This window comes from Gossypium arboreum, chromosome 12 (genome assembly GCF_025698485.1).
Source record: "Gossypium arboreum isolate Shixiya-1 chromosome 12, ASM2569848v2, whole genome shotgun sequence".
NCBI classification, from domain to species: Eukaryota; Viridiplantae; Streptophyta; class Magnoliopsida; order Malvales; family Malvaceae; genus Gossypium; species Gossypium arboreum.
Window position 1 is genome coordinate 118799942 of NC_069081.1, and position 131091 is coordinate 118931032.

At 29.3% G+C, this 131091-nt stretch overlaps 12 protein-coding genes, 2 long non-coding RNA genes and 1 pseudogene across 17 annotated transcripts; 10 read left to right on the plus strand and 5 right to left on the minus strand.

Annotated features, from left to right (window-relative positions):
• Positions 1-331: 331 nt before the first annotated feature.
• LOC108478490 (cytochrome P450 76T24-like) lies at positions 332-3728 on the plus strand. The gene is made up of 2 exons (XM_017780951.2): positions 332-1406; positions 2937-3728. The coding sequence occupies exons 1-2, from the start codon at positions 441-443 to the stop codon at positions 3561-3563; spliced, it is 1593 nt and encodes a 530-aa protein (XP_017636440.1). The 5' UTR covers positions 332-440; the 3' UTR covers positions 3564-3728.
• A 3341-nt stretch (positions 3729-7069) lies between these two features.
• LOC108478829 (labd-13Z-ene-9,15,16-triol synthase, chloroplastic-like) lies at positions 7070-9820 on the plus strand. The gene is made up of 2 exons (XM_017781286.2): positions 7070-8038; positions 9194-9820. Exons 1-2 carry the CDS (start codon positions 7070-7072, stop codon positions 9818-9820), a joined length of 1596 nt encoding a protein of 531 aa, XP_017636775.1.
• A 3151-nt stretch (positions 9821-12971) lies between these two features.
• On the plus strand, positions 12972-15724 carry LOC108478137 (labd-13Z-ene-9,15,16-triol synthase, chloroplastic-like). Its single transcript, XM_017780558.2, has 2 exons — positions 12972-14060; positions 15018-15724. Exons 1-2 carry the CDS (start codon positions 13095-13097, stop codon positions 15642-15644), a joined length of 1593 nt encoding a protein of 530 aa, XP_017636047.1. The 5' UTR covers positions 12972-13094; the 3' UTR covers positions 15645-15724.
• A 4121-nt stretch (positions 15725-19845) lies between these two features.
• Positions 19846-24728, plus strand: LOC108477299 (carnosic acid synthase-like). The gene is made up of 3 exons (XM_017779800.2): positions 19846-20166; positions 21548-22527; positions 24086-24728. Exons 2-3 carry the CDS (start codon positions 21559-21561, stop codon positions 24710-24712), a joined length of 1596 nt encoding a protein of 531 aa, XP_017635289.1. The 5' UTR covers positions 19846-20166; positions 21548-21558; the 3' UTR covers positions 24713-24728.
• Positions 24729-28781: 4053 nt separating this feature from the next.
• On the plus strand, positions 28782-29718 carry LOC108478135 (40S ribosomal protein S20-2-like). Its single transcript, XM_017780557.1, has 3 exons — positions 28782-28891; positions 28962-29076; positions 29575-29718. Exons 1-3 carry the CDS (start codon positions 28782-28784, stop codon positions 29716-29718), a joined length of 369 nt encoding a protein of 122 aa, XP_017636046.1.
• A 17669-nt stretch (positions 29719-47387) lies between these two features.
• On the plus strand, positions 47388-48731 carry LOC128279250 (protein EXORDIUM-like 3). Of its 2 annotated transcripts, XM_053023138.1 has the most exons (2): positions 47388-48465; positions 48588-48731. In XM_053023138.1, the coding sequence occupies exons 1-2, from the start codon at positions 47485-47487 to the stop codon at positions 48633-48635; spliced, it is 1029 nt and encodes a 342-aa protein (XP_052879098.1). In that variant the 5' UTR covers positions 47388-47484; the 3' UTR covers positions 48636-48731. The 2 variants fall into 2 exon arrangements, with proteins under 2 accessions (XP_052879098.1, XP_017637744.1); XM_017782255.2 differs by having other exon boundaries at positions 47388-48731.
• Positions 48732-49986: 1255 nt separating this feature from the next.
• LOC108479570 (protein EXORDIUM-like 3) lies at positions 49987-51331 on the plus strand (annotated as a pseudogene). The gene is made up of 2 exons (XR_008276065.1): positions 49987-51065; positions 51188-51331. The product of XR_008276065.1 is annotated as a protein EXORDIUM-like 3 (transcript).
• Positions 51332-53161: 1830 nt separating this feature from the next.
• LOC108478575 (uncharacterized) lies at positions 53162-55248 on the minus strand. The gene is made up of 2 exons (XR_001870316.2): positions 54784-55248; positions 53162-53309 (listed from the first exon to the last, which is right to left on the minus strand). It is a non-coding gene; the product is annotated as an uncharacterized LOC108478575 (long non-coding RNA).
• Positions 55249-55782: 534 nt separating this feature from the next.
• Positions 55783-60372, plus strand: LOC108476894 (uncharacterized). Its single transcript, XM_017779260.2, has 14 exons — positions 55783-56390; positions 56497-56630; positions 56747-56896; positions 57006-57117; positions 57281-57584; positions 57855-58068; positions 58213-58302; positions 58439-58694; positions 58837-58949; positions 59109-59207; positions 59302-59349; positions 59442-59552; positions 59651-59741; positions 59836-60372. The coding sequence occupies exons 1-14, from the start codon at positions 56141-56143 to the stop codon at positions 59934-59936; spliced, it is 2073 nt and encodes a 690-aa protein (XP_017634749.1). The 5' UTR covers positions 55783-56140; the 3' UTR covers positions 59937-60372.
• Positions 60373-64959: 4587 nt separating this feature from the next.
• LOC108478556 (uncharacterized) lies at positions 64960-67815 on the plus strand. Its single transcript, XM_017781020.2, has 4 exons — positions 64960-65403; positions 65504-65625; positions 67263-67436; positions 67561-67815. The coding sequence occupies exons 1-4, from the start codon at positions 65179-65181 to the stop codon at positions 67676-67678; spliced, it is 639 nt and encodes a 212-aa protein (XP_017636509.1). The 5' UTR covers positions 64960-65178; the 3' UTR covers positions 67679-67815.
• Positions 67816-70472: 2657 nt separating this feature from the next.
• On the plus strand, positions 70473-71211 carry LOC108478495 (oleosin G). Its single transcript, XM_017780954.2, has one exon. The coding sequence runs from the start codon at positions 70536-70538 to the stop codon at positions 71019-71021; it is 486 nt and encodes a 161-aa protein (XP_017636443.1). The 5' UTR covers positions 70473-70535; the 3' UTR covers positions 71022-71211.
• A 4312-nt stretch (positions 71212-75523) lies between these two features.
• LOC108478677 (uncharacterized) lies at positions 75524-76391 on the minus strand. Its single transcript, XM_017781151.2, has one exon. It carries the CDS (start codon positions 76313-76315, stop codon positions 75836-75838), a length of 480 nt encoding a protein of 159 aa, XP_017636640.1. The 5' UTR covers positions 76316-76391; the 3' UTR covers positions 75524-75835.
• A 23409-nt stretch (positions 76392-99800) lies between these two features.
• LOC108478134 (transcription factor TCP18-like) lies at positions 99801-101373 on the minus strand. The gene has a single exon (XM_017780556.2). It carries the CDS (start codon positions 100902-100904, stop codon positions 99801-99803), a length of 1104 nt encoding a protein of 367 aa, XP_017636045.1. The 5' UTR covers positions 100905-101373.
• Positions 101374-107604: 6231 nt separating this feature from the next.
• Positions 107605-110080, minus strand: LOC128285616 (uncharacterized). The gene is made up of 3 exons (XR_008276128.1): positions 110006-110080; positions 108721-108794; positions 107605-107859 (listed from the first exon to the last, which is right to left on the minus strand). It is a non-coding gene; the product is annotated as an uncharacterized LOC128285616 (long non-coding RNA).
• Positions 110081-121638: 11558 nt separating this feature from the next.
• On the minus strand, positions 121639-124518 carry LOC108476741 (leucoanthocyanidin reductase-like). 2 transcript variants are annotated; one of them, NM_001330042.1, is given in 5 exon segments: positions 121675-122170; positions 122269-122472; positions 123167-123404; positions 123815-123955; positions 124153-124419. In NM_001330042.1, coding segments are annotated over 5 exon segments (1080 nt in total). In that variant the 5' UTR covers positions 124369-124419; the 3' UTR covers positions 121675-121889.
• Between the last annotated feature and the right edge of the window lie 6573 nt (positions 124519-131091).

The window sequence follows — 131091 nt, forward strand, 5'->3', positions numbered from 1 at the left end:
TTTTTTATTTGAATTAAACTACATGATAAAATTACTTTTTATTAGGGTAAAGTTTAAACAATAAATATAATTAGCACGCTTGAATCTAAGTTACATTTGAGACGATGAATACTCTTAACTTTCAAGAAATTTAATTTTATTTATTTTAAATTCAAGAATAATTCATAAATTATTCTGTATAATTAAAATTAAAATTTCCATCTTTGGGAAGTTGACATTAATTGTTTAATCACATTTAGAATATTTTATTGCCACGAATGAGGTATTGCAATAACCTTCCATAGCCGCCCCCTCATATTGCTGTAACGTCCTCTTGCCTATATATATACATGATTATAATTAAGTCCTTCGGGGAGTGGTGAAGTCCATAATTTTTTAATAATTCAAATAAGTCCTCCATTTCATCTGCCTTTTTCCTATTCCAACTAGACTACCCACCAATGTCGAACTTCTACGACAAGGTTACTGGCAAAGGTTGGTTGCGCCGCCACGACGGAGTGGCTGCGTTCACCGTCACTGAAGTGGCAGCCACTCTCACAGTGGCGACACTAGTAATTATCTTTTTTTCATGGTTGGTTAAGAAACTCATCATCAAAACCAAGCCGTCGCTGCCACTGCCACCAGGCCCGATAGGCTGGCCGATAATCGGCCACCTCCTTTTCATCAAACCCGATTTCCTCCAATACGTAACCAAGCAATCCCAAATCCACGGCCCTATCATCAAGCTTCAGCTGGGAAGAAAAGTTTACATCATCATAAGCTCACCATCAATTGCAAAACAAATCCTCAAAGACCACGACGCCATCTTCGCCAACCGCGACATTCCGGTTGCGGCCATAAAAGGAACCTTCGGCGGGCTCGACATTGTGTGGAGATCCAACGGCCCAGAATTACACAAGCTACGGAAGCTCGTCGTAAGTGAAATCACGAGCAACAAAAGCCTCGATGCTTGCTACGAGTTCCGCCGACGAGAGATCCAATATATGGTGAAGAATATCCATGGGAAAATCGGGTCACCCATTAACCTCAGTGAACAAATATTCTTAACAGCGTTCAACGTTACAATTAACATGCTATGGGGTGGTTCGCTGAACGGAGAAGAATCGAACCTTGGGCTTGAATTTAGGGATCAATTCAAGGTATTTGTGAAATTGATGGTAGAACCCAACATTTCTGATATGTTCCCGATGCTTAGGCCATTCGATTTACAAGGAATTGAATCCAAGGCCAAAAAGCATATTTCATGGTTTTATGGGTTTTTCGAATTGGTGATAGAGCAACGAAAGCTCGGAGAGGGACCAAAAATGGCTGATAGTAAGGATTTTTTGCAGCAATTGTTGGAGCTGAACCAAACAGGAGATGTCAAAACTTCATTATCCATGAAGGAAATAAACGCTATGCTGCTGGTAAGCATACACACTAAATTTGAAATCCGGGATTCTAAAAATAAAACTACATTACTGAACTTCAAAATTTACAAAAACTATAAAGGATTATTACGTATTTTAACGTTATATATATATATATATATAGATAAAATTTTATCTTTGATATGTAGAGATATTGGATTGATAAATAATTTTATATGCATGAGAAGTGCAAATATATTGATAAATTCACCTGTTGAACTTTTAAAATATTTATCATAAGAAGTTACTGAAGGGTTCAACACCACTTAAGTTTTACATTTGATATATATACACATATGGGGAGGATCCACCTACACGGTATACACTTAAGTTTTTATATGATTAATATTTTAATTGTCTAACTGTTTTTTCATGTTCCATTTATATAAATCATTCATGTTAAATTTGAAATAAATTAAAATTTTCTAACTATTTATTATGTATAAAAAACTTTAAACCATTCAATAAGTATTAATATAGACACCTTTTAGATCGATATAATAGAGATATCGAATTAATTTGAAATTTACATGAATGATAAGTACAATTATATCGATAAATTCAACAGTTGATTTGTTCAAATATTAAACGTATAAAAATATACGGAAATGTGTAAATTACTCCAGTTCCACATCGATGTAAGTTGATCCCTTCCCATACATATAAATATATATGTATATTTTGTTAATATATATATATATATATGTATATATATAGGTATGGTTTAAAAAAAGCACATAGCAATCCATGAAATTGGTTGGTATAGTTATAAACGATATGATTTAGGAGATTTATGGTATCTTCTGTCAGGTGTGTAATGAAACTTCAAAAATTAGTCGATTTTTCAAAAATAAATATTAGTAACCGAGCTAATTTAAAGATAAAGTTTTAATAATCGAACCGGTTCTGATTTATATGAAAAATAAAGAACATTGACAGATTTCATTATTTTTTAAAATATATTTAGGTTTAGGCTTTGAATAAACTATAGACACATTGTTATTATTTTTATTTCAATAAAATTTAGGATTTTATCTCTAAACAAGTTAATTTTTTTATTTAAAGTCTTAATTTAACTATTAATATCAAAATATTTTTGGTCAAAATTTATCAACTTGAAATGTTAATTTAAATGTCATTATATGATGTGATAATTTTGATAAAATAAACGTGATAAGTTAATAAAATTTAACTGAAATAAAGTGTTAAATGACCAAACTGCAAATTTTAAATTGAAAATATATTGAATAAATCTCAAAGTAGAAGTATTTTGACCTTTGAATAAAGTTACATTTAATTGGATTGGAACTTATTTTAAAGTATATAAAATTTATAATATAAAATCAATTAATTCGGCTATTGATATAAAATAAACATTCAACCTACGTAATGAATTTTAATTTAACAGACTAATCAAAAGCAAATTAATAGAATTAAATTAATTAAATTATTTTGATTTTATCGATTAATATGATTTTAATTAAGTTTGTTTAACTTTAATCCTTTTGTCTTTAATTGTGAGTATAGAATATTGTAATCGGCGCTACGGACACAACATTTACAACAATAGAATGGGCGATGACAGAATTACTACGACACCCAAATAAATTGCAAAGAGTAGTTGAGGAATTGGATGCAATAATCGGTGACCAAAACATTGTTGAAGAGTTTCATCTTCCTCGCTTATTCTATTTAGAAGCTGTGGTGAAAGAGACGTTACGAATTCACCCACCGGCTCCTTTGCTAATGCCACACATGTCGAGTGAGACCACTATCATAGCCGGTTACACTATCCCTAAAAATTCTAATATTTACTTCAACGTGTGGGCAATACAAAGGGACGCCGAGTTCTGGGAAGACCCACTTCAATTCGAGCCGGAAAGGTTTTTGAATGTCATTGAGAAAAGGAATTATAAGGGAAATAGTTTCGATTTTTTCCCGTTTGGATCGGGGAGGAGGATTTGTGTTGGGATTTCAATGGCAGAGAAAATTATTATGCTGATGTTGGCGACGTTGTTGCATTGTTTTGAATGGGAATTGCCAAACGGGCGAAAACCTGATGTGAAAGAGAAACTACATTTGTTATTGTCAAAGGTAGAGCCGCTTGTTGTCGTGCCTATTTCACGTTCCTCTAAGTGGCGACATTGTGGTTAAAACATGCTTTATGTCACTATACTCTTAATAACTTTGGAATTTAATACTTGTTATTTTATTTCCATAAATTTATTTCTCTACTTTTTTTTATTAGTATTGTAATAACCATTTTCTATTCGAGTTATGCTCATATCTAGGTTAATTTGAATATCTTTTCAGGTTAAATTTTATTCAAATTTTATGTTTTGTTTAAAATTTATAACTTAATCTAATTTTGGACTTTGATCATGAATTTTCTTAAAATTCCAATGTTATGTGTGTTTTTTTAATAAAATAAAACTCGAAATGTGAAAATACATCAAACTTAGAATTTTGATTTTGAGACTAGTTTATCAATTTTATATTAAGGAGCTCATTATAAATAAGATATTTTGTGTTTATTTTATAAATTCAATATTAATATGCATATGTGGTATAATACAATATATTATATTATTATAATTAAAAAGATATTTTGTGTCTTACTATGGAATTAGTTATATTGTAACAAAATTTTAATTTGATATGTTTAATTTTTAAATTTAACTCGAACAATTTCACTCGATTCGATTTGATTCGCTCGAATTTTATTTAATTTGACTCGATTCAAAAAAATTAAAATCAAATTAAAATGATAAAATAGGACTCAACTCAAAAAACTTTTACTCAACCCGATCGAATGCTCACCCCTACATGATCACCGTCAAAAGCAAAAAATTCATGTGTAAAGCGTTCCAAGCTTATTTGAATGCTTTTAGAAATTTTTGGTACAAATATCGTGGAAGCCCTTGTATAAAGTGTTAGATTGTATTTTGCCCTATTTACTCAAAAAATAGGCAGATTATTCTTTGTACATTATATTAAAGAGAAAACTGGTCTTTTTTTGTTAAAAATTTTATCTATTTCTATTACTAAAATTGACATGGCTAACAAAATAATCAAACAATAACACATGGCTTGCCACATATGTCTCATGTTGACGTACAAAGACAAGTTTTTTACAATATAATTGTTGAAGGTTAAAGTTAACAGCTAGTGATAAACTACCACGTCAATTTTTCATTAGTCATTTAACGGCTGGTGATAGAAAAAGATAAAAATCAAATAATTAAATAATTATTTTATAACTTTTTATAGTTGAGTAATCAATAATTAAACTTGATTAGGAGTATAATTTATGTTTTTTTTTTAAATAGAAGTATGCGATGGAGAGAGATATATATGAACGATTTTTTATCCCACTAACTCTCCCATCTGCCCTGGAGTACTTTAGCCAACCAGCAGAAATCTCTTTGCAATAAGCTTTCACCAATTCAACAAGTTACAAGATAAAATATTTAGCATAATTTTGGTATTTCTTCATAATAATTGATATATTTTATAATGTTTGATATTTCTTCATAATTTTCGGTACACTTTAATAATTTTGGTATTCTCTTATAATTTTGGTATAGTTTTTGAAATGAAAATTTAAAATGAGATATAATTTTAGAGTAAAAAGGTTTTCAACGCGACATTTAGACCCAAAAATTAATAACTTTTAAATTATTATTTTTCATGCTATTATTTATATATAGTGATAATTTTTAAAATTAAAAATTTAATAAGATCAACCAATTTTTATAGTCACTTATAATTTTGGTACTCTTTAATGTTTTTTTATTATATTTCTTTGTATTTTTGATATTCTCTCATAAGTTTTGGTGATTCCTTGGATACTTATATAGTTGCATTTTTGTCTTGTTGTTTATTTAAAGAGCGTTTTTCATTTTTGGGTTGATTAAAGGTCTAAACTTTGCATTTTGATTTTTGTTTCAATTTTGTTGGTGAGAAAGCAGTCGGAAAATGAAAGAAAATACTTTAACATCACTTTATTTATTTATTTAATTTTTTAAAAAAGATGTTATTTTCACACTAAAATAAGGTTGTCTAGATCCAGTCTGTCTCATGAATTTTGAATTGATCTACTCCGAATGAAGCGGATTTTTTTGTTTGAAAAATAGACGTGGGACGGGTCGGGTGAATTTTTTTCTTTTGAATAGTGGATATGGAGTGACTATGGTAATTTCTTGCCATTTCTGACATGCTCCACTATATACACTTATTGTTTTATCCTTATATATATAAACTATTAAAAGGTAAAAATATAATAATGGAATATAGAAAAAATCATATATTTTATGTTTAAATATATTTTTAAAGAATTATGCTTAAATATTTACTTGACTTCAAAAAGATTAAAAATAAAAATAAGTAGCAACAATTAAATTAAACAAAGCGAAGTGGGGTGAAGATGAATGCATCCAACATCCATGAAAGTAATAGTAAATTTTAAAATTATACATTCATAGTAAAATGATATCAATGGTAAAACAGAGTGAACTAATTATGAAACAATAATGAATTTAAAAATATCAGTCTTGCGGCACCCAATTGCCATTCTTTCATCCATCTTTGTATTCAAATTTAGTGATTGCGAGAGTTATCACATAAGTACATTTTCTCTAATTTTTAATTACAGAATGCGACATTTTTTTAATTAAGAAGCATCACCTTCAATAGTTAATAACTTATTTATTAAAAACAAAAAGGAGTAAAATATTTAAAATAAAAAATAAGAAGAGTTGAAAGTTTGTGTTATGCTTTGGTTGAATATATATATATATATACAAAAGGTTATAAAATATATAAATTTAGTTTTATAAAGACTTCATTTAGATTTATTCAGATTTTATTTACTAAAGAATAGTTTCACGTGTAATTACATTCAAAATTTATAATTGTAAACGATTCAATGACGTGTAAAATATGTATAAAAATTTATAAAGTTCCAATTATTTAGGAAGTGGTGACGTACATGATCATTTAATAATTCAAATAAGTCCTCTGCCTTTTTTATTCCAACGAAAGTAAACGATAAAATTATATTTTTATTATTATAAAATATATTTTTAATTTTAATTTTTTCAAAAGAGATTTTATTTCGTATTTATCCCTAAATCGTATTTCTAGATTTGTAACAGCATATGAATATTATTGAGTTTATCATGTACCAAAGACTTGTATTTAATATAATAATTTTTTTTATTTTTTATTTTTCTGTAAATTACAATATCAAGGTCAAGTTCAAACAATAAATATAATTAAAGCGACTCGAACTAAAAATACACTTAAAACAAGCGATAAATATCCTTAACTATCAAACTATAACATAGAGTTCAATTTTATTTATTTTCAATTGAAAAATAATTCATAAATTATTGTGTATAATTATAATCAAAATTTCCATTTCTGAAAAGTTGACATTAATTGTTTAATCACATTTATAATATTTTATTGCCACGAATGAGGTATTGCCATAACCTTCAATAGCCGCACCCTCATATTGCTGTAACCTCCTCTTGCTATATATATATATGATTATAATTAAGTCCTTCGGCGAGTGGTGAAGTCCATAATTTTTTTATAATTCAAATAAGTCCTCCAATTCATCTGCCTTTTTTCTATTCCAACCCGAGTACCCACCAATGTCGAACTTCTACAACAAGGTTACTGGCGAAGGTTGGTCGCGCCGCCAAGACGGAGTGGCTGCGTTCACCATCACTGAAGTGGCAGCCACTCTCACGGTGGCGACGCTAGTAATTATCTTTTTTTCATGGTTGGTTAAGAAACTCATCATCAAAACCAAGCCGTCGCCGCCGCCGCCACCAGGCCCGATAGGCTTGCCGATACTCGGCCACCTCCTTTTCATCAAACCCGATTTCCTCTATTATGTAACCAAGCAATCCCAAATCCACGGCCCTATCATCAAGCTTCAGCTGGGAAGAAAAGTTTACATCATCATAAGCTCACCATCAATCGCAAAACAAATCCTCAAAGACCACGACGCCATCTTCGCCAACCGCGACATTCCGATGGCGGCCATAAAAGGAACCTTTGGCGGACTCGACATTGTGTGGAGATCCAATGGCCCAGAATTACACAAGCTACGAAAGCTCGTCGTAAGTGAAATCATGAGCAACAAAGGCCTCAATGCTTGCTACGAGTTTCGCCGACGAGAGATCCGACATATGGTGAAGAATATTCATGGAAAAATCGGGTCACCCATTAACCTCAGTGAACAAATTTTCTTAACAACGTTCAACGTTACGGTTAACATGCTATGGGGTGGTTCGTTGAATGGAAAAGAATCCAACCTTGGGCTTGAATTTAAGGATCGATTCGAGGAATTTTTGAGATTGATGGTAGAACCCAATGTTTCTGATATGTTCCCGGTGCTTAGGCCATTTGATTTACAAGGAATTGAATCCAAAGCCGAGAAAAACATTTCGTGGTTTTATGAGTTTTTCGAATCGGTGATAGAGCAGCGAAGGAAGCTCGGAGAGGGACCAAAAATGGCTGATAGTAAGGATTTTTTGCAGCAATTGTTGGAGCTGAACCAAACAGGAGATGTCAAAACTTCATTATCCATGAAGGAAATAAACGCTATGCTGCTGGTAAGCATACACACTAATTCTAAAAATATAACTACATTACTAAATTTCAAAATTTACAAAAACTAACCTATTTTAACTTAGGTAGAGATTCGGGTATATTGGTGTAAAACAAATTTAATTGGTTTTATATTCTTTCTTAATTTTTCAAATGAATAATATTTTAATAAATTAACTGTTATATTTCATAAATTATCTAAGTAGATTATGCACGTCAAGTTTGTTATAAATTAAAAAGTTTAATTATTTATTTTGGTAAAAAAATTAAATGTTTATTCGTTATAATATTAATCGTACAAAAATATACAGAAATATATAAATTACTCAAATTTCACATCGAAGTAAATTCATCCTTTCCTTTATATATAGGCTTGGTTTAAAAAAAAAAATACGTAACAATCCATGGAATTGGTCGGTTTAGTTGTAAACAATATGATTTTGGAGATTTCTGATATGTTTTATAGGGTCTGTAATTGGTTGATTTAATTAGTTCAGCTTAAAAAAATTAATTGATTTTTCTAAAATAAAAATTAGTAACCGAGCTAATTTAACGATGAAAACACAATAATCAAACCGATTGTGATTTAATTAAAAATAAGGAATATTGATGGATTTCATCATTTTTGTTAAAATATATTTAGGTTTAGGTTTTGAATAACCTTAAAACACATTGTTAGTGTTTTATTTCGATAAAATTTAAGATTTTGTCTCTAAAGAAGTTAAATTTTTATTCAAAATCTTAATTCAACGGTTAATGTGAGAAATATTTTTGTCAAAATTTACCAACTTAAAATGTTAATTCGAGTGTTTTCATATAATTTGATAATAATTGATAAAAATTAAGTTAATAAAATTTAACTGAATTATTAAAGGTGTTAATGACAAAACTACAATTTTAAATTGAAAATATAATGAATAAATCTCAAAAGAAGTATTTTGACCTTTGAATAATGGGTACATTTAATTGATTGTAACTTATTTTAAAGTATATAAAATTAATTAATTCAGCTATTGATATACATTCAACTTATATAATGTATTTTAATTTAACACTCTAATCATAATTAAATTAATTAAATTATCTCGATTAGATCGATTAATTTGATTTTAATTAAAATTTGCTCAACTTTAATCCTTTGTCTCTAATTGTGGGTATAGAATATTATAAGCGGCGCTACGGACACAACATTTACAACAATGGAGTGGGCAATGACGGAATTACTACGACACCCAGATAAATTGCAAAGAGTCGTCGACGAATTGGATGCAATAATCAGTGGCCCAAACATCGTTGAAGAGTTCCATCTTCCTCGCCTACTCTATTTAGAAGCTGTGGTGAAAGAGACATTACGAATTCACCCACCAGCTCCTTTGCTAATGCCACACATGTCGAGTGAGACCACCGTCGTAGCCGGTTACACTATCCCAAAAAATTCCAATATTTTCTTTAACGTGTGGGCAATACAAAGGGACGCCGATTTTTGGGAAGACCCTCTTCAATTCGAGCCAGAAAGGTTCTTGAATGTCATTGAGAAAAGGAATTATAAGGGCAATAGTTTCGATTTTTTCCCGTTTGGATCGGGGAGAAGGATTTGTGTTGGGATTTCAATGGCAGAGAAAATTATGATGCTGGTGTTGGCGACGTTGTTGCATTGTTTTGAATGGGAATTGCCGAATGGGGGAAAACCTAATGTGAAAGAGCAACTACGATTGGTGTTGTCGAAGGTGGAGCCGCTTGTTGTTGTGCCCATTGCGCGTTCATCTAATTCAATGCAATATCTATAATACCCCTAACCGTATCCGTCACCGGAACAGAGTTTCGGAGCGTTACCTAAGTTTATAGATTAATTTCGAAAAAATCATGCAAAAGTACTATTCACATTCAGAAATAATCATATTGTCCCTTAATTGGACTATCGAAGCCCAATATGAACAGTAAAATCAAATCAGGACTAATTCGGAAGCTTTAAGAACTTTTCGTAAAATTATAAAATTTTTCTTATGAACAGTGCCCACACGCCCGTATGGTTTAGGGGCACGCCCGTGTGGCTTTACACGCCCGTGTCACTCACCCGTATAACTCTCTGACTTATAAGACATGAAGAAATCTACGTCACACGGCCAAGTTACACGCCGGTATGCTAGGCCGTGTGGTTAATTTAATTTTCATAATTTAGGTGCAGTTTTCACACGGCCATGTAACCCGCCCGTGTCAACGTCGTGTCACCCACATGGCTGAGACACACGCCCGTGTCTCTGCCCTTATGCTCAATTTTGAGCATTCTATTTCTCATTTTTAAGGTGCAGGGGACACACGGCCAAAACACATTCCCATATGCCAGGCCGTGTGTCTACCTTTGTGGACGAAGATAGGCTATTTTAAGGCCATTTTTCTCACCCTTTACACATTCAACCTGCATACAATACTTTCATATACCAATATACTCCAATTCAACAACCAATTCAAATCAATAACTCATATGGTAAGCCAAATTTATAATTACACTACTTATTTATGTAAACTTACTGTTTTATTTCATTCATCAACCACCTTGATATACTAATAAATACAAACACATAAACTAACATATATATATATGAAAGTCATTCATAACCATATTTCAAGTTTACTTTCTTTCCAATCCATCCTATACATGCCATATAAACCTCAAGTTATAATACAAAATCTACCGGTGAAATCTGGATAGCGTGACTCGTTGTGATGATCCAATTCTCCAAACTCTTGTTAATCTACAAAGAACATTTAATACACAAAAGTAAGCTTATGAAAGCTTAGTAAGTTCATAGGTTTTAGATAAAACCTTACTGAACATAATATTATAAAATCATAAAATATGCAATTCACTACCATTTTCTGCCATTCACAATTTCAAATGATGAATTCACTTGATTGAGCTCAATATCAATGACTAGCTAAATTCCAACACTTAAATTCAAGAAACACTTACCGTTACCTGTCAAATTTGGGAACGTCTTACAGAATTGAGTACATCATTAGCTTGATGCCACATTCCACTTTGGTTTTACACACATTTTTATCATGGCTTTGCCATTATCACATACTTTATCACATTGCCATAGCTTAACTATGGTCTTGCACTTGCACATATTTTATCATGGCCTTGCCATGATCACATGATTTATCACATTGCCATAGCTTAGCTATGGTCTTACACTGGCAAAAAAATGTAACTGCTATGTTTCAATCATGGTTTTACGTTCACTTTCACATTGTCATAGCTCCGCTATGGCCACACATGTCACACTTTTCCATGATTTAACCATGATCTTATCCGTCAATTCATCACTGGTCACTAATTAAACATACTCAATCCTGCATTTCCCTTAATTTGAACTGTAGCTTCGAATTTTGTTTTATCACAATAATCATAATTTCATAACAAAAATATAAAATAATACATTATATAATCTCTAATTTAACAATCAATTATAAAATTTAACCATATAAACTTACCTGAGCTAATTTATGAAAGTTGTAGAAATTCAAGGATTAATCGAAAATTTTCTCTTTTCCTCGCTTATCTTCGGATTCTCGATATGGTGCAAAAATATGAAAAACCAGCTTGTTTCAGACCTCCTCTGGCGTTTTGGCTGATGAATTATGAAGAGATCTCTAGATTTTTCAATTTAGTCACTTGTTTTATATTTAATTTTAACCAAATTACCATTTTGTCCTTAGTTCACATTGTTTTCTTGTCCATTTCTATACCCATACTGTCCAGCCCAAATGATTGGGTCTAATTGCCTTTTAAATCCTTCCTCATTAGACACTTAAGCTATTCAATCACTTTTGCAAGTTTTGCATCTTTTACAATTTAGTCTTTTTTGATTATTCAACTATCAAAACGTTAAAATTTTCTGACGAAACTTTAATATTAACTCAATAACACTCCATAAATATTTCTAAAATATTTATGGCTCGGTTTATGAATTCGAGGTCTCAATACCTCGTTTTTGACCCAATTTATCTAATAAGTTCTTCTAATTCTCCAACTTCACTAATTCAAAACTTCTTCTAATGTCATACTTGTCTCACATATATTATTTTATTAAATCTTTGAACTCACTTGTCGGATTTAGTGATATCGAATCACTGTTTTTGACACCACTGAAAATTAGATTGTTACAATATCAATAAATTTGTGGTTAAAATATGCTTTAAGTCATTATACTTTTCATAAATTTTAAATTTAATCATTGTACTTTTATTTATAGAAATTTAATCCATCTACCTTTTTTTTTTTTAGTATTCAAGCTCAGATTTGGGTTAATTCGAATATTTTTTTGGATTCAATTTAACTCAAATTTCGAGTTTTATTTAAAATTTAAAATTTGGAATTTAATCAAAATTTAAACTTTGTCAAGAATCTCAATTTGTATTTATTTTTGAAATGAAACCCGAAATGTGGAATTACATAAAACTTGAAATTGAAGCTCGAGACTAGTGAATCAATGTTATATTAAGGTATAAATAAGATATTTTGTGTTTATATTATAATTTCATTATTAATATGCATATGTGGTAATAATATAATATTAAAAGGAAAAGAGATAAAGCATGGTGAGTGGGGCGACATTCACCATACCATGCATCAAATAGATGCTGATTTGAATATATATATATATATATATAAAGAGAAGAGATAATCACTCGGTTAATATGAATATTAATCATCTTATTATCCACTAAATACTTATATTTAATACAATAATTAAGTTTAGTTTTATTTATCTGTGTAGTTACAGTCCAAATTTCCATCACTAGAAAGTCCAACATTTCTGGAAGGTTGATGATAATTGTTTATCACATTTAGAACATTTATGGCGACAGATGAGGAAATGCTATTACCCCCAATACCCGCTAACCTCATATTGCTGTAATCTCAGTATTATTATATATGACTATAAATAAGTCTTCCAATTCTCAGGGAAGTGGTGAATTACATAATTTTTTAATAATTCAAATAAGTACTCCATTCCCTCCGCCTTTTTTCTATTCCAACCAGACTACCCACCCATGTCGAACTTCTACGATAAGGTTGCTGGCAAAGGTTGGTTGCGCCGCCACGACGGACTGGCTGCGTTCACCATCACCGAAGTGGTAGCCACTCTCACGGTGGCGACGCTAGTAATTATCTATTTCTCACGGTTGGTTAAGAAACTCATCATCAAAACCAAGCCTTCGCCGCTGCCACCAGGCCCGATAGGCCTGCCGATACTCGGCCACCGCCTTTTCATCAAACCCGATTTCCTCCAATACGTAACCGAGCAATCCAAAATCCACGGCCCTATCATCAAGCTTCAGCTGGGAAGAAAAGTTTACATCATCATAAGCTCACCATCAATCGCAAAACAAATCCTCAAAGACCACGACGCCATCTTCGCCAACCGCGACATTCCGGTGGCGGCCATAAAAGGAACCTTTGGCGGACTCGATATTGTGTGGAGATCCAATGGCCCAGAATTACACAAGCTACGAAAGCTCGTCGTAAGTGAAATCATGAGCAACAAAGGCCTCAATGCTTGCTACGAGTTTCGCCGACGAGAGATCCGACATGTGGTGAAGAATATTAATGGAAAAATCGGGTCACTCATTAACCTCAGTGAACAAATATTCTTAACAACGTTCAACATTACGGTTAACATGCTATGGGGTGGTTCGTTGAATGGAGAAGAATCCAACCTTTTGCTTGAATTTAAGGATCGATTCGAGGAATTTTCGAGATTGATGGCAGAACTCAATGTTTCTGATATGTTCCCGGTGCTTAGGCCATTTGATTTACAAGGAATTGAATCCAAAGCCAAGAAAAACGTTTCGTGGTTTTATGAGTTTTTCGAATCGGTGATAGAGCAGCGAAGGAAGCTCGGAGAGGGACCAAAAATGGCTGATAGTAAGGATTTTTTGCAGCAATTGTTGGAGCTGAACCAAATAGGAGATGTCAAAACTTCAATATCCATGAAGGAAATAAAGGCTATTCTACTGGTAAGCATATACACTAAATTTTGAAATCCCGAATTCTAAAAATAAAACTGCATTACTAAACTTCAAAAATTTACAAAATTTATATTACATATTTTAATCTGGGTACACCGGAATAAAATTTAAATAATTTTATACTCTTTCGTAACATTTTACACAATTAATGTTTTAATAATTCAACCATCATAATTCATACTCTATTTACCTAAATAATGCAAATCAAGTTTGACATAAATTAAAAATTTTAACTATTCATTTTATGTAAAAGAAAATTCAATTATTCATTCATTAAATATTAATTTCACAAAAATATACGAAAATGTATAAATTACTCCAATTTCACATCAACTTAAGTTGATTCATTCCCATACATATATGTATATATATATATATAGACATAGTTTAAAAAAAGTACATAGCAATCCCTGAAATTGGTCGGTTTAGTTATAAACAATATGATTTTAGAGATAAAATTTAGGATTTTGTAAGTTAATTTTTATTCAAAATATTAATTCAACTGTTAATATCAAAAATATTTTCCGTCAAAATTTATCAACATATGAAATGTTAATTTGAGTGTTGTCATATGTGGTGATAATAATTGATAAAAAAAATATACTAACTTAATAAAATTTAACTGAAATATTAATAAAGATGTTAATGACTGAATTATAATTTTAAATTAAAAATATAATGTATAAATCTCTAGAGGTATCTTAACCTTTGAATAAAGGGTACATTTAATTGGATTGGAACTTATTTTAAAGTATATAAAATCACTTAATTTGGCTATTGATATAAAAATAAACATCTAACCTACCTATGTATTTTAATTTTATACTCTAATCAAAATTGAATTAATAGAATTAAATTAATTAAATTATTTCAATTCGATAAATTAATTCAATTTTAATTAAATTTTGCTTAACTTTAATCTTTTGTCTCTAATTGTGAGTATAGAGTATTGTAACTGGCGCTACGGACACGACATTTACAACAATAGAGTGGGCGATGACAGAATTACTACGACACCCAGATAAATTGCGAAGAGTCGTTGAGGAATTAGATGCAATAATCGGTGACCAAAACATTGTTGAAGAGTTCCATCTTCCTCGCCTACTCTATTTAGAAGCTGTGGTGAAAGAGACGTTACGAATTCACCCACCGGCTCCTTTGCTAATGCCACACATGCCGAGCGAGACCATCGTCGTAGCCGGTTACACTATCCCCAAAAATTCCAATATTTTCTTCAACGTGTGGACAATACAAAGGGACACCCAGTTCTGGGAAAACCCTCTTCAATTCGAGCCGGAAAGGTTCTTGAATGTCATTGAGAAAAGGAATTATAAGGGAAATAGTTTCGATTTTTTCCCGTTTGGATCGGGGAGGAGGATTTGTGTTGGGATTTCAATGGCAGAGAAAATTGTGATGCTGATGTTGGCGACATTGTTGCATTGTTTCGAATGGGAACTGCCGAATGGGCGAAAACCTGATGTGAAAGAGAAACTACTATTGGTGTTGTCGAAAGCTGAGCCACTTATTGTTGTGCCCGTTGCGCGCTCATCTAATTCAATGCAATATCAATAAATTTGTGGTTAAAATATGCTTTAAGTCACCTTACTTTTCATAAATTTAAAATTTAATCCTTATATTTTTAATCACAAAAATTTAATTCCTCTACTTTTTATTAGTATTATAATAACCATATGTCTATACATGATTATTTATATATATATATATATATATATATATATATATATCTTGAAACTATATTGTGCACTCTTATGTTGGGATGAAAATATGTATTTTTAATCTATATATTTGCATGTTAATATATTTTGCGGGTCATAGAATATGCATATATTTAAATTTATGTGTCATGTACATGTGTTTTGATATGATGTTATATGTATGGCCATTTGCCAATGGATATATTTGTTTGTGTTAGGGTGCTTAGAAATTATTTGTTATGCTTTGGTAGAATTGTAATTTTCTTTTATTTCATTATTCATTGCATTAAAATTTAAGTGATTTTACATATTTTTATAATTTTTTTATATTATTAATATTTTAATAATTTAACCATCATATTTCATGTTCTATTCATGTAGATCATATATATCAAATTTGGTATAAATTAATAATTTCCAGCTATTTATTTTATGTAAAAAAACTTTTAACTCATATCAAACAAAAACGGATAAATTATTCCTTACATGTTAAATTAAATATCGAACAAGAATGGATGTGAAAGAGGTGAGCGTTCAATTTCAAGTTAGTCGAGTTAATGAGTCCTATTTTATCATCCTAATTTGATTTGAATTTTTTTTTCAAATCGAGTTGAGTGAAATGAAATTCTGAGTGAAATTGAATTGAGTGAAATTGTTCAAATTAAATTTTAAAAAACTAAACTTGTCGAATTGGTAATTTACTTGTTTAAGCCTTCAAAATTATTATTTTGTATTCTTTTAAATATTTTTTATATTTTCTTTAGATTTTTTATATTTTCTATTTTTGTAATGGCCTAAATTCAAGGTTATCGGAACAATGGTTTCATAACCATAGATCCGATTTAAAGAGAAATTTATTTCAATATTTTTGCTTGAAAATTGATATGATAGGAAAATCGTATGAAAATATTGATAGAAAAAATTTACCGATTTAGTGGTTAGTTAGAAAAAGAAATTATTGAAGAAATTGGGTAAAAACAAGATATCGGGACCTCTATCTTATAAAACCAGTCGAAAATAATTTTATAAATATTTATGAAATGTTATTAGTGTGGTATTAAAATATCGTTAGGAAATTTTAATGTTTGGGTAGTCAATTAAATGAAAAGGACTAAATTGTAATAGGTGTAAAAGTTGCTAGAATGATTAAATAGCTTAAGAGTCTAATGAGAAAGGATTTAAAAGGCAATTAGACCCAAAATTTATTTGGACTGGACGGCAAAGGTATGAAATCAGCAGAAAAATTGATAAATTAATGGTAAAATTGGAATATTGCAAAATTAACTAAATAAAGCTAGGGCTAAATAGGAAATATCTAGATTTCTCTTCATTTCTCTTCAATTCCAGCAGCTAAAAACGCCATAGGAGGGTTCTCTAAGCTGGTATTTCATAATTTTTGCACCAAATCCAGAAGATTCAAATACGAAGCTAGATCGAGGAAAGGAAAAAGTTCAGGATTAGTAGATTTTTTTTTGTTTACAAACAAGTATCAAGGTAAGTTCGTGTAACTTGAATTATATTCTTAAATGCTTGAGATTGTATGTTATTAATGTGAATATGATTTGAATGTTCATTGTATGAAAATTTATGAAACATTCATATATTTGATAAAATGGGAAGAAATCTCGGTTGAATAAAAGGAAAATTCGATGGATCTCTGAAAAGGAATTGACGGTAAAAAAGATCTAGCCCGGACGGGTGATCCTATCCTGATATAGCCCTCCCGAAGAATATGTGTAAAATGGATTTAGCCGGACGGGTAATCCAAATTAGGGTTTGAATTTAGCTTTGGTGGTAATTCGGATCCAAGCTCATTAGAGTAATTGTCGTTGCAGGATTTAGCTCGGTGGTAATCCCGACAATACTCTATGAGTTTGTATTGCAAGGGATTTAGCCTGGACTGGTAATCCCGCTGCAAGGTTGAGGTTCGCGGGAGTGTGCTCTCTGAAATGGAAATGTGCACACGTGAATATGAATTGACGGACCCGGAATTGTACACTAAAAGTGTACCTCTGAAAATCCATCGAAATTCCAAGAAATTCAACGAGATAAATATGGAAAAATAACAAGGAAATGGAAATCATGGTATTGACGAGCTCATCAATCATGGTATATATTATTGATACATGGAAATTATTGTAATAACTTGAATGTTGAGTTTGTGCATGTTAGGGTAATAATGCATTGAATGGATATATGAATGTTTATTATATTGTATTGAAAATATTAGGTAAGTATAATTCTTGTTACATGAGCTTACTAAGCACAAAGTGCTTACCCCATTTCCTTTTTGCCTATTTTGTAGTGTTAAGAGCTCGGAGGTCGGATTTGGTCGGAAACACATCACACTATCAACCTCAGGACTTCGGTATATAAAGAAACTTTATTTTGGAAATCAATGGCATGTATAAGCTAATAAAGTAAATGTTAACGTGAAATGAATGTAAAGTTAGCCATTAGTATGGTTACCAAACCTGGTTTTAGATATGTGATGACGTTATCTTATAAATACGCATGAATTTATCTTGAAAATATGTTGAATTGATTTGGTTGATGTGGATTGGTCTCGATTTAATATTACAGGGAAGGTTAGATATTTATTAAAGGGGCTATATTGAATATAAAAAAAAAATTAATTCATAAACTCCGGTAATGCCTCGTACCCTATTCTGGCAATGAATACGGGTAGGGGTATTACAATTTTCATAAATTTTTTAAATAAAAAATTATGAATGTTTTGAATTTTTTTTTAAAATTATTTTGATTTTTTTTGTTGGATGAGAGTAATTTGCTCATTTTCGAAATTGATAGGGGCGAAATGTATTTACATCAATATGTTATTCAAGTCATTTAAATTGTGAAATTCAACTCGACTTAAACTTGAAAAACCAAATCACTTATTTGAGTTAGACTCAAAAAACCGAATAACTCAAATAACTCAATTCGATTAACTCGAAATTCAAATTTTTTTTCAATTCTTTCAAATAAAATCGAGTTTTACTCACAGTTAGCTATCAAGTTTGACATTAGGATCTCTCACCATTTTTATATTTTCTAATTTATAGATGGATGATTGTGTAAACTAATTACAAACATCATTCCTTTTAATTCATTCCTTTTATAATTCATATAAATCCTTAAAAATTCATATTCTATTAAACAAAAATAAGTACATATGTAATTACTTATCGCTTAATGAAAAATTATTTTTATTTTTATTTTTAAAAATCAATTTTTATTTTTATTTTTATCTAAAATATCTGAAATAATAATAAGATTAAAATTATTTTCATCAAAAAGCTAAAACCATGAAATAATTTTTAAAAATCATAATTTATTATATTATCAAAGAACGATCGTATTTGATATGTAAGATTAATAAATATATCGATAAAAGTATTATAGAGGCTTCTATATTAGAAATCAAATTATATTTTATTTTCTCTACTAATAAAATAGTCAAGTTAGTCTATATATGTTAGATTAAAGAGCAAATTGATCATTTATATTAAAATTTTTATTCATTTATACTATTAAAACTAACGTGACCGATGAAAACAACGAGGGTGACATATGGATTAAAAGTTTTGAATTATCTTTGAATATTTAATTTGAAAAAGAAATACTAAATAAGATATTTTGATTGGATTAATAGTAGTCCTTAGATTAAAGTTTCAATAATCATGTAACATCCATGACATCCCTGAGAAGTGAAAGTGTTAATTAGGGTTGGCACGTGCTTGAAATTTTCAGAGTAGATAAAAAGTATAATTATTAATATTAGTAGGGAAGGTGATTGGAAATTATAAGAAATTAGAAGGACTTCTGAATTTAGGAAAATTAATTTAAGAAATGGATTAAATTGTAGAAGTGTGAGAAGTGTTGGGTCATGGTGTAAAAATAAAGAAAAAGAGCAAGGACTTGGAGTAGGATTTAACCATGAAATAACAGAAAGGTGTGGATGATATTGAAGACGAATGACATCACGCATGTGGCATGGTGATGAGATTTTTCTTGAATAAAATATATATAAAAAATGTGAAAGATATTTTGATAGAAGGTTGTAGAAAAAAAGGACAAAGGACCAAAAACATAATCCCATCTTTTCCACGCACCATTGACGTCTCAGTCTCCCCAATTTCTCAAGTTTCATTTTTCTTCCATTTTAGTCCATTTCACCATTTTAAGCCCTTTTCAAGTTTTAAACTCCAAAGTTCTTCATAGGTTGTTAGTAAGATCAAGAGAACAACTCAAAGCAAGCATATTATCTTTCAAGGCTAGCTAAAATTTATTTTGGAGTGAAACGAAATGTGAAGAAAAGTTTGGGATTTTAGAAAAGCTAAGCTTGAAGATGGATGTTGGAAGTGGAAGAAATTAAGGTAAGTTGTTTAAACTTATTATTTATGTTTTTTGATTGTATAATTTAATATGAAATTGTAAGAATTAAGTGTATATAAATATTTTCTATGTTTAAAGTGATGAAAGTATTATGTTTATGTATGAAGTGAATGGTAAGTGTGAGTGGTTTAATTATGAAAACTTTTAGTTTAAAATTTTATTAGTTTGAATGATTAATTGTGTATTTATGATGTTGAAAGTGATAAATATTGATTTTGAATTTTTTGGAGGAGTAAATTGAAAAAAAATTGTTAAGTGATTAATTTGATAAAAATTGAAGTAAGGATTAAATTGTAAATTTGGGAAAAAATTATGGGGTCAAGGATTTAAACAGAGATTAAATTTGGGATTCTTATAATAAGACTATAAGAATATGATATTTAAAATATTGAAAATTTGTACTTAAATTAGCATATTTTTAATTAAAAGGACTAAATTGAGAAATTTTAAAAGTTCAAAATTTTAAGTGTTGAAATGTGAAAATCTGGAATTTTAATATCTTTATTGTTAAGTATGGTTTTCGAAATAACAAAAACCATTATGTGATAAGAATTGATGATATAGGGACTAAATTGTAAATATTTTAAATTTTATAAATTTAAAAAAAAGAACTGACTTTAAAATCTGGGAATTCTTTGTTGTTTTGGAAGAAACAGATTCTGTTTTCAGGGACTAAAATCATAAAACAGTAAATTTGAACTTCATAGACTAAATTGTAAAAATTGAAAATTTGAAAATTTCTGAACTGTTCTGTAAAATCTGCAATATTGAAAAATGGGGGCTGTTTAGTAAATGCTGGAAAAGTATAAGAGTGAAAATGAGCAAATTAATTATACAAGTATTTAAATGGAATTTTGAGAATTTATTGAATTAACTGTAATAAACAAAATAATAATAATTAAGTAAAAATAAAATAAAGGAAATTTAAATTTGTAAAATTAGTTGTATTAAAGTGAAGAGAATCATATTATGAAGTATATGTTAAAAGAGAAATATGGTTTAGAGTAGATTAAATTAACAAAAGAAAAAAATTAAAGTATAATTAATATCGGTACATTTTAAGAAAGGATTAAATTGAAAAGAAATTAAATTATGACGCAAAAGGCAAGGGTGTTTTTCGTAACTGTCAATAGATCAGGTAAGGGTGTTGGGGTGTTACATACTCAATATTTATGTAATTTATAGGAGAATATTTTTTTCCATTAGTATAAAATGATAAAAAAAAAAGTCCTCCAATTTTTATGGGAGTGCTGAAGTTCCATAATTCTTTTAATAAATTCTGATCTGTGATTTGGGAGAGTTGTTGCCACATGACTACATTTCCACTGCTCTTTTTTTTTTTTTTTTTTCTATTCAAACCAGAGTACCCATCGATGTCGAACTTCTACGATAAGGTTGCAGTCCTTGCCGGCGACAGCTGGTTGCGTCTCCACGATGGACTCGCTGCATTCACTATCACCGAAGTTGCAGCCACTCTCACTTTGGCGACGCTACTAATTATCTATTTCTCACGGTTGGTTAAGAAACACATCATCAAAACTAAGCTGTCGCCGCCAGGCCCGGTAGGCTTGCCCGTACTCGGCCACCTCCTTTTCATCAAACCCGATTTCCTCCAATACGTAACCAAGCAATCCCAAATCCATGGTCGTATCATCAAGCTTCATCTGGGAAGAAAAGTTTACATCATCATAAGCTCACCATCAATCGCAAAACAAATCCTCAAAGACCACGACGCCATTTACGCCAACCGCGACATTCCGATGGCGGCCATAAAAGGAACCTTTGGCGGTCTTGACATTGTGTGGAGATCCAACGGCCCAGAATTGCAGAAGCTACGTAAGCTCGTCGTACGTGAAATCATGAGCAACAATGGCCTCGATGCCTGCTACGAATTTCGCCGACGAGAGATCCGACAAATGGTGAAGAATATCCATGGGAAAATCGGGTCACCCATTAACCTCAGCGAACAAATATTCTTAACAATGCTGAGCGTTACGATGAGCATGCTATGGGGTGGTTCGTTGAATGGAGAAGTAGCAAAGCTTGGGCTTGAAATTAAGGATCGACTAGAGGAATTTATGAAATTGATGGGAGAACCCAATCTTTCTGACATTTTCCCGATGCTTAGGCCATTCAATTTACAAGGAATTGAATCCAAAGCCAAGAAGCATGTGTCGTGGTTTTATGGGTTTCTCGAATCAGTGATAAAGCAGCGAATGAAGCTCGGAGAGGGACCAAAAACGGCGGACAGTAAGGATTTTCTGCAGCAATTGTTGGAGCTGAACCAAAGTGGAGATGCCAAAACTTCATTATCCATGATGGAAATAAAGGCTGTGCTGCTGGTAAGTACACTAAATTTTGAAATCCGGAAGAAATAAAAATATAGGTACAAAATTTTAAATTTATGAAATGTATATGGATATATGGGTAAACTATATTATTAGTCATCCATCCATGAAAATTTACAAAAGGTCATTTAACTAATAAATTTTCCTTATTTGTTACCAACTGTTAAATACTTTTGAAAAGTTCACTTAAAATTTTTAAAAGTAGTATAATAATAACTTTAAATTTCAATATTTATATATTGTGTCAATTTAGTCTTGATTTTAAAAATAATCAACTCTCAACGTTTATATATTGAGTAATTTGGTCTTTTTTACAGTTTTGTTTTTTCGTAATATTGAGGTTGAATCTAAAACAAGAAGAAAATATAAAAATTATTATATTAATTTTTTGGTGTTTCAATTTTGGTATTCTTTTATCTAGTTTAGCTGATAAATTTGTTTTTTAACTTTTAGGTGAAAAGATCACAAAGAAAAATAGAATTGCAAAAAAAGATTAAATTTCATTATGTGTAAATGTTGAGGGTTAATTTTTTAGAATCAAGACTAAACTAACATAAAGTATAAATTTGGAGGTTAAAGTTGTTATTATGTCAATTTTAAAAGTTATTACGTTATCTTTTGTTAGCCATTTAATTATTAATAATTAAAAAAATTGAATACTTAGATGACCATTTGTAACTTTTTATGATTGGATGACAAAAGACTTATCAATAATTAAGTGACTACTAATGTAATTTACCCTTTATATATATATATATATATATATATATATAAGCCAGTTTAATTATAAATTATATGAATTTGGATATTTATGGTATCTTTTGTAGGGTGTATAATCAGTTGATTTAATTAATTTAGCTTTTAAAAAATTTGGTCAATTTTTCAAAAATAAAAATTAGTGACCGAATTGATTTAATGATAAGACTACAATAATTGAATCGATTATGACTTAATTGGTTTAGGATTGGGTTTTGAATAAAGTTAAAACATATTATTAGTTATTTTATTTTGATTTATTTGAAAGGGAGATTTTATTTTGTTAGTTCACAAGTTAATTTTATTGTTTAAAAATCTCAATTCAATCATTTATATCAATAATATTTTCCATCAAAATTTACTTATTTGTAATGTTAATTAGAGTGTTGTCTCGTGATGTAATAATAATTGACGGAAAATATATGTGCCTAGTTAATAAAATTTAATAAGAAATATTAAAGGTTTTAATGACTAAATTAAGATTTCTAAATTGAAAAGTAAAATAATTAAATTTTAATTTTAAAATATAATAATTAAATTTCAAATTTTATAAAAGTAAAGGATGAGCAACATATTTTAACCTTTGAACACTGGGTACACTAGCTTAAATTGGAACTTATAAATTTATAATATAAAATAAATAATTAGCCCAAATGTAATATGGATATTTTAATTGAATCCTTTAATCGAAATCGAACTAATTGACTTGAGTTAATTAAACAATTTTGACTCGATGGATTAACTCAGTTTTAATTAAATTTTCCTCAGCTCTAATCTTTTGTCATTGTGGATATAGGATATGGTAATCGGCGGTACAGACACGACATTTGCGACGATAGAGTGGGCAATGACGGAATTATTACGGCACCCGAATAAATTGGGAAAAGTCATCGAGGAATTGGATGCAATAATTGGGGACCAAAACGTTGTCGAGGAGTCCAATATTTCTCGCTTGCCTTATTTAACTGCAGTGGTGAAAGAAACACTCCGAATTCATCCACCAGCTCCCTTGCTAGTGCCGCACATGCCGAATGAGACAACTGTCATAGCCGGTTACACCATCCCTAAGAATTCTTGGATTTTCTTCAACGTGTGGGCAATACAAAGGGATGCCGAGTTTTGGGAAGACCCACTTCGATTTGAACCGGAAAGGTTCTTGAAAGACACTGAGAAAAGGAATTATACGGGAAATAGTTTCCATTTTTTCCCGTTTGGATCAGGGAGGAGGATTTGTGTTGGGATTCCATTGGTGGAGAAAATTACAATGCAGATTTTAGCGACATTGCTGCATTGTTTTGATTGGGAATTGCCAGATGGGCGACAACCTAATGTAAAAGAGAAGTTACAATTCGTGTTAACGAAAGCAGAGCCGCTTGTTGTGGTGCCTGTTGCACGTTTATCTAATTCAATACAATACCAATAGATGTGCGGTTAAAATATGTTTTAAGTCATTGTACTCTTCATAAATTTGGAATTTAATTATTTTCAAGAGTTTAGTCCTTCTACTTTTCAGATTGACATAATGTTAAATTTAGCTCTCAATATTTACATTTTTTGTCAATTTGGCTTTTTTTTCTTTTTTTTTTTACCTAAATTTAAGCACTAACCTTTCAAAAAGAGTCAAATTGCTTCTTTTTAATGGAAATGTTGACTAAAACATTAATTTTTTTAACAATGTTGGTTTTTATTTTTCATCATCTTTCAAAGTTGTAGAAGTCATTTTTTTGCATTTTTCTTCTTGTTCTTGTTGCTTCCATAGTTAGCTGAGTTAATTACTACTGTAGCTTAGGTTTATTTGCGCTTTTAGCCCATCTCTTTTACTTGTAATGACATTTTACTCTTTGTTTAATGCTATTTTTGTTTCTTTTACCTTTAGTTGTTAAAAACCTTACCCTTAATGTTTATTGTGCTTTACTATGCTGCTAGTTTATCATCCTCATCTTTTCTTCAAATATAGCTTGAAAATCCAAACTTTATTTTCATGGCTGTTATGGTTTCTTATTTCAAGTTCATTAGCTTTACTTTTAATATGGGTAACTAAACTTTTAAATGGTTGGTTGATGGAGATGTGGTGAGCTGATTTTTGGATGATGGATTAAATTATAATAAATTGAACTAATTTGAATGAACCTAAAAACTTAGGATTGACGATCCTGTTGAGCACCAATTCAGCGGGTTAGAGGTGAACTCGAGAGATAAATCGAATTACTTTGTCCAACTTGGTAAAATTAAAACCGAATGGTAAAATGTTTAAGCAATTTGGATCCCTAATTCGAGGATGAGTAAACCACATCAAGATCAATCAACCACCATTTTTTTTATTTGTTAATTTGGTAATTTCGCATTTGTTACAATTTAGTCCTTGGTAGCTAGATCGTAGATTAGTGTAATTCTCCTTTACCTCATGATTTTTTGTAATATATTTTTTAGTAATTAGTTGGTTAGACTCTTTATTTTGCACGCTCATTAGTAGAAATTGTTCAATCTCTGACTCTTTTGGGTTCGATCCTCAGAGTACTCTTGTACCTCGTTGTACAGATATATTACAACTTACATATAACACTTGTAGACACCGCACTTAGTATTTTGTTCGACCCTTGTCTTCAATTGTTGAGTTTGTCCTCTCGTCATTTGTGAATGGGCAACAAGAGGAGGAGCAGTCAATCATATTGGAAGAGCAAATATTATCCCAGAGTGATTAAGAATATTCCATGAAGGTAACACACTTATGACAATGTCATTAGACATGCATTGAGTAGATGTTCTTGTAATAATATGTTGTTAGGGAGAGCTCAATCATGATACGATAGTAGAATGACTTCGTGACTAAATAAGTTTATAATTAAAAAATAAAAAACCATAACTTAATTATAAATCATTTGAGCCCTAATTGCATATGTTTAATCGATCACTTCACTAGCTCATTAAGACTAGAAATGAATTGCATGTTTGAATCAAAATGAACTGAATGAATAAAAATAAAGAAATGGGAAACATTCAGGAATGATTATGGTTTTCTCCGAATTGGGGAAATGAAATCATTTGGAAATGAATGTAGGTTTCTCAATATAGAAATGAAAATGAGAAATGATACATTTGCAAATGTACATGGATTACTCAAATGATCGAAAGAATAAGTTTATGTTTTTAAGCTATTTTAAAGCCGAAAAATGAAAATTAATTATTCGATCATAGTGAATATGTTGAGTGGTGAAATATTAAACATATTTTCTCAAAAAATTTATTAGGGGTAAAATTGTCATAATTTTACTGGGGTTAAAATTGAGATAAGAAATTTATTTAATATAAAATATTGAAGTTTATTTTGGGAAATAGAAAAACGGAATCTGGTTGGATCAAATTACAAAGTACTGGGTCGAAAAGTCTGGGAAGTACTCGTAATTGGACCTAATGTGAGAGAGGCCAAAAATCCCCTCATAGATATGAAGGGGCGACAAAACCAATAACATGTAGAATTGGGTGTATAACATGACATTTCTTCACTTCCATCTACCATTACATACCTTCAAACTCCACATATCATTCATTTTTACGACTGACATATAACAAGCATTCAACTAAACATACTATTAATAACACAACACAGATCATATGAAACATATCACCATCGGACCATTTCAATGATAACCTCTTCAGTAATTACTTTACCAGTAACAGTTCATTAAAACAACAAACTTATACATACAACTAAACATGCATTTGTAGATCATCACATTGCAAGCTTCAACCGTACAACAAACATCCCACAATAATTCAACTCCTCATCATCAGCAGGACATGAAGTCAAACATACCACAACAATGCAGTACTGATATACATAAAACAAACACTGAGGATTTGAGTTCAGAAACTCACCGCAAAATACCTAAAAGCTTATACCGACTACATCTACTTGATTTTTCCCCTATCGCTTGAGCCTCCTCTTTCTCAAGAAGAAGTTTACTAAATTTCCAATTGCATAAGCTAATACGTTAGTTTCTTCCCCCAAGCAGACCGCTCCTTAATTTTTCTCTCTTACAAAACAAACCAAAGAATAAGATAAAAAAAAATGAATACATAAATGAGAGAGTGCTCACAGGAGAATGATATCTATCTCCTATATAACCTTCCTGCGCTCGATCACCAAAACCAATTCATCAGCATCAAAATTAATATTCCTCATCATAATGTTTCCCATTAAAGAAAATACCCAGTTCTAATGTAACGAGACTAATAGTCAAAATCTAACCAGTTACCAAATCAGTTAGCAAGATTCATGTAATTACACTAAGACCCTCGTAAACAGAAAATTTTATAATTAGATACCTAGAATTGTTGTTGTACTTATCCTTTAACATTTCCGGGTGTGACACTATTAAATTTTTCGGTGTGACATTTTAAAGTAAAAGAAATACTCACTTGATAACAATGACGTAACTGGAAAAAAATGTTTGTAATTGACCTAAATTTAAAAATATAATTTTAATTGTGTTAATAGTTTGACTTTAAATTTGAAATCTGAAAAAATAGAGGGATTAAATTCATAGAAATAAATATATAGAGATTAAGTTTCAAATTCATGGCATATTTTAACCTACAAGTTTTCTTCAAACCAGGATTGATTTTGTTGTTCATCTTATTGCCTCGTGTTTGTGCATGTTAATTGTAAAATCTTGCTTCAGTCCTTTTAAAAAAGAAAAGCTAATATAATTACAGGTGTTCTCATCTGTTTCTGCCTTTTTTTTTTTCATTTGGTTAAAATGTGCCTAAAAGTCCCTATACTTTTCAAAAATTCAGAATTTAGTCATTGTACTTTTATTTCATGGAATTTAGTCCCTCTACTTTCAGATTTCAAAAACCAAGTCCAATTGTCAACTTTATTTGTTAAATTCAAGTTAATTACAAAGTCATTTTCTTAATTACATGGCTACTAAGTGAGTATTTTTTATTTTAAAAATATCACAGTAACGAATTTAACAAATAAAGTTAACAATGTTAACAGTTGAACTTAAATTTTGAATTCAAAAAAGCAAAGGAATTAAATCTCATGAAATATAAGTATAAGGACTAAATCCCTAATTTTCAAAAAGTACAAAGACTTGTCACATATTTTAACATTTTCATTTTTAGTAAATTGTTTTTCTACTGATAATAAAATTCTTAACAAAAAATTGATGAACCTAAGGGATTGAATGTCTCTTATCTCTTTATTTACTCCTCTTTACAGCCACTTTGTTAGCATATGATTAGCTGTTAGTTTTTCGGGAAAGTATATTGGGCTTTTACCCAAAAGCCCAATATGAAAATTAGGGTAAACCTAAGTTGATAAGAGAAACTTTAACCTAATTTTAATTTCTTGAAAGCAAAGCAAACTTCTTTCCCACCAAAAAGGGATAGAAATTTATTCTTCTTTCAAAATAAAAAATTATTCTTTTTTGAATACATATTTCGATTTTTTTTTCATTTTATGAACATAGATTTCAATTTAAACAATGACATATGCACCCATGAAGCCTACTAAGCCTGGTTATGAAGAACCACGTGAGCAAATACGTAAGATAAAGATTACCCTTTGTTCAAAAAATGTGAAGAACTTGGAGAAAGATATTTAAAACAATACATAATAATATATTGCTTTTTATAATTATTACTAAAATTTTGGTGAAATTTTCAGTTTGCAGTGATTTGATCCAAGCTGCTAAAGCTAAAGCTATTAGGGTTAAGGGACCGGTGAGAATACCTACAAAAGTCCTACGTATCACAACGAGGAAGGCTCCTTGTGGTGAAGGTATTCTAAACAAAAAAACCATATCAATTTATCCAATTTAGGGTTTTAGCTTTATCCTTGTTTCGAAATTATGATCGTTCCACTTACTTTTTGTTCTTTTTTTTTTTTAATGTTGTTTGAATCGGATCAATTTGATCGGTTTTCATTTAGACTGTGTTATTGAATAAGGTTTTGAATGAATTGCTCAAAATCATTATTTGGTCAATTGAATTGGGTTTTTTTTCTCTTTACCTTTTGACCCAATTTATTAGCTTGGGCTATAAATTTTGACCCAAACTATTAAAATAAAATTTTGGCCCAAATAAAAATGAAATAAAAGTCAAATCTATATTAAATTTATTATTTATTTGTCCCTATAAAATTTTGAAGATTTTGTTTTTAAATTTTTGGGTGATTGAATTGAAATAAATGATTCCATTAATTTGATTAAATTCTAAAATCATTCCTTTTTGGGTCAAATCTTATACAAATTTGTATGAAAATTTTTTGTATGTGCTGGAACCAACACATGGGACATATATGAGCTAAGGATCCACAAGAGATTGATAGATTTGTATAGCACACCAGATGTGGTGAAGCAAGTCACTTCAATTACCATGGAACCTGGTGTTCAAGTTGAAGTTACTATTGTTGATGTTTGAGACACCCCTTTGCTTTTACTATTTTATCCTTTTTAGGGTTTAAGATTTTTGTTTTATTGTATAGTAATTAATATTCAATTTTAAGGTTTAAGATTTTTAATTTATTTAGGGTTTAGGGTTTTCAATCTCCAAATAATTTATTTGGTATTTTCAGGTGTTAGAATTTTTATTATTGAACTTTCCATATATTATTTATAGAGTTTTTAGTATTGTGTGGAAGTAAAGGCATTGCTTGAACTTCATATTGGTTATAAGTATGATTTAGTGTTTGTTTGATAATTATGGTAAAATAAAATCAATAGATTAATTTTTTTTAATGGAATCGATTACTCATTAAATACACTGTAGCAGTTATTCCTCAATACAAAATATTAAATGATTTTGTTTTTTATTGTTAAACAATTTAAATATATATTTAAAATTAATGTATTTTTCATGTTTATTTTATTTTTACTAAGACTAATCTATTTTTGAGGCTTATAGTAATATTATATTTACAATTAGGGAATAATATTTAGTTCTTTCGATCAGTTTTTTATTGAATTGACTTAATTTACCATAATTTACAAAAACTAATTTGATCAAATCAAAGTTCAAGAACCAACATAATTGAATTGTTTTTAGGTTGACCGGTTCAATCGATTAAGTGACTTCAGTTATTGAACTTGAATAATATATTTTTTGTAATATCCTGATTTTGGGCCTAGTCGAAATAGCGGTTTCGTGACCACAAAATCCGAGATAGAAATAATTATCTTATGATTAATTTTGAGGTCTATAATATGATTGCATGATTGTGTGAAAATTTTGTGAAGAAATTTTATGCATAAAGTGCTTAAATTGAAATTAGGGACTAAATCGAATAATTTGTAAAACTTGCATTCTAGAAGTTTCTAGTATGAAATTGTTTTGAAATATTAATTAGGAGGTCTTAAATAGCAATTTTATCAATTTCTAAGTCTATGGACAAAAATTAGACATGGATGGAATTTTTGGAAAGTTTAGTAGTAATGGCATTTTGGTCATTTAGGGGTAAAATGAATTAAAATACAAAATTAAAAGCCAATTTTGCTCATCTTCAACCCCATGGCCGAATATAGCAAGGAGAAACCATGGCTAGGGTTTTTCAAGCTTCCAAGCTCGATTAGCAAGGAAAACTGAAATTCGGGCTAAAATGGAAAAATACCAAGTTGTGGACGAAATGGTAAAAGTAGCCATTTTCGCATACGAGGTAAGTTCATGTGTAAATAATGTAGCATAATTGTTATTTTTAAGTTATTGATGTTAATTATATGATATGCTGATTTTTTTATCGTGAAATATTATGCTTTGTGGTTAATGTTGAGTAATATGCAAATTATGTTTACTACTTGATAAATATGAATTGCTACCGAGTATCGGTTTCGATATTCCATGGAAGACGACAATGTGAGATCGAGGAAAAAAGCCCGTTTGAACCTTATGAATAGATTAGGATACAAGTGACATGTCACTAGGATGGTTGAGCATCTGAACTCGTTGAGTTGAGTCCGAGTTCACTTATGGATGCGAATGTCCGAACTCGTTGAGTTGAGTCCGAGTTCGTGAGATGTAACTAGGCATCCGAACTCGTTGAGTTGAGTCCGAGTTCACCTATGGATGCGAACGCCCGAACTCGTTGAGTTAAGTCCGAGTTCACTTAGGGGCGGGTTACATGATTTCTTGATTACATATGAGGCACTTATGTGCAAATTATCCGTGTATCCGAGTTGTATTCTAATGTGTTCAACGGGTGAAATTTCTAGTGAAATGAAAGAACACTTAAGATGCAAGCGACGTTTTGGTAAGTGTTGTGAAATGGACACTTTGGACAGGTATGTTCTTAACCCTCGGGTTGATAATAGATACAACAACGATAAGGTAGTAAGATGATGAATGATGTTTAGAAATATGATATATGTTTTGGTGATACCATGCTAAAGTTGTTTGGTATATTTGTATTGTTATGTTACTTGTTATTTACATATGAACTTTCTAAGCATTTATGCTTACTCCTCCTCTTTATTTATTGTAGTTTTGAACAAGCCATTTCGGGGAATTGGGACAGTCGAAGGTTCGATCACACTATCCAAAGGACTTTCATCCGGGTAAATGGCTTGTAAAACTTAAGTATGGCATGTATAGCAATATATTTATTTTATGTAAATAATTTTATGATATGGCCATGATTGGTTGAGAAAATGTTTGATATTGATAAGTCATGGTGATGGTTAAATTTAGATCATGTTTGATATCATGGAAGTTTAATAGGTTATCTAGTTCATAACCAAAAAAAAATAATAATAATAATAATTAGAAGTCATTCTTTATATTTACAGATTCCTTATCGAGTCTAGTTTTAAGAGAAACAAACCTCGTAGTCATTGAAATTCGTATAGAGAGATATCGATTCAGTAATGCACAAATGTCGAGCAATCGAACCCGAAACAGGGAGACTTTAACTAATAAACTGTACTAATTGGCCCAACCAAAATTCTAGAAAAAATTAGTAAATAGATATATGAGTCTAGATTTAGGGAAAATTTACGGATCTTGATTTGAGTTTCAGTAACTTCGAGATATGATTTTTCTTGTGACGCGAGTAGCTAGAAAGCTGTGAATGTAGAAACAAAAGATTTGAAGTTCTTAATTTGATAAATTATGTTCGGTAACTCCTCAAGCTCGACTCTGGCGACGGTTTCGGGGGTGGGGGCTTTACATTTTTATTTATATATTTTAAATATTAAATATATTTTAAATAATTAAAAATATATTAAATTAAGTCAGTTTTTCAGCGGAGTTGGTTGGAAAATTTAAAAACCCATATTCAGAACTAACAAAACTTAATCCACAACCCAAAGAATCACATAAACTTACTTAATCAATTAGGTCAGTTCTCTCATCCTACTTACAATTACTTTTGTTTATAAATTTTATAATACAAAATTATGTTGTATAAAATTTTTATACAAAACTTATATCTACTTATAATTCTTCGAATAAATACATTTTAATACATTTAAACCTACACCTTTTTACATTAATAATAATATTATTTGCATTTGTGTGGTTGATCATTGCTTCAGGCATTGGGTAGCGAGACTTTTGTGAACTAAATCACTAAATTTTATGATCAAATATTAGAAACTTAATTATATTTGCAAATGTTTTGTTGATATTATATTTATAAGTGTTATTCCAAATCAAGAATGAAAATTTAAGAAAATTAAAAGGAATAATTAATTGCAAGTCAAATCGGCTCTATAGTTGATAGGAAAATGTAGAAAAAAATTAGGATATAAAGTGCTTTAGGGTAAAACTATAAACAAACTAAGGTCATTAATCCGTAGGATTTTTATAATTTTATTTAAATTTATTATAAAATACATTTATATTGTTACAAATCTAAATACTTTTCTAAATCATAAATAACAATAATAATAATAATTACAATTTGTTGATGAGTAAGATACTACCACTTCTTAATACCATGTCACATCCACATTATTTTTGCACAATATAATAGGATGCAATTGAAAAGAAAATGAATGTTATCATTTATGATTAGGTGTGTTGATAGATTTTAAAATATTTTATGTTTATTTTTATTCAACTTAAAATACTAGTTTAAAATTTTTCTTAAGCATTTTCGTATTTATAAATAGTTAATTTAATCTTCTTGTAGTTCACCTGTATTATTTTAAAAATTAAAATTATATTTGCATTTTAATCTTGAATCGAATATTTGTATTTTGCACAGCCACCAGATGCAATTCTTCAGATTTTACATAAAGGTTTAGATGGTTTTGTAATGCCTAGAATGATGGCAGTTTGATTTTTGTTATTTTATCTGCATTTACCAAAAAAAAGAAAATTCTTCATAGTCACGCTAACATTTTTTAACGTTTACAATATAATAATATATAATTTATTTATTTTTATTATATAATATAAAACATTACAAACTTAAAAAAATGGGTTAGATTGAACTCGAGCATTGGATAGTCAAGTCTAAATAAAACCCATATTTTAAATTGACCTATTTTTTAATTTAAGCTCATTTTTTGAACTAAATATTTTTATCTAAATCCTTCTAAATTCTTAACAGCCTTTAGACTTGAGTAAGTAATCTGACCCATAAACAGGTCTAATCATGACTAGAGATATTTGTTGATCAAACTTGAGTTTAATTTTTCAATCTTCAATTAATTTGAGTCGAGTCGAAGAGTTTAAATACATATTATCTAAATACCATATAAAAGTTTTAAACAATCTAAATATAAATATCTAAAAATTACAAAAAACGAGGAGATAATGTTTCTGTGAATTAAATAACTTGGGGTGTAAGCTATGTTTAATTATCTCACCTAAAAATCCTAAATGAAAAAGAAAAAACAGTCCAAACATATTAGTGATTTGAGAGGTTTAGTCAAATTAACCCATTAATTAAAAATAAATAGATTATTTCCAATCACTTTAACATCATCATTTTCACGGAAAAAGAAAAAAAAAAAAAAGAGTTTTGATTTTTGTTTGTAATCATTTTGTCAAGTTAATTATATGACCTTTTTGTATTGTCTCTATGAGAAAAAATAAAAAAATAGTATAAAATCATATCTTAATGTGTGGATTCTTTCGGTTCTTTATTTCCATTCATCATCATTTCACCTCAAACAAAGCATTATTTTAGGGCAAGCTTTTGTTGAATCATAGTACAACAATTTTAAGCTTTTCTTTTCTCTTTTTTCTTGAAATATTTGAATCATTATGAATTTGGCTTCGAATTCAAGGAAAAAGAATCAATCAATGTGATATTACTCAAAACCACTTAACTATACATTGGGTTAGAGAAAAAAATTAAAATTTATTTAGTCAATTTTCAATTTATAATTTAAAAACTCAGATAAAATAGTATTCTATTTTTATTTAATTTAAATATCGATAAATTAAATTAATCCGAAATTATAAAATTCGGTTTGGGCTGTTTATAATATTAAATTAAATTTCTGTTTATTCGTAATTTTTCATATATATATATAAATAAATAAAAGGGAGTAAAGTGAAATGAGAAAGGGTAAATTGATTGCCTTTAACAGCCATGCCCTATACATGAGATTCAATTCAATACCTATGATATATTGTTTCCACCTTACTGCCTGCCTTCTTTAATTATTTTATCGGCCCTGCCTAGTGAAAGCTGTACATAATGAATGTCCAAATGCAGCTTCACTTAATAATTAGAGAATTAAAAACTTCCAACTGCCAATTTAATGTTCATATATATTTCAAGTCATAATAAATTTCCATATCATTATCTCCAATGCTTAAATTAATTAAATTAAAATAAATATGAAAAAAAACTCACCTCAAAGTTGAAACTTTTAAGTTTCTTCAAATCTCGACACGCCAAAGCCGATTTTTCATCTTCGGCATAATTTTATTTGGGACTGTTGTGAGTTATTTTTATTGAGTTAATTATATATATATATATATATATATATATATAAACTTAGGGTTTCCATTGAATCTTTCTGGTTGAGAGACTTCTTCATTGAGCAATTTAAAAAAAAAAAAAAACAGAAAAAAAAACCCTTGTTTTATATACAAAAATATATGATTGTAGATGACAGCTTAAAAGAGAAAGCTCCATAGATTTTTCCTACCTACTACATAGACATTTTTCCTCCTACAGTCAACACTACTTCGCTTTGTTAATTTAAATATCCTCTCTACATGAAACTAAGGGAGAAAGTTGGAATTGGCTACAATACATTTTATCTTTTATTTTCGTAGCATATTGCTGACAATTTGGAATTTAACTAATATCGGTGTATTATGATATTTGAAATCAATAAAATTTATGCATATCCCACCTTTAATTTTACAATTCTAAATTTTAATAAATATATTTGTTATATAAATTTTTCACCAAATAAATCTAACATATATAAAATCAATCTCTCTACCTCTTCATTATCTTCATAGGTGAGTTTAAATCACCTTAAGGGAGTTAATATAATATTTATATTTTTTTATAAAGCGAGTTAGTGTCATCTGTCAATTGAGTTTCAATTCAGTTGGAAAATTACTTTAGTATCCTTTTGTATTTAAAATAAATTTATAATATTTGAGAATACTTTAGTTTTTTATTTGAAAAAAATATGCATATGATAAGATTTAAACCATACTAGTTGGGTTAACAAAACCTTAAATTTACCACTTAATCAAAGTTATACTTTAATATTTTATATATTTTAAGTTTATTATACACACTTTATTAACTTCATCAATTATATATATAATAATTAATTTCAAACCATACTTTTTTATTATATTTACTTCTTTTCATGTGGGTGCAGCATCACAAATTTATTGTCTTTGTTTTTAATATAATGTTTAGAATTACTTATAGTTTCTCCTCAACCATTAATATGATAACGCACTTCAATGCATTTGAACTCGCGTCTTCATGCACTAAAAATAATACCAACACTAACTAAGCTAACACTCAAGCTGCAGCATTTAAGCTTTTATACGAATGCATGGTAAAATAAAATTATTTTTACTATGCTACGAACTTAATGATATAGGGTTTTGGTTGAATTTTTATAGATAAATCATAAAAGGTCAAAAACCCGTCCTGGATTTTTTTTATTTTTTAACATAATCCATGAAATTTTAGAAACTTCATCTACAATCTAAATACTATATTAATAAAGTATAAAGTACATGAATTATATGGATAAAAATAAATGGTAGCTGGCAGATAGAAATGGCTAAATAAGCACTCGAGAAAAAGGGCTTATATAAAATCATTATCTCAATTAAAATGCTATCATAATATGAACTGTCCATGAAAATGAAGCTAAAGCAAAAACAATAACATGTATTATAACATGAAATGGAACTCCCAAAATAACATGGTGAAAATATTTGTAAAGTCCCTTTATTATAGGGATTAAATTAAATTAATCCTTCTATTTTTAAAAGTATCAATTAAACACTTGTACTCATTGCTTAAAAATGATATAGAAATTATTATTTTTGGTTTACAATTAAACTCTAAACAAAATATTTCATTAGTAGAGTAATAAAAATTATGATTTGTGAAGTCCTTCAATTATAGGGATGGGATCAGATTAGTCCTTCTAAACTTGTAATTCATTTACTATTAAAAAGAATCTAATAATTTCAAATTAGAAAATTGAATTGAATTAACATTTGCTAATAAATTATTATTTTTTCATTTACAATTCAACTTTAAACAAAATGTTTTTATGCAAAATCATAAAAAGAACTTTTAAAATACAATTTTTTAAATAGTAAATGATACATATGTATTTTTATAATTGACAGAGAGAATATAGTTACTCGGGATCAAATCTAAACTTACATACCTATAACATAATACTCTTACCATTAGGTAAAGAGATTGTTAGGATTAATGATATTTAAAAAATATATTCTATTGAAATTTGACATTATTTTATTCTTTTAATATTATAAAGATCAAAATAATCTATTTAATAGAACATGGACTAATTTAATCTAATTAATATAGTAGAGGTGCCTGCCAGTAATATTCACTAAAATTAAACTCTTCAAGTTGAAAATATGAACTGTCCATGAAAATGAAGCTAAAGCCAGTGATTCGCACGCGATAAACCCGAACGTCTGGTAGTCGAGAGAGAGGTTGATGAGCAAAGCATGTCAGCTGTTAAGGCGCCCAAGCACCCCAAGTTCCCGCGCCGCTGTCCGCCGAAAAAACCATAAATACGCGCGTGAGATGTTTCGGTGGAACGCACGCGTGAAAAGGGGAGGTGACGTGACGTTGGGAAATGGTGAACAAAAGAAATTAAAGGTCCAAGGACAGTAGTTTTTGATTGCTTGCGGTGGGGTCCAATGCGAAAAAATAAAAAAGAGTCGCCCTCTAGCTGAGCTGTGAGATTGCTACTGGCTGGCTCGGCTGTCATGATTTAGAGCCGCGCAAATCACTCCGTGATTAGCCGCACCCATCTCATCCCCTCTCCTATCCGCCCAATGTTCAACGTCACTTGTGCTTTGACGCTATCCATTTCTATTCGGGTTTTAAATTTTTCGACTTATAATTTTAATATTAAATTTAGGGTCAATCTGGTATTTTACCTTTTATTTATTTATTTATGTCTTTGATTAATATAGTTAAAATATTTTGATGTGACATTGACAATAAATAATACCGTGACATGTGATAATATTATATTTTGATATGTGACAAAAAATAAAATAAAAATATAATTTTTTATATTTTTAATATTTTTCACATGCAATTAAATTATTAGTCGTCAATGTTAGATTAGTGTATTTCTAAATTTAGATACGGATCAAGTTAAAAAATAATACTAAATAAATATAAGTTGTCAAATTTAAATAGCTCAAAATATATTAACCTTTAAAATTATAGTTTTTACATAATAAATTATTTGAATTTGAATTATTTCAAAATTTACCATTCTATATTTAGATAATTATCAATTCAAATTATTTTAAGTTTTTGCCTGATTAAATTAAAATTATTTGTATTTTTTATTTGGAGCATCTGAGTTTGAGTAGCTTTAAACTTGAATTAATTTATGATTGGTTGATTAAAAGTTGAGTTATTAATTTTTAATGATTAAATTAAATTTAAAATTAAATTGATGAGAATAATTTTTAATTTAATCAAAATTAATTTATCATGTAAAAGAAACACCAAGGCTAGTGTCAAAGGACAAGTATAAGTTTTGAACTTCCAAAAATAGTAACATTAACGTAAATATCTTGAAAATGGCAACTTAAAATTACAATAAGGATAAAATATATATTATAATATTTAAAAGATTATAATTCAATTTCAGATTTTTATCTAAAAAAAGTGATCAAGCCTAAAACTTTGTCAATAGATCAAAAGGTATCATCCCATGCAATTTATATCCTAAATTATTTTGTTAATCTAATTTAAGAATAGTAATGGAGCAGTCAGGAGTGGATGTAACTAAATTTATTATCGTTTCACAGTTGGTGCTAGATTTAATCATGAATCGGGTTACTCAGCTTGATTTGAAGGTCCGTCCGAATAGCGGGAGGGTTTAGATAAAAATATAGGCTTGAAAAAATAGGCTTGAACAAGAAGTAAGACCCGTTTTTTAAATAGGCCTAGCTCGAGTTGGCCCGAATTTGCAAAAGAAATAAATTGTTATTATTTTTTAGTGTTTTACCATTGTTTTGCTATTATTTTGCTATTATATTATTACTATTTTGTTGTTATTGTTTAGATATTGTATAACTCTTGTTTTATTATTAATTTTGCTATTATTTTAAATGTATTTGCTTGCTAAATTGCACTTATTTTAGTGATTTTTTATTTTTCTTATTTGTTGGGAAATATTTATTTTAATGCTTTTAGTATATTTGATGTATTATTTTTAAAAATTATTTTTATATAAAAAATAATATAAAAAAGTTTAATACGAGATGAACTGAGCTTGGGAAAAATTTTAAACCTATTTTTCAGGTCAAGTCGAGCCCGAACTTAGAAACAAGCTTAATTTTTTTTATGTGACCCGACACAACACATTATCAACTCTAGTTGACACTTTTTGTTTTACCACCCGCATAACTTTATTATGGTTGTATAATTTTGAAAATTACTACAATATTTATGAATGTTAGATACATTCATCCATATCTCGCATTGTCTCAATTTGATCCTTGCTAGTTATTTATAACATTTCCAATGTTTTTTTTAAAGAAAAAGAACCAAACAACTAATAAGAGTAGTAAAACATACTAAAACCCTAGCCGACAAGCTTATCCCATACGTCTCGTCCTAAGTCATACAGTCTCATTAATTGCATCAAAATTAAACCCCAAACATAAAATTTCATAAATACAATGAAGACTTTTATTTTATACATTTACCTTTATAACAATCATATATAAACGTAAAATTATAATTTCATACAATATAATGATCATATATAAACGTAAAATTATAATTTCATACAATGTGATGAGGTGAGATGTGATAAAGTCAAACAAAACTACTTATGATTGTTTCATTTTTGTTGTAAAAAACAAAACACTTTATCTCATATCTACTTTTCAAAAAAAATATTACTGAATTTAAAAATATTCGAGTTTAATCATTCCTAACCTAATCCTTTGCATGCGTCCAAATCCAATAATAAATAGGAAAAGAAAACTTAAACATTCTTCCAAACCCATACCTTATACCTATCATCTACACCCATAGGGCTTAAAATCTACGACTATAACCACTTCATATTGAAAATTATTTGGTCCTAATTTCATATATATATATATATATGTATAGTCACATGCTTGAGCAACTAGACATAGAGGGGTCCATGTTATAAACAAAGCTACACACCCATGAAACATCCTAGCTACAAGTGATAGGATTGGACTAATTTATATGTATCTAATTTCTATTGACTATGACGCTTGTGTTGCATTTTTTTTCTTTATTCTTAATAAATATTTAGGTTATAGGTTAAAATATACATACGTCCCTATATTCTTTTAAAAATTAGAATTTAGTCTTTTACTTTTATTTATAAGAATTAGTCTATATTTCAAATTTTAAAATTCAAGGTCAATCGAGAAAACTATTATTTTGTTTGTTAATTTTGTCAAGATGACATTTTGAAATAAAAAAATTTACTTGATAGTCATACAACTAACAAACAACGTTGTAATGAACTTGAATTTAACAAAATAATTTTAATAAGTGTTAACAATTGAACTTAAATTTTGAAAATTGAAAAGTAAAGAAATTAAATTTTTAAAATAAAATTTCATTGATTAAATTTCAAAATTTTGAAGAGTACGAAGACTTATAGCATATTTTATCCTAAATTGTATTACTGAAGTGAGTAAAAATATAATATATTTATAAAAAAAATATGAGCTTTAGTTGTGTTGGTAAAGTTAAATTATTAAATCTATTTTGAATTTAAATTATGCAAAAGATAAAAATATATTTATAATTATATTTACCGTTTTATAAAAAGATAAAAATCATTTAATTCTTTTGAATTGAGTTAATACATAATTAACTCACATTAATTAAATAAGGACTTAAATATATATATTGTTGGTTAATTTGATTATTTTAATTGATCGATTTAACCGATTGCATCGAGAATCAATCGAGATATCGATATAGAAAAAATATTAATTAATTGAATTAAAATTTTTTATAAAATTTTAATAATTTATTTAATCAAATAAAAAAAATATCAAACCAATATCTTAACTGTTTCGATCTCTAATCCAAATTTAAAAACCTTGCTGAGCACTCGTCCAAGCGTTGGAAGGATTCAATAATGCCCTTGGTCGTTTAAAGGACGGTTCCCTCGTATGAAGACGTTAAAAAAGGGGTCCCAATCGTCTCAAATTGCACAGCACAAAAGGCTAACTGAGGGGATGTAACCGTAGCATAACTACACCTAAAGTAAGTTGAATGAAGCGGACCCGTGGAGGTTGTCAAATCCACTAATATTTTATAGTTGACACCGTTTATTTCATTATTTGTAATTATTAGAGGTGTTTATTGATAGAACGGATTGTATAATTTAACTTATCTTAGATCGAATTTGAGATTATGTTTTTTTTATTTCGAGATAAGTTGATCTGGCTTATTCTTTTTGCTGTTTATAAAGTATAAAAAAAAATAATTTTACATTAATGTTATTTTCATTAATAATATTTTTTCAACTTTGGGGTTATGTCAGGTCTAAACTTGAGTTCAAATTTAAAAAATTTTCTGAATCGAGACTTGATTCGGTCTGATTTGACCTAAATTATTATCACCTTCATTAATTTAGGATGAATATATCCTCACTTCGCTTCAATTTTATCTTTTTTTATTTTTAAAAATATTTTCCATCTTTTTATAAGAAAATAAATATTTAATTTGAATATTTAAATATAAAATATAAGGGCTTAAATGGTAATTTTATATATTGGACAAAACAAGATAAGTAATATCATATTGCTCCATATTTATTATCCAAAAGAATTCATCCCACAACACATCCACGTTTTCTTTTTTAAAAGCTCCATTCATAACAAATGGAATTAAAATTCATCGGGTGATTCAGATTTTGTCACTCTATTCATTTTACAGTTCACTAATTCTTTCGAAATTTATGATTACCTCTCTATCTTTCAAACAATGTCAATTAATTTAAATTTATTCATTTTAGTGCTTATATTCACTATTTTTCTATTTCTTAAAATTAATTACAGATCAATTTGATTAAATCAATATATGTATTGATATCAAATTAATTAACATTTGTTTGTGATTAGAAATTAAAGCAAATGATAAGGAAATGAATCAAATAACCAATGTGATAAATGATTTTAAAAAATGGAATAACCCAATCATATGCATAGAGTTAAATGAGTTGGTTTGCTCATAAATTGCACCGTCAGCTACTAGCATAAGTAGTCATTCATGGAGGTTTTTAGGGTTAAAAAAAAATTATTAGCTCTAGAAAAGGTTATTACATCTTTAAATAGTACTAAATGCTAAACACCATTTCTTTATATTTACTTTTTTTCCATTTAAATTTTATCCTTAAACTTAGATTTTATTAATGTATAATGATGTAGCACTTTAAGAGGGTTTTTACGACAAAAAAATAAAAAATATCAAAATAATATAAAGAAAAAACTATGTACCAAAATGGTACAAGTGCCGCCTATGGCGGAGGCATGACCACCTCATGTCGAATCAGAAATTTCATAGTCTGCCGGTCAAATTTTGTGCAGACTAAAATGTAATAATATAAAATATTTAGGGACCTGTTATGGAATTATACCATTTAGAATGGCTGCTGGGAAAAAAGTGAAAGGGTGCCGCCTGATAGAGTGGCGGCACCAAACTAAAATAGGGCTAATTTCCTTGTAAGCCCTCCTTTTTTGTTATTTTCTTTTATTCCCTTCAACTCACTATATTATTTTTAAACAAGCCCTTAACCTATTTTTTAGTAAAATAAGCCCTTAATTTATAGTTTTACTCAAAAAGCCCTTTATTTTAATATTAAAGTAAATATATTTTACCCAAAATAAAGCTATTTAAAAAATATAAACTAATTCACATTTTAGGTTGATGTGAATAGTTTATTAAATAAAAATTAAAATTTTAAAATTTCATGAGAGTGCTTATGAGTAAAAACTATAAATTAAGGGCTTATTTAACTAAAAAATAGGTTAAGGGCTTGTTTAAAAATAATATAGTGAGTTGAAGGAGGAATAAAAAGAAAATAACAAAAAAGGAGGGCTTACAAGGAAATTAACCTATATTTTAGTTTGGTGCCGCCACTCTGTCAGGCGGCACCCTTTCACTTTTTTCCCAGCAGCCATTCTAAATGGTATAATTTCATAACAGGTCCCTAAATATTTTATATTATTACATTTTAATCCTGCGCCGCAATTTGACCGACAGCTACAGTAATTTCTGATCTGACATGGGGTGGTCATGCCTCTGCCATAGGCGGCACCACCCCAAATGTACCATTTTGGTACATAGTTTTTTCTTTGTATTATTTTAGTATTTTTTTATTTTTTGTCCTATTTCAGTAAAAAACCCTTTTATACTTTGTTGTTGCTTGAAATTTAATATATATAATTTAAAAATATAAAAGAATCATCGCTTGATACAATTTCAGAATAATACATCTTTATACCCTAATAGAATCTAATTTATGAACTAAATTGAAAAAAAATCTATCAAATTCAAAGATTAAGATTAACATGAACAGGAAAAAATTAGGGGCTAAAATTACAAAATTGAAGAAAATTGTACTTCATATCTAAATAATCGTGTAGTAAGATTCCATGTACTAATAAAGAGTGAAGAGGAATTGAGTTTATAAAATTCAAACCCCCAAAAGGGTAAATGCATTTAACAATGTCTCTACTTTTGATAAACTTTGGGAAACTAATAATGCCAGTGTATATATAGTGGTATGTGTTGTTGGGCATTGTGAAAATGTACCCTCGTTTTAACACATTCCAATTTCAAAGTTGATTAATCTAATACATACTAATAGTAACCAATTACTTTAGTATCTCTTAGGATAAACTACATCCAAAGTCATTAAATTATTAATAGTTTCACATTTCAGTCACTCAACTTCAAAAGTTTACAAAATAGTCACTCAACTACTAGAAAGTTTTTATTTAAGTCACTAAGCAATTAAGTTTTTTTAAGTCAAGCTAGTGAACTCCAAGCGGCGATTTTATGAACAGTACAATGGATCAATAGAGTAAAAAAAAATTACCTTATATCCAAATCGATCTGACGGTCAATCTCGAAGATCAGAGAAGACAGCTATTTGGATTTTGATTCATAGATTCTTGATGTTTAAAATTGTTTCATTAAAAAAAAATCTGAATTGTAGATGAGAAGGGGAATGAAAGCTTTCGATTGGTCAGACGGTGTGAACATATAAGGCCATTGACTTGAATGAAAACTTTTACATAGTTCGTGACTATTTTATAACTTTTTGAAATTAAGTAGTAAAACTATAAACTTATTAATAATTTAGTGACCTTTAATGTAGTTTACTCTATATATTATTTGACATTGGATAGTTATAATGGGTTTCAATTAAATTTAAAATTGATTCTAATTGGATCATTTAAACAAAAGGTAAAATATTCTCTCAACACTATTTTCTTCATCTAAGGAACTGCTAAATTTTTTATAGAATTAAAATTGAATTATTAATATTTGAGAAGATCAAAATATAATTTTATTATTATACTAAATTAAAAATTTATAAATTTTAAAGGGATTAAATTAAAATTTAAAATTTTACAATTTTGGGACGTACCAACTCATATAATTTAAAATATGACCTTGCAAAATGCTCATTATCCTTACATCTCTAAATTTTTATCATCTTAAATTATTTTAACATTTCAATTTCTTTTCTGAAAAACATAACTATATATTTTTTTTTCATTTTCTGAACACGTCATTTTCCGACGCGAGTTTTTAGTGGAAGTAATGTAATTTATATCACTAAACTGAAAGTGTATGGTTGTTCCGGTAAAAGTATTATAGAGTTATTTGTATTATGAGTTAAATTGTGTTTTATCATTCTATTAAAAGAATAAATAAATTAATTTTTACACGTTAGATAAAAAAGTAAACTAATTTTTCTGTTAAAATTTATCTATTTTACTTTTATAAAATAGTCAACGACGTTAGTATGAAGTATACATGTAATACGCCACATGAAATTCGATATTTCAATCAATCACATCAAATTTTAATAGTAAAATGAATAAAAATTTTAACAAAAAAAATTACTCTTTAATTAAATGCATAGAGACTAAATTATTCATTTTAATAAAAAGATAAAATATAATGTAATTTCTAGTACATAGACCTGTTTTTAATTTTATTTATTTAATTATATGTAGTTATATATATATATATATATATATATATATTCTAAAAGCTCAAATTTCATGATGAAATTGATTTAGCAACATAACAGCAGCACCTGGCTCCGATCCATTTTATCCACGTGGCAAGCTTAGACAAAGATGCAATTGCGGGTTCTAAATCCTTAAAATAAAGATCTAATTTCATTTTTGATCCTTTCACAATACCAAATTTAAGATTTAATCCCTTACTTTTACAATAAAGTGCTAGATAAAAAAATTACATTTCGGTTGAATGTTTATTTATTTAATTAAAAAAAACAACATAACTCATTATAAAAGTTTACATATCAATGAGTAGTTAAGGGTGCTTATAAATAAATGTCATTTCAGTATTTTAACTAGAATAAAGTTGTCAAAATTTTGAACTAAAATTTTTTCTTCAAATTTTCAATCCATAAATTAGGTGAAATTAAAGTATAAAATTTAAATTTCAAATATTAGCATGATAAAGAGACCAAAAGCTGATGACGAAAAGGAAAAGGGACCAAAAGAAAATTTAACCTTTAAAATATGTTTTAGGCAAGACGGCCTCATGCTCCAAACATTCAAACAAACAATTGTACTAACTTCCAAAATTACCCTCATCCACCGTTTCCCGCGCTATTTACTAACATAAAGTTAGTTGATCATATTTTTTATAAAAAAAATACAATGAAAAATCTAACCCCTAAGTTTACTTATTTTCTCATTGTAGTCTTAATTTTGTCAAATTTAATAAAACTAATTTTTTTACGGAAAACCTAATTAAATTATTAAAAATTAAAGGCATTGACTTGATAGCCAGCATTGGATTTTACGTTTACTTTGTTGCTAATGTGAATATTTTTAAAAAATTATGAATTTTGTTTATTTTTTAAATTCTATTAAGTAATGAATTGTGGTATAATTGTTATATCAATATTTTTAAAATTTTAAATTTCATTCAACTTTTTCATATGAAAATAATTGGTAAAATATGTTATAAGAGAAACTTATATGTGTTTTTATTTTACAAAATTAACCCTTCAATTTTTATATTTTAAAATTCAATTCTAATTATTAACACTGTTAAAATTATTTTGTTAAGTTTAAGTTCATTATTACGTCATTCTAAATTATAAAGTAAGTATTTTTTATTTCAAAACGTTACACTAATAAAATTAACAAAAAGAAAAAACAGTGTTAATAATTAAACTAATGAAATTTATATGGATTTTTGCATGAATTGTGATGTTAATATCATCAAAATTTTACTGTTTAAATTAAGTTTTTATAAAAAATAAATTGACTAAAATTTAGGACCAATATGATAAAAATTAAATATTAATAGTTAAAATTATAATTATGCATAAAATTGATCATATCATAGATCAGATGAAGACGAATAAATCATGATGATCAAAACGGCCCCCACTCTGAACCTGTAGGCCCCACTTTGCCTCTCTTCACTCTTTCACTTTAAAGAATCTATCTGTCCTCCATTACCCGCAACTCAATGCATCAGCAGCCCCCATCGAAAATATAAAACTCTCCTTTTTCCCTAAATTATCCTCAAGCCCCAAAAATGCAAAATGCAAAATTCAAAATATTATATATTTTAGGTAATATGTTTTGATTATACAACTTAAAAAGAAATTATAAAATAATTATTAAACTATTCAATAATTTTTATTAAATTATTTAAAATTTTTATTTAAATTATTAAATTGTTAATTTTTTAAAATTTTGATTAAAGAACTCTAATAGTTTGACGAATAATATAATAGATCAATATCAATAACTCGAAGAAAAGAATAAATTTTAAATTCAAGTTGATTTAAGGGTAATGTCAAATGATTGAAGAAAAAATTATTTAAATTTTAGTTTGTAGATTCACGACGCTCAAAATTATTTCATTTAAAAAATAATTTGTAAAAATGAGAATGAAAACTTTCAATTGATGTAAGTATTGTGATTATACAAGAACAATTTTAACTTTCTAATTTCTAGTAACTTAAACGAAAACATTTAAAAATTTAATGATTATTTTATAACTTTTAAAATTAAGTGATCAAAATTTAAATTTACTAATAGTTTAATAAATTTATTTGTTATTTTAGCATGATATATTTTACAAATTTTTAAATTTAAATTATTGAATCCTCTTCTTCTGTATATATAAAGCTTCTAATTCACCATCTCTCAAATGCTCGAGCAGTCTCGCATTTTATTTTTCCTTTCTTTTTCCCACACTTTTTTAAAACCCATTAGCAAAAAATGCACTGGGTTCTTCCTGTGTTGCTTGCAGTTATCGGAGTTACTGCACTGCTCGTTGTAACTCCGGTAAGGGGGTACCGTCCATGGCCGTACGTAAAACCCAACAGCTCCGACTTAATGTTCGGAGGCTCTAAGAAATTTGAGGGCTCATCGGAGTTTGTACATATGAGATATCATATGGGTCCAGTCCTTACTGCTCATATCACCATCCACCCAATCTGGTACGGCCGGTGGCAGAAATCACAGAAGAAAATCATCCGTGAGTTCATCAACTCGATCTCCGCCGTTGATTCCAAACAGCCTTCGGTGGCTGGGTGGTGGAAGACCGTACAGCTTTATACCGACCAAACGGGAGCCAACATTTCCCGTACGGTGCTATTAGGTGAAGAGAAAAACGATCGTTTTTACTCCCATGGGAAATCCCTCACGCGCTTATCGATACAGTCCGTTATCAAAAGCGCTGTAACGGCCCGTACGAAACCGTTACCCATCAATCCCAAAAGCGGGTTGTACCTCTTGCTCACCTCCGACGATGTGTACGTCGAAGATTTTTGCGGCCAAGTCTGTGGGTTCCATTACTTCACGTTCCCCTCAATCGTGGGGTACACGCTCCCGTACGCATGGGTGGGTAACTCCGCCAAGCTTTGCCCAGGAGTATGCGCTTACCCTTTTGCCGTACCTCAATACATGCCGGGGTTGAAGCCGTTAAAGTCACCCAACGGTGACGTTGGAGTTGACGGGATGATAAGTGTGATCGGACACGAAGTCGCCGAATTAGCAACCAACCCACTGGTTAACGCTTGGTACGCCGGTCAAGACCCGGTGGCTCCGGTGGAAATTGCGGATTTATGTGAGGGTATATATGGAACTGGAGGTGGTGGGTCTTATACAGGACAGTTATTGAATGATAAAGGTGGTGCCACGTATAATATGAATGGGATCAGACGGAGGTACTTGGTTCAGTGGGTTTGGAACCATATTGTGAGTTATTGTACTGGGCCTAATGCTCTTGATCAGTAATTTATATTTTTATTTTGTTTAATTTTTTTTGAAACTTGTGATTTTATCTTGGCATTTTGTCTTTGTCTCTTTTTTTTTTTCAGGTTATTTTCGCCTTTGTGGGTTTTGGTCGGGTGGGTGTTGATGCATGATTAGTTAAGGTAGTTAAGTTTGTTAAATATGTGTACTTTTGTAGTAATAAGCTTTGATTTCTAATATACTATTTTCGTATACCGATAGTTTAATTAGCCCGTTTGATTTGGTTTCTTCAATTTTCCTGGAAAATTTTCAGATTACCTAAAACCTATCATTTTCCTGGAAAACATCAGTAGCTTTTTATCATCTGCTTATAATTATGACTCATTGTGGTGGTGGTGTTAATAATTTCGGGAACTTTATAATATCGAAACCATCCTTTTGAAAGCATGGAAATCTAATGGTGCAAAAAGCAGTGAAAGCAACTCCCTTTTCTGTTTTATCTTTTGGGTGGAGAAATCAAAACTAGAGTTATCTAACATTTTCTTATGTCCGAGAAAATTTAAACAGAAAACACGATCGTATCAAATCTGAACTCAAGCTCAATTTAATCAGAAAAGATAAAATTCCATATAAACATTTCAACCAAAATGTGAATTTATCTAAACTCGTTAGTTTAAGAATACATTATTAAGAAAAATAATTACGAACTTTAAAATGAAATAATTAGTACATGACATTATTAAAAGAATAATTACAAACCTTGAAATGATTAGTACATAATTAATATTCATGGATTATAAATTAAACATAAAAGATAATCTTGATTATATTAAAAAAATAACCTGAAATCAGTAGATGATCCAAATATGAAAAAATTCAAATAATACAAAATCTTTCAGCAAGGTCTAAATTGACATAAACAGTAAATCAATTTGAACTAGGGATGATATGACCATAAAATAACACGAACAAGTAAACTTGGAGTGACAAAAACTTGAAATGATCCAAATATGTAATGGCTTAACTTGAAGAAAACTTGAGCCTCAGATATGAATGATCGAAATTCAAAACAACTTCAACCCAAAACAACCTATACTTGAAGATCAACTCAAAATGAGAATTGAATTGACCCGACACAACCCACTGAATTATTTTCTTCTTCTGGTTGAAAAAAAGGCCCTTACAAACAAGTAAAACTAAATATCATAAAAATAGAATCAATAAAAGGGAAAACTGAAGCTAACTCTAATCAAAATTATTTCATAAAAAAATAATTTGTAAAAATGAGAATGAAAACTTTCAATTGATGTAAGTATTGTGATTATACAAGAACAATTTTAACTTTCTAATTTCTAGTAACTTAAACGAAAACATTTAAAAATTTAATGATTATTTTATAACTTTTAAAATTAAGTGATCAAAATTTAAATTTACTAATAGTTTAATAAATTTATTTGTTATTTTAGCATGATATATTTTTACAAATTTTTAAATTTAAATTATTGAATCCTCTTCTTCTGTATATATAAAGCTTCTAATTCACCATCTCTCAAATGCTCGAGCAGTCTCGCATTTTATTTTTCCTTTCTTTTTTCCCACACTTTTTTTAAAACCCATTAGCAAAAAATGCACTGGGTTCTTCCTGTGTTGCTTGCAGTTATCGGAGTTACTGCACTGCTCGTTGTAACTCCGGTAAGGGGTACCGTCCATGGCCGTACGTAAACCCAACAGCTCCGACTTAATGTTCGGAGGCTCTAAGAAATTTGAGGGCTCATCGGAGTTTGTACATATGAGATATCATATGGGTCCAGTCCTTACTGCTCATATCACCATCCACCCAATCTGGTACGGCCGGTGGCAGAAATCACAGAAGAAAATCATCCGTGAGTTCATCAACTCGATCTCCGCCGTTGATTCCAAACAGCCTTCGGTGGCTGGGTGGTGGAAGACCGTACAGCTTTATACCGACCAAACGGGAGCCAACATTTCCCGTACGGTGCTATTAGGTGAAGAGAAAAACGATCGTTTTTACTCCCATGGGAAATCCCTCACGCGCTTATCGATACAGTCCGTTATCAAAAGCGCTGTAACGGCCCGTACGAAACCGTTACCCATCAATCCCAAAAGCGGGTTGTACCTCTTGCTCACCTCCGACGATGTGTACGTCGAAGATTTTGCGGCCAAGTCTGTGGGTTCCATTACTTCACGTTCCCTCAATCGTGGGGTACACGCTCCCGTACGCATGGGTGGGTAACTCCGCCAAGCTTTGCCCAGGAGTATGCGCTTACCCTTTTGCCGTACCTCAATACATGCCGGGGTTGAAGCCGTTAAAGTCACCCAACGGTGACGTTGGAGTTGACGGGATGATAAGTGTGATCGGACACGAAGTCGCCGAATTAGCAACCAACCCACTGGTTAACGCTTGGTACGCCGGTCAAGACCCGGTGGCTCCGGTGGAAATTGCGGATTTATGTGAGGGTATATATGGAACTGGAGGTGGTGGGTCTTATACAGGACAGTTATTGAATGATAAAGGTGGTGCCACGTATAATATGAATGGGATCAGACGGAGGTACTTGGTTCAGTGGGTTTGGAACCATATTGTGAGTTATTGTACTGGGCCTAATGCTCTTGATCAGTAATTTATATTTTTATTTTGTTTAATTTTTTTTGAAACTTGTGATTTTATCTTGGCATTTTGTCTTTGTCTCTTTTTTTTTTTCAGGTTATTTTCGCCTTTGTGGGTTTTGGTCGGGTGGGTGTTGATGCATGATTAGTTAAGGTAGTTAAGTTTGTTAAATATGTGTACTTTTGTAGTAATAAGCTTTGATTTCTAATATACTATTTTCGTATACCGATAGTTTAATTAGCCCGTTTGATTTGGTTTCTTCAATTTTCCTGGAAAATTTTCAGATTACCTAAAACCTATCATTTTCCTGGAAAACATCAGTAGCTTTTTATCATCTGCTTATAATTATGACTCATTGTGGTGGTGGTGTTAATAATTTCGGGAACTTTATAATATCGAAACCATCCTTTTGAAAGCATGGAAATCTAATGGTGCAAAAAGCAGTGAAAGCAACTCCCTTTTCTGTTTTATCTTTTGGGTGGAGAAATCAAAACTAGAGTTATCTAACATTTTCTTATGTCCGAGAAAATTTAAACAGAAAACACGATCGTATCAAATCTGAACTCAAGCTCAATTTAATCAGAAAAGATAAAATTCCATATAAACATTTCAACCAAAATGTGAATTTATCTAAACTCGTTAGTTTAAGAATACATTATTAAGAAAAATAATTACGAACTTTAAAATGAAATAATTAGTACATGACATTATTAAAAGAATAATTACAAACCTTGAAATGATTAGTACATAATTAATATTCATGGATTATAAATTAAACATAAAAGATAATCTTGATTATATTAAAAAAATAACCTGAAATCAGTAGATGATCCAAATATGAAAAATTCAAATAATACAAAATCTTTCAGCAAGGTCTAAATTGACATAAACAGTAAATCAATTTGAACTAGGGATGATATGACCATAAAATAACACGAACAAGTAAACTTGGAGTGACAAAACTTGAAATGATCCAAATATGTAATGGCTTAACTTGAAGAAAACTTGAGCCTCAGATATGAATGATCGAAATTCAAAACAACTTCAACCCAAAACAACCTATACTTGAAGATCAACTCAAAATGAGAATTCGAATTGACCCGACACAACCCACTGAATTATTTTCTTCTTCTGGTTGAAAAAAAAGGCCCTTACAAACAAGTAAAACTAAATATCATAAAAATAGAATCAATAAAAGGGGAAAACTGAAGCTAACTCTAAAGAACAATGTGGTCATTGTCAAAATATCTCCAGAAAGCGATGCTGTCAGCAAGCAGGATCTAATCAAGCTATGGTTGCAGGCCATGATGTTAAAGAAAGGATCTACATATAGTAATTTCTAGTAAAAAAAGGGGCATAAACAGATCAGAATGTGAGAGACAGATGAATGAGATAAAAATGACTAGCAATAAAAGAGCATTGCATGCCCATTAACTGTTATTAATACCCTTACCAAAAAAAAACGGTAATGGCTATAAATTTTTGCTTCTATTATACAACTGCACAATTATGGTGGCATAGCTGATGATTTACAATTGAAAACAACTCCACCAAAATAAGAAAGGTAGGCTTAACCAGCACTCTGCAGCAGTCTAACATGTAGATTTTATTGTTTGTAGAAGAGCTTTAAAACTTTGTAAATATATTGGGAGGCGCTCATAGTTGCAGAACAAAGAATAACAAGAACCACCATCCATATTTATTAATAATGTATCATTTCCTTATCTTTTTTTCTATTTTTATTGCTATTTACTGATGGTATCTGCAGATTGAAAAACATAAGGGTTAATGTAATTTTTGGCTCTTGAACTTGGCAACTAAGTCTACTTTGTTACCTGACGTTCTTTTTTGTACCTAAACTTGGCAATTAGGTTCATGATCCTCCAATGAATAAGCAACAGGTACCTGAACTAGGCAATTAGGTACCAAAGTGGACCTGATTGCCAAGTTCAGGGACCAAAATTTATATTAATCCAAAAATAATGATACAAAAAATTCCACAAAAAATGAAAGCAAAAATAAGCAACAGTGAAAATAGAGATCTTCTTGTGCAGGTAGGACAAAGTGAGATTATAAAACCCATCAGTCATTCAATATCAGTATTTAAAATTTACCCAACAAAAAGCAAATATTTGAACTAAACTCATGCTTAAAAGAGTAGCAGAAATAATGGAGCATTTGAGGAAGGATCCACTTGGTTGATGTTTTCATTGACTGCCTGATGTACCACAACAGGCAAGAAGCAGAGATCATTGAAGTATCATGCAAAGCCAAACAATGAACAAACCAAGGTAAAATAATGAAGATAGGGGAATACATTTTCAAGCAACATCATTGGAGCATCATGAGGTTACTAACCGAAAAAAAAAAGAAGAAAAGAGAACCAGCTTGAACAGATTATTCATTGATATAAACAGGTGACATTTTAGTTCCTTACATTAACGGCACATGGTCAAAGTACCATGGGCACTGTTGTACTTGAAGTCAGATTGCATTTTGGACACTTCACTCAAAAAATGGACAAATTAGTCCCTGTACGTTAAATTAAAGAGTTAACTAGTCCTTTATGTTAAAGTTTTCATGCATTTCTACTGTTAAAAATTGGTGTAACTGATAGAATAACCAGACAGTTATACATGACGTGTCATATGTACCTTATGTTGAGGTACAAGGACCAGTTTTTAACAATAGAATGGAAGAAATTTTTAATAGAAGTACCAGTTCGCTCTTTGATCTAACATACATGGACTATTTTGCTCATTTTTTAGTAGAAGGGGCAAAATGCAATTTAACTCCTAGTACAAAAGCCTCTATGGTACTTTTACCACGGCACAAGATTTAATAGAACACGATAGAAATAAGCACCATGAAACCAAAGGCTATTTTTTGGGTGAATAATCGTGCAGTTCTGAAACATCAAAAAAAGGGTAATTGTTGTTTGAAGGTATTGATGCAAACCAAGTCGACTTTGGCATATGTCTATCTTCATGGAAATGTAGACTTATTGTTTTTCATTTTGCAGTAAATGAAACCATTATACATTTTTTTCAGAGGTTATAAAGCTTTGTAAAGCAGTTATGCAGCCCTAATTTTTAAAATGAAGCAGCAGATTACAAAAGCCTAATACAAGACAGTAAACAAAGAGTGATGAATCTTTATATACATGTACCCTTCTGACTAATGAGAGCCTAAACATTTCCGTATGGTGTCAGCTTTTAAGAGTTGATAACATTTTTGGAACACAGTGCATCATTGATGTTAGATCCATGACATTGAACCTTTTTTTGTCCTTAATAATCAGATATGACCTAAGGGCTTATTATATCATGAAACTGATTGATATGAAATGCTATGCTTCTTTTTTTCAGAAGGAGCGAGAGCAGGGGTTGTACAGGGATCAAACTCGAGACTGATATTATGGCATCAACTGAAGTTGACAAAATGCTATGCTATGTTTCAATGGTAGAATTCAATCTCAAATTTGCTAATTCACTTTGACCACAATAATGACAGCAACTGTTGCAATGATACAACGATATTTCTTAAACAGAATGTACTCTTTCTCCTATATATATCTTCCAATTTCAATCTCATTTTTACCTAAAACCAGGTTCGAACTTCAAATGACTAATCCAAAATTGCTATAAAATGAAAGTCTCAAGAACAATATGTGCGTTAATTTCTGGACATACCTGATGTTTCAAGAACAATTCCTTCAAGAAATAATGAGCTCACCAAGGCTCAATCAAGCCAGTAGCCAGTAGAAAAGCAATCTCATTTCTTCTCGGCTCAGAAATGCAGGTTCCTCGACCGGCGACCGCCCTATAATCTGACGCCTCTCTCTCTTTTTTCCCTTCTTCATGGGCTGCCGCTTACGCTTGACTTGCGGGAGGGTGAGGATGAAGAATAGCAAGAGCTCAGCCCTGTGCGTCGGGCTCCTCGACGGTAGGTTTCTGAGTTTTGATCGAAATTTAGGGTTTTCCGGGAGGCGAAGCGGCGATGATCGGGTTCGTCAGTGAAAGAGAGTGGATTTGTAGCGCCAATTTCAGTTTAGTTGGATAAATAGAAGACTGTTGGTTATTTCTCTTGTCTCCCCAAAAATCAACTATTTATGTTTATGTCCATCGTATTTTACTTTTTTATTTTCTATCCTACCAAAATTCATTGAGTTACTGGGGCGGCCATGTAATCTTTATTATCTAAAATTTAAGAAATATTTTAATAGTTATTGATGGAAGTAAAACCGTTTGAATTTTACTTATTGTAATTGAGGAACCGTTATTACTTAATTTTACTAATTATCAATATTCTTGTAATTTCTGTGTTCCAATTATATTAAATTTGATATTTATTCTTTAATTAAGTAATTTGATTTATCTATTTTATTAAATTATTAATTAATTCAAATGGTTAAACATCATGAATTATCTCAATTAAAATACTTAAATTATTTCCATTCCAGCCTTTCATGCTAAACTTAATTTTTTAATATTAGAAAATTCTTTTACAAAAATTCCACTACTAGATTTTAATCAAAATAGTTAACTTAAAAGTTTTAAACTAATTTAGGTCAAATTAAAATAATAATAAGTTAAATCCCAATTTGAGAATAACAAAGGGAGCAGAATCTAAATTAGACCAAAAATATATATCATTTTAAAATCAGTTATGACAGTTTTTTTTTCAGAGACGCACTCGTGGAGGAGAATACAACACGCGCCCTTTAGTAAACTGAGGCAGTGAACGGTGAGCACCAAGTTGTCCCACTGCTGTTGTTGGGTTTTTTTTTTTTTTTTTTCTTCGAGATTCCTTTCTTCTGCCCTCCTCCACACAAAAAATAAAAATAAAAATAAATGAAATTCTTCCAAAGTTTTCCTCCTCCACAACAATTCCTTGCAGATTTGTTTTTGTTTTTGTTTGTTTCTTTGAAAAGCCAAATTCAATGCCAAAACCCTACCAATGGCTTTACGGCCCCCTCTCACTTTCTCTTCCCTTTTTACTTCCTAATAATAGATTTTCTCTTCTAACTTTGATGGACTCCGTTACTCCATGGCTCTCCTTTCTTTCTCTCGCTCTTTCACACTCCTTTCCTCGCCATTTCACTTCTTTTCTTCTCGTTCAATCCGCCGTCGCCGTTCCTTCGTTTGCTCGCTTTCTACTGCTACGGATGTACGCTCTCGTTCCGCCGTTCTCTGGTTCAAACACGACCTCCGCCTCGACGATCACCCCGCTCTCTCTGCCGCTGAAACGCACCGTTTTGTTCTCCCTCTCTATGTCTTCGATCGCCGCAGTCTCTGTCGTATGTCCTTAATTCACTCTTGTTGTTCTCTGTTTGTGATTCGATTAGTAAGTACCAAATTTCTTGGAAATTTATTAAAATTCGAAGTCGCTTTTACTGTATTCAGGTTATTCTGATGATATGCTCGAGCTACTTCTCTTCGCATTGGAAGATTTGAGAAACTCTTTGAAGGAACAAGGCTCCAATTTGATGATTCGATACGGCTGCGCTGAAAATGTCATTAAAGAGCTTGTAAAAGAGGTTAGTTTCTCTTACGTTTTTTCTTTTGTAAAAAAGAAAGAAAAAAAGAAGCAGCAAATTTCGGACTCTTTCTCTCTCTCTCTCTATATATAAATTGAAGCAGAAGGTATGAACAGGTGAAAGCTACGGATGTTTTTATCGAAGAAGAGGTAGAGTATGAAATGCGTCAGCTGATTGGAGTTGTCAAGAAGACATTGGAAACGTCTTCGTCTTTAGATTGGAATCTGGACATTGTCATGTGGAGAACTCCATTCTATGATGTTAAGGTGGCCAGGTTTTTTATTCTATTTTCACTTGAATTTTTCTTGCATAACTCTAAAGATGATTCCCCCCCCCCCTAACGTTTTCATTGTATACTTATAATGTGCTGTACAGAATCTGAAGGAGCTGCCTGCATCATATAATGACTTTAAAGAACAGAAGTTACTACCCACTTCGCCTCTTCTTCCGGCAACATTACCTGTTGTAGAGACGGAGTTAGACTGGGGTAAGTTTCTGATTGTAATACTAAATGCTATTAATACTTATATTTGTCCTCAGTTTGGCCTCTTTTAAATGTTTTAATGCATTAGTGATAATTTGCAAAGGTTATTGATTTATATGTGACTGTGATTATGGCTACTGAACCTAATAATTGAAATATAAATCAGGTCCTCTTCCTACTTTTAGTGATCTTAAGGAATTTATCAAAGAGAAACTAGGAAAACCGGAAGAGAGTTGGAATTTGATGAAAGAGATGCCAGCTGAAGTCTTATTGAAGGAGAATTTGTCAAATTCATCTGAAACCATACCAAAAAGTTTGAATGACAAAAGCATTGAGCAAAGGAGACGTGATAAGTCTGTTTTTGTTACACGGAAAGGTGATGTTGTGGGTGGTGGAACAAACACTCTGCTGAATGCACTGGCTGCATACCTGAGATACTTGGAAGGAACAGCACGAGATGACTGGCAAGAGTATGTGATGAATTTACACCATCTAATACATTTTACTTGTGTCTTAAGATATTTTTAAGGATATAGGTTTAATTGTGTTTGAGCTGTTGAGTGGTTTCAGGTATGGGGAACAAATTTGTACATGTGATTTCTTAATTCCTAGTTTATTCTCTCAGTTTGTGTTTTATCTGTATGACATGGGAAGAATCTAATTGGAGGATGATATAGGCAAATTTATATTGCCCTTTATGTTTTAATAAGCTAAATCTCCTGTTATTAAATTTGCTGTAGAGTACATGAAAGGTTACGCAATGCTGAAACCCGTGAAGGGGCCTCTTTTACTTCCCTTTTCGGTCCTGCTCTTTGTCTTGGCATCATATCTAGAAGGAGAGTGCATTATGAAGCTATCAAATATGAGAAAGAGCGAAATGCTGGATTCTTATCTCCATTTGGATATTCTGCAGCCAGTGTTGCTGCAGCAGCTGATGCTGTGTGCTCCATGGAGGTAATTGCTGCTTTATATTGGTATTTACCTATGTAAATGCTCAGCTGATTATTCTTCTGAATGGTTTTGTTCTTTGTGATATCCTTTGAAATCTAATGGTAGTGCAAGGCCTTAATAAAGCATTGTAGCTGATTTTGGGTGCAGTGGTTTTGGCTTTTGGCTCTAAAAAGTCAAGTAAGTAATGAAGGACTGTACTCTATACGGATTTGGAGGTGGCGTGGACATCTAATTCAGGTTTGTCATCAACAACTGATTCATACTTTTGACATTTAAATCTGTAATGTAGTTTACAGGATAAGGGACTTTATGCAACCTTGATGTACTCGAGTACTTTATATGTCTTGGTTATAGATCTCTGTAAATATTCCAGTATACAGTAGTTGGGCTTGAAGGTCCTGCTATTCTACTTGTGCATGGTTTTGGAGCCTTTTTGGAGCACTACCGTGACAATATAAATGCCATAGCTGAACATGGGAACCATGTTTGGGGCATCACACTGTTGGGATTTGGCCAATCAGAAAAGCCAAACATAGTGTATACTGAACTCCTATGGGCTGAAATGCTGAGAGATTTTATCATTGAAGTTGTGGGTGAGCCTGTGCATCTAGTGGGAAACTCAATTGGTGGTATGTTATCAATCCTAACCTATTTTTTACCTTTCCTAAGGTGACTACTACAATTTCTTACTCTCTAGCTGAAAATAGCTTATCAGTTTGACTCAACAATTTGTCATTCTTTTCTTTACCCATCCACATTTTCTATCTCCAGGTTATTTTGTCTCTATTGTTGCTAGCCTCTGGCCTTCTTTGGTCAAGTCTGTCATCCTTATGAACACTGCTGGCAATGTCATTCCCGAATTTTCTTCCCACCGGTTTACCAGTGTAAGTTTAGCCATATCATTTGGCAATTTATGCTTGTCTATCATGTTTATTCCCGCTCTTATGCTGTTCGGTAAAAACTGAAAATGGAGGTTAAAATACAAGTTTTGTGGTTTTGAGTAATAGCCGCAGCATGTGATATTCGGTATATAAATGTTTCAGGAGAGGCAAACCTCAGCTGCTGCAAGGCTGGGTGCTCAACTCCTTTTATTCTATTTGAGATTGAATATCAGGAACACACTTAAAAATTTCTATCCCACTGTAAGGATCTGTCCATTGCTACTTCCCGTTTTCTTATTTTGCATATCATTTTGCACGTTGCTTGACTGAGTTCAATGGCCTTTGACTTTTGCAGAAAACCAACCGAGCTGATGATTGGCTTATTAATGAAATGCTGAGGGCAGTATCCTCACTGTTATTTGAATTTCAAGACAATGTACACACACTATTATAATATCTTCTTCCTCTGAAAAAATGAACTTAACAAACTTTAAGTCCTATGATCCTGGTGTGACAGTGGTGCTGGAAAGTATTTTCAGCTTTGACCTCTCAATCCCTTTGAATTATCTCTTGGAAGGATACGAGGAAAAGGTTCTAATTCTGCAGGTAAATTCTCTCTATTCAGTAAAAAAGAAGTTTATAATCTCTCTCCATGGGTTTGTGGTCTTTTACTTACTGTTGTTTCAATCCGTATATCTTGTTAGGGAATGAAAGATCCACTCTTAGACTCAAAGGCCAAACTAGCCATGCTCAAAGAACATTGTACCGGTCTTGCAATAAGGGAATTGGACGCTGGTAATAAGCCTTTCTATCCCCAAAATAACCTCTCATGATCCTTTCTCTGTCATTCTCCCATGCTTTTACTGCTCCCCCGACTTTAACATTTCAGGTCATTGTCCCCATGATGAGCAGCCACAAAAGGTGAATAGCATCGTCTGTGAATGGGTAGTAGCTGTTGAAAGAAAACTAACTGCAAACTCTTACTCGTAAGCACTTGGCATTCCTTCCAAAATAAGCCTCATTTTCTATTCTCAGAGCTCTGGTTCGTTAAATCCAGCTTACAAAATTGCTAAATTTGAAATTGAAGAATCTTTTAGAGGCTAACATCTTACCGAGTCAATTTGAAGTTAACGGTAATACGTAAATCCTTGAAGCCGATTTGATTCATTATTTTAGAATTTGTGAATTCTGATAGGCAATTTGTGATGTTTCACTATAGTGCCAGTCAGTCCATGACCATGGCAATGTCATTGCCATTTCTTTTTCTCTTTAGTGATAATGATAGGATGGCATCTAAAGTTCATGTTTATAGTTCATGTCATATGTTCTTTTGTATTTTTGTGTCGTAATCATGCTTACAATATTATACACTTAGATTTCAACACGTTAACAATTCATGTTATATAAATTTCGATATGTTTGTAAATTTGTGTTCATGTTATTGATTTAGTATCGTTATGTTGTATCGTGCAATTATATCGTGTTTAAGTGAAGTGGGCTGGGCTTATCATGTTTGGACTGAGTTTGAGTTGCGAATAGGATGAGCATTTGATTAAGTGAAGTCGAATTGAACGAAAAAAAATTTTGTCGAGTTGATAATTTCTTATCATCCTAACTTGATTTGAATTTTTTTTCAAATTGAGTTGAGTGAAATGAATTTCGAATCGAAACAATAATTTTTTTCAAATTAAATTAAGAAAAATTAATGTGGCCATAAAATTTTGTTGACAATATGACTAAATTTCGAGTTAAAATATATATATATATATATATATATATATATATGAAAACTCTTTGAAACAAAACAAGAGAAAAATAAGATAATTAGTATGATAAATTTGATTTAATAATTTACTTGTTCAAGCCTCAAATTAATTATCTTGGATTTTTCTATAAATTTATATTTTAGCATATTTGTATTTTTTAAAGACTTTTAATAATTTTAGAAGTTTTAATTTTTGAATATATATATTTATGAATTTCGGAAAAAATATTTCATAAATATTTTGAAGAATATTTTGACTTTTTAAAAAATTAAAGAGATTAATTTGCATATTTTCAAAACTGTTAGGGATTCAAAGAGTATTTATATTAATTTATTATTCGAGTTATTTGAGTTGTAAATATAACTTATTCAAACTCAAAAAATCAATTATTTATTCGAGTTGATTCGAAAAAATCGAATAATTTATTCGATTGAATTAATCTAAAATTCAAAACAATTGAATTATTTTACTCGAATCGAATTTTAACCACCTTTGAAAATTCTAATACAAGTCCAATTGGCCCTTTCATTGTTTTGAGTTCATAAAAAGGATTAAGCTCGTTAATGTCGATTGTTAGGGTGGCAGAAGGAAAAATAAGAAAATGACGCCATGACTCAACCACTTCTCTTCCAAGTCCTGCCATATTATATAATAATCTCACGACAAGAGCATGTCAAGAGCACAGCCACTACATGGGACAATGAGACAAAGGCCGGCCATTCTCAGCTAATAACGCGCATTCCTGCTCCCGCTACGTCTCTTTGATGTAAACTGAACCAAACTCGAATAGTGGAAAGCTTAAAATGTTTAGTTTGAGTTTAATTAAATATAAACTTTTAAGCTTGAGATTTAATCGGGTTATTTGAATTTGAGCTTGATTGAATTTATTTTTTAAATTTTGTATTCTTGATTAAATTTGAGCTCAATTAACCTTGTTTATATTCAAGTTTGAGCTCACTTGTATTTAAACTCTTTTATAAGGTAAATTAAACTTAAGGTCATTAAATTATTAATAAGTTTATGTTTTGGTCACTCAACTCCGAAATGTTACAAATTGGTCATTGAAATGTTTGAAAGTTTCCATTGAAGTCATTGGGCTATTAAATCGTTGTTGCGTGGCTTTTTTTGCACTGCTTGCACCAAATAGAAACTCTTCTTCCCTTTCTCTTCTATAATTTAGTTTTTTTTTTATGAAATAACTTTAAACATCGCGAATTTACAAACCAAAATTCAAATAGCTTTTTTCTTCGATTTCTAACATTGACCATGAAACCGATTTGGATCTAAGGTGTTTTTTTTCTCATTGATGTGCACTAATTAGACTTAGTCATGGGCCAAGCCACCTGCCTAGGCCCGAAAACCCGCCCAAAAAGTGGGACGGTTGGGGAATAATTATAGGCATGAAAAATAGGCTTAAACAAAAAAATAAGGCCCATTTTTTAAATAGGGCAGGCTAGGTCAAGCTTGGGTTTAGCATTATTAATTTGGGTAGAATTTTAGATTCGTTTTCTAACATTTTGCAACGACCCGACCTAGCCTATGATTAAGTCTAGTACTAAACCACCATACAAATTGTCAAGCCATTGCTTAGAGCTCACTAGCCAAACTTTGAAAAAAACAAAACTTAAAAATTCAATAACTTAAATGAATATTTTCAAATAATCCAAGGACCAATTTGTAATTTTTTAAATTTTTGTAACCAAAACATAAATTTACTAATAGTTTAGTGACCTCAAGTGTAGTTTACCTTTTTATATAATAAAAGTAAAAATATAATTTCATAATATAAAAATATATTAAAATAAAATGCTTGATTAAGCTTACAAAGCCTTTTAAATCGTGTATTATGGTACTCAAATTCAACTCAATCGATAATTACTTTTATTGATTTGAATTGTTTTCAAACCGAACTTAAATCGCTTACCATCGCTCTATTTTATTTGCATCCCTATTCCAAACAAATAATATCAAAACCCATGCCCCTCATTACCAAGTTAGTCACATTTTACTAAAACTATTAATAAAATTGAAAAAAAGATTTTAGTATAAATAAAATTTTGTAAAAATATTTAAATATCCTATTTTATAATTAAAAATAATAACATCTTCTACATTAAGTAGTAATAAATGTTATTCTTTTCTCACTGAATACTTGATCATTCAAGTACAGAATTTATAATAAATATATAGATATAGAAAGTTTTGTTTTCATTATTTCATTTCATTTCCTACCGAGGACAGTTGTAGGAAGTTTGGACTTGCATATTTGATCTCCATTATTTCATGCTTACAAACCGAGTCTATTTTTAATATTCAATGTCCTTTTAATTTTAGGAGTCCTTTTCATATCCTTTCCCTTTAAGAAACCAAATTACATGTTTGCAACATCAAAACATCCTTCAAAAAAAGATCAAACTCACCAATTACGTATTAATTGTTGAAAAGGATTTCTATAGGGACAACCATTGTTACCCTTTAATTAGTGGCAAATCCTCCGAAATTAACATATATATATTTTATGAGAGTTAAAATGCAGTTTTACCATTGTACTAGTTTATGTCTTCATGATTTTTAAAAGGATGAAACTCTAGCAATTTTAAGAGGTTAAACTGTAATTTTACCATATTAACTTATAATTTTATAAATTTTGAAGAGACTAAAGCAGTAATTTCCCACTTTACGGCTCGCATTGCCATTAATGTTGGTATTTCTTACTTGATTTGATTGATATTTTATTGGTTCAATTTTTTTTTTCAATTTTAAGATATTGATTCTCAATCAATCCAATTTTACAAGAAGGTATGTACAAGCTCTCGTGAGATTAGCTATCCCTAAGTAGTAGGTTTGCTAAGTCACGGTGAATCGTTGAGAACATCTGAAAGGTCTTTGCTCATTTCTAACATGATTATACAACGCCTATGTGACAAATTCATTTCAACGGATAGGTATGAGCTTTGATTCTCTTTAAAAGGTGAAATTACATTTCAATCTCTTTAATATTTTTAAAATTATAAATTAATTAAATGGCAAAATTAATATTTGGACGCTCATGATAAAATTTTAGTCAAAACAATGAAAAATTATATTTTATCTTTTTAAAAGTATATAATTTAAATTTGACCCAAAAGTAATTTTAATTACAATATATAAATAAATATTAATATAATTTTACAAATCAAATTTTAAAGCAACCTAAATTATTTTAAATAAGAAACTCGACCATGACATCCCAAATCAAGATTAAGGGTCATATTATTAAAAATAAATAGATTAAGGATCACATAATCTATGTGGGTCGTGCATGTTTATGTCACAAAATAATCCAAGTGCTCACCTACTCTTATTTTTATAAGGCAGTTTCCAAATATTTTAATTAAACTGCCTAGGTAATCAGTTTCCATATTTTTTAATCACCCATTTTGGGTAAAGCCCAGATGGAGGAACCCATCAAACATTAGAAAAAAAAAATGGTTAAATTGCATTAAATTTCTTCGAACTATTTTTTAGATTTTAATTTAGTCTCTACACTTTAAAATATTTTAATCAAGTCTTTAAAATATTAGTATTATATTAATCAAGTCATTCTATCAGCCTAATCGTCAAGTTTGGTTTTAAATGTCAGTTCTAATCTAACATGAAGTATTTTTAAAATACGTAATCGAATTATAAATATATGTGTCTATCGTATGAAAAGTTTAGGTATGATGTTCTAAAAACTAAACAATGATATTAAAATTTGTGAGGATTAATTTTTAAATTGTCAAGCTCAAGCCCATACTATAAATGTGCACACATTTACAATTTGACCCACGGATTCTAAATAGCTTTAAGTTACGATTTGGCCTTTAAACTATATCTTTCTTTCACTTTAGTACTTAAAACAATTTTTGTCCTTTATTTGGTACTTGAGCAATCATTCTGTCTATTTTTACTGCAAAAAATTATCCATGTCCAATAAGAATGTACTGCATGTCATATTTTTATTGCTAACATTTTATTTTACGTAAAATGGGATGAAAATGATAGTCGAATATCAAAGCGAGACAAAAGATAATTTAGGTATGAAAAGAACAAATTCAATTCAGAGGGTAAAACATAACTTAAGCTTTTTAAGTATCCTCTATAGTTAGACCAGAAACTTTGAGAATTAAATTAAAACATCAAGAAGTTAAGGGACCAATTTAAAATCCAATCCATAATCTAAGGACTTCTGATGTTATTACCCCATAAAGGAAAAAATAGGAGAAGAAGAAGAGAGCAGCCCACAAAAGGGTATCGACATGGTCATCTACATTATAGAACAAACGCAAAAGTCTCAACAAAAAGGACCCCCAAAAAACTCATTTAAAAACCTCCAAAAAATCCCCATTGTTTAGTCCTTAGCTTTTTTTGACACAAATCCCATCTCTGAAAAAAAGGGTGTATATTTTGTCTCTCTCTAAGATTCTACAGAGAGAGGACACGCCATGGATGTGAGGAAAATAGTTGTCGTTGTAGAAGACGTTGATGTATCAAGGAAAGCACTCCAATGGAGTCTCCACAATTTGCTCCGTTACGGTGATTTGTTGACCCTCCTTCACGTCTTCACCGCCACTAAATCCAGGAACAAAAAGAAAGCCAGGCTGCTTCGTTTACAAGGCTACCAATTGGCTCTCTCTTTCAAGGAAATTTGTAACTCCAATTTCTTTAATGTGAGTGAGTCAACTCATCCCCCCACCCCTCCCACACCTCTCAAATCACTGATTAAGAGACTGGGTTTTCTTTGTTTTTTGTTATAATATTGTTGAACAGACGAATATTGAGATGGTTGTGACGGAAGGGGATCAGGAAGGGAGGAAGATTGTGGCTATGGTGCGTGAGATTGGAGCTTCTGTCCTCGTTGTTGGTCTTCATCACCAGAGTTTTCTTTACAGGTGAGTCAACTCGGGTTCTTGTGTTTAATTATTTTGTTTCATTGTTTAATTATTGTTTTTGGTGATAACCCCGTTGGTAGAAGTTTTTTTAATGGGCCTGTTTTGGGGGGTAATTGAGAGTTTTCTAGGAAGGTACAAGAGAAATGGTCAAAACTTTCATAAGATATTAGGTTTGTAAATTTCAAGACCATTTTTTTGAGATTGTTGATTAAATTGATTAATTCATGATGATGATGATTGAGAAATGAGAAAGTAGAGGGACAGTCAAAACAAGTTGTTTGAGTCGGACCGGTTGGAGCAAGAATTGGTAGGGTCTCCCTTCTTTGAAGGGTATTGAATTGGTTGATCGAAAAATGGGTATGTACGTGTTGAAGTAGATTTTTAATTTTATTTTTAATAATTTATTTAATCGGATTGGTTAGACTGAAGAATCGGTGACCTAATCAGTTCGATAATAGATTAAATTCTGAGAACTTTGAGAGAAAGATTTTAAGAGTATTGTGTAATTGTAAAACATATTGCACCTTTTAAGATAAAATCTCAGAGATAATATTATTAAAAAGGGTAATTATAAATCCGAAAAAGACATTTTCATATAACATAGTAATCTTCATAGAACGTGAAACGAATTTAGTATAAAAAAAAGGGCATGGACAAGCATGTGGGTATGTCAATGGTGAAGAAACAGCCAAAATAATAAGTTTTTGGGTCCACTCGGTTTTTGCTAGATGTAGAGCTTTTTCCTTTTTACATTAACTATTGGGGTGCTTTTGACAAATATAATAATATAACTTAAAACTCCCTTTGTCACTTAGTAATGGATAAAAAGTTCCCTAAAAGCCTAAAGCATGGGGGTGGTTATGAAAATCATGGCATAATCAAAGTGGTTTCTGTCCACTAGGCTAAAATTTCTTTTAGTGAACATAGTTTACCGCAAATTCTTTTTTTTTTTTCATTTTCTGAAGTACTTGTGCTTGACAAATATGGTATGGGGTTTGATTTTTTGGACTATAGATTAAGCATACACGTATTCAACATTCACCCGAGTCCATATAACATTTTTTTTTATGTAATTGTCTTCTCTCTTGATTGTTTGGAAGTGGTTCTTAGAATAAAACAAATTGCCCCTATCCATAGTTTGCAATTAGTTTCTGAATTTCATGATATGAAAGACTACACAGTCTGCTCTGCATGGTTACAGATTATGTTGGTCATGGTGCTCTGCATGGATACACGTATTCAACATTCACCATCACCAAAGTTAAAAAGAGGGTTAATATAAAATTTGAACCTTAAACTTGGTAATTAGGTCCACTTTGGTATGTATATTTTTTTGTCCGCTTTGGTAGCTTAACTTGACAACTAGGTTCATTTTGGTCCCTGAATTTAGATCCCATCAAGATTTGATGTTATGCCACAATCTCATCGTGCCACATTATCAAAATTTTATGTTTTCCAAGTTTAGAGACCAAAATGGATCTAATTGTTAAGTTCAGCTTCCAAAGTGGACCAAAAAAAATACAGGTATCTTAGTGAATCTAATTGCGAAGTTTAGTAACAAAAAATTACGTTAACCCTTCAATTTTTTTTTTAAAATTTGTTTGACTTGATTGAAATCAGTGTTTTGATTGGTATAGGTTGGGATTGGGCCATGACAACATAGCAAACTGCTTGAGCTGCAGAGTACTTGCCATCAAACAACCAGAATTGTCACCACCACCACCATTGAGGGCCAAGACCAGAGAAAGGCTACCACCACTTGACAGTTCAACTACCATGGACTTTTCCCAAATTGAAATTTCTGGTTTGCAGTAAGTTTGAAAAAAACCCACCATTTCTTTTTCTTGCACTCTTCTTTGTGTTTATGTGACAAGCTTTCTTGGGATATATATCTTGCAATTTAATGACTTAAAAATGGAGCTAATTGATTTACAGTGTGCCTGATATTCCTCCACCAAAAATCCCATATAGAATCTGTCCAAGCCCTTCTGCAATTATTTGGAGACCAAGAGGGTCAAGGAAAAAAAAGAGCTGTTCAAATGGAGGAGCTTGATGTTTAAACATAGATTATTTTATTGTTATTATCATAAATTGCACATAGTTTGTGAGCTAATCCTTTTAGCATTTGAGTTTGTTTTTACACAATACACCCAAAAAAAAAAAATAACAGTGGAAATTGACATCATACAACAGAGTTTCTTTTTGTCTACTTTGATCACTGAAAAGAGTGATTTAATCATTTAATTATTTTTTTATCATCTTTTACTGTTCGGTTATCAGATTCGATCTTGATTAAATTCGCTAAATCAAATTAAAATTTATAGGCTAAAATATGTAATAGGTCACTGTATTTTTACAAATTTAGAATTTAGTCTTATTTTTATTTCTAAAATTTTGGTCTCTTTTTTTTATATTTCAAAATTTAGGTATAATTGTTAACACTATTAATTCTTTTTTGTTGAATTTGTTGCTAAGATATTTTGAAATAAAAATAATTAATTTGGCAGCAATATAACTAAAAATAATATTGTAATGAATTTTAATTTAACAGAATAATTTTAATAATAGGACTTGAATTTTGAAATTTAAAAAGTGGAAGGACTAAATTCTTATAAATAAATGTACAGGGACTGGATTCTAGATTTGCAAAAAGTACAGAGACTTATAATGGATTTTAACCTTTTTGTATATTAAATAATCTTTGGTGGTACGGATTATGTTTATAAAAAAAAAAAAAAAAGCAGTTAGTGTTTTCAGGTTTCACGCAATAAACTAACCCAATAAATTAAAGAAAATGGCGTGCAGGAGATCCAAACCTTTTCTTTTTGAATTTATTTTTTGAACTTAAATGTATATTCAAGTTATCAACGACAGATTTAATTTTATTGGTATAAATATTGTTGTCAATACAAGAGGATATGAGTTCGAATGTTCTTCCTACTTATGAGTTGAAAGGAGTTATAGATAATTTTAAATATTATATCAAAAGAGTAAATATGAAGTTGAAGTAGCTTTTCCAGCAATTTTAAAGTTCAATTGTGATTTTAATATCAATATTATGTTAAATTTTGAAATTTAATCATTTTTTAATTTAATATAATTTAATCTCTTTACTTTTATAATATTAACAATAAATCAAATTAACCTGTCACATAAATAATTAAATTTAACATGTTTAAAAAATAACAACCTAAATTTTAATGATAGTATCTGTTTTTATTATGTTTGATACAAATTACCTATACAATAAATATAGATGTGTTTAAAATTTAATTAACCTATTTTAATATGCTCTATGTCATATTAAGCTAGAATTTAATGTTAAAGCTAATGACAATGCAAATAGATAAACTCGATTGGTATAATATTAATATTTTAAAATAATTAAAATATTATAAAATTTAAAGCAATTTAGAATTTAAGGTATAATTTAAAATGTTTAATGCAGTTAATATTTTGTAAATAAAAGAGTGTAAATTTGAACGGTTAATTTAAGCCGGGGCTCGCCACCAGTCATTTGCTCAGTGGGCTCAATAAATCGATCCGTCAGCCTTTTGTAACTATCATAAGGCTCGACTGAGCCAGCCCAACACCGATTTTTAGAAATAGGGTGAATTTCATCTAAAGTCACTAAAATTATTAGTAATTTTATGTTTTTATCATTGAATTTTAAAAATTATAAAAATAGTCTCAATTCAGTAGTAAAATTATAAAAAAAACTCTATCGTATTAAAATAAGTAGCAAGTATTATTTTATGGATTTTTTGTTTTTATATATATAAAAATATATTGTCATAAGATATGAATAAAAAAATCATAATTTTAAAAAAATCATAATTTTTACTATCTCAACACTACCATTTCAACCAAAACTACATTGGTTTTCATATCAAAATTTTATAATTTTGCTACATAAGTTTTACATCCACATCATGAGTGTCATAATCAATGTTTTAAAAAATCGAATTGGTAGTCAAATCGATCAAATCATTAGTTCTCGATTTAATGGAATGATTAAATAATTATTTAAAAATTTATAAACCGATTAGAGGTGTTCTTGGACCGAACCTAAGCATGATCTTAATACACTTTATGCTTGCCTAAGCCTCACTTGACTAGAAATATAGGCCTAAAATTTTGCTCAAACCTGTTCATATTTATAAATAGCTAATCCAAATTCATTTTAAACCCGACCATATTATTTTTAATTTAATATTTAATACTTCTATATATTTTTTATTTATTAATAATTTATATATATAGTACTCTTAACATTTTTTAAAAATTATGTGTTATTAATTAGATAATATAAAACATTACAACCTTAAAATACAGGTCTAGTCAGGTTAAGTTCAAGCCTTGGATGTGGTTCATATTTTAAACAAATTTGTTCTTCTTTTACCCGAGCTTATTTTTCGGGCTTAATATTTTTATTCAAACTCTCCCAAATTTCGAACAAACTTTCGAACTTAAACAAATAACTCAACCCATAAATAATTCTAAAACCGAATCAATTATTTATTTTTATCCTAATTTCTAATGTTTTACCAATTATGAATAATACATTCAAGAACCAATTAAATCTTTTTATTCAAATCGCTATCAAAATCATTTATTGATTCAACCGATATGATGAACCCATCAAATCCGATTCCGAATATACACTAAAACTATTGACGTAAAATCAGTAAATACGACAATAGCCTTAAAAACAATCTTCCAAAAAACCGAAAAATAGACTGCAAAAACTCCATGCCCTCTCCACGTATGTCCCTTGCATGTCTCCATGAAACTGAAACTTTCCCACACCTGTCACCCAACCCTAATCTCTCTCCTCACCTTTTAACCCCTTTACCCCCCTTCTCTCTAACCTTCCACTTCCCTTTGAGCTCTCTCAAAACCCCCCAACCATGGCGGAGCGCAACCCAACCCAGCAGCGGAGATCCCCAACAGGACCTAATAACCCCACCGCCCCCGCCTTGTCCACTTTCTTACAAAGAATCCAAGCTCATTCACCGCACTCCGCTCAACTCCCCTTGTTCATTACCGCCTTGATTCTCCTACTCCTCACCGGGCTCACCTTGACCGTGACCAGTCTCGGCTTCATCTTTTTCATGCCATTGATCATCATTTCTAGCCCTATATGGTTTCCTATAGGCGCCGTGGTGTCGATCGTTTTCGCGGGTTTCGCCTCTGTGTGTGGCTTCGGGGTTTTGTCGGTGGTGGGGTTTTGCTGGATGTATAGGTACTTTAAAGGCATGCGCCCGCCGGGGTGGGATAGGGTCGATTATGCGCGGAGCCGGATTTACGATACGGCTAGCCATGTCAAGGACTATGCTATGGAATATGGTGGTTACTTGCAAAGCAAAGTAAAGGATGCAGCCCCTGGTGCATGAGGAAAATGTGTATGTATTTGGATCCGATTATAGCTGCCTGCTAGCTTTTTCTTTTTTACAAAGTATTTTTGTTTTGAATATGAAATTTGCACATCTTTGTACAACTTTACTTTTGATTAATGTGAATGTGATCATCCATATAATCAACCTCAATCCATACATGACATCAACATTTCCTTTTTTTAAATAATTATTTCCTTTTCCTTTTTTAAACTGATAATATTTAAAAAAAAATTGAAGGACATAATGAATTTATTCCTAATAAAATTTCAATTTCAATATTCAGTTGAGTTTTATTTTGAGATGATTAAAAATTGTTTGAATTAAATTATTGTTTTTTAAAGATTTTTATCAATCGGAGATTAGAAAAAGAAATTAATCTTGAGGAAGAACTAAAAGATAATTTGATGATTTAAAGAGTTGGCCAAAATCCTACTTGCCCTTTTAGCTACGTCGGATGACAAGAAATTTACAGACACTTGGATATAAATAGCAGCTCAAATGAAGTGATATCAGCCATCCATCCGAGTTGAGGATAGAAAAATGTGAGGAAGTCAAAACCTCTATTTTTCATTCTCACGCAAATCATACAATAAGACTGGTGAACACACACACACACACAAAAAACACACTTCCACTACAATTAAATTTTCTAACAAAAATGGACTAATCCTTACACTAATATTAAATACTTGCCGCCATCAATAGGCTGCCTAAGTTTATAATTTTAAATTGATAGCCACAATAATTGCTTAATCTACATTTATAATATTTCAATTTCATATATGGCCGAAGTGGGTGCTGGACCGTGGCTCCTTACTTACATGAAATTGCATCTTTATTTTATTTTTTAAATTGAAATATATATCTTGATAATAAAATCAACTATCTCGGAATAATTAATTTGAGAGAATATAGAAATAGTGGGATTTGAATTTGGACCAATAAAGTCTTTAAGATCTAAGGTGGTGCCCCCAAATAGAAAAATTGTAATGCGTCTAGTATGATGAAATTATATTTTGAGCTATAAAAAATTTATAATTCAATTACGACTATTTTTTGTTAACATATCCAAGGCTAAAAAATTTCTAAGTCCACATTGCTTTGACCCTTGACCCTTGAATAAGTCTATCATCGATGATTTTAAACGAAAATCCTATGAAAATCCCTAAAATTCGATAATAAAAATATTAATGGGTCAAGCTAAATCTATACTAGATTTCAAAGAAAAAATTTAAGCCAAACCCGCACAAACTTATCAAAATGGCATGTTTTACTATAAAATAAAAATAAAATTATTTTATATTATTTCTAAACAATAAACAAGTTTGTCCAAAGTTGAGAAATATAAATCCAACCTTAACTCGAATGATTATATATATTAATCACAATTTTTAATTATTTCTTGAAAATCAAATTTATTAAATTATTTTTATTTTGAAAAGATAAGGGTTATCCTAACACATCATTGAGCGAATACTTAAATTTAATTTTTGCAAACACCTTGATCCCTTTAGTGGAGAAAGTGATACCAACCTTCGTATAATGACTTTTTTTTTTCTTTTCCTTTTTGGATATACTCTTTCTTTCTTTTTCTTTTTTTTTTTATCATATCTATTTTATTTTTTACATAATGTCTAAAATTACTCATAGTTCTTTTCTAATTCCTAAATAGGAGGATAATATATTTTAGCGCACTCGAACCCTATCTTCCTGCACTGATAACAATACTTATGGCAATCAAACTAAAACTCAATCGACTTTTATTTTATTTATGTTATTGATTTCTTAACCCATATATTTTAATAACATACTTATTCAATTGTTTGAATATGCACTGAGATTTGAAGAATATATCCTTCAATATTTAATTATTATCTTATCAACTATATTTTTATATTAAGCTATTAGAATTCCTTTTAAAAATACATACAATACTCATCACCTATTATTTTATATATTTTTCTTACTAAAACATTGGTGTATACTTGGTATGCCCTTACCATTTAATTAACTTGTGAAAATTTTGACTACACTAAGAGTTGACCACAATAATTTTCAATGCAATTAGTAAAATACATATGGTTTATGATTCTAGAAACAAGAATTTATATACAACATAAAATGTTTGAAGATGAATATTTTAATTTGTGTGACACAATAGAATTAAACTAGCGTAGTCATATCATCATTTTCTTGGTACTAAAATCAGTAGAAAATTAATTATAACAATAATTTGTTCATATATAGGGTATATTTGTCATTTTGTCTGGAATTCGAGGATTTGATTCGAATAATTCATAATCGGTTCACCCCATTTTGATTATAAAACTAAGCAATCAAATCTTTTAAACCCTACATTTGAATTGACCAAACCCAAAGTGATTAGAACCCGAAAAGATACAAATCTAAAAATTCGAGCCTCAATCTTGAATGGTTTGAGCTCGAGATTATTTAAAACTTGAAATGATCCAAAATTTTTGAAATATAAATAAATCCAATCTTGATTGACCTGATTTAAAATCAACCCAACCTGTACAATTGATATCTACTCTTGAAAATAGTAAAAAAAAATATTTTTTTCACACCTCCAAAATTTATGATTTAAGCCTTTTTCAATGATGTCAAAAATGAGATTGGATCTATCGATTAAATCAAGAATCAATAACTTGATCAGTAACATAAAATTGATTACAGATCAAATCGCTTGTGAACCAGTAAAAAATCGAAAATCAAGACAAAAGACCGACAATTAAACAAGTTAAACTGGTTTGTAAAATAATTTTAAATTTTTTATTAATTTTTAATTGTTTATTTAATTGATGTTGAATAAATAGTAAAATTTATATCTTTGGTCCCATTTGAATCTTCATTTGGGAGGACCTCTTCAAATGTCAACTTTCTAAAAGTTAAGTGCTTTTATGTACTGAAGGGTCGTTGTTGGGAAACCTCTAAAGGCATTGATTTTTAAAGTTTGAAAGTTTTCTCCTTTTTTGAAACTTTCAACAACTAAATAGCTTGAACAAAATATCTTGGAATTGAATTAAAATATATTTTGTAGTGAGTAGGGTAAGAATTAAACATTGTAACTAAATTATATTATTACAAGCTCCCTACCTAAGTACACAATAATTTAATTAATTGGTTCACCTTTGCCCTTCTATATTCGAGCTTAAAATTCCAACTATAACTTTAAAATCATTGTTTAGCAATTTTGGTTCAAGCATATGATATATTTGAATATTTAATTCGATATTTAAATCAAAATGACATCATGTGATCTAATGAATGTGTCGACACTTGTGGTCTAGTAAAAAAATATAAATATTGAATTGAAAAAAAAAATTCAAGTACGAAGGTGAGCATTAAAACTTAATTGAGATACCAAATTATTAAAAATAATTGAATAGCAAAATTAAACTAGGTGCCAAGTAGGATATTAACTTTTATTATAAATTTGACAAGAGTAGGATTAGGGTCAATCACAACACCAACTCGACTAGCAGTTAACTTCGTTTCTTTAGTATAAGCTAATTTGATAGAAAGCAAAAGATTTAATTATAAATTTCATCCATCTAGTTTATGAAATTTGAGAAGTTAAACCTTTTACTTTAATTTGTCAGAATTTAGTCATTATACTTTTTTAAAAAATGAACTTAAATTGTTTGTTTTTACTAAATTGTTTAAAGCAAATTGTTGGTCCGTTGATTTTTGTTAATTCCATACTCATAACACATTGAAATACTGAATTTAAGTATACAATTTGAACGTCTAATGTTTTGCTGTATTACCAAATTGATCAAACTCGATTATCATAAAGTATGAAGATTAAATTCCTGCAAATTAAAATAGATGGACTAACTTCTCAATCTTAATAAAATATATGGATGGAATTCACGATTAGACCAAAACAATAATAAATACTTTACCGTTGAAATAGACATACGAAGCCCAATGCAACTTGCCTAATGCTTTGTGAAAAAAAATTTCTAAAGTTGAAACATAAAAAATTGCTTAAATTCACAGTTCACCATATATATATTGTTTAGTCTATTAATGTTTTTATTGATTATGGTGGAAAAGAATATAAAAATATATAAATTTTTTTGTTGGCTTATTTAACAATACACAATTGCCACTCAATTATCTTAATAGGTTGAGTGTGAGTTCGTATAGGTGGTTTGATGCGGTATGATGTTTTTAATTTACCTTTGATCTCAAGTTATAGTATCTAATCTCACTGCCACCACTATTTTTAATTAATCGTAGATAAATGCATCGTCCGGTGTCCATCCAAACCCATTCTTAATTGCATAATATCAATTGAAGTAAATACATAATTAGTTGACAATTCCATTGTTAAGAATAAGATTAAAAATTTATAAAAATAAAATTTAATTATTATTTATTTCATGGTTAAGCTGTAGCTAAAAGTTTAACCAAGTTAATTTTATCGTTGCTTCATTCACAATGGAAAGCCAAAATAAACAATAAAAATAATGTTTCCATCAAATAAAAGTAATCATTATATTATTAAAAGTTCTACAATGCAATTTTCCAAATTTTTTTTTTCTAAACCTTTGTACAAAAACGTTCAAGTGGAAAATAAAAAGAAGATTCTAGACGCAGAATTACCTCACTAATTTATAGAGAAGAGCAATTTTTTCTTTTAAAACAGGTTTTTTTAGCAAAACGAGTTCGTCACCTGAGACCATCGGTCTCAACCATAACCACCAATAGAAACGCAACACGTAGCTTACACCAAGAGAGAAAGAAAGAAAAGATACGTAAACTAAACAACCTTGACGGGTAGCCTAATCAAAGCCTCCCTTTCGGGTGAGGTAAGCAGGCAAAGGACTGGCACGCGGCGATCGAATAGGCAACTCGTCGAGTTGATTCCCTTTGTTATCGTAATAAATCACACCCGAAAAATCCAACGGCTGACATTTATCTCCCATCAAAATCGCCCTTTGCCATACCCCGCCGTCCCCGTAATCTTCCTCCTCCACGTGTTTCCCGTTTCCGCCGCCGAGCTTTTTCCGGGTCACCAGCGTGATCGCTTTGTGGCTTATCGTCGCCAAAAGTTGCTTCGGCATCGGCGATCTCAACGGAGACTTCAGAGGCGATTTCGGCTCGTAGAATCTCGGAGTGCCGGAAGCTAAGCTGTTTTGTTTAGGCTTTAGCTTCTTGGAAAGCCGGCTAGCGCGCTTGGCGCATAGAGCCATGAATGAAATGAGGAAGCCGAGAGTAAGCCGCTGTCTGTGTGAGGTAGTGCCGTGGTCCGATGAATCCATTCTCACTGAAAAGAAAAAACTGTTATATTTTTTCTTTTTGAATAATGAAAGTTTTGGCGGGTTTGAGATAGTTGGTAATATATATAGAGGGGGGGAGATGAGAGGGAAGGTGACCGGTTATAGCCGGTGAAAATTTCGTTGACCTAATAATTCAGTTTTGTAGGACCAAGAAAGGAGAGACGTTGGGAAATGATTTGGTGCTTCATTTCATTATACAATTCTATTTTTTTTTCTCAATACAATTTTTTTCGTTCAACTTTATTTTATTTTTGATTGTTATCCTGAATGGAGTGGACAATGAAAATGACTAGTAATTCCATTAAATGTTGTAAAGGTTGAATCCAATTAATTCTCAGCTTTTTTATTTAATAGGTTGAATTTAACATCAACACAACGAGTAATTCCATTTTTTTTTGTTAAAATTAAATTTTAATTTTAATTTTTTTTACTACTTCAAAATAGTTTTTACTGTTTTTCAATTAGATCATCAATTCTCAATTCAATCGATTGATTCAGTACTATTATAGTAGTCATAATTATATTGCGGTTGCCTTTTAGTTATTATCCATCTTTTTTATTTTAACTTCAATCGATTTTAAAATTTTGTTATTGTTTAGGGAGATTGAATCATTTGGAAGAAATTTTTCAAGAGTCCATCTAGAGTATTGTCTTCGTGTTGAGATTTTATCTCCCTACTCTCACCGTGAACTTTGAAGAGGATTTGGCTTATATAACATAGGTTGGTGGTTTGAGGCCAGGGGTGTAGCTAGGGGCAAATAAGGGTCTCAATCTCCCTTAAAATAAAAAAATTTCTATTTAGGTCCTTTTAAATTAATAAAGGTAAATTTGATCTTTGTCTTCCTAAAATGATAATTTTTTATTTAATCCTTTAAAATTAATAAAGATATAAATTATTAAAATTATTAAATTATATTTTTACCATAATAAAAGTTACAATTTAATTTCGATACTCTTAAAAATATTTTTTACCTACAGCCTTATTTAGATCCTTCATACACAAATGATTTACATATTTAACGTTACATACTATATTAATACTTATCTCGTGAGACTTACAAATTATATATTTATCAACTAAAATACTTATTCTTTAAAAGTCATCGACAAAATAGAGAGATAAAACCCCAACCAGCTACCATTGTTGCTCAATGAAGGATAATGCTAAAACTTCTGCGCAAAGAGTAGAATTATAAAAATATAAAACTTACATATAAATTATTATGGTATTGAACATGCGCGCCGTTATAATATGCAATGAGAACGAAATCACTACAAAATGTTTCAAAAAAGTTAAAATACATAAAAAGGGGTAATTTTTTAATATAGAAATTTACAATTACAATAATAGAGAAAACAAAAAACCAACAGATAATTAAAATCCACGTGTAAGGAAGTATCTGGTATTGCAGTTATAGGAGCCAATAGAAGCAAAGCACCAGATCATAGAATTGTCCACGTGTCGTGCACTCACCTGAAAGTAAAGAAAAGCAAGTGGTTAGGTCAACTCATTTGGCAAATGCCAGCAAAGTCTTCGCCACCTTTTAAGATTAATTAATCAATATAATTTTTTTGAATAATAAATATTTTATTATTTTTAGTTTTATTGAAGTGGACTTTTGGGGGAGAATCTGTCCCACTTGGACACAGCCTTCGAAATTTGACAATTTTGTGTGTTTCTCACTTCATTTGGACCCACCACAATCTTTGGTCCTTTTGGACTTGGTCACATCTTTTATTTAATGAAAAAAGAAATTCATTTCTTAATTAAGGGTCTTAATATGACTTAAGACTAAATTACCATAGTTAAACGTGTTAATTGAGGTTTTACGGATTTTGAGATCTTAACTGCAAGTTTTATTTAACATAATATTAATGGAAGAATCCCCATCATCAAAACAAAATATAATAATAAATTCTGTAAGATTATTTGATAATGTTGGTTTTTAATGTTTACGTCTTTTGTTAATTTGGTCATTATTTTCTCTTTAAGTTAAATTTGACCGTTAATTTTAAAAAAAAAAGTTAAATTACTTTTCTTTAACGATGTTGACATGACAACCTATGTGGCAATCTACATGTATTTCATGCCGATATAATGTTATTTATCTTATATGTCATGTCAAAAAGTAATTTAATAATTATAAAAAATTCAAAAAATTAATACACGTGAATTGTTATATGGGATATCATGTTTAAAAATTAGCATTTTAGTTAATATTTCCATTAAAAAGAATCATATTGACTCTTTATTTCAAAAGGCTAATCGTCAAATTTGGATTTTTTAAAAGTTAAAGGTGAAATTTAACTCCATGAAATAATAAGAGTCAAATTGACAAATGGTGTAAATATTAAGAACTAAATTTGACATTATGCCAGTCAAAAATAACAATAACTACGATAGAAGTCTCTAGCATGTGCTCTTATTATAACAAGTTAATTGTTCTATCATTAAATGGATTAATTTAGCCTTTGTGTTATTAAAATAAATCAAATAAGATCATATTGTTACAAAGTTAATATTTATCGTTTAAAAATGTAATTTACTATTTAAAAGAGTTTACATTTTTAAGCTTTTATGGTTCTAAAATTAAATATTTTGTTTGAAGTTAAATTACAAACAAAAAATATTAACTTTATTAAAATTTAGCCTTATTTTATACTTTTTATTAGTATATGGATTAAATTAATCAATTTAATAATGAAAAGATTAATATGAACAAATTTTTATAAATTAAGGGATCGGAAAAATATTTTATAAAACTCCCCACCCTAATCAATAAAAAATGCTTATGCATGTCGGGAATTTTAATAACATTCGTGATTAAGCAATTATTGTTTTGCTAATAGAATCATGTAATAATAAACCAATAGAGCTAAGGACAATGGAATTTTTTAATAAATTAGATTAGATGAATCGAATCATTTTAGTTGATCATTAATTCTTTAAATTAATAAATAAAATAATAAATTGGTAATAAATTTCTTTTAAAATTTATAAAATTATAAATTATAAAATAATAAAATTACAATTTATGGTCTAAATAATATATACTCTTTCTCTTTATTTATTTATGGTCTTTATCGTTCAGTGGGGAAAGGTTGAAACCTTTTTCCTATTTATTTCGAGTATGATTCCAACGAATCAACACAGAAATTATATTTTATCTTCTTTTATTTTTAAATTAATAAAAATCACAGATTTATGACCAAATGAAGAATTAAATGATATTAGGTAAACCCTCGATGGAAAATATAGGTTCGAGTATGTTAAAACTCATTATCTTTTTATTTATAAGTTAGAGGAGGGTTTTGGATAGTTTTAACTATTTTTTAAAACAGATATAATAAGAACTTATAATATTTTTATTAAAAATAAATAATTATATAATTATCATTAAATTTCAAACCAATATTTTATTTATATGATCAGACCACCTTAATTTCAAATTTTAACTCGAAAATGTTTCTAGTGTTTAAAAATTTAGAATCATAAATTCTCTTGATTGGAAATTGTAAAACTCATCAATTAAAAAATGCTTAAGCATGTCGGGAATTTTAATAACATTCTCGACAGCGCCTGGAAATTTATCATAGCGCTAAGGACAATGGAAATTTTTTAATAAATTAGATTAGATGGATCAGATCATTTGAGTTCATCATTAATTCTTTAATTAATATTTTCCTACAAATCAAATATTAATATGTTGAGAGGAGTTAGCACTAGCAATTTTTTGAATTATTTTATTTTCAATTTTAAAATTTAGTTAATTTTTTTATGATAAAATTGATTAAATTGTTAAAATTTTAATAGCAATGACACGACAATTAATATAGTAATATACATGTATTTTACTGCCGATATGGATGAATTTTTTTAATTTGTTAAATTTTTATTTAGTTTTTATTAAGTATACATGTGACATGTCAGTAGCCACCTCAGTACTATTTAATTTTTAATGGTCTAATTAACTTTTTCATCTAAAAGAAAATAATTTGACTAAAATTTTAAAACTAAGGGCCAAAGTGATAAAAAGAATTACGACCAATTTGATAAATTAAGTAAACATTAGAAGTTATTTTATCATTATGTCAATTTATAAAATGGGTTAGTATTTATTTTACAAACAGTCTAAAAATTTATCATGTGTTTTTTAAATATTTTAATATACACTATAGAACACTTGTCAACCGCTTAATTTTACTTGTGAAATTTAAAATTCTAGACAATGTACGAATACTTTCTCTTATAAAATTATAAAATAATATGACGATAAAATTACAAATCGATCTATTTTGATCCCTAACAAATCTCTACCCTTTATATTTGTTTATTTAAAACTAACATTTTGGTATTTATCGTGCAATTGGGTAAAGGGAGAAACCTTTTTCTATTTATTTTCTAGTATGATTCCAAGGAATTGACTCGGAAATTATATATTTTATCTTCTTTTAATTTTTAAATTAATAAAAAACCACAGAAATTGTGACCAAATGAATAATTAAATGATATCAAAATAACCTTTGAATGGTATTAGTTTGCAAGTCAACTGTTCCCCTCACAAAGAGGAAAAAAATAAAAGCCAGGCTGGGTGACCTACAAAAATTAAGGTTAAGAACACTGTTTAATCTATAATATTAAACCATAAATAAAATGGTAGGTTACCTTCCATTTAAGGGATTAACTAACTTGATGAATTAGATCCTTTATTTTAATCTCTCTATACCAATTTTATTTTGGCAGACCATCATTAAAATGGTAAGTTCGTTAAGGTCACTATAGGTTAGGCCATGGTCCGGTTTAAAAATAATTTTCTATTCATACAAATACTCCCTTTTTAAAGTTTTGATTCTAATTCAGATTGAACCAAGTTGATGGAAAGGTAAAAATATTGTCCAAGAATTCAAATTATTTTGATCTTTTCATAAGTCGGATTATTCGTTTAAGTCTAAAGACCCATCTGAAATTTGGGACGATTTTAATAAAAATATCATACCCAAAAAATGAGCTTTGACAAAAAAATTAAGTACATTTAAAACATGAGCTAGACTAAGGCTTGAACATTCAATGACCAGCCTCGACCCAACCCATTTTAAGTTTATAAAATTTTATAATACGTAACTTAGAACACATTTAAAAAATAAATTTATACTATCACTCTAATGTAAACATTAAAATAATGTTAAGATACCTATAAAAAATGTATAAATTCATTAAATATTAAAAATATAATATAAATATTTTAAAAAATTAAAAATAATATAAGCAGGCCTAAAATTGAATTGAGTTAGTTTTTTTTGTAAATATGGGTAAATTTGGACAAAAATTGAAACTCGTATCTTAAATCAAGTCGGGTTTGAACAAACATAAAGTATATTAATATTATATTTAGACCTAATTTGAACCCGACTCAACCTGTGAACAGCTCTAAAACCACCCGAAAATAAGTTTGATTTTAATTTCTCTGTACCAACATTAATTAGGCATAGTCGATTATATTAAAACATGATTAAAATTGTAGGTTACTTAAGTGACTATAAGTGGGGTTGAGCAAGGCCATGGTCCGGCTTGCTCAAATAATCCATTTTAAATATTTAATTTTAATTTAGGTGATCTATACCGTCAATGGAAGAACCAAGATGATTCTTAAGTCAAAATTGGTTTTAATTTCACCACATATATCAACATCAATTTGGTCCTTAGCACCTAAATTATCGACTCAGTGTCCACCCGAGGATCATTACAAACTATAAGAAGCCGACTTTGCTTTTTTGACAAGACAATTCCTGTATTTTAAATGTAAATATTATATTATTCCATCCATAAATTAAAAAAATAATAATCAAGAATTGAAAAGAAAATTAGTGTATTATATTATGTTTTACTTCATTCCTTATCTTTGATTTTTAAAATATTTTTTCTTAAATTTTAATTATTATTTTTAATTTGTTAAAGTGGTTGAATCGAGAACAACATGCTTTAGCTATATTCCTATAGTAAAAGAGTTTTTATTTATTTATAGTTTAAATTATGTAAATATTATATACTTTATAATTTAGATTTTAAACAGATATTTTATTATATGATTAGACCAAATAATTTAAAATTTTTATTATTCAAGTGGGAACAGTTATACCAAAAGAAATAGCTTTGGCTATTGGACAAAGTTACTGTTCACTTTTGGTCCTTCTGGATTTACCTCTTTGAAAGCGTGACAAGGTTTTTTTTTTGGAAACCATACTTTTTAAATCTGAAATATTTGAGGTTTAAAGAGAGTTGTTGGGTTTTAACTTTAGGATTCTTCAGTCTTCTGTCTATACTTCTTAAATTATGATTCATATGTATATATCAAATTTTAATTTGATTTAATTATGTATATTTAAAGAATTGAATATATAAGTTTATTCTTATATTAGATTAATATAATTATTTATGTATGTAATATATCATTGTAAAATAGTACTAATTCAATAATATTATTAGTAATTTATCAAAATCAATATATAAAATTATAAATTGAATGAAAATTCAAATTTAATTTTGATATTTATTCTAAATATTTTTTTAAAACTAAATCTCACGTATGTAAATTATATATTTACTTCACCCTGTGTCAACTGAAAACACATCAAAGCTAGCGGCAGAGAGCAAGGGGGGCCTTAAATTGAATCAAAATTCAAATTTATTTTTGATATTTATTCTAAATATTTTTTAAAACTAAATCTCATGTATGTAAATTATATATTTACTTCACCCTGTGCCAACTGAAGACACATCAAAGCTAGCGGCAGAGAGCAAGAGGGGGCCCCTATTCTATTATCAAGTGTATGGTCAAATTATCTTTCTGTTTGTATGATAAATAGAACCCTTTGCGTGCAATAAACTACTGAATAGCAGCAGTAAAAATGTCAATGGAATGGAATTTAGAAGCATTCGGCATGATTATTGGAGTGCTTAGTGGTATATATTTGCTAAGGGAATTTTAAGGTTTATAAAATTTAATTTCTTTGATTTATGATTGTTAATTTTAATAATGTAAAAGAATTTAAGTTTTTTTTTAAAATGTAATGCGTTTTATTATTAATATATTTTTAATAATTAAATTAGAGTCAAACCATCGCTTCTCAATTCAACTAGTTTGATCAGTTCAAGTATTTGTTCAATAAAATTACATAAATATTTAAAAATTTTAAAATTTTAAAATCAATTTAATCAATTCGACTGTTGGTTTTCTTTATCCCTATTTTGACATTTTTACAGATTTCAAATGAGTTGATCAAAGATAACCCTTATGTCCAAATTGATATTCAAATTGATTTTTGGTGGTGGGGAACAGTAATAGAGGCCAAGAGGGCCTTGGCACTCTCAAAATTTTTGAAATTAAATCAATTTTCCCTTTAAATATGTTGAATAATTTAACTTCTCCTTCAAAATTTTGAATTTTTGAAAATTTTAATTAATTTTAAATTTTTAAAAATTTTTATTAATCTTACAAAATTTAAAAATTAATTAGATCCCTAATTTTTTGAAAAAAAATCTCATTAAACAACTAAAATATTTAAAATTGTATTAATATTCTAAAATCCGTCACTAATTTCCGGTTTCATAAGCTAATCTAATCTAATTAAATTAACCTAGAAAACTCCCCAGACATAGATCTTCTGAAACTCCATTTTCTCCTTTGGAGTCATAGAAAAATGGGAAAGTTGGTCTTGAATTTATAAGCTGAACAGTTATATAGTTTGGTCTCAAATCAGCTAGGGTTTTAGGGTGTACTGAATAGTATACCAAAAACGACAGTAGTGGGTTTGGTTTGCTTGGGTTTTTGCAATCCCTATTTGAACGGGATCCTTAAGATCTTTAGCCCTAATTATTTCTTGTCTGAAAATTCAAGAGTAGGGGACGGACTGCACCTCATTTTTCCATTCTTATTATTTTTCTCAGATAACACGATTGAATGTGTTGTGTAGTCACACAAAGGAAGGTATTAAATATTACTACAACTATATATATATATATATATATATCAAAAGCTGCAGTTGAAAATGCTTTTGATTTTAATGCGGGTGTTTCATCAATGGCCTAATCACCACCCACCTATATGTTTTCTAGGGTTTCACGAATGAAACATATTCCAACTTTTTGTTCATGTATATTTATTGTCTTTGCTTTTACAACATGAAGCTATTAAAAACAGTATTATAGTTGACATTTACTTGCCAATGTTCTAAATCATCTAAAGGGAAATTTACCCAATTAATTAATCTATTTAAGTCTATTGTAACATCGGTTAGTTTAATTGGTTAAGACAATTAAATCGATTATTTTTTCTTTTTATATCTTTCTAAGGATAATAAACTAAACACGAATAGAAGGCGGTTTAAGTTTTGGTTAAAACTTTATATAGCACTATATCATAGAACACCAACTATGTGAATGAAATTTTTTATGTAAAATTATGTTTGTTAGAAGTTTACGAGAAAAATAAATGAAGCTTTAGTTAAAGATACCATCTTATGTAATGGTTTAATTCTTACCATTTGGTTTTATTTAAAATATATTAAAAAAACCTTATAATGATATTCTTTTTATAAATATAATGATATAATTTATTTTACAAAAAAGTTTTTAGTTATTATTCAATTGAATTATTGGTCGGTCGAATTGAATCAAGAATTTAATATATGTTGTGCATATATATTATTATAAATATATTTAAAAATAAATATATTATGTTTTATAAGTCGGTTAAATAAGTTGATTATGATTATGAACTTTCACCATGAGCAACCAAAGCAACTTACTTTAATACTGCAATATTGAATTAACCATTATAACTGATTTTATTGAACCGACATGACCGAAAGCTATCAATTAATTCTGTTTGAACTAACTCTTACTCTCCTTAGCGAAAATAGTAAAAAGTCCTTAAAACACTATTTAGTGATATTTAGAGAAAAGTTAACATTAAAAGAAATAAGGCTTTGATTGTGTTTGGCACAGTTGAAGTCATTTATTATATATTGATATTTAATAAAAATTAACATGAAAAATTTGTTGTTTTGGAAGTGCTGGTAAGGTTGGGGCACTGGAGCTTTTCCTTTGAGCGCCCAAGTTTTTAAGTCCAATCGAATGTAATTTATATCTAAAATTGATAAGGATCAATCCTATTTGTAATTGTTGATATAGTTGTATTTTTTTAAAAAAAAAAGTGAAATTTCATGATTAAACCTATAGAGATGGTAGCATATATGTGTTATACCTCTATCTTAAGCCCCTCACAAAGATAACCAACCATCGTAAGGACTCAACAATACAACCTTAACAATGCTTCGCTAGAAGATCCTCACACTCATCCTCGCCTAAACATCATATTTGGTGAACCGACATAAGTTACAGAAGATATATTAAGAAGGGCTCGTTTGACAACACCAATCAATCTATCACATTCGTCAAACCTTCACTTGATCTCTTCAAGTCAACTTCAAAAGTGTCCTGACACCCTACCCATTGAAAGAGAACTTAACTAGCTGAGCCCCACTCTTAACCCTCACGCTGTCAATACTCCACTCACACTCTTAAAACTTTCAAATCGAGCATATCGCTTCCTACCATTTAGGATGCGAAGATTTTTGTGTTGCAACAATAAGATATCAACTAGCAAATAATGCCGAGAACAAAATGGAATTGACTAGAGAAAACACGAAAAGATGTAAGTAGTTGAGAAGATAAAAACAAAATGCAGCTAGTATAGCAGCAACCCGGCCCCTCAAAGCCAAATCACCAGGCAAGGCTCCTAGCTAGATAGCTCAGTAAGCAAAGCTACCGTAAATTAAAATCTTACAGCCTTAGCTTCCTGTTGTATCCTTTACCTTCTTGCCTTGTACTTGCATATATATATATATATATATATATATATAAGCAATCTCTTTGTTATCAAATTCAGCAGCTACTTCTTTATTAACATATAAAAATCTTTCTTTTCAGCTTTCATCATTGATCTATCTGCTGAAACTTCGTCGACTTGGGTTTTTTTGTTTTCCTTTTCGTTTTGGGGTATTTCCAAGTTCAACTTGTTCATGGATTAAAGCTTCTATTGGTGAGTTTGAGGTTAATTTTCATTGCTAATATATATGAGATCATTTTATTCGTCCTAGCCTGAAATTTTTGAACTTGTTCTTTTGCTTCATTGTTTTTGCATGATGATGAGTTTAAAACTTGGGCTGCTACGTATCGGCAAGTAATATGGAAATGGCAATGTTGAACTGGCTTTGTTCAAGGTAATTCCAACACTACTTCACAAATTATCTTCTAATTTATCATGTTTTATTTCTCATGTTACAAAAAATTTATAAAAAAAAAAAAATCTAACAAAACTAGTTTACCAAGCTAACCTATGTTAAGTCAATTTAATTCATATAAATGATTAACTAAGACTTAATCAACTAAGATAGAAAAAGTTGATTTTTTTTTCTTTTTTTATAATCAGAAGGGATGAATTGCTCACTCTAACAATTTCTCCTTTGCAATAATAGTTACAATTAACATATACGTCAATATGATATTTCGAAATAGATTTAGCGAATAAAAATATTTAATAAAATATTATGAAAGATATTGAGGTCTTTTTGTGGCGGGCTAGTGGGTTGGGTTAGTGCTGCCAGATGGGAAATAGGTTAGAGGATATTAGGGTATAATTTCTATTTTAACACCTCGAAAAAATAACATAATATTTTTAACTTTTAATCTCTTAAAATTTTATAATTTTATCTTATCTCTTAAAGGAAAATTCTTGACTCCATCTTTATTAGCACCCCTAAAATGGAAACTTTCCATTTAGGCTCCTTAAAATTTTAAATTTGTAATGATAAAATTGTATTTTGCCCTCTAAAATGATAAAATTTAATTTAATCCTTTAAAATTTATAAAATATAAAATATTAATAATAAAATTACAATTACATTTTTACTATCATAAAAATATATAATTTAATTTCGAGGATTAAAATATCTTTTAACTTCACTCTTATTTATTAATTCTCTAAAAATATTAATTTAAACACCAGCTCGTTTGATTCATTTATCTAGTGTTTGGGGTTGAGCCTCTATTGTTGTGGACTGACAAAATGAAATGTGTAATTATTATTATTTTTAAAAATAATCTACACATGGGTTAAGTGAAGGCATAGGTAATACAAAAAATGAAAAGAACATAACATTCGAGTCATAAATGAGGTGAAAGTGTGTGAATTCAGCTTTTAGCATGGGAATGACCGATCCTTTCCTCTTAATAGCTGTCCCATCATTGGCATAATCACTTAACACTCCAACTACAAACTATTTATTTAAATTTTCATTTTTTAATTTTTAAACTTAAATATTTTGTTTAATCATCTCGAGATAAATAAAACAGTTAATGTTTATTAATTTTATTGACATGATATATGTGAATGACATGTTAATATTTAATTAATTTTTAAATATTATAAAATATTAAAATATATTTTATAATTTTTTAAATTTCTATTATAAAGTAAAACTGTTCATGATTGAGTATGGTCTAAGTATGATATTAATATATTTTGTATTTGTTCAAATTGGTTCGTTTAAAAATATGGGTCTAAAATTTAATCTAAACCCATCTATATTTGTAAATAGCTAATCTAAACCCATTTTAAACTTACTCATATTATTAATTAAAAACTAAAATATATATTTATATTACTTTTATTTAACATTTAATAATTTTATATATAATCATATTACAATTTTTTAATGTTTAGGTTTAATTTTTATACACAATAAATTAAATAATATATAAAAATAATATAATATAACTTAAAAAGAAGGCTTGGGCTAGGCTCGAGCTTTAAATGTTTAAGTGTGAGCCTTATTCATATTTTAAATGCGCCTAAATTTTTTTGTTTGAACCTCCCAATTTCGGGTGGCCCTTCAGACCTGGGCGGGTAGGTCAACCCATGAATAAGTCTATTGAAGAGGCTAATCTTAATGGTTAAATTCTATTTTTAGTATTTATACTTTGCGAAAGTAGTAGATTTAGTTCTTGTTCTTTAATTTGATTAATTTTAGATCCTATGCATTTTGAAATTTGAAATTTTAGTTTGATCTAAACGATAGTAATTAAATTAGTTTGGTTAAATTCAATTACTAGTCTATACTATGCGTAGGGTTGTAAGTTTTGTCCATATCCTCCAATTGGATCATTCTTAAGTTTTTGTGATTTTGAAATTTTGAAATTTTAGTCATGACACAAAGGATAGTTGTTAATCCATTAATTGGAGTTTTAGTAAATATTATGTTGAAATAATAAGCTGACATGACAATATATATATATGGTTGGCGTATCAGGTTTTAGAAATAACATAACTTAATGAATTTAATAATTATCATTTGGTGGTGATTGAAAATTTTAAAATTAGAAAGTGTAGGGACTAAAGTTGATCAAATTAAAGTATATGAATTAAATCCATAACATTTGTAAAGTATAAAATTAATAGTAGAATTTAACCTTTTATTTATGTGCCGGGGTCGATAGGGGTGTCGGTTTTGCTCCTTGACATGTTTGGTATCTTAGATACTCTTGTTTTAATAAATTCTGTTTTTGATCGGAGGAAACGTAATTTTATTCTCAATATTTATATTTTATGTTAATTTAATTTTTATATTTTTTGAGTTAAATTTGACTCTCGACCTTTTAGAAATAGTTGAAATTGACCATCAATATTTAAAAAAAAGTTAAAATTTTGCTTTTCTAATCGAAATACTAATTAAGATATTAAATTTGCAAACATGTTAACCCACATGACAATCGACATGCACTTCATGTTTTTTTTTAAATTTTTATAAATTTTAAATATATTTTTTTTATTTAAAAAATAAAATAAATAATGCCATATCAGTACAAAATACACATGTAATGTCACGCGGGTTGCCATGCAAACATCGTTAAAAATATATATTTTAATCAACATTTCCATTAAAAAAACACATGGACTTTTTTAAGAGATTAATAGTTAAATTTAGCTCAAAATAAAATAAAAATTAAATTGATAAAAATATATAAATATTCATGCTAGAAAATCATCTAACGGATTTATCATTTGTAGGGTGGTTTGAGTATTAGGGCTAAGAAAATGATCCTTTCTGGGTTGGGTTGTAGGATAGTTGATTGATATATAAAGGCCCAATTGTTTTGAATTAAATAGAAAGCATCTAAGTGTGAAATTGATGTCTAGGAGTAGGAGCTGGGCACCATTGACAAAGCACCTCTCAGCCAGTCAACATTCTAGGCTTTAATCAGCACATCCCAGTCCAATCTAATTGATACACCTGAAGTTTAGTTTTTAGTCCTATAATTTCAATGCCTAAGAAACCTTTGCCACTGCTTTAAACATATTTCATCATAATCTTCTTTTTTCGAAATCAACCAATTCTCTAACCACTTCATCTTCATTACCGGTGACCCTAAGACCCGAGTTTTTCCCGAGCTCCCATGCTTCCCATACTTTCTTTTTCCGATTAAGAAAGCCAGAATCAGATAAAGAGTTGTTTGCATTTTGACTCCCATGACGATCAAGGTTTTGGAAATTTATTTTTACATTTCCTACCGCTTCCATTTTTTCTTAAATCCGTGCTCCGCAATTCTTTATTTCTCAGTTTCAAACAAAGATTTAACTTTTCTTGATTTGGATATTTTTTCCTATACTATATACGCACATAGAGAGACAATATATAAGGATGGAAGAGATAGATGAGAAACCCCTTTAGCGTGCATTGTCTATTTAGGGATGACTGGATTTATTGAGAAGTGAATGTCAAATGGGATAATTTTTTTTTTAAAATAGGTATAGAGTGGTTATGGTAAGTGTTTGTTTGTCCCATACCATCTCACTATATAAATTATCATTTTATTCTTGTATATATATAATTATTATAGGAATAAAAATGTGTTATAAAAAATTCATATGTTTTATATTAAATATTTTAGAAGAATTATGTATAATATTTACTTACTTTTAAAAAAATTGAAATGTTAAAAATAACTCGAAAAAATTAAACTAGGCGGATTGAGAGGGGTTTGAATGCATCCAACATCTATGGAATTAGTAGGTGTTTTCAAGATTACATACCAATCGTAGAGTGAAGTGGCTGGTAGGGCAAAGCATACTGACTATAAAGTGGTGGTAGATTTGGTAACATTTGCTCGCCTTACTCCGCTTCATTATAAGAGGATTTGATATCTGTCAATGAAGCCTTGACAATGTTGACAAAAACTAACATCTTAGGACCTTACACCCAAATTTGAGTCTCACACTGTGAAAATTATGTTGGTGTAAATGATATAGTTGAATAAGTTTATTATAAGAGGAGTTATATGCAGGTAAGCAAAGACAATAGATACAAAGATTGATGAAGAAAACGATTTTTATAATACAAAAGTGCAATATTATTTCGTTTTGTATAAGCAATGTATTCTTCATGTTTATAGCTTCATCTCGTGACAATGTTATCTCCAAGGTTCAAATTGTAATTTTTTGTAGAAGTGTAATGTGTTTTATCATTGTATCTAACTCTTGTCGATAAATGTATATTTTTTTAAAAAAAGGATTTTTATAAGTATAATACATTTTCCATGCACATGATGAGATTGGAGATCCACACATACAATTGTGCATAATAAAACTTGAACTTATGTATTCAAAACTCAAAATCTCAACATTTGCTAACAATACAAAATGCAATTTATTTTAAATGCACTAACAATGGATTGTTCTTGGCATGGTTCTGAGCTTTCTGGCCTTTTTTGTTGGCTCTGAATCTCTCGATTTTATCATGCTTTGTGTTCTTTCGTTTTTGCATGATTTTGTCTTTGTTTTGATTGCTTTTGCTTGTGAACTCTTTATCACTGCTTGAGTGTAGGTTGCTTCTTCCTTTTAATAAATTTACGTGATTGAGAAAAGAAATGGATTACATTTCCCTTTGAGGGCTTAAGCGATGCAAAAGTTACTTAAGAGGGAAAGGATTTTTATTAGATGTGATTCCAATGGAAGGTGTTAAGAATTAGTGTTAGTGGTTGTTAGGGTGTTCATGGGATATGCCAATATGATTTTAGATAGAAAGGAGGTAAAAAGAAAAAGACACCATAGGGGGCCATGTAAGAAAATGCAGCTAATGATAACTAAACCATAAGGAAAAAAGAAAAAAGGTCCTGCACTGATTGAAAAGGTTGTAGACTTTGATTGCCTACCGAGGTTTCGACATACCTCGGTAGGGTTGGGATTGAGTGGCTGACCACTTTTTATAGATTTGATTAAGTAATAAAATTGTTGTTTATTGAATGGAGGAGAAATAGATATTCAAGATTTGATTAAAGACTGACTGAGCCACTTGTGAAAAATCAATTTGGTTTCATGCGAGGGAATCCACCATATGGTAGCATTTCTTGGAGACAATGATTTAGAAAGAAAACCGACAGGGATGGTGAGTGTGGCAGATTTTGGAATTAAATTTTGGGTTAATAAAACATTTAAAATTTTTAGAGTTTTAATGATTTTGTTTTGAGATGTTTAAGGATGAGTTTAGATGAGCGGTGCGTTTACCTGCGGTTAGTGTAAAAATAGCGGTAGCGGTCAGATTAGATACTATAGCGATACTATAGCGTGAGACAAAAAGTAAGCTAAACGCACCGCACCGCACTCAATTATCCATCCAAACTAAACCTAAATTTATGATAGATGCTAATTATATGATTGAGATTGTATGATTTAAGGAAAAAATAGTGTTGATTTAGCCACAATTAAGAGATTATTTTATGAACCCTTCCCACTATATTATTTATAATCTATTTTTAATTATTTAATGACATTATAATTTTTTTCATGTCATTGATACATAATTTAGGTAATTTTTTTATCTTGAATTTTGAACTCTGAACCCAGAACTCCGAACCCAAATTTGAAGTTCAATGTTTAGGGTAAAAAAAATTACTAAAATTATGTAAAAATGACATAAAAAAAATATCTTAAATAATTAGAAATGGACCGTGAATTATATGGTGGGAAATGTCATTAAAAATTGCATGATTTAAGGAAAAAAATCATGTTGACTTAACCACAATTAGAGTGATTCAAAATTTAGGGTTGAAACCTTTTGTAATTCATTTCCCTCCCCAGATTTGTAATAAGAAAAAGGAGAAAAAAAATCATAATATTAAATTTATATGATTGCAAAATACTTTAGACTTTGAACGAAAGCTTTTGCTGTAAACACAAAATGTTGGATTAACATGATGTTGACATATGCAAGGAATGTCATAATAGGTTGGTTCAATTGATAGAGCATTGATTAACATAATAGCAAAAATCAAAGTTGTCTTAAGTAAAAAGTGATGTACACTTATTGACAATATGCAAATGTTGCATTTGGTCACATGGGGTGTATTTGTTAGAAACATGGATCTAATTAATGTTGCACAATGGTTGAAGAGAAGACCAAAAAGCACATGGTTGGAGATGATGCCTTTGCATCAATTTCACATTTTCTGATAAGGGTGTGGTTTTGGACTTATGCTGAAATATGCTTTTAAATTGAACTTAGAAAGAGATTGACACTGGTGCATCAAGTTAACTAAGAATATTATGCAATAAATTTATAAAAATTAAATATGATTATAAATATAAAGGTAAAATTGAGATTACGAAAATTATTATATTTTGGGTTTAAATCTCATTATATATATTTTCTTGGTTTTATATAAAATTTAAAAAGAAAAAATACTCTTAAAATAGTATTTATTATTTTGTAAAAATAATGAATTTTTGTAATCTAAATATTTACTTATAGATGATATAAAAATCTGAAAAAATAAAAATATTACTAAAAATATTTGGGTGTAATGAAAAATCACACTATAAACTAACCATAATTGTTGTTAATTTTTACAAGAGTTTTACCTTTTGATTGGTCTGGTCGATGACTCACCCTTTGGGGTTTCTTCTCCACTATCACAATTGCTTCAGCCACTCCACATCTTTTTCTTCCATTGGTGCTTTTACAACCTCCACTTCATTTCTTTTATCTATCTATCTCTTAGGGTTTTCTTTTTTGCAAGAAGTGCTCCTAATGATTCAGATCTTACGGTATATTCTAGGTTTTAGAGTCTTCAGTTTTTTTTTTTTTAAACTAGGGTTTGCTAAAGGATCTCTCTCACACAAACAACACCAAGAACTTTGGGGTGTATAAAATACCAGATTTTGAATGTATATATATATGCCGAAAAAATCAACCTGTCATCTCAAAATCTTAGGGTTTTTCTTTCTTTCTTGATTTGTGCTTTTAAGTTACAGATTTGGGAATAGCAGTTTTAGGGTTTGATGGGTTTTCCAGTGTATATCTTCCCTCTCCATCATTTTGGGCGAAGTTGTACAAATTTAAGCAGACCCGTAAGAACCCTAACTAGAAGTGATGCCCACATACCTATTTAGCAAGAAGAACTTAATGTAAGTGGTCCAAGTGAAAATGGTGGATTTGAGGACAAATTCAGAAAACTTTTATGGGGTGAAGATGGTAAAAAAGAAATGCAAATCAAAACAAGGATCAATGGCTTTAGGGTCAAAAGTACTCTTGCTGTTTTCCCTTTTTAGTTTTTATTTTTTTTTTTTCAGTCAGAGAACACTTATTCATCTTCACATGGGTGTGGATAAGTAGATACCAGTTCAGGTCTGTAAGGCAGATTATTCACTCTCATTTTAATTTTAACCTTTAGATTCACCCATTGGCCTTTTGGATGTAAAAAAGAAAATGGAATTTTGAACTTTTTTCTTTCTCACACACAGATATATAATCATGTATAAGTCACTCACAGCCACAGACATGAAAGGATGAGGAGTTAAATAAAAGAGAAAATCCAAATTTTATATTTGGGATATTTAATGGCTTAAGAGACAAATATACTTAAAAGGATGAACGTATTAGGGGGAATAGTGACAAAATTTGAAAGTATTTGTGTTTATAGATAATAAAAAGGATACAAAAGATACCGTGATTTCAGGGTTGCTGATGCAATTGCTGGCAATGCTATGTAGTGTCTAATTGTCGGCTTAACTTGGAACTTGAGGCAGTAATTGCATGGTTTTCTAAAATAGGGTTAGATTGGCAATGCTATGAATGAGAAAATTCAATTATTCATGTAAATAAAAATGGGTGAATCCGTTAATTTGTTTTACTTTTTCTTTTAAAAAGTTTTAAAATATTGAATGATCATATTTAGTGAAACAAATCATCAATAGTCGCTACAACTTAGTTTATGTCATATATCTTAATTCCTATGCAAAATATAGATGCAATATGTATTATTATAAAATAAACATATAAAATATTAAAAATAAATCAATAATTTAGTTTTATATAATTTATTATACAACAATCAATCTAAAGAAAGCCTAACATGTACATATGTGTCTTATATATTAAAAATAATAATTTTATCCTTATACACATTTTTTAAAATTACTAAGCTGACAATCCATATGCATATTTAAGTATGTAATAAATATAAATATCAAATTCAAATATTTAAAAAAATAAAAAGGAATTGAATGCAATAACTTGTATATTTAATTTTAGCCTATTAATTTGTAGTTTGAATTCTCTATATATTTCAAATTTTCTCATTGCTAAAGGAAATGGTCAATCAATGTTTTGTTTCAATATAAAATACATATGTTACTCATGTTTAAAATGATATATACTTATATAAGCAGATCAAATCTTAACTTAATTGTCATTGTTGTTATTACAATATTTAGGAGGATATAGGTTTTAGTGTGACACACTTTTTTTTTTATTTAAGGGTTGAGGATTTAAATTTTTATTTTCTAGTTTTATTATTTAAAAATTATATAAAAATTTTAGATTTCAAATAAAATTTATATTTATACAAAAATAAAAAAATTGAACCAAAAATTCAAAATTTTATTAAAATAAAATATAAAAAACCTGAGTTTTTTTTCGGATTTTCAAAAAATTTCGATTCTTGACTTCCTATTTCTTATTGTTCAAAATAATCCAAGTTATCTCCAATTATATGTTACCAATTTAACATATTAAAATTTCAATTTTAATTCGTCAACTAATTCTATCCGATCCTGACAACATTTATTTGTCCTCCAAATTTTATACGCATATGACTAAACGAAAAAAAAAGTAAGATAGAGCATGATTTCTTTTCATGTATGGAATAACTATTCCTTATCTTTTATTTTTGCCCCTCTTCTCATTTTCAATCATATACACTTTTGAGATATGACAACACCTGCTTTCCCTAAATATTTTTCCAGATTATTTTCTCTAAGGCACCCTTTTGTTTCCACATGTTTTGCTTCATTGTAGGGGAGAATCAATGGTAAGTTTTATTCAATATATGATCAATTTAGTGCAAGATGTCCCAATACCATTTGGTGCTTTATTGCTTTTCCATATACCTAGTGTTTCTTGGGAACAATTTTTATCCTAATTATCCATGGGAGGGTGGGGGGAACTTAATTATAATTTATGTGGGGTATATTAAGAGAGTTTTTTTTTTTCTTCTTTTTTTGAAAGAAAGAGAGTAATGATTGTATGAAATAGGGATAAGTCTCAAAATTATATATAAATTTTGATTTAATGTGTAATTTTATATATGAATTTTAATTTTGTGTAATTTCATACATAAAATTTTGATTTGATCTAGTTCTCATAAGTTATTAACATAATTATTGATAAAATGTCATTTTAAGTTTACATGTTATATACACAAATAATTATATTTATCCAATATAAAAATAAATGTATATAATTGAACCAAAATTAAAGTTTCATGTATACATTTGAACCACAATAAAATTTCCATAAATATAATTTAACCAAATTAAAATTCATGTATCAGATTACACATTGAATAAAAGTTCATATATAATTTTAAGATTTGTTCCTATGAAATAGGGTGTATTACTTTCATTCAGATCATATTATGTGTAATAATTAATTATGAAAATAATTTATTAGTGATTTTACAATAAATAATTGGTTAAAAGTGATAAACAATGAGTTCTCTCTTTAACAACAACTTCCTTTAACAAACATTTCATTATAACAATTAAGTTTATTGTAAAACTGATTTTTACTTTCTATAACAACTTTCCATCTTTATCAACAACTGTCATAATTTTTAAGTACATTCTTTCCTAAATTAATTGTCTATTATCCCAAATTTTAATAAAATTAATTCGATTCCTAAATGAAATAAAAACAACAAATTTTAGTGAAGATATTATTTAAATAAAGTATTTAAATCTTATATAAAAATATATTAATTTTACTTTATTAAACAAAAATAATATTTGATAAATAAAATTACATTTATAAATTTTATTAATTAATATTATTATAATTTAAATCATTTACAAAGATTTTAATCCTGCCACATGTAGATTTTATCCATTATTTTGAAGGTAGACCAATTCAACTCAACGTTTATATTATTATTAATTTAATTTATTTAAATTGGTTTGATGTATAAAAAATTTATATACGCTATGATAAAATTTACTCAATTTCCAAAAATGATTTAAAATAAAAAATGAAAAAAATGGGTGGACTATTTTGGTAAGTGTTAAGCTTTTGTCATTAGCTTTTAGTTTCCCGTCGAATAGCCAAGTGATTGCTTTTGTCATTAAAGTAAAAATTATTCTTGTTATGATGTATGCATTTTCCACCGCCTTTATTACCTGTTATGACATTTCTGTATGTGTCAGTAAATAGACTTTATTAATTATTAATAATTATTGTTAATAATAAATCTACTTGTATTTAATGAATTTTATAATTTTTCCTTAATAATTATTAAATTATTTTATTGAATTTAATAAATAAAAAATTAATTTATCGAATTAATAATTTTGTTCAATCCTTATAATGTTGGTTTTGAATTAATTATTCAATTCAATTTTTGTAATAACTTATTGCACCATTAATACCTATTTTCCCATAATATAAATATAAAAATATATCTATTTTTCAGAATTATGCATAGGTTTTGTTTACGGTAATAATTACACATTGTTGTAATTGTAAAGAATTTTAATTCTCTAAATGTATTTAACTAATAAAATATAATTATATCGTAATTCTCTATATCATGTTTGATAGTATAAATTATAATTACAGAGTTATATATTTTTAATTCTAAAAATAATATTAATTATCTAAAAACCATCAAAAATATTTGAAAAACAAATTCTCAAAACAAGTAACAATATTTAAAATCAATTATTAATGTATATATTATGTTAGTCCAAGAAAGCATCAACAACACGATTAGTAATAAAATTAACTAAAAAGAAATATTCTATACAATTTTATCTAATTACACTGGTATTCAATATTTGTTGGTCTATTCCTCTATAATATTTAATATATACTCATTATCATCACTGATTGGTCATTGGGAAAGTATAATTAATTAATAATAAATGTTATGTAATTTAGTAGGTCAAAATGTATGAGAAATTATCTCTCGTGTAAACAAGATTAATGAAATAACATATAATTACATTTAAAAATAAAATATATGTCAAAAATAAAAATAATATTACCGTATAAAATAAATTTTAAAACTTAAATAGTGTAATTGATTTTAAATATAATTATTCACGTAATTACTTAAATTCTCATCCTTCCTTAAGAATTGAAAATTGTTATCGAACACTTCAACTACATTCAATTTAATAATACCCACTAATTACAATAATTACCCAAAATATATTGCACATATATAATTATAAACAACTACACCAAAAATTTAATTTTAGGCTACTTATTAAAATATTTAAAAGTTTTTATTTTGTTCTCATTTTTATGATCATTTCAGAATAGCTTAAATTTATCCTACACAATAAAACAAAAGGAAATCGTAAAATCAATTATTTTTCCAAAAGATGTTATATATAATCAAATTTCTTCAATTTCTTTTAGATCGGTGAAATTTAAAATTTCCAATAATCCCATGTAGCATTTTATGTATTTTAAGTGTTCATGCTTTCATCTATACATAAAACCAAGCTCTCAATTGTTTCTCTAACTTTTGAGTGTTTCTTTCATTAAAGAAATACTATAAGAAAGTCTATAGTAGAAATTTTGTGTTATATCTTATGTATATATACATATAAAATAAAATAAAAAGAAAAGAAGTAAAGAAGTAAGAGAAAATAGTTAAATTAATGGGAGTCGAGATCTAGATTCAAGCTTAACTAAATAAAGCGGAATTTGGCACTTCTAAGTGTCTAGGTCCTAAGTCAGACTTATTAGCTAATAATCTTTTTTCTTGTCTCTTCTCAGATCTTGAGGGAATTCAATAATTAAAATCTATGTTAAACTCAAACACCTATGATAGTTGATGTACTCCTATATAAAAAATAAACCTATTTTAAGAAATACATTTTATAAAAACTTAGATTGAAAAATAATTAAAAATTTTCCACTAACAAAGTAAAAAAAACTTACAAAGTTTATCATGTATGTTTATCATATGCTTCAGAAAATCGACCTAATTTAGCTACAAATTGTAGGAGAAATTATCGTAAAGAGTGAGTTTCATAGTACTTCCATGGTAATGAACCATCTAAAGCATCTAAGCATGCACAAAAAGGATGCCCACTAAAGTTTCTATTATTTCATAGCTTAGATTTCAATAGAATTAATCTCTACAATATTAAATTAAGTAATTAATTCACAAAGTCATGCAATTGTATATGCTTAACTTTAGGAACATTGAGCTGTACTGTTTGAAGTCATGATGCCCACTATATTATAATATTCCATTATACATGAAGATATCCCTATAATTTCTACTTAATATTATGAGATGAATGATGGATATGTTGTTTAGGCTTTGAAAAACTATGGCCTGAAAGTGGAAGAAAATTGCTTGTAAGGCCATAGTGGATCCCAAAACCCACCCTATGTATGCAACCATTTCCTATAAAAGCTTACTTCACCACCAACATAAGGCAAAACCAATGAACAAACACTAAAGACAGAGCAAGTTTTAGATCAATTGGTTTGAAAACAACAATAACAATAACATAAAAAAGATGCTGATCTTCATTGCTGAAATTAAGGTTTTACAATGAATCTAATTAAGATACTATATTTTACTTACTTTGAACATAAACAAGGGAATTGCATAACATCATCCTAAAATGATAAATCACCACACAACAATCATTAAAAGAGTCCACAATAAAAATCCCAAATAAATATTTTATTAAAAAAACCTTGTTCATACCATAGTACTTACCATATAGAAAGTCAGCAATAACATAGTGCATGCCTCTAAATTTTATTGTTGTAGCCTTCCCATGGTTTGCCAAAGGGCAGAAACCCAGTGATCTGATGCTGTCAAATTATATCATTTGTTATAATTAGGTTTGGTTCTAGAATTAGCAGCTGACAAACAGAAGATCAAAGGAACTATGTTATAAAGGAACTTAGTACTTGCCTCTTGGTTAATTCCAGAGTTTTGTAGACAATTGAACATGGAATTGGGGTTCCATTTGTTAATAATTGCTAAAGATTCATCAATCATATCACCACCAGCAACCTGTTGCAAAGAAGGGTTGATCTTCTTGTTGTGGTGGTGGTGTTGGATACTAGATTCTTCACCTGTCTGAAAAGAACACCATGAACTGAGTTTGTTCTCATCAGTACTACCACATAGCTTTTGATTCCACATGTTCTTTGCTTTGGTTCTTGCCTTTGCCCTTGCTCTTGCCTTTTCCCTTAAATCCCTTGCAAGAGGGTGGAACTGGAAAGTGGTTTTTTTAACCCTTTTCTCTGTAGGTTTCCCTTTAGAGATGGTACCTTCTAAAGCAGACACCACTTCACCCTCGGAAGTCGAAGATGGACTCTTTGCAACAGCCGCCGCCGCCGCTGTTGCAACGCTGTTGTTATTATTATGGGAAACACGGGTTCTGGCTAGCTTCATGATTTCGTGCCTCGCCTGTATGAGCAACCATTCCACTGTCCTACTAGCTTTGTCGTAGCCTAACATGTCTTGCAAACCAAAGAACTCACGAGCTACATCGAGGGACAACCTCATCCTCCGGTCTCTTGGTCCATTCACCGTGTTGATCTTGCTGTGTCGGTCTCTCTTAGAAGACGACCGCTTTTGCTGCTTTACTTCAGCGTCGGTATTATGATTGTTGCTCTTCTTCTTGGTGCAGTCCACGGCTGAAGTTGCAGGCACGTTAACGATGGTGCCCGAAACCGAATCAGCCATTAATGGCTGTTGGTATTGTTCGTGATGAAACAATAGATCATGATGTTGGTGAAGGAAAGCATCATGGTCTTGGTCTTGAAACACTTGTTCAAGCTCACATTGACTATAATACGGAGAGGGGAAATTGAAGAAACCAAAAGAAGGATCTTCCTGTTTAGAATCCGTAACGAAATGAAAGAACGAATGGTCATTAATTGGTTCTTCACTGCTGCCATTGCTGTTTGAAGGATACATTTGAAAAGGCCAAAAAAAAAAAAAAAAAGAAGCTTTGAAATTGCGCCGCTAGAAACAACCCTATTAGAAACTAGATTTGAGAATACGACACATGCACCATTAAGGATAGTCTAATTATGGTTTTATTTTCTGCAAATGAAGACTCAGTGTTTTGTGAGAGAAATCAAAGTACTCAATATCTTCAATCCCCATGCTTGTTTTGATTTCTTCTTTTGTTGTTTTCTCACTCAGTTTATAGAGATAGTTAACTAAGCATGTGGATCAAAAATCTGAGTGTTCATTTTTGGGCGATAGAAACTAGAAAGAGAGAGAGGGAGAGAGAAGGGGTGTGTATTTACCCTTCACAAGCAAAGGACAACTACAGCATGAGAAAGACAGCAGAGATGATGTACTCTCTATGGCTGTATTAGCAGAGTTGTCTCTGTTGCAATAGATATATAGAGAGAGAATATGAGGGAATTGAATTTCAATTCTCAGGAGGCTCAAGCACCTCAAAGATGGGAATTTATTGCTGACAAAATACCCCTCAATCCCCTTCTCTTTCTTAATTTTTTTCGTTAAATTTAGAGTACAAACAAGTGAGATTTGTATTGAAATGATTGAACAATGAACCGGTATAGACAATTATTATTATCATCATCATTAAATTTAGAGTTTGAATCAGTAATGATAGATTAAACTCGTCTGTTAGATTGATTGAATTAAAATTTGTCTTAAGTATCAGTGTGAAGAATAGTATCTAATCAGTTCAACAATGAATCAGTAAGAACCGACAAAAAAATTTGTTGAACAAGAAATCAAACCAAAATATTTTATTTTTTAATAAAACCAGAATAAACTATACATTTACATAAATTGGGACTCAAACCCGAGATCCCAAAGTTCCTAAAGCCTCAAGCCTCATTAATCCATGGCCTTATTGATTACTATTTTTCTAATTGGCATCGTCATGATCAATATTTTGAAAATTGAATCGATGGTCGAACTAGTTAGACCACTGTTTTGACTGCCAATTCAACAAAAATTAAAAGTATTTTAAAACTAAATTAAGTACTTAGATAACCACAATTTTTTGTCTCGGTTTTCGATTTTTTACTATTTCGCAAATGACTTATATATGATTTTATGCCATTAGTCGAATTGATTAAACCATCATTTTTTGATTCAATCAATTCAACTGATCAATCCAATTTAATTCTGCCGTCATTAGTTGTGATTGTGGTCCCTTAAAAGATTCTGAGTTTACCAATAAATGGTTGGAACAAGTGGGGAGTAGACTTTTTCCCAACAGAGATGAAGACAAATGGGTAGAGCTGTGACCTTGTCCCCTCTCAAATAGTAGATTTGCCATTGAGTCCCTTAATTTTTTATGAAATTACTTGATAGTATAATAGTAAAATTATACTTTGACCTCAAATAATTTGTGATTCATCTCTATTCTCTATAAAGCGATTTTGTTTGGCTTCATTTGTTCCGGAAGTACTTGCACCAAATTTGAATTCTCAGATTTTATCAAAATACCACTTCGATCCAAATAAATTTAAATTTAACTTGTAAAACAGTTTTAAGACACTTGTGATTATACAGAAAAGAATGGCATAATTAGGGTTACCTAATACTCCTGCATTTAATCAGAAATGGTGTTAAAGAAAAAAAGAGGGCATTCGCATATCTTTCAAACATTTGAAGTGGGACAGTGTGCGAATAAAAACAGTGAGGTCGTGGGATGTGAGTAGATAGGGAACACTTAGTGTTGTGCCTCCTTCACGTGGTAACAGGTACGTGATTTTGACAGTGAACTCATTTTTATGTTTCTTTCACTTTCTCCTCTTTTTGATTTCTTCTTCAAAATATCAACCTAGTTAGTGAAAATTACTTAAACCCCCCCCTTCCCCACACAAACTGTTTAGTAACTTCTGTTTTTCTCGCCTAGGTTATTGGGCTTCATCTTCACTTTTGCTTTGTCCCAACTTGTTATTGCAAGAGACATGATAAAATAAATATGCAAGTAGAAAAAATTATTCAAAAATTGTAAATATTTGAGGGGTCAAACAATAAATTTTATTATTTTATTAGCTATAATCTTATAAAATTTAAAATATCAAGAAGTAATTTGTGGAGGCGAAGAAGAATTAAAATTTGTTCCTATTTTTAGTGTTGTCATTATTTAAAATTATTAATGAACGGTTCGTTACATTATTTAGAAGAGAAATTAAATTTAAGTATTGAAAATAATATTGTTAAAAATAATAGGTTGGTTATAAAAAAAAAAGCCTAAATTTATATACTTTCAATTGGACCAAGGCTGAATAGACCTTTATCACCTAAGACCATTAGGCACGCCTTTTTCATAAGAGTGACTCTTATAGATAAATGATAGCTCGAAAGTTTGACCATACACCGTTAACAAGAGGAAGTATAAAAGATACAAGTTCATAATACCCTTTTTTTTCTGTTCTTTTTTTTTCTCAGGGTAAGTTTAGAATATTTAAAATTAAGGAATACCAGTAAAATACAGGATGAAGCCAGAAAAATTTTAGAGACTGAAATTAAATTATAATTTTATATGATAGTAAAATGTAATTTTAAAATATCAAATCAAAATTTTTTATTTTAAAGAGTTAAAGTATAATTTTATTTTTACTAATCTAAAATTTAATGGACTATTGCCAACTCCCTTAAATTTGCCTCTAGTTATATATATATAAATGATGTTTTAGTTGATGGTATATAATGTTTTAGGTTTGAGTTTGTTTACGTGCAGATTTTTTATTATAGATTTGATATAAAATGTAATAATATAAAAATATTATTATTATAATATTTATTATGTTATAAAAAGAATGTGTTTTTTTTTTAACATTTTTCAATCAAATAATTATTTGATTTGTAATAGCCCTAATTTGACCCTAGTCAGAAAGTGGTTTCGGGACCACAAAATCGAGTCGTAAAAATAATTAACCATCATATTCGATGCTTATTATATGTGAACGTGCATGTGTGAAAGTTTCATACTGTAATTTTGTTAATTGTATGTGAAATTATTAAATAGGACTTATGTGAGAAAATTTTGAAATATGATAGATAAATTTATAAGTGGTTTATTAATGCATGTTTTAAAGAGTTTGGACTTGCATGTCAAATGTCCCTTTTTGTTTATAGTGGCCGGCCATGTTGATGTTTATGACAATATATATGTATTATTTATTAGTTTTAAGGCAACTAAATGGCTTTATAATTTTTATAATATTAATGAATAAAGAAATAAGTAAAAATTTGGGTAAAGAAAACAAAGCTTTATCTTTGTCTTCTTGGCCGAATTGAAAGAAGGAAATGGGGCAAAAACATTCGGTCACTTGAAGCTTGAAGAAGGTTAGTAAATTATGTTAGTTTTTGAAATTTTAAGCTTAGTTTAAGTTAATTAACTAGTTTCATATTTAGCCCATTTGAAAACTTTGAAATTTGGATGTTGGTTTGAGCTTTGGTTGTGGTTGTCAAGGAGGAGATAAGATTTTGTTTGTCTTGAACAATCGTTTGGTATATAAATGTTAAATGGGAGCAAATGTCGTTTGGGTGATTGAAATAAATAATTAGAGGTTTAATTATCAAAAGGTTCGCTATGTATATGATTTTAAGGTATAATTTTGAATAATATAAGTAATGTTATGCATAGGTTTCATCTTGATATTATCTTTATAAGTATAATTAATTCATTTTGATAATAAAGTATGAGGTGATAGGTAAAATTATTATGGTGGCTTAGGTTTAATGACATTCGGCTATGGATTATAAGTGTTAGCTAATTCGCATAAGAGTATAAGTGTTCATTTCTTTGTATTTGAAGTCTTGAAAAATAGGTAGTGGTTAATTAAAGTGATGAAGGCTAAATCTTTAAGTTTGGTTAAATTAGGCATTCGACATTTCTTATGACATTAGATATAAGTGTATGAAAGGTTAAGTTTAAGTAGTTGGTGCGTTAAAATGTTGATGATTTGGGTGCTACCTATGGTTGATTTAGGTACGGTCTTTGCATGAGTAAAAATATACTTATGGAGATGGTTATTATATTTTACTAAAGTATCACTATATGCATTTATATTAAGGAATATTCAGCTATGTTATATATATATATATATATATTGAAATGATTATAATGGATAATATGTAAGAGTAGTTTCGGTTTGTCAAATATGCGGTATGTGTATGGCAAATTGTATAACTATGATGCATTGAAGTTACCCTATATGATCGAGTAGATAATTAGATTACTAGTAGTATATATATATATATGTAATATTTTTATTCATGGTAACTTGGCATGTGGATTGGGTATATGTTAGTCAATATATGCATTGGAGGTGATGTGTTAAAATAATTAGGTATACGGTTTGGTTTCATTATTGAGTATAAGGGTTAAGTGCTTTAAATTGCCTTTGATGTTGAAATGATTAAACAAATTTATTGGTTTAAATTAAGCTCAAGAGCAAAGAGGAGCTAGATCCGATAAGGAAAGGAGAAAGCATCGAATAGCCTATTCACAACTATTCAAAATTTTCCGAGGTAAGTCTTTGAGTAATGGAACTTAGCTTATGATTTGATAAAATCATGATATATAAGCATAATATATAAATTGTGACCTAATGTATCTACTTAAATTAAGTAGTGAGATAAGTAATTTGTACATATGACTTGTATCCGAATGGTTATAGAAATCATGTTGGATAGTGAAACGAAATCGGGTTCTTTGCATGTGACTATTGAGCCGAAAGTGAAATTATTGATAAGCATGTTGTGCTTGAGTTCTAGTAAGGTAAATGAAATGCTAATGTATTATGATATATATATATATATGTGTGTGTGTGAACGATAATTGAGGATTTTAACCGGGCTAAGACCCGCAGGCCTTGTGTGAGATATATATCCGGGCTAATTCCCGAAGGCATTCGTGCTGGTGTTATATCCGGGCTAAGTCCCGAAGGCATTCGTGCTGGTGTTATATCCGGGCTAAGTCCCGAAGGCATTCGTGCTGGTGTTATACCCGGGCTAAGTCCCGAAGGCATTCGTGCTGGTGTTATATCCGGGCTAAGTCCTGAAGGCTTTGTGCTGGTATTACATCCGGGCTTAAAGTCCCGCATGCTTTGTGGTGGTGATTGGATTTGAGTTTTAAACCTAGCAGACTTAATGCCGATGATTGGAGTAAGATTTTGATTTCGAATGTTCGTAGTAAACTATAAACTACCATTGAATATGTTCAATACATTAAGTTGGTCAGGTATGTATTATATACTTTTATATGTTAGATTGATCGAAATTGAATCATGAATGCGAAATGAGAAGTATATGTGAAAATCTCATATGTGTATGTGTGTATTCAGTTATGGTGAAAGGTTATATGAGATTGATTTGGTGATATACATGTTAAATAATATGAATGCAAAGAATGGGTAATAAATCTGCTTGAGACAGCAGCAGTAACGTGATTTCAGAAAATCACCATAAATTATGGGAGTTGAGTTAGAGGTTGAATAAATTATGTTATGAAATCTTAATGAGTCTAGTTTCTTATAAAAGAAACTGTGTAAGCAAAAGAATTGCCAATAATGAGATAATTGAAGTGGCGTGGAATGGAGTCAAAATGACTTCGAGGTCCCCTGTTCTGTTTTCAGAAAATTATTATAAATGGTACAAAAATGGTTATAAGATAAATTTTATATTCTTAAACTCCTTAATGAGTCTAGTTTCAAATGAAATAAATGATAACATATTTCGAATTCTGTATAATGAGAAAATTGATTCGTAGTGAAGAGTGGTCAGAATAGTCAAACTGTGAAACAGGGGAAATTTCAATACAAATCTGGTATTGATTGGTCAAACCAAAAATTCTGAAAATTTTATATATGGAAGATATATGAGTCTATTTTCAGTTAAAATTTACATCACTTGATTTGAAGTTTTTTATCTCCAGTTATAAATAATTTAGTGACTGTTGCTCAGGAAGACAGCTTGTAGTGAATTTGTGATTTTGTTGCAAACATGGTTAAAACTTGTTAATGAGATGCTTTTCGAGTTCTTACGATCTTATTTGTGATTTAAATATTTGGTTTTAATTGAGTTAGATTCAAGTGAGGTGAATTTTCTAAATATGCATTACGTTCATGGATAATTGGCCAAAGTGGCAATTATCTAGGAATGATTTCTTGAAAATTTGAAATAATCGATCTATAAGTAAATTAATTATTTGCATTGCTTAAAACTTACTAAGCATTGAAGCTTACTATGTGTTCTCTTTTCCATTTCTTATAGGTTTATACTTTAGCTCGAGTTGGAAGGGCCGGAGATATCATGTAACACCCCCTAACCCCAAACCGTCGCCGGAAGGAGGTTATGAGGCATTACCGGACATATCAGACAACTTACGAATAATTTACAATTAATATAACTTTCATAGTATAATATAATAATTAAGTCCCTATCTTGAACTCTCAAAGTTCAAACACGTATTAAAAGTAGAACGGGACTTGTTCGAGTATTCCAATTTTTTTTTTTTTATAAAAATTTCGACAACATTTCTGCTTATTTTTACCTAAACCTCCTGCAAATTCAAACCAAAACAACCAACACCAATATTTCACATTCATATACTAATATTTATATTATTAACAAAATTTTAATTTAATAACTATCATAGCATCATTCAAAATTGATTAAAAACTTCATTCATTTAACAACTTAATGTTCATGTATCAAAATATCATGTACTTTCCTTACCATTTCATTTAACCATCTAAATTTTATAATTCATCCTTCACTACTCAAAACAATATACATATTCAGGTGACTAAACAACACCTATGTACATGCCACCTTTACCCAAAAGAAAAATATACATCACCAAGTTTGTGTTGGAGTCGGGATTGTTCTGGATGCTGAGCCGGGACACTTGACTTCTACTAACCTGCGCACGGAAACAACCGTACGCTGAGTATGGATATACTCAGTGGTATTACTATAACTCAAGACTATTTAACATTAATAAATTACAAACATCAACCATAAATTCTATAATTATTTAAACTACTTTTATATATAATTATTTTACTTCATAAATCTTAAATTCATAATTCATTTTTCTCATACTAACTCAATTCATAATTTAGTTCATACATTCTTTCTCGTACTTTTCAATAGTACTAAAACAAATAATCTCATTTTCAAAATTTCATTTCAATTATTTACCCTACTAACAAAGCTCGGACTATGATGTATCGCTGGATTCCATCCAAACACACCGAATGTCCAACCCAAACACACCCGAATATTGTAAATCCTCCATAACACACCGGTATAATATATCCTCCCAAACACACCAATAAGGCATTAAATGCCTATTCGGATAAACCAAGTATATAATAATGAAACATCTTCTCGGCCGAACTACAATCTCATCATCACATCACAAATCCAATGGCATGCCATTTGTATCGAATCTAGTCCGACAAGTTAATAGGGTATTATTTTACTTTTTCTAATTTCAATTTCATTTACACAAAATTTTCAATACTCATTCAATTCAAATATCTATTATCTTAATTCACATACAAATTAATTTTCACACAAGTGTATACCATCAACACCATACATTTGTCACAATTTATTTATTTTCAATCAATACACTTTTCAAATAATCACATATTCCATAATTCACTCAATATTCATATCGATTTCACATACTTACCTCAAGTCTTATTTACCATACATAACAATTAAAATTTCAGCAATCAATAATAATTAAAATTTGAATTATAGTAATACACACCGTAATTCTCCCGTTTTAGTCCTCGATGACTTTCTCCTTTCCTTTCGATGCTGATGCTTCCGGTTCTTTGTTGGCTACGAAAATAATAGTAATTTACATTATTATTTACAGCATTAATTATAATAAATAATTAAATTTCTAAACAATTCCTATCTTATTCCCAATTTAATCCTAACTAAACTTAATTATTTTCTTAATCCAATTCTCTCTTTTTCTATTCAAATTTTGTCTAAACTTATATTTAACTATAAAATTTCCAGCATATTTCCCTAATTTCAAAATTTCTTCAATTTAGTCCCTACAACATAAAACTTATAGCCTAGTTTACAATTTAATACCTTAATCAATTCTAACTTAGAATTCATTCAATTAAATCCCTAATTCCATAATTTTTCCAACATGAACCCTACTTGGAAACATATGATGTAACGCCCCCACGCCCGAAACCATCACCGGAGTCAAGCTTGAGGTGTTACTAAACTTATCTTACCTTTTAAACAACTCTAAATCACTTATTTTAATTTTCAGAATAAACTGTTTTTCTGCGTCATGGTTACTTAAAAATTCATTTCTCGAGTTTCAAAACTCGAAATTAAGATCCGTAAATTTTTCATGAAACTAGACTCATATATATATCTACTAATTTTTTTCTAGAATTTTTGACTTAGCCAATTAGTACAGTTTATTAGTTAAAGTTTCCCCTGTTTCAAAACTCGACTACACTAACCTCTTGTTACTACGAACCATGTTTCTTCCTGTACAAAATTCATATCACTAAGCCGTTTGTTTCTCTTAAAACTAGACTCAACAAGGATTATAACCATATAAATTATACCTTCTAATTAGTTTTGTACAATTTATGGTGAATTTCAAAAGTTGAAACAGGGGTTCTAAAAATCGCTCTGACCTTGTTTCACTAAAACTCAGATATATCATGAAATATAATACCTTTACCTATTTTTCTTATTCCATAAGAAAATAGACATAATAAGATTTAATTTCATATATTATTCATCTTCAAACTATGTTTATACAATTTTTAGTGATTTTTCAAAGTTACGTCATTGCTGTTACTTGAATCTGTTTTTAGGTTACTTTCACATTTTTCATAATCTTCATGTGATAATCACCATTCAATCATACATATTAATAAATATGCATATCATCGGCCATTTTTATTAGCTAATCACTAGCAAGTATTTACACATCATTCATTGTTCATATTATACCAAAAGTGGCTAAGTTTCTATACATGCCATACACAAAACAAAACGTCTAATTATACCGAGTTATTTCTTTGATAGTGTGATCGGCCTCCGACATTTCCTTCGATCCCGAGTGACTAGATAAGTACTATAAGAAGAAGAAAATAAAGAGATTAAGCACTAGGCTTAGTAAGCTTACAAGCAAATAAATCACAACATTCAACATAATGGATAATTATGCATAATATCATCTAACATCATAAATTTCTTTACTTCTCAATTTCTATCTTCTTCTTTATTCCTTACCTTCTTTCTTACGACCTTTCCTTTTCATAAGTATAATCTACTTTTCCTTTGCTGTTAATTCACTGTAATTTAACTCGTATCCTGACCCGTTGAACCACTCGGAATACTAAGGATACTAGGGTCGTTCTTGTCTATCAATATCTCGCCAATGCCATGTCTTTGACATGGACTTACATGAATTATTCTGTCTCCAATGCCATATATAATATGGACTTACATGGCTCAATCCTGTCTCCAAAGCCATATTTCTAATATGGACTTACATGGCTCATTTCGTTCTGTCTCATCAACCCTAATATCCTAACATTCCTAGGGTTCAACCGGCTTTCTAACACTTTTCCTGTCACTTCACCTTAAATTCGACTTTAAATATTTTCATAACATAAATATATAAATGCTGGAAATTGATAATAATAATGTAAAATAAAAGAATATTGCATTTATTTACTGTAAACTTACCTCGATACAAAATGTGACTAAACTTTACAATTTAGTCCTTTACTTTTTCTTTTCCCCGATCTACTCTCGAATTTCGCTCTTCTTGATCTATAATAGCAAATTTAGCTTATTTAATATCAACATTTATCAAAACAACCCTTTACTCAAACTTTGGAAAAATTACATTTTGCCCTAAACTTTCACATATTTGCACTTTTGCCCCAAGGCTCGTAAATTAAACTTCATCCTATTTTCTTATGTTTTATGACATGCTGATCATTTTTCCTTCTATGGCAACATCAAATTCACACACTAACATGTACTTATGACTATTAGGTATTTTTACCGATTAAGCCTTTTACTCGTTTTCACTTAAAACCAAGTAGCACAAGTTGTCTAACATAATTTAAAACCTCATATTCCATCATAAAACATCAAAATACACAAATTTCACCTATGGGTATTTTTCCAAATTTGATTCCTAACTTAAATTATTGCTAGCATAAGCTTTATCGAGCTAGGGACTTCAAAAACGTAAAGATCATTAAAACGGGCTTGGAATCACTTACTATGAAGCTTGAAAGTTGAAGAAACCCCAGCTATGGAGAGAGGTAAGGTTCTGCTGGTAACTTGAAGAAGATGATACAATTTTATCATCTTTTTACCTTTTTATTAATGTTAATAACCAAATGACCAAAATGCCCCTCCTTACTAAACTTTCAAAAATTCCTTCCATGTCCTAATTTTGTCCATGAACTTAAAATTGGTCAAATTACCATTTAAGATCTCCTAATTAATATTCCAAAATAATTTCATACTAAAAACTTCTAGAATGCAAGTTTTGCAAATTATTCGATTTAGTCCCTAACCTCAATTTAAGCACTTTATGCATAGAATTTTATCACGAAATTTTCACACAATCATGTAATCATACCATGAACCTCAAAATAATAATAAAATATTTTTTATTTTATTTTTTTTTACCCTGAATTTGTGATTTCGCAACCACTGTTCCGTTTAGGCCCTATTTTGGAATGTTACATATGAACTCTTGAACTATCAACTTAATTTCATCAAAATCTTGTTTCAAAGCTTCTAAAACATCAAAATTAAGAAAAAAGGACTTAATTAAGCTTACCAAACAAGTTTGAAGCTTCAAAATCCCAATTTTCCCTTTTTCTTTTCTTTCCCTTTTTCTTCCCCTTTTTTTCGAATGCTCTCTGTTTCTTATTCTGTTTGTTTCTTTTTATTTCATTCTTTTATTCTTTTATTCACTTTATTATTTTATTAACATAATATAATATTAATATCATATATTAAAATATCTTTTACTTTAATATTAAGTAAATTAATAATTATATAACAAGTGTACCTATTTATATTATTACAAATGTCATTATTTAATTTACTTATTAAATAAAAATCTCTTGATTTAATTAATACAATTAATAATTATAAAATATTTTTATACTTAAATTATAAGTAATTAAATATTTAAATTACAAATGTACCCATACAATTCTTACACATGTATACTTTATTACCATACAATTGTCTTCTATTTAATTTATTTATAATATATTATCAATTAAATAATCATAACAATTTAATATAAAACCATAATAATAATCATTATAATATATAAAACCTAAAAAAATCTTTGATTTTATTTCACCAATATGCCACCTCATTTGTAGTCAATGGCTTAATTGCCATTTTAATCCTTTTATTTTTATTGCTTTATAATTAAACTTTTACCCTTTACTCAATTTAATCCCTTTTTATTACTTACTCTAAATTAAACTAAATTCACTTAATTAGATCCTAATTAGACACACCACTAGGCTCATAAATATTTTTAATAATTATTTTCGAACTTATTTCACTAAGACGGAGGCCCTATAACTCACTTTTCCGGTGCCCGTGAATTTTAGGTCATTACATATCATCACACTATCGAGTCATTATGTGAGTTGAGAAGATTGTATATCATCATGGTTTAAGGCATGTATAGGATAGACTATAGGTAGAATGATATTTCGACTTTGTATACATTATAGCCATGCGAAGATGGCTTGCTCATTTTGTTTAGAGAAGCCTTATAATTGAACTAATGTGGTGAAATGTTTTAGTTATAACTTGACAGTAGTTAATTTGTTATTAGATATTCAGTTATGTTTTGATAGTGAGTCATTTTGGAAATTTATAAGAGCTCTTATGGAAAATCAATGAGACATGTTTGCATTGTTGATTATTTATGTCTGGTAAGTATCTTTGACCTTATAGAAGTTTTGTTCAGTCAAGTAATACCTCTTAACCTTATTCCGGCAACGGATACGGGTTTGGAGTGTTACATGATTAACTCATGACATCAATTCAATCAAACATTTGAGTCTAGATTAGAGATGGATATGGAATAAGGCAAGGTGGATGAGCCCAACAGTTAGACATCTCACCACTCCACCATGGATGTACAATTTTGAAAATCATTATCACCTTCTCAGATGTGGTGGATGTTAGATGCATCCATCCTCACCACTTTTCAATTTAACTTTTGCTAGTTATTTATAATATTTTCAATATTATTTAAAACATATTGTAACACTCCTATACCCAACTCGATTGTCGAGTCAAGACATCAGGATGTTACATTCGTTACTAAAACAACTACTAAAAATTTTAGATCAATTTATCATATTATTGAATTAATGTAGATTATTAACTCGTTTTAGTAATAACTGAAGTTATGATAGAACTAATAATGAGTTAAATGAGCTCATTAAAACATCCACAATTGATCAAAGGCCAAACTGTAAAGTTTACAAAAAATTTTGAATTGTCGTCACGATGTTGGGGTTTCCACATCATGACATGGCGAACTTGTCATCATGACGTCGCCTTCATTTTCTTACAAGTTCCACGTTTTATTTTTATTTATTTATTTTTATATATCATTACTTGAATATATATTTAGATGTCATAACCGCCACTTCATTTTACATATCATCTACTTACATCTATTTCTAATATCAAGTCCTCATAAAACATTATATTCAATCAAAGATAACAAAATATATAAAATTAACACAAATATTAAAGTTTTACAAATAAGACCATTGGAGGACTTGACACTTTCAAAAGTAGTTTACCCACTTTACGTATATTTCATATTTATTTCTAAATTATGCCAATCAATTTAATTCTTCATAAAATTTTAACAAAGAATTCAATATCACATCAATTAACAATTATTCACTTATTATTTTATCAATTCGTTTAAACATACTCACATGTATTAATCATTACATCACTTACAATCATTTCAAACATTTCAAATTCATCTACTATATATATATATATTCATATTTTTTCCTCCTCCTCCTCTCCATTCCACATCCTTTATGTATATATTTGTTAGAATGTTTAACTTTTAGTATATAACATGCTTATATGTAACATTATCTATAATTCCACTATTTACTTATGTGTTCATATCAAAGCTGTCCACTTGAGTCATAGTAACTAAATTATTTATATCTTGAGCTACAGAATTCGAAATTAAGATCTGGTTGATGTTTTTGAAACTAGGCTCAAATATATTTTTACCATAAAAATTTCAGAATTTATGACTTAGCCAATAAGTATAGTAAATTCTTCAAATGTGTCCCTATTTTGCTGTTTGACAGCTTCGACCTTTCTTTACTAAAAATTAATTATCTCTTAGTACGGGGTTTGGATGATGTTTCTGTTTGTTTATCTTAAAAATAGGCTAATTAATAATTTAAACATATAAATTTAAAACCCTAATCAGTTTTTTACATTTTTTTATGATTTTCCAAATTCAGAATAGGGGAACCCGAATCCACTCCGACCTTGTTTCACGAAAATTAATATATCTAAAACTATAAAATTCCGTTTCTTTCATCGTTTCTTCCATATGAAACTAGACTCAATAATCTTTAATTAAATATTTAATACAATCTCTAACTAAATTTTTTATAATTTTTGGTAAATTTTCAAATTTAAGTTACTGCTGCTGTCCAAATTGTTTTAATGAAAAAAAATATTTCATTTTCCATGGTTCTTTGCACTATCTTTCATTCATTCACACATAATAGTCATACTTTTGATTACTATAAAATTTAGACACTTATATTTACATGTAGATTACACATTCATTTCTTAATCTTAGTACTTTTCACCATACAAATCACATTCTCTCTTACCAATTTAGTGTTTTAAGTCTCTATTCTTCATCAAATCCTTTCTATTTCTATTATTTAGATTAAATACATGTTTCATACATCTCACTCAAAACACCTTTAACTCAATCTATTGAAATACAAGTAGGTTTAGTATGAAACTTACCTCCTTTGTCAAGAATTTATTCATTTCTTCTTCATTTCCATGCATTTCTCATCTTCACCACTTTCCTTCCTTTTTCTTCTCATTTTCTCCACTTTTATCTACTATTTTCTTGCTTCTAAATTGATGAACATATTCTCTAGAATCTCTACTTCATCTTCTCTCTTTAATATCTAAGGAAATTTTCAAAAATTTTGGATAAAAAGGTAAGTTTTCATGGCAAAAAACTAAATTGTAAAGAAAAAAAAAACTTCTTTTCTCACCCTTTCATTCACGTTGGAAGGATGATCCATTTCCTTCATCCTTTCTCTCTTTTTATACTACCATTTAACTAATTAATTAATTAAAAAATCACCAAAATATTTTCAACATCATCATTACATTCTAGAACTCTCCCTACTTGCAAATTGACCATTTTGCCCTTTATGATCTTTCAAATTTCCATCATTGAATCATCACTTAATTTGATAAAATTGTGATTTAGTCCCTCACAATTCTTCACCTATTCAATTTGGTCCCTGCATGCCAATTCCATATATTAGTAAATTGGATTATTTTCTCTTTTGGTCCTTCAAATTTCTCATTTTTACACTTCAATCCCCTAAATTTTGAATATTTACACCTGAGCCAAAAATTTTCCACATATTTACTAATTTAGCCTTTACTTTAAATCAATATACTAAAACCTACTTCTTAATCATTATTATTATTATCATTTTAATACTCCTCAATATTCTCTTTTATCTGCTTTATATCATTCTCATTTTACCGAAAAATCAATTATACATTATTCAATTTATTACTATTTTTATTATATATCAATTGTAGGGATGTTAAATTTATGCTTGTGCCATAGAACTTTTACATATTTACAATTTAGTCTCTTCCTTAATACATCATGTCATGTTTTTGATTTAACTCTCTTTTGATATATTGTAACTTTTATTTTCTTTAATCTTATACGTTACTTCGCTAAAATTTTATCTCATATTATTTACGACTAAGAGGGTTTTGAGGATATTATATACATATAGACTTTTCTATAATATATTTTTGCCCTTTTAATAATTATATATAAAGGTAAAATGATAGTTTCAAATAGTAGGATGGGTAGACTAATCAATTATCATAACCACTCCATACCTATTATTCTAAAAAAAAAAAATCCTCCTCATCCCGTTCGCTTACTACCGTCCTCTTTTCAAATAAAAAATCCGTTCCAAATAGAACATATTAGTTTGATATCTATCAAACATTTTGGATTTTACTACCCTAATATCAATAAATATACTTGACATATTCTTTAATAATATTATTCGCATCTTAAATTTTTATTGATTTAAGCCTCAAGCATAATATTTCTAAAGTTAAAATATGCCATAGATTTATGTACTCTTCATAAATTTGAAATTTAGTTCATGTATTTTATTTCTAGGAATTTAGTTCCTTTACTTTTAAGATTTTTAAATTTTAAGTCTAATTATTAACACTATTAATTTTTATGTTAAATTTGTTGATGTGTCATATTGAAATAAAAAAATATTCACTTGATAGTGATATAATTAAAAAATAATATTGTAATAAATTTAAATTTAATAAAATAATTTTAATAGTATTAACGATTGAATTTATATTTTAAAAATAAAAATAAAAATTAAATTAAATTAAATTTTTAAAATAAAAATATAGGAATTCAAATACTTTCTCACCATTGGTAATGCCTTTTACATATTTGATGAAATGGTTTTGCTTACACCGAACATAATCCTTAACTCTTAAGAAAACTATCAACAATACCACTTCATTATAAAATGGCTAACGATAAGCTCGAAGTACCCTTTTCAAATGAAGGGCGGTCAATTATTCCTCCCTAAAGGGCAAACAATCTACTGCGAGGCTTGTCATGAAAGTGCAATGATCCTTTGACGAGAGCATCTTTGAACATAGAGATCTGAATTTTATCCGCATTAGAAACTAAATTTAATAATTTTTTCAATTTTATACATGCGAATATATGATACTTTGAGATTATGTTACATTATTACCTGTATTTTTTATAAAAATATTATTATAATAAATTTAACATGAAAAATTTAATAGTGTTAATAATTAAGTCTAAATTTTAAAATCTAAAAAATTTTGACTAAATTTCTAAAAATAAAACTTACAAAAATCACATAAAATTGAAAAAGTTGAAACAATTTCAACCTAATTTTAGGCATATAATATATATGTCACCTACAAAAACTTTCCTCCAAACCGTAGCCATTGGTAAATTTTCAATGTTCTATGGACTCTCATGACAACATTTTCCTTTCAAACGAGGGCGAATCTAAGAGTTAGGGAGGAACTTTGACCCTTTTTAAATAGAAAAATTGTTATTTAAGTTTCGAATAATATGATTAAACTAAAAAGTATTTTATGGTAAAATTATACATTAATCCTCTGAAAATGAAAAAAAATCTACTCAAAAATAATGAAATAATAAATTAATACATTATAAATTATGTTTTTTAGTCTCTCAAAAGTTTATTATTCAAGTCCAACCCTCTAAAAAAGATTTCAAAGTGTATACCTGTCGGTGTTTCCACCTACATTATCTCAGTACTTACTTTCTTTGTCAAGCTCACCATTGTCTTAGTGAAGCTGGCACATTTTGGAGGACCACATTATATATGGAAGAGATGAATCCAGCCAAACTCTATGTTGAATGAGGTTAGTTTCCCCAGTTAATGAGGCTTTAATTTCTACTATATTCAAATTAGTTTGTGCTATAACAACATATTCAGGGTTCAAGCTGAGAATTTTGTATTGAAAGTTGAGATATAATTAAAATAAATTAGGGTGTCAAAGTTAAAAATTTGGTATTAAAATAATTTAAATTGAATTATTAATTTTTAATAGGGACTGTATGGAATTATCAATTTGATTAAGACGAGAGAAAATAAAAAACATAATATTACACGATGTTAAAATTTACATCAAAGTAAATTATTAAAATATGTCGATTGAGTTTTAACTTTATTAGCATCGGAATTGTTATCAATATAGGAGGATGTGGATTTGAATGCGCTGAAGCGCATTATCCTCCTATCTAAGAGTTGAAGAAGGGTTATGGGTAGTTCTAAGCATTATGTTAAAAAAAAAAAGTAGATATGAAGAGAATTTATAATGAGATTAATGTTAAAAAAATAAATTATTAAAATAAAAATTTTACAAAAAATTATGAAAATACTAATTATTTTATAAATTTAATAGTTATTACAAAGTACAGAAAATGTGATAAATAGAAAAAAATCATAAAACCCTAAAAGCATACGCATCTAGGCATCAAGGAGAGGGTAAATTCGAAAAAAAAAAATTATTATCTCTATTTAGCCCGTACTCGTGATTTAGTGAATTTTCTGCTTTAACACTACTCCACTCTTTAAACCTGCATGTTATTTGCAGTAAATGCTTTAGGTCTAAATAGAAGTGTACATTTTATTGAGAAATTGAAAATTCAACTCAATTAATTTAAATTTAAATTTTCTTCAATTCAATTAGAATTTATATAATTTAAATTTAAAATCATTCAAATCTAAAATGAATTAACTTATAATCAACCTCAAATTTTATATCAAGATTTTAAATTTTAAAACCTAGATTAATTCAACAACCTAACCTCAAACCAACTCAATCAGTCCAATTGACTAGTATAATAAAGGGTTAATATAATATTTTGCCCTTGAAATTAGCAACTAGGTTCATTTTAGTACCTACATCTTTTTTGAGTCTCTTTGGTACCTAAACTTGACAATTAGGTCCATTTTCATCCCTGAGATTATGTCACGTCATCAAATCTAGACGGAATACAAGTTTAGAGACTAATATGGACTTAGTTGCTAAGTTCAGGTATGAAAGTATCCAAAAAAAAAAAATTTATTTGTCAAGTTCAAGTATCATATAATAAATTGTATTTAAAAAAGGATAAACCACACCCAATGTCACCAAACTATTAGTGAGTTACTTTTTGATCACTTAGTTTTAAAAAGTTACAAAATGGTCTCCAAATTATTTGAAAGTTTTCATTTAATTCATTAGACTATTAAAATTCCTATTGTTATCTGTTCGCATTACCTGCACCAATCGAAAGCTCTCATTCCTTTTCTCTTCTACAGTTTAGTGTTTTTTTTTATTGAAACAAATTTCAACGCCATGAATCTATGAACCAAAATCCATATAGCTTTCTTCTTTGATCTTAGACACTAACCACCAAATCGACTTGGATATAAAGTATGCTATTCTACTCATTGATGGATACTAAACTAACTTTTTTAAAGAAAAAACTTAACAGCCTAGTGACTTAAATAAAAATTTTTGAATAGTTCGGTGACTTAAATGAAAATTTTTAAATAGTTCAATGACTATTTTGTAACTTTTTTAAGTTTTGTGACCAAAATACAAACTTACTAATAATTTAATGACCTTGGATGTAGTTTATCCTAAAAAAATGTTAATTAGGTGTAAAAATAGTTATAATCCAACTATTTGGGTCCATTCTATGTGGGCCTTAACCAGCTTAGAAGCCCAAAAATTATTATTTCCTTCTTTTTTCCGGCCAGACCCAACAAATATCAGCTAGCAAAAAAAAAAAACACGAAGTAAAATAGGATGTATTAAGGGAGAGGGGTTATTGGCGCTCTTTTGAAATATCCTAACATAACACTTTTTTCCCTCTATTTCAGCTAAAGAGACTCTGATTTGGTTTAAAACACCAAGAAGAATAATTCTTTGCTTTCACGTATATAATAATATAATTTAATGCCATTTGTTTTAGGAATTTGAAGAAGAAAAAAATGAGTTGGAGCCAATTTGTTGAAGTCGGGGCAGGCTTTTGGCAGCGAATCTTTCCTTTGTTCTCTTTCACGATTTTGATCCTTCTTGAGCTGGATCATGCCGGTTCTTAATCTTTGTGGTCAGTTCAATTCTCTCTCCTTTTTCTTTTTTCTCTATCAGGTATAATAATTTGATCGATTTTACCTGTTTCGGTTTCAATTTTGATTTTGATTGAATTCGCTTCCGGAATATGTTTTTTTATTTCTGTTTTTCTTCTTTTTTTAATTAACGGTTTGTCCTTAGAAAGACGGTCTTAGATGTTAATTTGTTTAGAATTTTTAGTTTAGTGTGGTTTAAATATTGATGTCATTATGCAATTGGAGGCAGTAGACGGATATTTTTATGTTATTAGGGAAAACATTGATGTCATACCTTCAGACATAAACCAGAGGTGCAAAGGAATGTTCATGTTTGCCAAAGAAAACTTAAACTCACAGTGCAGGTCTCAGAGGCGAAGCCAGAAAATTTTTTTAGCGGCCCGGATGAAATTTTAATTTTTATAATTTATATTTTTATAATTTATAAATAATTAAATTGAATTTTTATAATTTTAGGGGGGCATTTTAAAAAATTTCAAAGGCTTAGAAGGAGCAGGTCCCATGCCAGTCCCCTGGCTACGCCCCTGGCGGGTCTGAATATTTGATAATTGGATACATGTGACACGGATATGATTAGATTTAGAGGATCATTGAAAGTTATATGCCCATACTTATTTGTTAGGAATGAGTGTCATGCACAAGTAACTAGACAAGAAATGAAGATTCGGAACAATGTATGCTGGAAATTTTTAATCGTCAAATTCTGCAATATAAGCCAACTGAATTTTTATAGACTTCAATCCTTTATCTCTCATGCATTTATACCTTAGTAGATGTAGTTTCCTTAATAGGAATGATCTTCTGACATAGGAGCAAGATTTTGCTTGCTTGTTAAATGGTTGAAAATGAACAAAACACTAAAAAGATTGTGCTGTCATGAGATTACCACAAGCTTTTATCACTAAAATGCTATAGATTACTTTGTCTTTATCCTGGTCAAGCTTGATGCTTTGCCAAACTAGGAAAGAAATGGTAGGCTTCCCATCAGTATCACCCATGGATTTGGATTAATTTTAGGATAGTCTTGTTATTGATTAGTGATTAATGATCTAAATTGCTTTAGACTGATACTTTTAGGATGGTCCTACGTCTTACGTATATCCATCCACCTCAAACTGAAGGCTTGGATTATAGAAGTGTTCGTGAGTTAACTTTTGAAAAATTTTTAAGATGAAAAGTTTATAGTTATACATGAACAACTATATAAGTTGTAAAAAAGAAAATCTTAAAATTTTAGCTCTCCTTTAATATCTATAAATTTTGGTTAATGTGATTGTAATTTTATTTAAAATATTGGAACATTATTGTATTGGCTGCTTATATTTGAGAAAAAAAATGAAGCGTAGACCACAGAGCAGGTCCTGTAGTTGGTCTTGGGAGAGCACGAAATGATCCTAAACTTTTAGGACCCATTTTGCATGGGTGATCTATGGTTTTAGTTTCCAAAATGCGACTCAGTTATTCTCATCTAAACCTGTCAATTGAGTGGGGCTGGATTGATTTTGAGTCGGATTAATTTAAAATGGGTTAATTCGATTTTTATTTTTTAAAATTTTTGGGTTATTTGGATTAAGATTGTTTTAGATCAGTTTGGATTCGGATTATTGACTTTTTACAGTCATGTCGGATTGAGTTAATTTCGGACTCGAGATGGTTGGGGCAGATTTTTTTTATTTAAATTGATAGGACTAATAATCTTATTAACTGTAGTAAAATTATTCTAAATTCCCTAGATACATGATGTAACTACTAATATATCTCACCCTTAGATAATAGATAGTTTGTCCACAAATCACTAGTAACCAATAGTCTCTTTACCGTTCAACAATAAGAAGCCATTGAATTATTGTTTAGAATATCAAATAGGGTGAGATGTTTCTCATGTGCATATCGCGGTGATAGCCAATGCTTCTGGTTTAGCAGTGGGCACAAAAATGTCAGTGTTGCTTGCAGTCACTGGCTTGCTCACTGCTTTTTCATTATCTGATATCTTCTTGGCAAAATCGTCGAAGCACTCCGCAATGGTCCGAAATGAAGTGTTCGGATAGAGAGAGCAGATTTCAACATCAGTAGTTTTGTCCAAGCTGAAGTTTATTTGACAGCCATTTATGAAAATGTCATGAGTTATTGCAGCAACCACACTCTGCGGGATCCGCATCTCTGCAGAGATAACAAAACTAATGCTTAAATGGGGATTTAATTCTTCACAGAACGGTTACTTGTACTGGTACTCTGAAGAAAAGTGAGATTAAACGAACCTTGAGCCCGCTGGAGCAGATCTTGTTCTGTGATAGTTACCCTAGGCAGCACGCGGCCGATCTTTGTCTCCCATAGTGAAGCCATTTCGTTCATGTTTAATAGGTTACTTGGAGGTTGAAAATGGACGGTTTTGTTTAGTGTTCGATCATCATCAATGGACATGACAGTGAACTTTCCAATATCGGAACCCGCCACAAAGTATGCTGTGAGTTCACCACAAAATTGAATTAAATCCCTATTCAGGTAGTGAACAAGCTATATGAAGGGTAGTGCAATGTCTTTGACTGATTTACACATTATTAGAAGGGTAGACAATTTCTTAAAATGCTACCAAACTTTTTTTTATGTTGTAATGTAGGAGGAAAAGAAGCAATGGGAGATAGAAAAGTGTTGGGAGATGATCACGTGATCCTTCGCTACCAAACACCCCCCAACATATCAGTTACGTGTCTCTGTGACATTTGACACTTTGGGTCTTATTAAAACTGCCGAGAGGAAAATCTCCTAGCCTTGAAAATTTCTATTACCCTTTTTTTTTTTGCTTCAACAACAAAGACAAAACGTTAAATAAGTCAAATTTTGCTTGCTTGACCAAACGCAACCTATGACTAGGTTCAACCATTCCAAACTTTTCCCATGTTCTCAACTGTATATTCTTTGGTACGATAGATAAGTATTATATTAAGTACGTAATATACCAGGGACAAGCTTCAAAACCAAGACACCCGTGTGAGGATTGGGGAGTGATTTAATTCTGAGACATTGATTTTCTTTGAAAAAACTAAAGTAGAATTAGGTAAAGCCTTTATTATATAATATTTTCAAACAAAAACAACAACGATGATGATGGAGAAAATAATAAATTTCAAAGAAAGGAAAGATGTGGAGCTGGGGTACCTTTGACAGTGCCATCACCATAGATTTGGAACCTATCAAGGGGTGGTAGAACATCTGCTGGATGAGTGTTGTCATGGTAGGGCCAAGCAGCAATGGAGTTGCAGCATATGTAACTGTACGGGATCCCGCATTCCTCTATCTGCCTCCTAATCTTCCTCTTTTGCTCATACATGGTCAGCCCCGGCTCCACCGGTTCCGCCCTATCTATGTCATGACCAAATTCCGACGGTACAAACCTCTGCAAATATATATTACATCCATTAACCTAATAGTGCCTTATGAATCATGAACTTTATGCAGTTTTGGAGTCCTTGATCTTGCATTGCATGCAGGCCCAACCTTAAGGTAGTTTGGGAGTGCGGCCACCAAGGCCTAGGGCTGAAAGAGGCCTAAAAATAAAATTTTTAACTTTCAAGGTAGAAAATAATTTTCAACCTTTTAAATTTTTTGATGTACACTTTATTATAGGCAGGAAAAGAAAGAAGAAAAGGGTCTCCAATTTTTTATTTTATTGTATTATATTTTATAATTTTTTAAAAGGAGTCTCAATTTATTATTTTACCTAGTGTCTCAAAAATGTCAAGAGGATCTGATTGCATGCTATCACATGACATAACACACAACTATATATGTTGAGCATAAATATACCTTCACAGTGTTTACATTCTTAATAGCCTCTATTAGACTGAGCTGGTCCAAGATGCTCTCCCCTCCTACAGCAGATATTACAACTTCTATCTTATATTCTCTCAGAACTTTCTCCATGAATTCTTGGTCGGTGATAGAACCCTGTTATAACATTTTCAGTTCTTGCGTAAACTTGTATATAATACATAACTGTACATGTATGTATATGCATAGGTTTTGCTGTATAGAACATGATTTTGCCTATACAAATATATATATACATGCACAAAAAGAAAATTTCTTGAAAATTCAAGGATATATAAATACGAAGAGATGCCGAAAAGAAAATGGTAAATTACATATATAACGATGGCTCCTTTGTCTTGAAGAAACTTAATGGTGGAAGCTTTGGAGGGAGAGTTTGAACTAGAGCGGACTAAGATATACGTTGGCCGGCCTGAATCTAGACAGGCCTCGGTAATGAACCGACCTATGAACCCACTTGAACCGATAACTACAGTCTGACCGGCCTCTGACTCATTTGGATATGAACCATTCATTTGTGTTGATTTCATAATTGCTTGCTTTTGTTTTCAACTTTAGAAATTTTGGGGCACAAAAGGAAAGTAAGGAAAGAGGGTGAGTAAAAAGAAATATCCAATTGTGTTTAAATAGAGGTGAGCGGTTTAAAGGGTGGGTAGAAAATCGCGATGGCGCATTGATAGCTCGAATTAGGCAGGGAACTTTTACCATTCTCAATTATATATTTACCCAATGGCTTGCTTGCTTTGTTGTGTTTTTCTTTTAGTAAAATTATGCTATTAGTCCCTATACTTTTTGAAAGTTATGGATTTATTCCTTTTACTTTAATTTGATCATTTTTAGTTCCTGTAATTTTTTAGTTTTGTAATTTTAGTCTTGACCCAAACAATAGCATTTAAATATATTTGGTTAAATACAATTACTAGTTTTGCACTATGGGTATAATTATAGATTTAGTTCATATTCTCCAATTAGATCATTTTAAGTCCTAATACTTCTCAAATTTTGAAATTTCAGTCTTCACAAAATTGGCAGTAATGAATCCATTAATTGAATTCTTAGAAAGCTATATGTGAAAATAACAAGTTGAAGTGACATTTTAAGATTTAGTAATTACCGTTTAGTGAGGATTGAAATTTTAAATTTTAAAAAGTATAGAGACTAACAGCAGAATTAAACCTTTTTGCTTTTCTGTTTCGGTTTCCATACCACCGCCTTCACCTTGTTTATGATCAAGGTTGTTGACATCGGTCTTAGTCTGCCTTTGGGCACTCTCAAGGACCGTTCTTCATTGTAATATGCTTGCTTGTATGGCCACTTTTTTATGGGAATTAAATCTTGACCCGTATGTTTCTAAAAAAATATTGCATTTCAAGTACTTTTGATTTTTCCTTCTAACAATTATCTTGGAACTTAGGCCAATAGCAATTGATTAGTTAATGTGTACTTAGGTACGGTACTATATTAATTTCCAGCGTAGAAGTGGTTGTGGGTATAGTTTGTAGAACCAAAAATCATTAAATCTCTACCTATGCTTGTTGGTTAAGTAAAATGAAGTTTAATGTATGTTGAGCTCAGGTTTAAGTTATGTGGATGGAAAAAATAATATTGAATTTGTTTTTCTCTAATTTAGAAGTTTGATGAATCTCAAATTAAAGTATAATTCATGCTTAATGTGAGTATCAGATATGTGGATGTTTAAACGATTATTAAATCTTATTTCCTTTTTTCATAATAATTAGAACTCAAAATCCAATTCCAAGTACATATTTTTGTTTTACTTTTTTGGTGCAAATTTAATTTTATAAATAGACCAAACTTTTTACATATTACACATTTTTAAAAACAAAAAATAATAATTACATATATTATAGACATAATGATAAATTTAGTCTTTATTGTTCATATTTTTTGTCAAATTGATGTTTGCCTACTTAATAAAAATTTAGTCAAACTGGTTTTTTAAGATGAAAAAGTTAATTAAATCATTCAAATTTTAACAACATTAATTAATAAAAATTTACAAAAATAAATAGAAATATTTAAAAATTCAACAAATTTCAAAGTTCATAAAAGAATTTTAAAAATAATCTATGTTAATAGTGAAATACACATAAATTATCAAGTTAATGTATTAAAATTAACATATTATTTAATTTTTTATCTAAATTAAAATAATTTAATTAAAATTTGAAGGTTAGGATAAATTTATTTCTATACCTACATTATTATGTGGGAAGAATGGGTAGATCTCAGTTAAAATATGGTTTGATAGTCAGGTTCTTGACCAGTAGATAAGAGTCCTTTTTGAATTTTGGGTTCTTTTGGTGCTAGTCAACTTACCAAAAGCGATTGATACTTGAAAGTTGAAACTTTCTAGCTACTTCAAATAAATACTTATGTTTATCTTCGAATTGATCGAAGTTGCAGCTGCTCCCTTTTCGTTGGTGACAACTGGTTGATGTTTAAAGCTTAATTTGCATTATTGTCGCGGCAATAATTTTGATTTTTTTCTTTAATTTTAACAGTTAACTTTTTTGAGTAAATTACATTTAAATTTGTTAAATTATACGTTTTAATTCTTCAACTTTAAAAAATTATAAAATTATATTTAAATTATTGAATATTTTATTTAAGTTTTGAGTTGTTAAAATCAATGTTATATGCATTTTCTGTTTGCACCATTTACTTCAATTGAAAGCTTTTTTTTCTTTTTTCAACAATTCATTTTTTTATAATACAATTTTGAATGTCATGAGTTTATGAATAAAAATCTAAATAATATTTTTCTTTTCAAAAAGTTCTACTCGTCGATGGATAATGTTAGGAAAATATAAGATTTCAAGTAGAATTTTATGTATATTATATTACTTTATTTAGTTAATTTAATTAGAATGTAAAATTTTAGCATTTGATTGATAGAATATAGTATTATCTAAAGGTACATTTTATTAAATTTCTCTTCTTATGGGATTTTTTAAAACAAATTTAGTTTATTTAATATTTTTAATTTCAATTTTCATTAAATTATGATGATTTTTGCTTTCATTATAATTATATTAATAAAAATGATGTTGAAATAAATTTATAAATTATAGCTATAATAATTCATAAAAAGTGATTGCATTACTAATTATAATTTATAAATTATAATTAATATGTAATTAAATAAACTTTTAGAATAATTACAATTTTAAAGTATGACATTTATTACTTTCTAACGAGAAAAGAAATGTTTTTATTTGTAATTAGACTTGAATTTTATTTAAGAAAAAACTTGGTTAAAAAAAGGATAAATTTGTCCAACTTTTATGCTCGTAATCTTTTTTTTCTTTTCTTTTGAAACTTAAGAAACTATGAATTAGTAAAAGAAAACCAACAGTCAATAACAACAATATCAAGATATCTATACCCAAACCAATAGGCTTACCTCATACACTCATCCTTAAATCTCTCAATATCTTTTATCTAGAAAAGAATCCGCATCTAAATAAGCTAAAAGAAACATGGAAGGGAAAGGACCTTCCACTCTTAATCATTAGAATAAGATAAGGTGACCCTTACAATCTCAAGAGTCGCATTATTAAATAAATATGATTTTAATTGAAATATTATTTTAATAAAAGGCTTAAATTTCATATGAAAAATATTTGAATCATATTTTATTAAATGAATATAATCTTCATTGAGTGGAACTAAAGATATCAATTTAACAAACTATTAATTTCTTTAATTAAATATTTTACTATGAATTTTGAACATCATAAATTTATAAAATAATTAATTGAATTTAATAATTCATGATAAATTAATTATTTTAATTTGACAACTCATATTAACTTCTTGAAAATAGACAATTCATACTAATTAATTAAACCTTTTAATTTTATAAACTTCATAATTAATCATGTGAAAAATTTAAAATAAAATATGCATAAAAGTAATAATGCATGCACCTGATATACATCTTTTAACTTTGTTGAGTTGATTCTCTCTCTTTTTTTTAACATAATTTTGACTTTCTTTATTTGATAGAAACTCATGATATGAATATTATAATAGGTTTTGTAACGCCCTAACCTGAATCCGTCATCGGAATAAAGTTAAGGAACATTACCGGAGTTACCGATTTATTTATCAGATATTTCATTTCATCTAACGTTCATATTTGGAATCAATTAAAATCAAACATATTGTCCCTTAACATACTTATTTTTCTCGATATATTTTACTTGAATTTATTACTCGTCTCAATTTAATTAATTTCCTTGTATCAACGTATCAAAAATAATCACCTATTTACATGTCATGATAAATATCATTCTCTTGCCATTTCTTCATAAATAGAAATCAAGTAATTCATTATATCGATATTTCATGCATTTAAAAATACAATTTAAGTTATACTAACTTACCTCGTTGCTTGCACATGTTTATAATTTCATTAATCCGATATCTTTTTTTTTCCATGTTCAAGTCTCGTATTCGAGTCATCCGGATCTTTATAAAGAAATTTGATCATCGTTTTCAGTTATTTCATGTTGTAATACATTCAACTAGTGTTTTAAACAAAATTACTATTTTATCCCTAAACTTTTAATTAATGACGGTTTCATCCTTAGGTTAAAATAAAATAAAATTCTTGCAATTTAATCATTATTTCCAGCAGTTATTCTCAAAAAAATTGATAACAACCCATGAATTCTATAAAATATCAGAATTTTTTATAATTTCAACACTTTTCGATTTAATCCTTAAAACATATTTTTCTCTGATCTTGAGCTAAATTAATAATTTCATTCAATTTTGTAATTTTAAATAATAAAATAATCCATTTCATGCAAATTGGTCATTTCTAATATTTTTACAAAATTGCCAATAAAAATTTACTTTTATTCAATTTAGTCCATGAGCCTAAAACATGCAAATTAGCCATGCTAGCTGAATATTTATACATATTTTCGTCCTCCTCCTCTCCATTCCACATCCTTAATTTGTATAACATGCAACAAGTAACATTATCAATAATTTCACTATTTAGTTATATGTATATTCAAAACTGTCCATTTGCATCATAGTCACTAAATTATTTATATCTTAAGCTACAGAACTCGAAATTAAGATCTGATAATTTTCCTTGAAACTAGACTTACATATCTTATTACCATAAAATTTTCATAATTTTTGGTTTAGCGAATAAGTACAGTTTATTCTTTAAAATTACCCTTGTTCTGTTATTTGACAGTTCCGACCCTTCTTCACTAAGAATTAATTATCTCATCGTACGAGATTCGGATGATGTTCTTGCTTATTTCTATTGAAAATAGACTCATTAAGGATTTTAAAAATATAAATTTAATCCCTTAATTATTTTTCTTCAATTTTTGATGATTTTCCAAAGTCAGAACAAGGGAACCCAAAATCATTCTGACATTGTCTCACAAAACTTATTATATCTCATGATTTACAATTTCATTGCTTACACCGTTTCTTCTATAAGAAACTAGACTCAGTAAGAGTTAATTTAATATTTTATTCATTCTCTAATTCGATTTTTACAATTTTTGGTGATTTTTCAAAGTTAGACTATTGTTGTTGTCCAAAACTGTTTTAGAGCAAAATGTTGATTTTCATTTTGCCCCAAATTTCACAGTTCATACAATTCAGTCCTTGCTCAATTAACCCCTAAATTAAGCTAACTTTCTCCATTAATAATTTTCCTAGACATTATAAGTTATTTCATAACTATTCAAATTCAGAATTTCCACATAAAACTCTAACTTCAAACTCTTTTACAATTTAGGTCTCAAACATTCACTTTCTATTCAATTCTTTCAATAAAATCAGCATATAAACAATTTAAAGCTCTAATTCCATGCCAAATCATCATATACTTCCAGAAAACATTCATAGAAACTTTCAATTTCTTTCATAGAATCAAAAACTAATGAATTCAACAAGTGGACCTAGTTGTAAAAGTCACAAAAACACAAAAATTTCAAGAAATAAGCAAGAATTGAACTTACTTGCAATAAAAATATGAAAAACCAGCTTAAGGGAATTTTTCCATGGTGTTTTTGCTGATGAGAATGCAGAAAAATAAAGAGAAATCTAGATAATTCCACTTTAGTCTTAGCTTTATTAAGTAAATTTTGTAATTTTTCAATTTTGCCCTTAATTCTCCTTATTTTCTTGCTGATTTCATGCGCTTGCCGTCCAGCTCAAATAGACCTTGGGTCTATTTCCCTTTTAAACCCTCTTTCTTTTATCATTTAAGCTATTTAATCATTTTTCACAATTTTACATTTGATACAATTTAGTCATTTTTGTTCAATTAGCTATCAGTACTTTAAAATTTCTTGACGAAACTTTAATATTAACTTATTAACACTCCATAAATATTTATAAAAATATTTATGACTCGATTTAAAATTTTCGAGGTCTCCATAAATATTTTGTTTTTGAATTTTGGGTTCTTTTGGTGCTAGTCAACTTACCAAAAGCGATAGATACTTGAAAGTTGAAACTTTCTAGCTACTTCAAATAAATACTCATGTTTATCTTCGAATTGATTGAAGTTGCAGCTGCTCCCTTTTCGTTGGTGACAACTGGTTGATGTTTAAAGCTTAATTTGCATTATTGTCGCGGTAATAATTTTGATTTTTTTCTTCTTTAAATTTAACAGTTATTTTTTTGAGTAAATTACATTTAAATTCGTTAAATTATACGTTTTAGTTTTACAACTTTAAAAAATTATAAAATTATATTTAAATTATTCGAATATTTTATTTAAGTCTTTGAGTTGTTAAAATCGATGTTGCATGCATTTTCTGTTTGCACCATTTACTTCAATTGAAAGCTTTTTTTTTTTCTTCTCTTCAACTATTCATTTTTTTTATAATATAATTTTGAGCGTCACGAGTTTATGAATAAAAATCTAAATAATATTTTTCTTTTAAAAATTCTACTCACAATCTAATAAGGTTAAGAAAATATAAGACTTCAAGTAGAATTTTATGTATATTATATTACTTTGTTTAGTTCATTTAATTAGAACGTAAAATTTTAGCATTTGATTAATAGAATATAGTATTATCTAAAGGTACATTTTATTAAATTTCTCTCCTTATAGGATTTTTTAGAACAAATTTAGTTCATTTAATATTTTTTAGTTTCAATTTTCATTAAATTATGATAATTTTTGCTTTCATTATAATTATATTAATAAAAATGATGTTGACATAAATTTATAAATT

What these genes read in the sequence shown, in the direction of transcription:
- LOC108478829 (XM_017781286.2), top strand. Translation starts at nt 7,070, where the DNA reads ATGTCGAACTTCTACAACAAGGTTACTGGCGAAGGTTGGTCGCGCCGC. An exon ending in AAATAAACGCTATGCTGCTG is followed by an intron (nt 8,039 to 9,193) that starts GTAAGCATACAC and finishes TTGTGGGTATAG; the next exon opens with AATATTATAAGCGGCGCTAC.
- LOC108478677 (XM_017781151.2), bottom strand. Translation starts at nt 76,315, where the DNA reads ATGGATTCATCGGACCACGGCACTACCTCACACAGACAGCGGCTTACT.
- LOC108478137 (XM_017780558.2), top strand. Translation starts at nt 13,095, where the DNA reads ATGTCGAACTTCTACGATAAGGTTGCTGGCAAAGGTTGGTTGCGCCGC. An exon ending in AAATAAAGGCTATTCTACTG is followed by an intron (nt 14,061 to 15,017) that starts GTAAGCATATAC and finishes TTGTGAGTATAG; the next exon opens with AGTATTGTAACTGGCGCTAC.
- LOC108478495 (XM_017780954.2), top strand. Translation starts at nt 70,536, where the DNA reads ATGGCGGAGCGCAACCCAACCCAGCAGCGGAGATCCCCAACAGGACCT.
- LOC128279250 (XM_053023138.1), top strand. Translation starts at nt 47,485, where the DNA reads ATGCACTGGGTTCTTCCTGTGTTGCTTGCAGTTATCGGAGTTACTGCA. An exon ending in AGTGGGTTTGGAACCATATT is followed by an intron (nt 48,466 to 48,587) that starts GTGAGTTATTGT and finishes TTTTTTTTTCAG; the next exon opens with GTTATTTTCGCCTTTGTGGG.
- LOC108478135 (XM_017780557.1), top strand. Translation starts at nt 28,782, where the DNA reads ATGACATATGCACCCATGAAGCCTACTAAGCCTGGTTATGAAGAACCA. An exon ending in AATGTGAAGAACTTGGAGAA is followed by an intron (nt 28,892 to 28,961) that starts AGATATTTAAAA and finishes GGTGAAATTTTC; the next exon opens with AGTTTGCAGTGATTTGATCC. An exon ending in GGAAGGCTCCTTGTGGTGAA is followed by an intron (nt 29,077 to 29,574) that starts GGTATTCTAAAC and finishes TTTGTATGTGCT; the next exon opens with GGAACCAACACATGGGACAT.
- LOC108476741 (XM_017779036.2), bottom strand. Translation starts at nt 124,368, where the DNA reads ATGAAATCAACACAAATGAATGGTTCATATCCAAATGAGTCAGAGGCC. An exon ending in AAGGAGCCATCGTTATATAT is followed by an intron (nt 123,405 to 124,152) that starts GTAATTTACCAT and finishes ATATATTTGCAG; the next exon opens with AGGTTTGTACCGTCGGAATT. An exon ending in TGGTGATGGCACTGTCAAAG is followed by an intron (nt 122,473 to 123,166) that starts GTACCCCAGCTC and finishes GTGAACTCACAG; the next exon opens with CATACTTTGTGGCGGGTTCC.
- LOC108478490 (XM_017780951.2), top strand. Translation starts at nt 441, where the DNA reads ATGTCGAACTTCTACGACAAGGTTACTGGCAAAGGTTGGTTGCGCCGC. An exon ending in AAATAAACGCTATGCTGCTG is followed by an intron (nt 1,407 to 2,936) that starts GTAAGCATACAC and finishes TTGTGAGTATAG; the next exon opens with AATATTGTAATCGGCGCTAC.
- LOC108477299 (XM_017779800.2), top strand. Translation starts at nt 21,559, where the DNA reads ATGTCGAACTTCTACGATAAGGTTGCAGTCCTTGCCGGCGACAGCTGG. An exon ending in AAATAAAGGCTGTGCTGCTG is followed by an intron (nt 22,528 to 24,085) that starts GTAAGTACACTA and finishes TTGTGGATATAG; the next exon opens with GATATGGTAATCGGCGGTAC.
- LOC108478134 (XM_017780556.2), bottom strand. Translation starts at nt 100,904, where the DNA reads ATGTATCCTTCAAACAGCAATGGCAGCAGTGAAGAACCAATTAATGAC.
- LOC108478556 (XM_017781020.2), top strand. Translation starts at nt 65,179, where the DNA reads ATGGATGTGAGGAAAATAGTTGTCGTTGTAGAAGACGTTGATGTATCA. An exon ending in GTAACTCCAATTTCTTTAAT is followed by an intron (nt 65,404 to 65,503) that starts GTGAGTGAGTCA and finishes ATTGTTGAACAG; the next exon opens with ACGAATATTGAGATGGTTGT. An exon ending in CACCAGAGTTTTCTTTACAG is followed by an intron (nt 65,626 to 67,262) that starts GTGAGTCAACTC and finishes TGATTGGTATAG; the next exon opens with GTTGGGATTGGGCCATGACA.
- LOC108476894 (XM_017779260.2), top strand. Translation starts at nt 56,141, where the DNA reads ATGGCTCTCCTTTCTTTCTCTCGCTCTTTCACACTCCTTTCCTCGCCA. An exon ending in AGTGGGAAACTCAATTGGTG is followed by an intron (nt 58,695 to 58,836) that starts GTATGTTATCAA and finishes TTCTATCTCCAG; the next exon opens with GTTATTTTGTCTCTATTGTT. An exon ending in AAAAGGTTCTAATTCTGCAG is followed by an intron (nt 59,553 to 59,650) that starts GTAAATTCTCTC and finishes ATATCTTGTTAG; the next exon opens with GGAATGAAAGATCCACTCTT.